General features: G+C 52.7%; 6 protein-coding genes and 1 pseudogene across 13 annotated transcripts; 3 read left to right on the forward strand and 4 right to left on the reverse strand.

Moving 5' to 3' along the window:
* The first annotated feature begins 10342 nt into the window (after positions 1 to 10342).
* Positions 10343 to 41686, forward strand: UPF1 (UPF1 RNA helicase and ATPase). Of its 2 annotated transcripts, none has more exons than XM_016132410.2 (24): positions 10343 to 10831; positions 22309 to 22451; positions 23916 to 24005; positions 26136 to 26303; positions 26675 to 26855; positions 28003 to 28164; positions 28777 to 28894; positions 29043 to 29141; positions 29659 to 29767; positions 29872 to 30031; positions 30131 to 30249; positions 30700 to 30864; positions 30959 to 31073; positions 31552 to 31695; positions 32068 to 32281; positions 34152 to 34269; positions 34577 to 34733; positions 35349 to 35491; positions 36567 to 36741; positions 37138 to 37219; positions 38346 to 38507; positions 38592 to 38809; positions 39209 to 39331; positions 39905 to 41686. In XM_016132410.2, the coding sequence occupies exons 1-23, from the start codon at positions 10601 to 10603 to the stop codon at positions 39326 to 39328; spliced, it is 3393 nt and encodes a 1130-aa protein (XP_015987896.1). In that variant the 5' UTR covers positions 10343 to 10600; the 3' UTR covers positions 39329 to 39331; positions 39905 to 41686. The 2 variants fall into 2 exon arrangements, with proteins under 2 accessions (XP_015987896.1, XP_015987897.1); XM_016132411.2 differs by having other exon boundaries at positions 28777 to 28861.
* LOC118612652 lies at positions 19481 to 19599 on the forward strand (annotated as a pseudogene).
* Positions 41687 to 41857: 171 nt separating the features above from the next.
* GDF1 (growth differentiation factor 1) lies at positions 41858 to 43797 on the reverse strand. Its single transcript, XM_016132412.2, has 2 exons — positions 43449 to 43797; positions 41858 to 42855 (listed from the first exon to the last, which is right to left on the reverse strand). The coding sequence occupies exons 1-2, from the start codon at positions 43768 to 43770 to the stop codon at positions 42065 to 42067; spliced, it is 1113 nt and encodes a 370-aa protein (XP_015987898.2). The 5' UTR covers positions 43771 to 43797; the 3' UTR covers positions 41858 to 42064.
* A 166-nt stretch (positions 43798 to 43963) lies between these two features.
* CERS1 (ceramide synthase 1) lies at positions 43964 to 60074 on the reverse strand. Its single transcript, XM_016132413.2, has 7 exons — positions 59746 to 60074; positions 57309 to 57468; positions 53650 to 53830; positions 51985 to 52146; positions 51457 to 51604; positions 51118 to 51227; positions 43964 to 44077 (listed from the first exon to the last, which is right to left on the reverse strand). Exons 1-7 carry the CDS (start codon positions 59992 to 59994, stop codon positions 44035 to 44037), a joined length of 1053 nt encoding a protein of 350 aa, XP_015987899.1. The 5' UTR covers positions 59995 to 60074; the 3' UTR covers positions 43964 to 44034.
* Positions 60075 to 63068: 2994 nt separating this feature from the next.
* COPE (COPI coat complex subunit epsilon) lies at positions 63069 to 76346 on the reverse strand. The gene is made up of 10 exons (XM_016132481.2): positions 76187 to 76346; positions 71367 to 71429; positions 71027 to 71127; positions 68730 to 68882; positions 67701 to 67754; positions 67138 to 67219; positions 65904 to 66059; positions 64405 to 64473; positions 63380 to 63454; positions 63069 to 63275 (listed from the first exon to the last, which is right to left on the reverse strand). The coding sequence occupies exons 1-10, from the start codon at positions 76310 to 76312 to the stop codon at positions 63228 to 63230; spliced, it is 927 nt and encodes a 308-aa protein (XP_015987967.1). The 5' UTR covers positions 76313 to 76346; the 3' UTR covers positions 63069 to 63227.
* A 309-nt stretch (positions 76347 to 76655) lies between these two features.
* Positions 76656 to 84183, forward strand: DDX49 (DEAD-box helicase 49). The gene is made up of 13 exons (XM_016132474.2): positions 76656 to 76808; positions 77693 to 77816; positions 79034 to 79119; positions 79202 to 79323; positions 79641 to 79828; positions 79970 to 80110; positions 80836 to 80911; positions 81192 to 81268; positions 81454 to 81551; positions 82606 to 82680; positions 83294 to 83382; positions 83477 to 83548; positions 83638 to 84183. Exons 1-13 carry the CDS (start codon positions 76694 to 76696, stop codon positions 83824 to 83826), a joined length of 1452 nt encoding a protein of 483 aa, XP_015987960.1. The 5' UTR covers positions 76656 to 76693; the 3' UTR covers positions 83827 to 84183.
* A 614-nt stretch (positions 84184 to 84797) lies between these two features.
* Positions 84798 to 92096, reverse strand: HOMER3 (homer scaffold protein 3). 7 transcript variants are annotated; one of them, XM_016132479.2, is made up of 10 exons: positions 91941 to 92096; positions 90135 to 90216; positions 89897 to 90053; positions 89514 to 89645; positions 88330 to 88437; positions 87387 to 87508; positions 86707 to 86863; positions 86285 to 86395; positions 86089 to 86175; positions 84798 to 85245 (listed from the first exon to the last, which is right to left on the reverse strand). In XM_016132479.2, exons 2-10 carry the CDS (start codon positions 90146 to 90148, stop codon positions 85054 to 85056), a joined length of 1080 nt encoding a protein of 359 aa, XP_015987965.2. In that variant the 5' UTR covers positions 90149 to 90216; positions 91941 to 92096; the 3' UTR covers positions 84798 to 85053. The 7 variants fall into 7 exon arrangements, with proteins under 7 accessions (XP_015987965.2, XP_015987966.2, XP_015987964.2 ...); XM_016132480.2 differs by having other exon boundaries at positions 91678 to 92085; XM_016132478.2 differs by having other exon boundaries at positions 91491 to 92085.
* Between the last annotated feature and the right edge of the window lie 9137 nt (positions 92097 to 101233).

Genomic DNA, 101233 nt, shown 5'->3' on the forward strand with positions numbered 1-101233 from the left:
CCACTAGGTACCAGGCAACTTTGAACTTCACAAGGAAACAGGCCTGGCCCAGACCTGAATGCCACTGCTACCAGCCCGTTATTTCCAAATGACTGGCAGGTGGCAGAGGAGCCCACAGGAGGGGCCTCCTCACCCCATCACTGGTTCCAAAGCTGCTCTTAGCCTTGCTTCAGGCCCAAAGGGTCAAAATGAGGGAAGTATAGAATCACAGTGACCATAACCCAGAGCTGGGGAGGGAGGCAATGAGCAAATAGAAGCCCAGAGAGTGTAAGATATTTGCTCAGGGCCACACTGTAAACAAGAAGCAGATCTTTTCTTTTTTAATTATGTTTCATTGTGGTAAAAACACATAACAATATTTACTATCTTAATAATTTTTAAGTGCGCTATTCAGTAGCATTAAATATGTTCACATTGTGCAACCATCACCACCATCCATCTCCGGAATTCTTCATTTCAAAAAACTGAAACTATATCTCTATTCAACAACCTCTGAGCCCCCTCCCCCAGCCCCAGCTTAAACTGTTTTCTCTTATAGGATCACAAAACCTGAAAATGATTCAACCCACCTGATTTTCAACAACTACCTTGCTCCCCTTGCCCCCCTGGGATTGCTGGGGTCTTGTCCCTTGTGCTCCAAGCTGGGTTGTGGATGGTCCAAAAGGGGACCTTGTCATAGGAGTATTAATGCTCCTTGAGGAGAATAATATTTTTCTTTTCATTGTAAAGATGGAAAAGCCAAGGCCCAGGGATGTGACAGCCCTTGTTCAGGGAATCCCACACTCCAACTCACCTGCCTGGAAAGCCCTCAGGACAAGGCTGGCCATGGCTGGTCTGATATGAGGGTCCCAACACCCAGCTCAGGGCTTGGCCCACAGTAGGTACTTCATGAGACCTTGAATGTGGATGTGATTCCAGAGCATTGCCACATTTTACAAATGGGAAACTGTCCCCCCTTGTGGCCAGAAAGATGTTGGGACCTGGCTTTTTGCCCCCCTGACCCCTGCCCCTGCTTCTGAACAGGGCCCTGGGTGGGTCTCAGGGCTGTGGATTGGCAGGCTTCCTAGGGCTGTTTTTCCGCTCAGCCCTGGGTTTGATGCTGGAGAAAGGCCTCGGTGCTGGTGATTATTTATTTAACCTTTGCAGCCAGAGACTCAAAGCTGAAGCCATTTTGCACTCTCCCTTTTTCTCCACCAGGCTTGGCCATCACACCACACGGAGGCCTGACACCCTGGACTCCTGGACACTGGGCCTCCCCAAACCGCATGGTCATGGGGCTGTATCCAACTGCACATCTGGACTTTTCTACTTGGTTCTGGTTTCCAGCTGGAGCAAAAGGGCCTGGGATGGGGAAAATGTGGGCCCCGCCTGCTTGCACAAATGTTGGGGGTCAAGGGCTTGGCCCATACCCCTGTCTGCCTCTCCGCAGTGGACCTCATCCAGGTCTGGATGTCAAAGGCCTCTCCTTGCCCACAAGGCGCATGGTTCCACCTGGAGCAGGACCAGCCTGTCCCAGACATGTTGGTCCAACCAGACACTGGAGCACACAGCCAAGGTAGGGCTGTCGGTCCCTGACATCACCTCTCTAAGGCTTCCTGTCTTAGGCAATGGCCCTAACATCCATTCAGGGCTGGGCCTGAGACCTGGGCAGCTGTCCGCCACATTCAGAACATCAACAACTCCTGTTCCCTCGGCCTCCAAAACATTCTAGTCCAAACACTTCTCCCGTCCCTGTAGCCCCGCCCTGGTCTCAACCCTGCTAACTCCTTTCTGGACCCTGCCCCAGCCTCTTCCCCATGGGAGCCATAGGGGATGTCTCAAAATTATAAATCAGATTGTTTTTCTCTCCAGCCACACACCCTCCATAGCTCCCCATTACTTTCAGAATAAAACCCATCTCCTCCCTGTGGCCTGCAAGGCCCCACGTGATCTGACATCAGCCTGTTCCCCAGCCCATCTCCTCCTCCTTTGCTCACTCTGCTCCACTCACACCAGCTTTTCCTCAAACAGCCAAGCCCTTTCCCTACCCCAGGACCTTTGTATGAACCATCCCTTCTGTCTGGAATGCTCATATTCCATATTTACATGATACTTTCCCATTCTTCAGGTCTCAGCTTAAAGATCACCACCTCAGGAGGCCTCCCCCAACTTCTGAGCAAAAATATCTTTACCCAAGTTTCTTCCAAATACTCTTGGAAATCATCTTCTTTGTTTGTATTTCCATACGAATACAAATTATATTTTACCCCCAGTGTGTACGATCATGCCCAGCACATACTAGATGGGGTTGTGTCTTCTCAGGGACAAGGGGCACACCAGCCCCAATGCCAAAGTCTGAGAAATATCTACCCCTCTGAAGCCTCTGAGTGCCCCCAGCAATGCCCTGGGTTTCATAATCCAGAACTTCATCCTTAATACATGCTAGGGTGGTTTGGAGGTATGATGGTGGGCTCACAGGCAGCTCTAGAAGGCCAGGAGGAGGGACTTAGTGAAGGAGGGATAGAATCAGCCAGATCAGAGGCCACAAAGTGTGGTTGGGGGAGCAGCATGGATTAAGGCCTGGAGATGATGGAGAACAAGGCAACATTCCTGGAACTGGGTGTGGCGGGGCCAGCTCATGTGGTGTAAGGGGAGACAGGCAATGGAGTCTGGACTCCATTCAGGGGTGATGGTGAGCCATGGGACATGCTCAGAAGTTGGGGGAGGCCTCCTGAGGTGGTGATCTTTAAGCTGAGACCTGAAGAATGGGAAAGTATCATGTAAATATGGAATATGAGCATTCCAGACAGAAGGGATGGTTCATACAAAGGTCCTGGGGTAGGGAAAGGGCTTGGCTGTTTGAGGAAAAGCTGGTGTGAGTGGAGCAGAGTCTGGACTCCATTCAGGGGTGATGGGGAGCCATGGGACATGTGTGAGCAGAGGGCACATCAGACCTGTACCCCATCAATCTAAGCCAGATACCAGGAGGCTCCCTCCCCAGACCTCAGCAGCTTGTGGATTCAAAATGCTAATGTCGCCTGGGACTATCTTGAAACAGCTTTATACAAATTCCTGTGGACTGGACCACAGGCCACTCGCCATCCCTGCCACCACAAGGCTCAAAGAGGTCCACGGTCTGCAGGAGCCTCCCAGACCCATATAACACGCTGACAGCCACCTGGCCCTGCTGGAGTTTCTTGCCCCCTCACTGAACAGCAGGGTCCCCCTAACTGCCTGGGTCTGGCCCTGATCTTTGGTGGATGCCAAAGATTTCTCTCCTTATTCCCCTGGAATTTTCCTTACAGGCTCTGCCAACATCTTCAGGAACATATAAAGGAAAGTGTTTCCAGTCTGAGGAGGGCTGTTTTATGGCTCTCAAGGCTGGGAGTCTGACTGCAGAGTGGAAAGGCCTTGTCACACTGCTATTCCTCTGCAGAGCCGCTCGGACCCAGCCTGCCCTCTCTTGAGACTTGGTTCTGCAGGGACTTTCTAGCTTAACTAAGCAAAGTCCCTGTAGATCCCATCCCTGGATGGGGGAGAAATCCCCTAGAAAAACAGAGGCTCAGGCTACACCCTAGAACTGATACATTTTCCTTCATTTATTCACTCAACAAACACCTTCTGGACTCCCACTGTGCACCGATCTCTATGTGAAGGTCTCTGTGTCAGATACTGTGGACACAGTGAGAACAAGTGGGACCTGTTCTGTCTTCGGGTGGGGTCCCAGATTGGGTGGGTGGGGGCTCCACATTACCTCCATGTCACAGAGCTGAAAGTAGAGGCCAGGGAGGCTGGCAGCTCGCCTGAGACCATGCAATGTGTAATTAGAGCTGATGAGGCTGAATATACTTAGAAGTTGTAGAAACTTCCTCCAGCCATTGAGTATCTGGCCTGTGGGATACAAGAGTGGGGAAGGCCATAGCAAACCTCTGAATCTGTCCCCATCCCCAACACAAGCAGAAACAGTAACAATATCACATCCACAGAGATTAGGCCACCATCAAAGGCCTAATCTAAGGAAGCATCTCTAACTTCTCTGTTTAATTCTCTGGTCAGCCATGCAGGCACCAAATGGGCCTTAGAGATTCACCGTGGACTGCATCAGGCCTGACGAAGTGGATGTCCCATCCAGCTGCTGCATGGACCAGGAGGCCCGGCCAGAGTGTATTACCAAGGCCTCAGGTATGTCACATGTGGCCATGGGTTTGGGCCCTGCATCCTTTGCTATTCCGATTAGAAAGAGGGATCGGAAACAGTTCACGTTCCCATGAGATGAACGAGGATATGCATTTACAATTTTGCACCACCGCTAGGACTGCCAGATCAAATACAGATGCCCATTCTATTTGAAGGGCTGATGGAAAAGTTCTGGAACTAGATAGAGGTGGTGGTGGCATAACACTACACATGTACTAGATGCCAATGAATTTGTACACTTAAGTATGGTTAAAATGGTAAATTTTATGTTATATATAATTTACCACAATGAAAAACAAACAAGCTAACAAAAATACAGAATGCCCAATGGAATTTGAATTCAGATAAGCAAAAAATAATGTTTAGGGTAAGTATATCCCAAATATGCATATTTGGGTTATGCATATTCTAAAATTTTATTTGTCACTCCACGTGACTAGCCATCAGAGAAATGCAAATAAAAACCACAATGAGATATCACCTCCCAACCATTAGGATGGCTATTATAAAAAAAAAAATCCGACAAAACAAAAACAGAAAACAAAAATGCTAGTGTGGATATGGAGCTATTAGAATCCTTGTGCACTGTTGGTGGGAATGTAAAAGGGTGTAGCTACTATGGAAAACAGTATGGAGTTTCCTGAAAATATTGAAAATAGAACTACCGTATGATCCAGCAATTCCATTTCTGGGTATATCCCCAAGAGAATTGAAAGCAGAGACTCAAACAGATATGTATACACCAATGTTCATAGCAGCATCATTCACAATGGCCAAAACGTAGAGGGAACCCAAGTAGCTATAAACAGTTGCTCCCCATCCCCACCCCCGCCTCCCCGTCCCCAGCCCCTGGCAACCACTATTCTACTTTTTGTCCCTATGGATTTGCCTGTTCTGGACATTTCCTCTTACTGGAATCATACATGTGACTTTTGTGTTTGGCTTCTTTAGCTCAGCATCACGTTTTCAAAGTTTATCCAGGTCGTCGTGTGTGTCGATGCTTCATGACTTTTTATGGATGAGTAATATTCCACTGTGTGGATGGACCACCTTTTATTTATTCATTCACCTGTTGATGGGCATTTAGGTTGTTTCCACTTTTCGGTGATTGTGAATAAAGCTGCTGTGAACATGCGTGTATAAGTATCTCTTTGAAAACCTGCTTTCAGTTCTTTGGGGTATATATCCAGAAGTGAAATTTCTTGGTCACATGGTCACTCTATATTTAACTTTTTGAGGAACTGCCAGACTGTTTTCCACAGTGGCTGCTCCATTTTGCATTCCCACTGGCAGCGTACAAGGGTTCCGATTTCTCTACATCCTTGACAACGCTTGTTATTTTCCATTTTGGATTATGACCATCCTAGTGAGTGTGACATGGTCCATTTTTCTTTCAATTCTTTTGTCACTTCTAACACACTACACAAGTTACTGAGCTCTGATGACTTGTTTATTGTCCATTTCCCTGCTAGAGGAGGCCACATAGTTATCTGCGAATTGAGGACAGTGATACGTGGTCTAGCCCACCGGGAGGTGTAAGTTAGTTTTCCACCCCAACATCTTCTAAAATAGCCACAGTGAAATTCCACCCAAAATGTATGCCAGCATACAGCCTGGTGCGAGAATGAAGGGGGTTCCCAGGGGCCTTCGGGAGATGCTGGAAAGCCCTGCCACCCTCAATAGCAGCTTTGAGTCTCTGTAGGAGCCAGAGCTTTGAGGCTAGGCCAAAACCCACCTCTCCAGACACCCCAGCATGTCCTCCGAAAAAGCAACCTGTGGTTGAATTAGAATCAAGGTGGCTGCCCACTGTACCCCCACCCAAGGCCTTCTGTGACCTATCTCCACCTTCAAAGAGACTGTTCAGAGAGCAGAGGAGACTATAAAATATACACACACGCCTATTTTTCTTTTCCCACCGGCATCGCTGGAGCCTTGGCCACACATCCATGTCTCACAAGGGACTCCTTTGAAGCAAGAATGGGGCCACAGAGGGGGGCCCACAAAAGCCTACAAGTACCCACTGTGTCTGGGGGAGCCCCAGACAGGTTCTAGTCCATGGTCCGGTGGGGCTGGCCACCTCTCAGCAAAGGTGGGGTTACAAGGGCCAATCTGTGGGACCTGGGAGCCTAACAGAGGGTTTTAAAAAGGCTAGTGGCCAGATTAGGGGAAGCAGCTGCGAGATCCTAAACGTCCTTTTCCCAAAGTCATGGAATTTCCCTGAGGCAGCCACGGGCTCCTTACCCTTGAGGGACCTCTCTTGGTACAAGAGAAGAATTCCATTTTCCTGGACTCAGAGGCTGGCATGTAACTCGAGGAGGAGCAGGGCCAGCACGTGGGGCAGAGTTGTTAATTCAGGACTGGCAATTGAATTCAAGCTGGCTTAAGTCACCGAGAGGGATGGGCCCAGGATTAGTCAGGATTTACCTGGACTGAGGCAGACACACCCCTGTGGTGGAGGCCCAAGGGACTTCATGTGATCTGAAATATTTTTTTAGTGTTTTTAGTTTTGTTTTTTAAATTTTTAATGATGAATTGTTAAAACATAGACAAGGCAAAGAAGACTGAACATTTACAAAGAGCTGGTGCTTGATAGCTGGTGGCCAGGTGCTGCCTTAAGCTCTTCATATAACACACTGTGGGGTGTTGGGGCCACTGGAATCCCATTTCACAGGTGAGTCACAGAGAGGTCAAAACATTTGAGCTGATGGTAGGGAGAGTATGTGAATCCAGACCTGCTCTAGTTAACCCAAACTTAGCAATAGTCTATCCCATGTGGTTAGAATACAGTCATGTATTAAATTTTTCGTTTTAATTGAATTTTATTTTTTAAAACGTTTATTTTGGTAAAATATATAACATAAAATCCTTCATTTTAACTGTAGAATTCAGTGTCTTTAAGTACATTCACCAAATGTCATGCAACCATCACCATTATCTACTTCCAAAATTTCTCATTGCCCCAAATAGAAATCCAGTATCCATTAAGCAATAACTCTCCATTTCCCCTTTCTTCAGCCCCTGGTGACCTATAATCTGCTTTCTATAGCTATAGATTTGCCTGTTCTGGACATTTTGTATAAATGGTATCATTCACTTGGTTTTTAGCATCTGGCTTCTTTGACTCAGTATGATGTTTTCAAGGTTCGCCATGTTGTGGCATATGTCAGTACTTCATTCCTTTTCATGACTGAATAATATTCCATTGCGTGGGTGGATCATATTTTGTCTATCCATTCATTAGCCAATGGACATTTAGATTGTTTCTATCTTTTTGACTATTGTGACTAGTGATGTTGTATACGTGTGTACTAGGATCTGTGAACCCCAGCTTTGAATTCCTTTGTTATATTTTTATTACATGCACATATATTTTTCAAATAATACTGTCATGGACATTACTTTTTTAAACAGTGTTATTGAGTTGTAATTGAGATACCAAAAACTATACATATTTAACATGTACAATTTGATGTGTTTGACATATGTCTACACCTGTGAAACCATTACCTTGATCAAGACAGCGAACACATCTATCTCCCCAAATGTTTCCTCCTGCCTTTGTCATTCCTCCCTCCGGCCTCTCTCTAGGCAACTTCTGACCTGTTTTTTGTCTGTTTACATTAATTAATTTGCACTTTCTAGGATTGCATATAAATGAAATCTTGCTGTATGTAGCCTTTTGGGTCCGACGTCTTTCACTAGCCTGGTGCCTTGGAAGTACATCCGTGTTGTTTCAAGTGTTGGTAATTCATACTTTTTCATTGATGAGAAGTGTTTCGTTGTGTGTTCATCTATTCTCCTGATGATGGACATTTCCAGTTGTTTTCTGTTTGGAACAATTGCAAATAAAGCTGCTGTGAATATTCAAGTACAAGATCTGCTTTCATTTCTCTCCAGTAAAGACCGAGAAGGGGAAAGGCTGGCTCCCATGGTGGATGAACATTTAACTTTTGACGAAATTATCAAATTGCCTTTCCAAGTGGCTGCACTGGATTGCATGTCCAGCAGCCCAGACAAGCATTCCAGTTCCTCCCTGTCCTCACTAGTACATGATGGTGTCAGTCTTTGTCATGGTAGCCACCTCTGGAAAGGGTCATGAGAGAAATGTGCCAGAGATGACTGGGGATGGAAGATTTTGACGAAATGTGACGATTCTTTTAGTCATCTCTTCAACCTATAAATGTGGGTAACAGGACTCTTCCTTGTTTTCCCCAAGCAGTGACAGGGCTCATGAGTTGTCCCCTAAAACATTTACTGAGCACCTATTGTATGCTCACTATTATGCCAGGCCTTGGCCATACAACCAGTAAACAAGACTAACATAGTTCTTATTCTCAGAGAGCTGGCTTCTACCTTGGTTTGGATTGAGTTTTCTAGAAGAAGAGCCTGAGATGGAGATGCAGGGTTGTGTGAGTTTAAGGGAAATGTGCGAGGGAATAAGGGATGAAGGACAGGTTAGGCAAGAAGCAGGCAAGGAAGTGGGCTCAGCTAGAGTCAAGCTTCAGTCTGATCTGGGTGATGGGGGAGCCCTGGAGCTTCAATGACCACTAGAGTCGTCCAACTTTGATACAAGGGGTCCAACCTCTTGTGCCTGATGCCATTCAGTCTTTGGTGTGGATTTCCCTAGAATTTGTATGTTTTGAAGGGAGCATGACCTCCCTGGTGAGGCAGTTTGGTGAAGGGCAATTCACAAGGAGTTGCTGTGAGCCATTGGCTGCCAATACTTGTAGCAGCTGGTGTAGGGGAGCACCAGCCAGTAAAAAAGGTTTGGGTAGGGCACCCACAGCATCCACTACAAAAAATGGTGTCCATTAGACAAATAATCACTACCAACAATAATTTAATCACAATTACAAGCAATACTGGGTATGAAGAGGGCTCCATCAGGTGACAGGAAAATGAAGGCTAAGGAATGGGTCTGGAATCCTGGCTACCACCGTCATTGGGGCCTAGGGGTCAGCTGGTCCAGACCACTTCCTGAGGCAGGGCTCCCCCCTGAGGCACCTGAGCTGATTGGATGGGTTTTGGATTTTATTGAAACCATCTGTTGGCTTGTTGGGATTTCCCCCCTTAAACTGTCTTCCTGGAGAGGGGAGAACTAATTATTCATTTCCTACACCCCTACATTTCAGTGCATAGGACAGAAAAGATGTGAAGAAGGAAGGAACCTCTTATGTTGTGACAGGAATACTGGAAAATGAGGAAACATGCAGGATTAGGAACAAATCAGGAGCCCTTTGAATTGACTTCAAGTATTTACAGAGAGCCCTAGAATATTGAGACAGAAAGGGAAGTGAGGGATTCTCCAAGACATTTTACAAAAAAGGAAGTGGAGGCTCGGAATTTAAGGAGATTAAGGCTCATCATCCAGGGGCTGAACTTAGACGTTTTACTGAATACCTACTGTGTGTAGGCATTATTCTCTGCATGGGTAAGACCCTGTGATGAATAAAGCCAATCCCTGTCCACGTGGAACTTTATAAACATAAAGGGGGTGACTAGTAGCTCATTTATTCTTCATTCTATCTTAAGGATTACTATTTCCTTTTCCCGTGGAACTCGAAGTTCAGAGAAGTCACTTGTACAAATTCACACAGCCGGTAGGTGGCCAGGTCTAGATTTCACTCCAGTGCAAGTGGTCACAACAGCTTTGCTATATACTGCTTCTGAATAATAATATTGTCCGAATCAGCAGCAAACACCATTTCTGTCCGCCAGGCTCTTTTATTAAACCAACTCACACTGAACACCTATTTTGTTCAGGCGGCCCTACTCAACAGTGGGGAAACAAGCACAGGGGGCATCTCTGAGAGATGGGAATGCACTGTCCCTGTCGAGTCTCCCAAGCTCCACCTACGTAGGGCATTCAGTTAGTGTTCAAGTAACCCTAGAAGGGCGAACCACCATAACCTCACCGCCCGCCGCCGGGGAACCGCTGAACAGCGGTTGGGGCGGGACCACGTGTTCTTGCCGCCGCCGCGACGGCCGTTTGTTAGTCCCGCCCCCCGCGCGTGCGCGATGCGCGTCCTGTCGGCCCGCTCTGCCCTGGGCGTTCAGGCACGGTTAGTGGCGGTCGGGAGGAGCGCGCGCGCTTGCGCCGACGTCGGGCTCGCGCACGCGCACCTGCGCCGGCGTCGGGCTCGCGCACGCGCACGGCGGCGGCGGCGGCAGCGGCGGTTCCTGCCGGGGCTTGAGAGCGGCGGTCGGCTACAAGCCGAGCGGCGACAGTGAGGGGCTCAGAGGCGGAGTCGGCGGCTCGGCGCGCGTCTCTCGCCCCGACTCGTGCCGCGGCGGGCGTTTTGGTCCGGTCCAGGAGTGCAGGCGCGGCGGCCACGGTGTCCCGAGGCCTGCGGCCTAGGCCTCAGCGCAGCGGCGGACTCGAGTGCGGCGCGGAGCCGGCCTGCGGGACCTCAGCGGCGGAACCATGAGCGTGGAGGCGTACGGGCCCAGCTCGCAGACGCTCACTTTCCTGGACACCGAGGAGACGGAGCTGCTCGGCGCCGACACGCAGGGCTCCGAGTTTGAGTTCACCGACTTCACTCTCCCCAGCCAGACGCAAACGCCCCCCGGCGGCCCTGGCGGTCCTGGGGGTGGCGGCCCGGGGGGTCCGGTCGGTGCGGGCGCTGGAGTTGCGGCCGGACAGCTCGACGCGCAGGTGAGCGGCACATGGCGGCGCCGGAAGCCGGCCCGGGCCTCGGCGCCCGGGGACCTGCCCCGGCTCCCCGACTCCGGCTGGCCTTGATGTAACCTGTTCTGGGTCCCCCATTCTGGCTAGATCCGGATAAACTGTCCCAGGTCCCTCACTCTGGCTAGTCCTGGGCTGACCCGTCCCGTGTTTCCCACTCCGCCGAGTCTGGAGTAACCTGTCTCGGGACCCCCACTCTGGCCAGATTCAGACTTATCTGCCCAGGTTCCCATACACCGACTGTGCGCAGGGCAAATCTCCTCCGGTCCCACTCTGGTCGCGTCTGGGTGATCTGCCTTGAGTCTCCCTAAGGTCAGGTCCGTGTCTAGCTTGAACCAGGTCTTAGGTGGCTTGCCTAAGTCTTCTGAATATGTCTGAGGTGACCCGCCCAAGGTTCGTCTCAGGCCAGGTCAGAGGTGACCTGTCCCCGAGTTACTCTCCAGCATGGTCCTGGAGGATTTGCGCTGGATCCGGTTCTGGCCGAGCGGGAGCCCTGCCCTACCTCCAACCTGTGGTCGCAGTGATCTGGTACCCTCCCCTCCGCACCCCCCACTCCCCATCCCAAACCTCGGGGTCAGATTTCCCTAGGCCCAGGGACTTTGGGGGAGCGAGGGTCCTGGAGCAGAAAGGGAATTTTTGCCTCCAGTAGAAAGAACCCCACACTGGCTTGGCGTTTGAGATTCAAGAAGCAGGTTACGTTTTGTTTTTCCTTCTTGCATTGCCTGTTGCTGAAACCAACCTGTTACGTAACCCCCAGCCCTGCCTTGGAAAAGTTAGGTTTGAGTTTGTTCCTCCAGTAGGCAGTGGTAGTGGATTTTACATAAATGGGTCTGCCACATCAGAAACTTCTGTTTTTAATGAAGTGAACGTTTAGCGAAAGCTACTTAGGTATTTTAAATTTAGGTTCGGGTTATGAGAAGTTATCAAGTGTATATTTCTCCGATCTGGGTCCCTGCCCAGGGTTTTGTAGAAGGGGTTGGTTAAAGTCCTGGAAAATGTCACCATCATCCTCTGAATCTCAGATTCCGTTCACCAGGTTTTCCTGGGCCTGGCACATCCTTAAGGTTTATTTTCCTGAGTTCTCAGGGAGGAGGTATAAGGCTTACCTTGTCACAGGTGTCCCATGGCGTGAAGACACACTGTCTGGCTAGAGGAGGCACCCTATCCTTTCCCAGAGTGAGCTCACACTCTGTCTTGAGGGATGGGGGTTGTGTTCTGGTTGAGAGTCTAGTTGAGTTGAGTCACTCCTGTGGGTAGACCACCCACTTGAGATTTCTTTTAGCCCCTAATAGAAGCAAAAAACATTTGAGTCATTCTGACCCCAGATTCCTTAAAAATAGAAGCCTGATGGGTGGGGCATCAGGGAGAACAGGTGTGTAAACATGTATATTTTTTTCAGTTTCATTTACACGTGGTGGAGGAAGGGAGGAGAGGGGAGAGTTTGCCTGGAGAGAAGAATGAGCTGCTGGAAGCATGTGTTCATACCTGTAGTCTCAGACTCTGTAGACCTTTCTGTTGTCACAACTGTAAAATGGGGACAAAGCAGTTTTAGTTTTGTTACTTTTAAACATACGTGAAATTTGGACTCAATCTGAATGGACTAGATAGTGCTGTCTGTAACTTGTGCCCAGTGTGTCCAGAAGGCTGAGGATAAAGATCTCTTGGTCAAGCAGTGTGCCACAATCTGTGGCAGCTCAGGTAATTGTTTTATTGCACATCCTCTTTTACCTGTAGCCAATCAATACACAACAGCAAACCTGGGGTACCTCTGGTTCTAGTTTTGTTCCTTGTGTTTGTGATTAATTGAGGGCGTGTCCTCTTTCAGATGAAGTAATTGATTTATTTTCCTGCATCTGAACACTGAGCTATACAACATAAAAGCATTAAAACTCTCCACTGGAGGTAAATATTGCAATTGAGTTCACTTCAGCTCTGATATCAAAAGAGTCTGTTCTTCCTTTTAGTTAATCCTGATGACTTACCCACCTATAGCCTAACTTTGGATTTTTATTTGGGGAAGAAGGGAATAATATTCTTTGTGTCACAAGAGGAGGCCCTGAATTTGGGTGTTGGAAAGTGGAAAAAAGTTGATTATCTCCAGTTGGTGGCATTGACTACCTCCACAGCATTTGGGAAGATTTTCCTTGTTTGTCTTCAGAGTTGGCTGTGTAACTCAGCAGTCCTCAACTCTTGGTATCAGGGACGGATGCTCCTATGAAAACCTAATACCTCATAATCTAAGGTGGAGCTGAGGTGGTGATACTAGCACTGGGGAGCTGCTGCAAATATAGTTGAAGCTTCACTCACTAGCCTGCCGCTCACTACCTGCTGTGTGGCCTAGTTCCTAACTGGCCACAGATTGGTATTGGTCCACAGACCAGGGATTGGGAACCCTGGTAATCAATCAACTGTATGGTGGGGCTTCCAGAGAGATGCAAAAAATCTCCCATTCTGAATGCCTTTTGTTTTGATCTTGTCGGATGAGTGGTTGTAGTGTCAGGTGCTGTACAGCTACTTTTGTTTCCCAGCTTTATTGAGATAGAATTTACATACCATACAATTTGTCCATTTAGAGTGTACAATTCAGTGGCTTTTAGTAATTCAGAGTTGTGCAACCAACCACAACCATAATCATAGGACATTTTTATCACCCTGAAAAGAAACCCTAGACCCCTTTAGCCTGTCAGTCCTCCCTCCTCCAACTCCAGGCAACCACTAATCTTATCTCTGGATTTACGTACTCTGGACATTTCATATAATGGAATCATACGGTATGTGGCCTTTTGTGTCTGGTCTCTTTCAGGGAGCATGTTTTCTAGGTTCATCCACATTGTATAACATGTAACCGCTCCGTTCTTTTTAATGACTGCATAATATTCCACAGTATGGACAGACCACATTTTGTTTATCCACACATCTTTTGGTGGACATTTGGGTTGCTTCCACTTTTACCTGTTATGAATAGTGCTGCTCTGAACATTTGTGTACAAGTTTCATTGTATATGTATGTCTTCAGTGCAATTGCTGGTCGTGTGGTAACTGCGTAACTCTTTCAGGAGCTGCCAGACTATTTTCCAGCATGCAGCCACTTTAGATATCATCAGTCCTGACTGCTGGTTTTGCACAGTTGGTTTTACCTAAAAATATATTTAGAAGCAGAATATATTATCCCAACAAGGGGGAGAACAGCAGGCAGGGGTGGTTCTTGCTGATCTCTTGAGTTGGTTCAAATAACACTCTGTTTCTTGTTTGTAAAATGAAACTGATATTTATCAAATTCTTCAAGATCCTGGGATGAAAAGTGCTGACACAGTCCTGTCAAGTGTCCTTAAGCTAGAAGGGCAGTTTTCTTTTAAGCATCTGACCCTTTCCTGGGCCCTTTTTGACCCCTCAGAGTGCTGGGAAAGGTAATTTCAGAAGTTCTTTGCATAGTAGTTGGTGTTACAACCCTTCTGGTCTGTCTAGTTGGAATATTTCCTCTTGACTGTTGCTACAATCAGGTTTCCTCCGAACACTGGAATTATGGTGAAAATCTTAAGAGTTGGGAATAACACCCAGCCATAAAAGGGAATGAACTGTTGATATATGCAAAAATGTGGCTGCATCTCAGAATAATTACAGAGTGAAAGAATCACTTTGACAAAAGTATAAAAGCTCCTTGACTTTTGATAGGATTATGTCCCGATTAAACCTGTTGTAAGTTGAAAATATATCAAACATGCATGTAATACATCTTATCTATTGGATGTCATAGCTCACCCTAGCGTACCTTAAACATGCTTAGAACACTTACATTAGCTTACAGTTGGGCAAAATCCTCTCAGTGCCGCTGCCCAACATCACAAGAGAGTATCATACCACATACTGCTAGCCCAGGAAAAGGTCAAAATTCGAAGTACGGGTTCTACTGAATGCATATCACTTTCACACCATCATAAAGTTGAAAAGTTGTAAATCGGGCACTGATTCCATTTCTTTAAAGCTCTAGGAATTGCTAGCTAAATTACAGTAATAGAAAGCAGATCTGTAGTGGGGAGAAGGGAGGAAAAAAAGGAAAGAGGGATGACAAAGGGCACCAGGGGACTTGGGGGTGATGGATGTGTTCATTGTCTGGATTATGGAGATAACATTGACCAGTCGAGTAGCTCCATTTTTTAAAAAGGCTGGAAATGCCACTTGGAACTTTCTTACCTTGATGGTGGAACAGTCACCCAGAGCTCTGTGGTCCAACAGAGAAACAAGGCAGTTGCCCAAATGTGGGGCTACTCAGAGTGTTAACAGCAACTTCGTTCACAAGAGCCCCATACTGGAAACAGCCCAATGGCCATCAGCAGGCCACCGATACACAAAGGCTCTTCTTCACTTGTAATCCTATGTACACAAACTTACGCTTTTTCCTCTTCAAGTGGTAAGGTACTTGGATAAAGAGTTGCCACCTAGTCTTCAAAACCATACTCCTGCCACCCTCAGAATTCATGGAAGACTGTCCTCACATATCCTTGACCATCAGGGAAACAGATCCTCTTCTGCTTACTATCTGTAGCTTATGATGAGGAGGAGTGAGTTTGATACAGTCCAGGGATTCCTAGAAGTGATGAGTTTGAAATTTGAGTCAGACTTTTTTCATCTGGTTTTGTGATTATGCAGTTCAGCTCTGATATAAGCACATCTTGAGAAAATCAGAGATAAGAAGCTGATAACCATGCAGGAGCTCTGGCAAGTGTTGGTCTAGCACTTTTTCCCTTACTGGATTTCTTGGGTTTATTTCCGAATGGTGAGGACTCTACCAGCATTTAGGACAAAGGGAGGGCTTACATGTCAGTTAATGGTGAATAAGTGAAATGACTTCTTATCCTATCTATTTCTTCATTGAGATTCAGGAAGATTGGGGGGAGGGGAGTTAACAACAGTACAATACTAGTGTTAATGAAAAACCAGAGTTCTCTCTCAGTCTAGTTCCCACAAGTCGAAAAGACATGTTTCTAGTAGCTTCATTGAGTTGTGATCACATACTGTAGAGCCTTCTTGTTTATAAGTGCAAATCAGTGTTTTTCTTATAAATTTACAGGGCTGTTTGACCATTACCATAGTCACTTGCCGCCTTCGATTTCTCCTTCACACTGCCTTTTCTTTCCTCCATTTTTGCTCTTGCTAATCTCCGAAGTCTTTTGTCAACAACTGTAACATAGGGAAATTAGGTGACCCAGGCTCAACCACCTGGCCACACACTGGGGAGATGTGCCATCCCATGTGCTGGGCCCTTCACTGGGGTTCAGAGGCAGGAGCTGAGGCCTGGGAGCTCTCACAGGTCTGTCTTTACTTCTGTCCCCTCTGTGCAGGCGGTCAGACCAGCTTTTCAGCCTGGTCCCTGACTCCCGCCTTCTCAGCAGTTCTGCTTGCTGTGCCCTGGGAAGCTGTGGGGTCAAAGTGAGTTCTTTGCCAACTGCAGCTGCTTTGTTAGAAATGACAGGTGCTGCCCAGACTGGTTGACCTTAGGGATGGTGAGGGCTCAAACGAAGGAGTCGTTTGCCCTGCAAAGGGAGAGCCTTTGTGAGTGGTAGTCCTTGAGTTGTCAGGAAGGTATGCCCACTGAGTGGAGGGGTGGGCACAGGGCACAGCACAGGGCTTGGCATGGAGAGTGGGTGTAGGCCATAGCCGGTGTGCCATGCTGATGGGTCTAGGCTGGATCTTGGAGCCTTGCAGAGCTGCTGAGGAGTGCTGTGACCTCACTTGAGAGGAAGGGCCCTTAGATGGCAGGAGACCCAGCAGAGTGTGGCAGTGGCTAGAAGGGAAGCTTAGGAAGAGGGTGCTGTGGTTGGATGTCTGCCTGTGTGCACACAAGTGAGTGTGTGAATTACCATGGTACAAAGGCCGTCTTGGAGGCCACTTCTCTTTCCAGTGCATGTGCTCATCCTGCACTCTGTTTCCCTCGAGTCCTTACAAGGAGTTATGTCTGGAGCAGACACAAATTGCTATCTGGTTTTTATCAGGGCCCAAGATCCCCCTGGCTGAGGCAGGACTCCCCTTGTATGGAGGAAGTGTGAGTTGGGGCAGTTCTGCTCAGCAGACCCTTTGGAGGTGCTGCATTGAGAGGGGCAAGAGGCCTTGGGAAAGGCCCTTACCAGTCTGACGTGCATGGAGATTGGAAGAGGCAGATTCTGGGCAGTTGTGATAGTCACTGTGGCGGGGTAGTCTTGTGGTGATACAGGACAGTCCAGCCCGTAGAGGACCATGACACCTAGCTGTGTTCAGTGGGACTCACAGCGGAGTGTGGTCTGGAAGATGCAGAGGGGTCAGCGAGGGCAGATACTTTTTATCCAGAACCCATTGTTTGTTGCGTGGCACCATGCGATGTTGCCACCTTCGTAAGTCAGAAATTGGTTAAAACTAATACATTAGAGGAGGCTAAAGAGACATCAAAAATGTGTGATCATTTGCTGGACCTTGAATTTAAACAACCATCAAGGACATTATTAGGACACTGGGAAATGTGCCTGTGCGTATTAGATAGCAGCATTGTATCAGTATTGCTCTTGAGCATGAGGCCTGTACAGGCACACCTTGGAGGCACTGCGAGTGGGGTTCCAGTCCACAGCAATCAAGCGTGTCACGTGAATGTTTTGGTTTTCCAGTGTGTATAAATGTTATGCTTACAGTATACTGTATTCTTAAATAGTGTGCAAAATCATTATGTCTAACTAGACATTGCACATACCTTAATTTAAAAATACTTTATTGCTATAAAATGCTAACCATCTTAGGTGCTTTCAACCAATTGTAATTTTTTGCTTTTGGGAGGAGTCTTGCTTTCAATTTGTAGAAAATGCAGTATTTGTGAAAAATAATAAAACAAGGTATTATTATTTTGTCATTACTGCCTGTATTGTGGTTGTGGGGAGAAAGCCCTGGTTCTGGAGCCCATCACTCTGAAGTGGATCAGGAAAATAAGAAGTGTGTGTGCAGAGGAAGAGGGAGAGAGCAGGCATGGTGAAATGTGAGTGACTGGTGGATCCAGGTGCTGACGGTTTTTTTATGTAGGTTCGAAACTTCCAGTAGTTGGGGGAGGCTGGACCTTCTCTTAGCCTTTTCCTGAGACAGGACTCAGAGGCCCTGCAGCTCTTTCTGCCGCTGGCCACCCCTGAGGGAAAGGCCATTTCTCACTTTTTTATATTTAAACCTTGATGATAAAAGAATAAAGAGTCCCTTTACAGCTTTTGTGTTTTGGATGAGAAGATGTGTTCTTTTAACCACCAATATGAGGGCCTTCTGGGGTGCGGGCTCAGTTCTAGGTGCTGGAATCATAGCAGGGAGCAGGACAGGCATAGTGGCCCCACTGGGGCCCCTCATATGAAATCAGGGGTGGCCTCCCTGGGCGGTGCCCTGTGGACCAAGACCTGTGGACCAGGAGCCTGCTTTCCAGATGCCAGGGGACAGTGAGTGTTAAGATCTATTTCATGCTCAGTGGTATGACAATATGGAGTCTAAAGTAAAAGTCTGTGATCAAAAATTCTTTCCAGCACATTGAGGGGTAGTTTTTGAGCTTATGCTTTTCCTCTGTGAGAGTGAAGTGACCTCTTTTCTTATTCCTCTGATGTGCGCTATCGGAGTTCTGTAGTGGGTTGTACGGAACTGTCTCTGGGCAGAAAACCCCTACAGGCCTTGATCAGCTCAGCAACTCATAGATGGACTTCAGATACTGAGTATCCAGAGCACTGGTGGAGAGGGAACTTGTTTCCCCAGTGACATGATGCCTGAGGAAGGGCTTGGGGTACAGGTGGGTGCAAGGAGGCCCTGCACCTCTTGAGCTTAGCAGTATCCAGAGGTCCTGGCTGGGGGTGAGAGGTTGATGACCTTGGAATACCTCAGTCTTACACTGGCTGAGGATAAGTACACCCTGGACGACTCCTATCATGTCACTTGACATAGGCTGTGAGTCCTCTCTGTGCCAAGTACTTTCTAGTGCTTTAACTCATTTAATTATAGTTTCTAAAGTCACATACATTTTTTAAATTAATGTTATCTTAAAACTTTACAGAAAGTAGAAGGAGAAACTACCAACCCAGCTATAGAGGTCAGTTTGTGTTGTGGCCAGATCACAGCTGGGTAGGAGTGAGGCCAAATGGGAACTGGGAGCGCATGCATTTGTATGTGTGTGCTCGCACAAGTGAGAGGGAGCCACACTACACTCCCCTGCGGGGCAGCTGCAGGGTCACTGGGCCTAGAGGAATCTGGACTTCTCTCTCCAGCCTCCCTGGCTTTAGTGGGGGTTAAGAGAGTCCACCCGACCTTGGATCCATATTCTGTTGTCTCCCAGAAGTTCCAAGAGTGGATTTAGATTTCCTGTCCCTTATAAAGCCTGAAGAGATCATTATAGTTTAGACAGAGTCACCACATGGCTGATCAGGCTCCCAATGATGAGGATAGGCGAGGTATTAGGCAGAAGTGGGTAGGATGAGACCACCCAGGTGTTGCGTACTTTTTTATTCTACATAATAATTTTGATGTTTCAGGAGAATAATGATTCTGTTATCGGACTTGGTTCTATAGTATAGTGGTTAGCACGTTTGCTTTACACGCAGAAGGTCCTGGGTTCGTGCCCTAGTGGAGCCACGGTCTATGGTCTATGGCCAGGCCACCCTTAACAAACCTGATTCCGTCTGATCTTGGAAGCTAAGCAGGGTCACGCCTGGTTAGTACTTGGATGGGAGACCACCTAGGAAGACCAGGTGCTATAGGCATAAATAATTAAAAAAAAAAAAAAGGATTCTGTTATCACCAAGAATATTTCTTTATGTGTCAAAATTATGCAGTCTGGTAGATTGCATAATTTTAGGAGTTCTCCTAGACTAGGAGTCAGAAAATGTTTTCCTGAAGGACTAGATAGTAAATATTCTAGACTTTGAAGAAGAAGAAGCAAAATTGAGGATATTAGTAGTTTTTTAATCCAGTCATTTAAAAATGTAAATACTGTTCTGAGCCCAAGAGGTAGCGCACAAGCTGATCCCATGCTAGACCACCTTTTCAGCCCTCTCCTATAGCATGATATATATGCCCCCTCACTGCCATGAAGTGAAATTCAAATGCCATAACCTGGCTACACACTTTCAGAAAGCCAACCAACATGTGTTCCTAGGTACAGTCACACCAAGAGACACTGAGCCAGCAGTGCCGGCCTGGTTGGCAGCCTCACACCAGTGTTACCACTGCATTTGTCAGAAGAAACATTGCCAGACGAAGAGGTGTCTCAAAATTTCAAAATTCAAAATTTCAAACAAAGCACAACTCACTACTAAAATTTTTTAACAGCCAAATTAAAAATGGGCAAAGGACTTGAATAGACATTGCTCCAAACAGGATATACAGATGACCAACAAGCACATGAAAAGATATTCATTATCACGGAAATTAAAATCAAAACCACAGTGAGATTAAAAAAAAAACCCCACAGTGAGATACTACCTCACATCCTTTGGGATGGCTGTTTAAAAAAAAAAAAAGAAAAAATTACAAGTGTCGATGAGGAACCCTTGTTGGTGGGAATGTAAAATGGTGCAAGCACTGAGAAAAACAGTCTGGCGATTCCTTAAAAAGTTAAATATAAAATGACCATATGATCCAGCAACTCCACTTCTGGGTGTATATCCAAAAGAAATGAAAGCAGGCCTCTTAAAAGATATTTGTATGCCCATGTTCATAGCAAGATAATTCACGGCAGCCAAAAGGTGGAAGCAACCCAAGTGTCTGCTGACAACATGGCTAGATAAACAAAATGTCGTAAATCTGTGCAGTGGAATAGTATTCAGCCTTAAAAAGGAAGGAAATCCTGACAAGTGCTACAACATGGATGAACCTTGAAGGTGTTACGCTAAGTGAAATAAGCCAGACACAAAAGGACAAATACTGTATGATTCCACTTACGTGAGGTTTTGTGGAGTTCTCATGATGGATGGTGGTGATAGTTGCACACCGGTGTGAATGTACTTAATGCCCCCGAACTGTACACCTAAAAATGGTTAAGATGGTACATTTCATATGAATTTTACCAAATTTTTTTCAAAAAGAGATCAATGATTCACAAAGAGGTGCTCGTGGTGATGTTATAGCACACTGTGGATGCATTAAAATCCAAAAGTTGATTTTGATTTTTACTTTTTGAAAAGAAACTTTTTCAAACAAAGCATACATTTTTCTTGTAATTAAGCTGGTGGTTGCCTTCCTGAAAAGAGCATATTAATGGGGTGGCAGACACTGTGAAGTGAGTAGGGTTCTGATCTGGGCTGAGACCATTACAGACATAAGTGTTCTGCGACAGGTTGCTTACTTCCTGACACTGCAAATGTACCTTTGCAATACCCAGGATGCCTCCCTCATTAGAACCACTGTCCTTAGGTTTGTACAAGTGACCTGGCTGGAGCAGTGGATAGAGAAAGCCCCTGTGGGCACTGCTAGCTCAGGCTGCATTGGCCTGAGCGGGCTGCTCATGGCATGGCTCTGGTTTTTGGTCTCCCAGTTCTGAGTGGCAGGGTCTTTGCAAGGGAGTGGGGCCAGTGTCTGCCTCGGAGCTCCCATCACTGCTCCCGTGCCTCATCACCACAAGATGCTCCTGCTGCCTGATCCAGCCTTGTGTGGGCTGTGGCCCATGGCAGGAGATGACAAAACGTTGACTGCTATCTGAGATACCTGGGGGTTGGCATTAGGATGCTTGTTCCCCTCAGGTGAGCTGAATCTCCATGCGCCCTTGAATGGATGTTTAGCTTAACAGAAGTGCCTGTGAAATTCGTGGCTTAGTTACTTAAAGTTGCCTGTTTGTATTTTTTGCTCTTGTAACATAAAAGTTAATCCATTTACTAAGATTATTGCCTGAATTCAGGAGGTTATCCTAACATTCAATTTATAATTCCTGATCAAGAAGGGCTGCTTTCTGGAGAGGGAAATGGCTATGGAAGAAGTCTGTTGACTGAGGAGGGAACCACTCTCCAACATCTCCAGGAATGACGACCTTGGTTGGCTTCCAGTGCTTAGGCTTTGGGAGGACCCTTCACTGTGTGGGATTCCAGGCCTTTGGGCCTGATCTTGTGCAGCTTTCCCCAGAGGGGAGCTTAACTGGTTTGTAAAAAGTCGTCTTGCTCCTATGGCCCTCGGTGATGAGAAGTATTTTCCTCTGAATCCTGGTTGTGGCCATTGCTCCAGGGCAGACAGGGTTGGGTCTGGCTACACAGGAGCCAGGATGGATGACTGGGGCCACCAGTGTACTGTTTTGAACTGGGTAGGTTTGATAGGTAAGGGGAGAGTGTGAAAAGTCAAAGCAGAAGACACAACTGTCTCAAAGCAGAGAGCAGGCCAGTGCTTCATAGGAGGGTCACCGTGGCTACTCACTTGGGGAGAAGCCTTGTGTCCTAGGCCTAGAGTGAGCAGGCTTGCATGGTGAAACTGCTTTTCTGCGGTAGGTCGGAGGACCTGAAGGCATCCTGCAGAATGGGGCCGTGGATGACGGTGTGGCCAAGACCAGCCAGTTGTTGGCCGAGTTGAACTTCGAAGAAGATGAAGAGGATACTTATTACACAAAGGACCTCCCAGTACATGCCTGCAGGTGAGCGCTGACAGTGGGGGCATCCCATAGCCTCTGTATTTTGAATGTGTCTGCTGGCTTCACAGAGGCCACTCCAAAACCAAAGACTGGGCAGGAGGGTGAGCTCATCACCCTCTGTCATCCCTGATTCTCCCAGTGGGTGGGGGAAAGGTTCCCCTCTTTGCCATCCTCAGGCCCTGCGGGTGTTCCCAGTACCTGCCCCACTCACTCATCAGAAAGAACTCATAACATTGGATGAGCATTTGGGTTTATGGAGTAAATCAGCTAAGATTTCTCCTTCAGAGAGAGTACTGTTGGATTCTTTAAAATGTCTGCCTCTGATGTATTCAAGATTCCTGAAAAATTGGAATTGAATAGTCAGTGGGTAGACCTGCATATTGACCAAATTTGGGATTATCACCTAGAGCAGGACCTATCCCTTACATTTGGACTTATTCTGGCTTTTTGTTAACACGCACATGAGGAAATTGAGACCAAAAGAGGTGAAATGATCTTGCTTAGGGTATTTGGGCATTCAGGGCAGCTTTTGGCCTGGGTCTCGACTCAGCCCTGCCTGCCCCTCTGGCGCTGAAGGACACAGTGCAACCCTTTTCCTGCTTTATGGACAGATTTATACTATTTTGGCTTTGTTCGCTCTCATTTACAAGTATTTTTGCATATGTATAGTGATGTATTAGTGTGTTCCTGTCATATACACAGTTATCCTTGGTCCTGGTGAAGCTGCAGCTGGTTGAAGTCTGCACAACTCCTGGCCCTCACTGCTGTCCCCACGTGTGGGGTGTTGTGGGGAAGGTTCTTGGCTTAAGCACGCTCTGGTTTGAGACTGAGCCTTGGCTTCATACACACAGAACTCTGTGGGGAGCCAATGCTTTTGTTTTTGGTGTGTTGATTTTCAGACAAACGAGGCCAGGGAGTATGTGTGTGTGTGTTGGGGGGCTCTCCTGAGGTACTCCTTTTGAGCTGAGGTCAGTCCACACTCCAAACCCTCTGCTGCTAGGTCTGGGCCAAGCTTTTCTCAGAGAATGGTGCCCTCTGCTGGAGAATGAACACAGCATTGTCATAGCCCACCTTCCGTGTGCTCAGGGCTGCACACGAATGCTGGTTTCCTTGCTTATAAGCCATGTTCCTGAAACATAGGGCCATGTGATACAACACCTTGGGGGTTTTGGGCTCACCTGGCACCTGGAATGGTGTTTGGCGCCCCCACCTGGTAGGGGCTTTGCTGCTGTTTCTGGAGCATCCATCTCCAAGGGTTTCTACAGCATCCAACCCCTTCCTGCATTCACAAGGCCAGGAACCCTCTGCAGTTAAGTGATTGGATGTTGTTAGTAGGATCACTGGGTCTGAGTATGTGTTTAATGAAAAACTGAAAAATGTTGTAAGAGGAAAGAATTTTACATCCTGCCAAATTAAAACCAGAGAGCAACCTTTCAGCTTTAACTGTTATTGTTTTGACTTTTTTAGTTACTGTGGAATACACGATCCTGCTTGCGTGGTTTACTGTAATACCAGCAAGAAGTGGTTCTGTAACGGACGTGGAAATACTTCTGGCAGGTAGGTATCTGGCTGAGCATGTGTCTTTAATCAGGCTGTGCTCAGATTTGTGTGTGTAAATTATGGAAATACTGAAGCAAAGCACAACATAAAATCGCACTAACAAACCTGGGTTTTTCCCTCCTCTGTGACGGGTTTAACTTGAAACAGATGGTAGTGTGTGAATGCCTTAATGTATTTACCCTTGATTTATTCTCTGGTTCTTTTTATTATGCAAGTAGAGTTGGCTTAATTCTCATTCCCAGTTTTTATTTATCTTTTTCTGCAAAATGAGCTCTTGGCATACCCATTCATCTTCATTACAGGGTGCCCAGGGAGTATGTTTCCAAGATGGTAACGGGCATCCATGAGCTGCTTCCTGAGAAGGCTCCCTTAGGCCTGAGCTCATCTGAGTAGTCCTGAGGCTAACGGGCCAGATCCTGAATCGTCAGATTAAATCATTTTGACCCAACAGCGGGGTTCCCTCCTGCTGCTGATCAGCAGCATCTGTGACTGGGACCATGCTTATGTTTGGTGGGGTGAGAGCAGCGTGGTGCTGGTGCTTAGATTCTGGGGAGAGTTGACCTGTCTAGCTTGAGCACTCAGCCCGTGCTTCTGTCTCCATTGCCACAGGAAGTAAAGCAGAGTCTCAGTGGGACAGGGCTTCAGGTCATCAGCAAGGAAGTGGAATCTTCTGAGGTTCATGATTTGGAGAAGTGACAGAAGTCTACAAGCAGGCTTATGTGCACAGAGCCCCCACCCTTCCTGTGCCTTCAGTAGTCTAGGGCTGGGCCTCACCATTGTGCTGCCTGGGAGCACAACGGTTAGATTTCGGGTCATCTGAGAGTTGGGATGTGAAATGTGGAGTTCTGAGAAAGGCAAGAAAAGGGGCTGATGTTTTTGAAAGACTTCAAAGGAAAAGCATCTTCAGGGTTACCAAAAAGAGATACGCGTCTCCTTTTCTGAATGTTCTGGGCAATTTAAGTGTTACCATGTTTGCATTAGTTCCTCTCCTATAGGAAAAGCAATTAAATAAAACTTGTCTTAGTTGGCAACTCCAGCTTCCGGCCAGCAGAGCCAAGATCAGGGAAGTGAGGGAAGGGCCTCTAACAGAAAACAGGCTCAGTCAGCCATTGTTGCATGTTCTGCACAAGGCCCAAGTGAAAGATGACAGGCAGCCCATTGCCTTCAGGGAGCTGCCAGTGTAGTGGGATGAGGTGGGCACAGAAAGAATAAGAGGAAACCACTAGTTCTGGTAATATGCCCAGTGATGGTGGCTCCAGAGAGGAATGGGGGACTTTGGAGAATGCCAAGAGTGACAGTGGTTGGTTAGATGATCTGATGAGTTTTGCGGAGCCAGAGAGGCCTAGAACATTGCTATCTGAGCCGAACCTTGCAACAGGAGTGATTTCAGAGGGGAAGAGAGGGTGGCAGCAAGAAGCGTCCAACAAACTCACAGCCAGACTGCAGAGAGCCCGAGGCAGGGCCTGCACTGCACATGGGCCCCAGCAAAGCTGGCTTGGCATTGGCTGGTTTAGGTGAGCTGTGACCTGAAAATGAGAACAACAGCAGAGTCCTGACCACGCCGAGTTGTTGAGGTTTCAGAGGGTTCAGTGTCGGCCTTGTGCTTCTTGAGAGTAACCCTGAGTCCCCCTACTCAGTTTTTTACTGTCCTCATGTTTCTAATATGTGTGCTTATCAAGTTTCCTGGCCTGCAGCAAATTAGGAGGAGCTGTTGCTCCTGGCAGCCAGCACAGGGTCCTTGAGAAGTTACTTTGAAAGAAGCAGCAGAGAAGCCACAAGGAGTGAGAGGGGCTGGGAAGAGGGCAGCGGCCGGGGCTGTAGCCATAGATCCAGTGAAGCCTGATAAGTTGTATTTAAGACAGCAAGAACTGGGGAAAAAGCAGAAACCATGTGAAACATGTTAGAAAAGTTTTCCTTAAAAATGTTTCAAGTTGGGTTGATTTCTGTGCTCAATGGGGAGCCAGTTCTGGGGCAGGCTGGTCCCCTGGGATGCCAGATGGATGAGGTGTGACCGCCCCTGCTAATGGACCGTGAACGGTACCGGAACTTTTAATGGGGGGCTCAAGAATTGGAAGTGGTGAAAAGCCAAACCTCGGGTGTTAACTATTTATCATTTCCTGGTTTCAGCCACATTGTAAATCACCTTGTGAGGGCAAAATGCAAAGAGGTGACTTTGCACAAAGATGGGCCCCTGGGGGAGACGGTCCTGGAGTGTTACAATTGTGGCTGCCGCAACGTCTTCCTCCTTGGCTTCATCCCTGCTAAGGCTGACTCGGTGGTAGTGCTGCTGTGCAGGTGAGGGTGCCTTGATTTCCCTGGAGGGCTAGCTCTGACTCAGTGGAACTTTAACATGCTTTAAAAGAGTTTCTGCTGACCAGCAAGGTGTGAGGACATTCGGGGATTAGGGTTTGTTGAAGAGCTGGGAATGTTGAGTAACTCTTGGGGTGTGTTCTCGTTAAATCATAAAAACAATTCTGTAAAACCGAAGTCTGTTCTGAGTTTTAAGAATTCAGAGCTCAAATGTGTGGGAGATATGATATATTATTAACAACGCAAAGGTAACGTGATCACAATAAAATTCAGGGACTGGCGCCTCAGGGTGAAAGGTAAGCTTTGGGGCAGAGGTCATCCTCACTTGGATTCTCCTGCTCTCGGGGCTTCTACAGGCAGCCCTGTGCCAGTCAGAGCAGCCTCAAGGACATCAACTGGGACAGCTCACAATGGCAGCCCCTGATCCAGGACCGCTGCTTCCTGTCCTGGCTGGTCAAGATCCCTTCAGAGCAGGAGCAGCTGCGGGCTCGGCAAATAACTGCTCAACAGATCAACAAGCTAGAGGAGTTGTGGAAGGTGAGGCCTGCTGAGAATGCAAATCCTCAACAACCAGTTTCCTGTAGACCCCAGGGGTGGGGAGGGCTGGTGTTTTCAGAAACAGGAGATTCTGGGAAGGAACTCCTTGGAGGCTCTTTAGCCTCTACCTGAAGGGGCCCTGATGGGAACTGGCCCTGGACAGCTGTGGGTGGATGTGGAGACTGGGCTTGAGTAGACAGGACTGTGAGTGCACTTCAACAACTCACTGGGTCTGCGATGTGTCTAAGCTTAGGCGACACCAGGTTGGGGGCGAGTGTTCAGTGGGAAAGGGGTTGGGGTTCTAAAGGTCAGAGACTCTCAGCCCAGAGCAGCCAGATGACTGAAGGGAAGTGGGACTCCCCCGGGCAGGTGGTAGGGGGTTACCCTGCCAGCAGACCCAGTTCTCCTGGGAAGCCCTTCTTTGGTTCTGGCTGTTTAGACTTTAACATAAAGTTTTAATAATGAGACTGGAAATTTTAATTAGACACCGATATAACCAGAAATCTTAAATGTGAATTTTGAGTGCAAGTCAGAATATTTTTCAGGCATCATGTAGCAAGGAGCCTTTCCACTTGCATTTTCAGGTTGCCTCAATTATTTCATCATTTCTGTTTATATCCAGACAGCCCAGATACTGTACTGTCCCTGCCAGGGGAAAGTGCATTACCCTGTTGGTGCAGTGTAGGATCAGGAGGAAATGGGGAGATGGGCCTCCCCTTCTGTTCACACAGCCAAAGGAACCGGTGGTCTTTATAGTGGTCTGGAAGAAGTGCCACCCCTCCCGGTTCAGGGCCAAGCAGTTGTGGAGGACACAGCCATTTGGTGGTGTAGGTTTGTCCTCTGTGTACTTGGGGTGTCATCACCAAGATTCACCCTGTTGGTATAACCCTATTGGGAGTGTTAGGAGCAGCAGTTGAGGTGTGAGGAGACAGGCATCCAGCTCCCTGTGCCGTGTGGACTTCCGCACATGGGGGCTCTCCCGCTGGGCGGACACCAGCGGCTCCCAGCCACTCTTCTCGCCATCAGCCCGACATCAGCTCCAAGAAATGATGAGTGTGTCCCTATCCCTCTGGTGACCCATGGGCTCAAATATAATTCATACACAAGTGAAACAAGCAATGAACCTGGTGTGGTCATTATCTTCTAGGAGAATCCTTCTGCTACCTTGGAGGACCTAGAGAAGCCGGGGGTGGATGAGGAGCCGCAGCATGTCCTCTTGCGGTATGAGGATGCCTACCAGTACCAGAACATATTCGGGCCTCTGGTCAAGCTGGAGGCTGACTATGACAAGAAGCTCAAAGAGTCCCAGGTGATGTGGTGTGTGTAGGAGGGTGTGGTTGTTATAACACATCTCTCCTGAGGTCTGGGAGGGCAGCTTTCCCTGCAGGCTGCCGATGCTGTTCAAGGCCCAGCGCCTAGAGAGAACGAGCCATGGATCGAGGACAAATGCCCTGTCACTCAGCTACCCTGAGGGTTTGCTAATTCTAAATTCAACAAAAGTCCCTTGCACATTTGGGTTTGCAGCCTTTGCCCGCAGCCACAAGCTTCAGACTCAAGGATCGAAGGCACGCAGTGGGCGCTCCTCGTGATGGTCCCACGAAGAATGTGCCTAAGAAGTGGGAGTCCCAGGGCTCGTGGGCCATTTCCTCAGCTGTCAGCTTCCTTCTCTCCCTCCAAGGATCTCCGAGAGCTGACATCGATTGTGGGATCCTGGCCTGGTCGTCTTGTGTGGATTCTGGTGGTCCTAATGGCTTCTCTCCCAGAGGTGCCCTTGTTGGTGTTTCAGGCTGTTGAGTGCTGCTCACTGCACCCCAACATCATGGCTCATGAAGTTGCTGTAGGCCTGTGGAAACCCAAACACATGAGTTCAGGCCATGTCTGTGTCATAGGCTAACAGGGCTCTTATTTTTCATGTGCTCAGACTCAAGATAACATCACAGTCAGGTGGGACCTGGGCCTTAACAAGAAGAGAATCGCCTACTTCACTTTGCCCAAGACTGACTCTGGTAATGAGGATTTAGTCATAATTTGGTTAAGAGGTGATTTTAAGTTTTAAAATATTTGTGACCATAAGTAGCATAAAATTCCTAGTTTTGCCCTTGTAAAGTGTCCCTTAATTTGAACTCTTCATGGTGGCAGCCTCAGAGCATGTTGAAAATGCTGGCTTTCTTGTCTTTTCCCTGGAAGATATGCGGCTCATGCAGGGTGATGAGATATGCCTGCGATACAAAGGGGACCTAGCACCCCTGTGGAAAGGGATCGGCCACGTCATCAAGGTCCCTGATAGTATCCTTTGTGTGAAGAAGGGCTTGCAAAAGAGACCCGCGTTGGGGGTCACAATGAAGATCAGTCCTGGGACCTTGGGTGGAGGGTTTGGCTATGGCTGGAGGGGCCCCTTTGAGTCATGTTTATTTCAAGGCACCAAGCCCTTTCTTCAGGTGGACTCTTGAGTGCACACCATTTATGTAAAACGGATAGCACTACTTTGCCTGGAACTAGGGTACTTTGAGCGCTGCACCTCAGCACTGTTAGAAGCTCACAGTTGGAACTTGGGCTCTGGATGTGGGGGCTCCATCCTGGCATCCAGGGCGATGCCTCAGGGCTTAACAGGGTAATTGGGGGTAAGGGGCTGGCTACAGGGGATCCAGACACCATGAGCACAGTTGTCGGTGAGTACATACGTCTCACTTGCTGTGTTGTCACCTTTTGGTACAGAGGGAGTATTATGTCTCTAACCAAACGAGGACTTCTAAGAAAGGTAAACCAGCTTGTGACAAGGAAGAACCTTAACTCACTGGCACAGATTATGGTGATGAGATCGCCATTGAGCTGCGGAGCAGTGTGGGTGCACCTGTGGAGGTGACACATAACTTCCAGGTGGACTTTGTGTGGAAGTCCACCTCGTTTGACAGGTGCATCTGCCTTCTTCTCCAGCTCTAGATGATTCTCCTGTCCCAGGGGCGGGGCTTCCCACCAGTTCACCTGAACCTGTGGCTGACCAGGTGCTTTCCCACAGGATGCAGAGTGCACTGAAGACTTTTGCCGTGGATGAGACCTCCGTGTCAGGTTACATCTACCACAAGCTACTTGGCCACGAAGTGGAGGACGTGATCATCAAGTGCCAGCTGCCCAAGCGCTTCACAGCACAAGGGCTGCCCGACCTCAACCACTCTCAGGTTCTCACTGTCTAGGGGGTGGGAGGTGCCTGGCCCACAGAGGTGCTGGGTGAGGGCTCCCAGGGCATCTGTACCCCTAACAATCACTTGTATCTGAAGGTTTATGCTGTGAAGACTGTGCTGCAGAGACCTCTAAGCCTGATCCAGGGACCACCAGGCACGGGGAAGACAGTAACCTCAGCCACTATCGTCTACCACCTGGCACGGCAGGGCAATGGGTAGGGGTCAGCAGGCCTATCTTTGGGACGTCTTGGGGGCGAGTAACTAGCTCACTGCATTTTACATTGTAATAGATCCGGCCTCTCTGGTTGCTTTTAACAAGCTAGCTTGCTGCTCTCCAAGGCAGCACATGTCAGTGGCACCTGGATGGTGCTGTGCTGTGCGCACCTCGGAGCTTGGAAAGTGTTTACTGTGCTTACCCGGGTGAGGATTTGGGTGTTTTATTAGTGGTGCTTTGCGCCACTAATTAAGTAGAGTGAAAACTTGGTAGGGACAGGAAGCCCTGGACTGCCTTTGTTTTAAGCTGCTTTTGCATCATACCGTTCCTGACTTTAGTCTTAGATCTGAGCTGGTTCCACTGCCTGTGATTGTAAACAACAGGCTTGGCTGCTTAGCATTTTTTTAATCTCTGAGCGAGCACTGAGACATTCTTTCACCTTCTGTTGAAGGCCCGTGCTCGTCTGTGCTCCAAGTAACATAGCCGTGGATCAACTGACCGAGAAGATCCACCAAACTGGGCTGAAAGTTGTGCGGCTCTGCGCCAAGAGCCGCGAGGCCATCGACTCCCCAGTGTCATTCCTAGCCCTACACAACCAGATCAGGAACATGGATAGGTGAGTCTCAGGTACCCAGCTGAGAGTGAGGTGCGTCTTGTGTGTGTGGCCCTAGTGCACACTCCATGCCACTGACCTATCCCTGTACTTCCAGCATGCCAGAGCTGCAGAAGCTGCAGCAGCTGAAAGATGAGACCGGGGAGCTGTCGTCTGCTGATGAGAAGCGGTACCGGGCCTTGAAGCGCACGGCCGAAAGGGAGCTGCTCATGGTGAGGGCCTGGGCCTTAGGGACTTGGGGTATAGTACTTGCTTTTGGAAGATACTTAGATACCCTTCTCTGAGATCACAGACATGATTTTTCAGTAGTTTCCCCTCCCTGCTAACTTCCCTGCTGTTGGGAGCTCGGGATCCTGATCCAAACCCCAGGGGGAGGTCTACTCTTTCATGATAAACTAACTAAAAGTGAATTCCAGCCTATTCCCCGGCTCAGCGCTGCCCCTCAGAGGCTGTCTTAAGCACCAAACTGTCTGTATTGAGAGGTTTTACCAGTGAAGCCTGACCACTTAGGATCTCAAAAGTTTGTGTCAGTGCATCCTGGACAGTGGATACTGTCAAGGAGAAACAGTTCGTTTCTATAGTTGTCAGGAAGGTGGGGACCAGAGCAGCATCCTGTCCTGCTCACCCTGTGGGGCCTGGTAAACATATACTGTGCAGGTGCCCCTGATGCTTACATGATCTCTTCTCCAGAATGCAGATGTCATCTGCTGTACATGTGTGGGTGCGGGGGACCCCAGGCTCGCCAAGATGCAGTTCCGCTCCATTTTAATCGACGAGAGCACCCAAGCCACCGAGCCAGAGTGCATGGTCCCTGTGGTTCTCGGAGCCAAGCAGGTGAGCCATGCCACTTCCATGGTGGTTTTGTTTGAAAACTGGTGTGCATTCTCTCTTGTTCCACTTCTGTGTAATTCTTAATGCTAGAGTTTTTCTTAAACAGGCTGTGTGACACCCTGGTAGAGCTCAGGGGTGCACAGTGGGCCCTTTGTGGGGGTCTTTGAAGGGCCAGGTGCCTCACAGAGCCATCTCCGTGTGGGTCCTGAGTGCACATCTAAGTGTGCTTCCTATCTGTGGTGGACAATTTTCCCATGCCTGGTCAGTATCTGAACCCTAGAACTCGTGTGGTTCTGTGGTTATGTGGACCCTGTGAGTGGACATGTAGGCTGCTTCTTGTTCAGGATTCTCGTGTGTGTGGATCTCTCACAACAGCTGATCCTTGTGGGTGACCACTGCCAGCTTGGCCCTGTGGTGATGTGCAAGAAGGCGGCCAAGGCTGGGCTGTCTCAGTCGCTGTTTGAACGCCTCGTGGTGCTGGGCATTCGTCCAATCCGCTTGCAAGTCCAGTATCGGATGCACCCTGCGCTTAGCGCTTTTCCGTCCAACATCTTCTATGAGGGTTCTCTGCAGAATGGCGTCACAGCAGGTAATGCTCAGTGTGGGGAGGGGTACAAAAGCTGCCATCACTTCTTTCCTAAGTGGCCTTACTTAGCAACAACTTATATGTAGCGGGCACCTCTGATAAGCATTGTGGTCAGCAGGACAGCATGTCCACTTTAGAGTGTAGGACTGTTTCTGGGTGTGAACAAAGTCACAGAGTTGCTAATTAGCATTCATCCCAGGAGCTGGTCACACGCAGCACAAGAATAGGCAGTTCTCAGAGCCCGTGCTCTGGGGTCTACAAGATGGAGGGGAAGGTTGGTGCAAGATTCCTTTTCCTAGTTACAGTGAGGTGGCATGTAATCCTCACTGTGCTGACACTTGCACTGATGATGCAGAGCAGTGCTGGGGGCGAACGGGGGCCTCAGCGTGAGTCTGTGTGGTACCACTAGACTGCTCTGTGTTGTCACTGCCACAAACTTGGCAGCAAGCAGCATCCTAAGTGCATGTCCTCGTGACACTGGCGGGTGTGAAAGGTGCTCAAAGGAAGGCTCTTGGACACACTGGTTTTTCAGGTGCGGGATATTTGGCGTGCGCATTCTTGAAAACAGCAAGCTTGTGGCTTCAAGGAAAACAACTAATCGTATTTATCACCAGTGATAAAATCTGAGTATTCAGTGAAAATTAGTGTTTTAGAAAACTGATGTTGATATCTTAAACTTTTAGGTTTTAAAATATAGCAAACATCAGTAGGTGTAACCCTTGGAAACATATTTTGACTCCTCAACTCTTCAGAGTATAAAGGGCCTTGAGTTTGTCATTGACTCCAGCAGCCATCATGTTGACCTTGTCTAGCCTCACTTAGTAGATGAGGAAGCTGTTAGCATGCCTGTCCAGGGCCACACAGCTGCTGTGCATTGTGGTCTTAGGAGTTGCTGCCATGGCGGCCATCACTGTGGCATTTAGAACGCTGCTGGTCCATCAAGTGGTAGCACCAGGAAAGGCCAGGCCACAAGGAGCTCATTTGTGATTCTCTGACAAGGTTGGCACTGGTGGGAAAGCTACCACTTAGTGCTGGTTCAGGGACTGGTGGTGATTCATTGCTATGGCATCAGTGCCCAGCACACAGACATTATCCAATGAGTATATTTTAGTTATTTGTTGAAGTATAAAGAAGTACCCAAATTCTAAGTGTCCAACTTAGTTTTCATAAGTGAACATACCTGTGTCATTAGCACCTGACCAGCCCCCAAGAGCTCCGTCAGCCTTGAGGGGACCCCCATCCAGGGCAGTGCTTGTGCCCACCCAGAACTACTGATGGGTATCCTGACAGCTGTGGTGGGAGAGTTTACACCACAGAAATTGGCTGGTAGACAAGCCCCTAAATGCAGCAGATGTTGATGGGCCGCCTCCTCATCAGCCTCTGTCTCGTTTGTACTGTAGAGACAGACTTGATCTCATTTTCAGATCGATATGAAGGGCATTTTATCACGTGTCCTTGCGCATCACGATGGGTTATCGTGGTGCAGAAATACAAGTTTTCTCACACTGATCTTCTGGTTAGATGCAGCTCCTCCAGTCTGGTCTGTGATAGACAGGTCACTCAATAGTGTCATCCACAAAAGCCAGTTGTAGGCGCTTTTGGGTCCTGTGAGGACAGCAGTAAAGATTCTAGAAGGAAACGAGAGAACATCTTGGTGACCCTGGGGCGGGGTAGGGGGAGCAAAGGATTTTTTAAATGGACCACAAAGCACTGATGAGTGAGACCTGTTAGGGAATAAGTAGCTCTGTGTCATGTTGTGTGCATGGCTTCACACAGTCCTAGCTTTTCGGGCAGGGGACCTGCTAGTGTGGCCTCAGGCTATGCTTTTCTTCTCTGACTGGACGTATTGCCGCTTTTCCCTTCCCTATGACAGCGGAACGTGTAAAGAAAGGGTTTGACTTCCAGTGGCCACAACCTGATAAGCCGATGTTCTTCTATGTGACCCAGGGCCAGGAAGAGATCGCCAGTTCGGGTACCTCTTACCTGAATAGGTAAGCAGAGGCTTGCCCGCTGTGGTGGTGCCAGCCCAAGCTGCTGGTTAATGAGGCAAGCTGAAACTGCCCTCCTCACTCTGTTCTGTTCAGGCTCCTCAGCCCACAGTGTGTTCCCACCTCCCTTGTCATCGTTTTTATGTTGAGCTAGATTCTTTCTATGTCCATGTGTGGTGAGCTTTTTCTGTCCCATGTGACTCCCTTGGTTTAGATTGGGGCCCCACTGTGGGCGCAGCTGCTCATGTCCCTTCCACAGCCTCAGGCGCCCACAAGTGGAGCCTGGGAACTGAACACCTGGTTTCCTTAGGACGGAGGCTGCAAACGTGGAGAAGATCACCACGAAGCTGCTAAAGGCAGGTGCCAAGCCAGACCAGATCGGCATCATCACACCCTATGAGGGGCAGCGCTCCTACCTGGTACAGTATATGCAGTTCAGCGGCTCCCTGCACACCAAGCTCTACCAGGTAAGCACCCCATCCCCACATGGGGCTGACCTTGACTGCCTGGCGGGTAGTGTTGCATCTGCATCTTAACCGTCGGTCGGTCCTGCCCGAGTCCTATGCCTCAAGACTGTTCCAGGGGTCAGAAGCGTGGGTTAATGTTTATGCATAAAGGTGTTTTTCTCAGGATAGTTTTCAGAGAAGAACTTGAAAAGGCTCCAGGGTTGACCAGTAGAGGTGTGGTTCATGCCACTGTGTAGTAGATATTTCATAGTTACGAGACTGCTGCTCACTCTTGTGTTGACACCAGGATAAAATGTCCTGATCCGTTATGAGGGTACACAGTTATTTCTCCACATGGAAATGAACCAAAACGCAGAATAATGATTCTGACGATGGTACTTGGTTTCTGTTCTATAAACTTGGGAACAGTCTCGGATCTTCTGACAAATATATGCGTTTGTTATTGGGAAACAAATGAGCAAGGTTAAAAAGGCAGCCAAAGTGGGATGTCAAGGAAAGGGTCTGGGGGCCAGCACTGCGGAGTGAGATTCAGTGGTGTATTTGGACATGCTGTATGCAACCTAGGGGTCCTTCAGGGCAGCCTGCTGGCTGGCGATGACCATGTGTCCCCTGCAGGAGGTGGAGATTGCCAGTGTGGATGCGTTCCAGGGGCGTGAGAAGGACTTCATCATCCTCTCCTGCGTGCGGGCCAATGAGCACCAGGGCATTGGGTTTTTAAACGACCCCAGACGACTTAACGTGGCCCTGACCCGAGCACGGTATGTGGGCTCAGTTCTGTTGGGCCTTGCAGGTAGCAGTTAACTACCTTCCTGCCTCAGAGCCTTCCCTTTGGGTCTGGCTCTGGGAGGGTTCTTACTGCCTGTTTCTCTTATTAACAGCCCTTGTATTCCAGCCACACTCTGGGCTGATGGCGTGGGATGTGGGAGGGGGGCTTTGCCGGTACCTGAAGTCCAAAGGCTTCAGTAGCAACTTACTCAACTCACTCACTCACTCACTCACTCACTCATTCATTCATTCAGGCAACCCTCGGTTGACCTCACAGATTATGAAGGACCTTGTCAGCTTACAATCTCTTATTTTTTCTTTTTTACGCCTACAGCACCTGGTCTTCCTAGGTGGTCTTCCACCCAAGTACTAACCAGACCCAATCCTGCTTAGCTTTTGCGATCAGACGGAATTGGCCGTGTTCAGGGTGGCATGGCCATAGTACAATAGCAAGTTAGAAAGAAGGGACTCACATGCAAATTATCTTCGTTTCTTTATCCTAGTGGTTTTCTGTGGCCTTGGTTTCGTGGACAGTGTCAGTTTTGGCCCTTCTGACCTGAGATTCAACCCAGCGGGGGTGAGGGCGTTCCTGTTGAGTTGTTGTACTCTCAAGTGTAATGTTTTGGTCCTGTCTCCTTTTTGGCTCTGGGCCGTAACTTCTCTGAAACAGTAGTAACAGCAGAAGGGACCTGGAGAGCAAGGTGGCCCTAACGCTGCCTCTGTGCCAGCCAGAAGTTGAGCTCATGTCCCATCAGTGTCCCTGAGGCAGCCCGGGAGGCTGACTTGGCTGCAACAGGGAGACTAGTCTTTGAGTCTGTCTACACACTACAGTGTTTTGTCATTTGAGCTCCTAGAAATCTGCCCTCAAACCGAGTATAATGTTTACAGCTTGCAGGGTGGTCTCTTGTGCTAGTCACCATGGGCAGGCCAGGCATCTGGGCATGGAGGCTAAGGGCAGCCCCCAGGGACTTTGGACCCAGGCTTTGAGTTTGTCCTCAGATTGTTCTGCATGATGTTTGCTTGCTGTGTGGCCCTAAGTACCATGCTCTTTGTGCCCACACCTTACAGATATGGGGTCATCATTGTGGGGAACCCCAAGGCCCTATCCAAGCAGCCACTCTGGAACCACCTGCTGAATTACTACAAGGAGCAGAAGGTGCTGGTGGAGGGGCCCCTGAACAACTTGCGAGAGAGCCTAATGCAATTCAGCAAGCCCCGGAAGCTGGTCAACACCATCAACCCTGTGAGTGCTGGCTATGGGCGGGCACAGGACAGGGCTGGGGCCCCTTTGTCCTCGGGCCCACATTTGGGCACATGGCAGTGAGCAATGGCCAGTGTGGCTTGTGAGTGTGTATATGTCAGTATGTGAACAGGAGGAATGCTTGCTGGTGTGTCCCCACACATCCTCCCACACCAGTGTCTTGAGGCCTTTGAGGCTTGGGGCCATATGGGATGCTAAATCCTGGAGGTATCTAGGAGTCAGACACAGGCAGTTAGGAAGCCTTGTGAATCTGGGGTACTCTGGGGGGCTGAGGTGTGCAGTGCTGCTTGAGCTGAAGCCAGAGACCAAATGTTGAGCATCAAAGACCGGGTCATTTAAAGATGGGTGGGATTCCTCACCTACCCAAACCCTCTGCAGGGAGCTCGCTTCATGACCACAGCCATGTATGACGCCCGGGAGGCCATCATCCCAGGATCAGTTTATGATCGGAGCAGCCAGGGTGAGTCGCTCTGGGGGGGCCTGGGCTAGCACTGAGGATGTTGACCCTTCCCATGCCTGCACTGCCTCTGTCCACAGAAACCTGCCTGACAACGAGTTGCTTCTCAGCTTTCCTCATCTGAGATCAAAGAGTTGTCTTTGGCAGTTTCTAAAAACAAGATTTTTTAAATAACACAGCTCGGCCTGTTTGTCCCAGTGCCCCCGCCAGCCCTTTGCTCCTCTTCTCAGTGGGAATTCACACCTGCAGTTCCTTCAGGTGGCTTGCAGCTTCATTTCAGGTTTCTCTTCCTTCCTGAAGCCTCAACTTGCTCTGTCAGAACTCAAGAGTTGGGTGTGGTCTCTTATGTCCTAAGGCTGTCTGGCCCCTGCTTCCTGGAAGACTTCCTGCCTGAGCCAGTTTGTAGATAGTTTCAGTTCATTGCCCAGGTCCCTGCCTGCTGGGACTCTTCTTCATCCCAGCCCCTGCAGAGGGTGACCATCAAGCCCAGGCGCTTAGTGCCACCTGCCAGTGTTTTACTTTGGGCTCTGTTCCCTCGTGTGCTCGCCGTCCATCCTGAGGGCACATGTATTGCAGATCCTCCTCTCACACGTTACGTTACTTTCCTTGACTCCATATTCCCCTAGTCACTGGGCTCAGGTTGGGGATTGTATCCTCTGCCAACAACAACAAACCTCATCGCCACATCCAGCGAGTTGCTGTGTAGCTAAGACTATGTGAGGCAGGTCCTCCTTCCCTGAGTTCTCTCCCTGGATGCCAACCCAAAAGGCCACACTCTGAGGCCCTGGCCTTGGGGGACTTTGTCTTCAGCGGATCTACTGGTCTATGGCATTTAGGCATTCTCTTGCTTTTTTGTTGTGTGTGGGTGTGTGATGTGAACTTACAATTTGGCACAAAAAGGACCTTTTTATTTGAAATGCTATATGGTGGTTCTCATTTTCTCTCAGAATCCCTGAGAGAAAAGGCGATTTCCTGGGCACCGGCCCCAGGGGATTGAAAGGGAGGTTGAAGGTGAGAATCTGCCGCAGGCTGCTCTGCTGGCAGAACTGCAGGCAGAACAGCCAGTTGGGGCCAGGCAGCATGCTTACCTGGATGCAGTGGGGGATAAGCCATCTACCCTGTCTTGCAGGTCGGCCCTCGAACATGTACTTCCAGACCCATGACCAGCTCGGCATGATCAGCGCTGGCCCCAGCCACGTGGCTGCCATGAACATTCCCATCCCCTTCAACCTGGTCATGCCACCCATGCCACCCCCGGGGTATTTTGGACAGGCTAACGGGCCAGCTGCAGGTGAGCAAGTGCCAGGCCTCGAGCAGTTACACTTGTCCGTGAGGGTCAGACCTCCTTTAAGGGACCTTGAACCCTGTCTTTCAGGCCGGGGCACCCCAAAAGGCAAGACGGGTCGTGGCGGACGCCAGAAGAACCGCTTTGGGCTTCCTGGGCCCAGCCAGACGAACCTGCCCAGCAGCCAGGCCAGCCAGGATGTGGCGTCACAGCCCTTCTCGCAGGGTGCCCTGACGCAGGGCTATATCTCCATGAGCCAGCCCTCCCAGATGAGCCAGCCTGGCCTCTCCCAACCTGAACTGTCCCAGGTGAGCCTGCTGCTCAGAACCCAAAACATCTCAAACCTGCAGAGAAACTACTACAGCCCAAGGTGCCCTCCTCACATACACAGACACCCCGATACCCTTAGAGGCTCATTAGGAGGATGGCCTCCTCCAGCATGACTGCCTTCAGCAGTGGGACTACGGGTCTAGAACATCTTTATCTACAACAGTGTATTTCCAAACAGTCTTATGCTACTGGTCTGGGTTACCTGTCTCCATGGTGAGGTAACTAGTGTGGGCCTCTTGCTGCTCAGGCTTGAGGGCCAGGTTTCTGGATTTTTCTCTGGGTTTGGATGGGGCTGGACACAGAGCAGGTATTTGAGGCTGTGGGGACGTGAGTCAGTTCCCTGACTGGCTGCTCATCTTCCTCACCGTGTCTTTCAGGACAGTTACCTTGGCGATGAGTTTAAGTCCCAGATTGATGTGGCGCTGTCACAAGACTCCACATACCAGGGAGAGCGGGCATATCAGCACGGCGGAGTGACGGGCCTGTCCCAGTACTAGAAGGCAAGCCAGCCCCAGAGGAGGGCTTCACCAGGACCTGGACTTGTGGGGAAACTCAGGAAACTTGGTGGGAGTCTCAAGGCCCCGGGGGGCCAGATCATGCTGAGACCTGTTACTTCAGGTTCCTGTACCTCTGCTCATACTTCCCTGTGTCTTGTCCTCTCCTGAGAGTCTAGAACTGGGAAAGGCCGATGTGGGGGCCTGTAGCCCCCCGAGCTGGCAGGCAGGCAGGAGGGGTGATGGGGGGTCTCAGCCCCAGATGTGCAGGGCACTTCTTCAAGAGGTGTATTTAGGTACCTGTGAGAGTCCTGCTATGTGGTTTTCACCTGCCTGCCCAGAAGGTGGGGTGCTGGTGCCTAATGGGAGTAGTGGTACCACTATTAGAGCACAGACTCTAGCCTTAGCTCTAAGCTGCCTTTTCTCCTTGGGAAGTGACTGGACTCTGGGCTGTCCAGCACCTGAGGTCTCACTTCACAGGTGCAAAGTAGTCAGAGAGAAAGCCCTTTGCCTTTTAGGAGGAGCCAGACTCTGGCCTTCTCTGATGGCCTCATGCCCTCCCTCCCTCCCTCCCTACAGGTGGCAGCAGAAGAGCTAAGCTATGTGGCTTAGTCCATCAGCATCTTATTCTGGGTAATAAAAAATAAAAATAAATGGATACCTGTTTTCCACTGCTAAAACTGAAGCACCACTGTGAGCAACAGGAGAGGGAGAGGAGCACCCGAGGGAGAGCAGCCCGAGATAGCGAGCGCCCACTGCTGGCACTGCGGCGAGGAGACGAGAGGGAGAGTGGAGGTGGGGCCGGCCCGCCCGCGAGCCCTGCAGCCCGCTCGCCAAGGAGGCCCAGCTCGCCGCGTCCATACCTGGGTCTGCGACCAGGTGGAGGGAGGAAGACCCTCATCTCAGAGTAGCCCTTTCCTCTGTTTTTTCTTTCTTTTTCTCTTTTATTGAAAGGGGACTACGTTTTTGCAGGAATAACTTGTATTTCTGTGCTGAGCAGGCTCCTTGCAGGTGGCGACCACACCCAGAGAGCCCTGAGGAGTCTCGGGTTCTGTCCGTGCCATCTGAGACCATGCGGTCATGCTGCCTGTGTTCTAAGAGGGTTTTCATTTAAAGAAAATACGGTGTTTTGGGGTTTTCTGTTTGTTTTTTTAAAGATTCTTTCAAAGGAGTACTGGAAAATACACTTTACTGAGTTTGTCTCTCAAACCTTAGTGGTGGACCTGGGAGATGCAAGAAGCTTCCAGAAATGAAGTTTAAACAAGCAACACAACGAGGTTAGGATCAACACCTGTGACGCGATCATGGAGAGGATTTTTGTTTTCAGTTTAGCTTCTAGCAGCTTCTCCCTGCGCATCAGGGCAGTGAGGAAGTGCTGCCCCGGCCAATGGGCAGCTCCATGAGCTCTGCTGGACTCCAAGAAGCAAGGTGCTTCCCACGAGCAACGGACTCAGCCCCCCGAGGGACCCCGGCAGGACTGACCGTGTGGCCGGAGGGCGGGAAGGTGGCTGTTCCCCGGCTGGTATGGCTTCTTCTCCAGGGTTCTTTGGAGGATTTGGCAGAAGACAGCACCAAGAGGAGTCTTTCCCAGGGAGGCGCCCACAGTCACTGTGACTGTCGGACAAGCCAAGCGCCATCCCCTCCCCACCCCATTCTCCACCCCATTCCCAAGTTTGGAGCCCTTCTACCTATGGGCACAGCTTCAATGAGGTGGGATGGTTTCTGCTTTTTTGGGGACAAGTTTCAGAAGTAAGTTGGTTCTACGCTGAAGGTGCTTGGAGGAGCTTGTCACATCAGCTGATACAGGGGCATTGGTCTGGGTTTGCGCTACAGAAGTCCTTGTGGCTGGGAGAGCCCCCTACCCTTGATCCTTGCACACAATGGGGGTGGTTTGATCATCTCCCTGGTGGCCACCTAGTTGAGGACTGTCCCCTGCCAACCTAGGCCCTAGTAACCCTGACCTCCCAGTGTTCCCTCCCTGTGCGCCTGATATTGGCCCTTACTGAAAGCCTCCAGATGCCAGCTGGTAGAACAGGAACACACAGGCACCTTCCTCTGGCAAGGCCTCTTATTTATCCCATTGCTGTAGGATTTTCAATCCCCTTCTTTTGGTAGGCAGCCTAGAGGCATCTGGCTTGGATAGGCTTCGGCTGTGACCCTGTGCACCCACCCACCACCCTGTTCCTTCCTTGGAGTGCTCTGCCTCACTGTGCTGTTGGCTTTGTTCACCTTCTAGCAGCAGTTACTCTTGTGAGTTTTCCAAATCAAAGAGCATCTGTACCAAGGCAATGTCACTTCTGATTTTTGGTCAATTTGTTTTAAGCTCTTTTGTCACCAATAAAATCTTAAACAACTCTTGCATTCACAGGGCTGGATAAACTACAAGGGGTGGGAGAGCACTTGGTCTGGGGGCCTAACTGGTTGGGGGACTCTGCCACCTCTAATGCTGAGAAGGGTTGGATCTACACAGCAGGATTCCTAAAGGGAGCACCTGGGTACCTCGGGATCAGCTCCTGGGCCAGTGGTGGGGGGGTGGTGCAGCTCCCAGCGTCCCCTTACGTGTGCTGCCTGGAGATGGGGCTCTAAGGGCAGGTGGCCTAAGTGTAGGACCCCCCTTCCCCCACCACCCTGGTGTCCTGTGGATGGATGCAGCAGTTTCCTACCCCAGTCCCAGGTGACGAGACAAAGATGGGTATCTGGGACCATGTAGTGTTTATTGTTGGGGCCCCGCTTGTTCTGTCAGCGGCAGCCACACTCGTCCACCACCATGTCCTCATAGTGCCGCAGGACCACGTTGTCGCTGTTGTCAAAAAACAGCACTGAGATAGGCGACAGGCGCGCGGGCACACAGCAGGGGAGGCTGGTAGTGCTGGGAATGGCCGAGTGCATGAGCGCGCGCAGCACGGCATGGTTGAGCGCAGGCGGCCCGCCGGGCCCAGGTAGTGTGGCGGGCAGCGAGCACTGACCTTGGCAGTAGTTGGCCAAGAAGCCACGCGGCGCGATGACCCAGCGGTGCCAACCCACCTCGCGGAAGCTCACGTAGAGTCGCCGCGCGCGACACGCGCCCCCGAGGCCGCGGCCCACCGCGGGCTCGGCATCGCGCCGCGGCCGGGCTAGGGGGTGGCACAGGCGCGGGTCGAGGGTCACCAGCAACAGGGAGGCCTCGATCAGGCTCGCGCAGGCGCCAGAGGCCCGCGGGCGCAGCGCCAGGACCAGACGGAGGCTGCGCGGCGCCGAGGCGTTGCGGGCCCAGGCGGCCCCCAGCAGCTCGACGCGCACTGGCGTCCCCAGAGTGGCCACCGCCTGGCGGAGCAGCACCAATCCTGTGCCTGCGCCTTCGGCCTCCCGTCCCACGCTCAGCTCCCAGCCGCCCGCCGCCCCCGCCGTCGCTTCTGCCTCTGCAAAACGCATCTCCAGGCGGGCATGGCTCGGGAGTTCCTCTGGTTCCACGGCTGACAGGTCGAAGACTACGGTCCACTCCGTGCACTGCCCCGTGGGAGAAGTAGGCCCCAGGGTCTGGGCGCGCGCACCTTAAGAGGCAGGGAAAGGGCTCGGCTCGCGCTGTGTACCCAATGCGGTGCCCGCCTGCGCGCCAGGATATTTCGGTTGGGGACAGGGTGGAAGGTGAGGGCCTGAGGCTGAGGGCGCACCATCTGTTAACAGGGCGTCAAATGGTGTGAAGGAGGGGGAGGGATAGAGTGGGGGCGGGGCATCGCTTGCAAGGAAGAGACATGCCCAGTGCAGGGTGGCCTGCCCGTGTTGGAAACACACAGATAGGGAAGAGATGAGCGAATGCCTAGGGCCTGTAGAAAAAGTGATGCTAGGGCTGAGTGGCATCCGCAGGAAGGCTTCAAATGGTTGGAAGCAGCAGGGATTTGGGGGAGTAGGGGCAGGGCTTCAGCTGCAGTCAAGATTCCTTGCCCAGTGTAGGGCAGCCTGGCCTTGTGGCCACTATCCTTGGTTCCCGCAGGTGTCCGCGGGAGAGGCAGATGAAGTACAGGGACCTAGATTTCTCGTGGGGTTGGGTGCGTACCCTCTCAGCCGCTGGAGGTTCATGGCCGGCTGGGACGCCCAGGCAGGACTCGGACACCCAGACCTACACCCCAGCGCAGGCCCCACTCACCGCGGTCCAGGACGTGGCGCACGATGTTCCCGGCGACCCCCAGCTCTTCCACGTGGCATGGTCGCAGGATGGCCCCTGGGGATGTCCGTCGCGGGCTCGTCCTGGCCTCCTGCGGGTCCCGGCGGCGGAAGAGGCGCCACATGACAGGGGGTACGGGCCGGGACTTTGGTGCGCCTTGGGGCGCGTCGCGCAGCCCCAGGGCCTGGAGCAGAGTGGCGGCAGGGCCTGGGGCCACAGGGGCGCGGGCCAGGAGCGGCGAGGGCAGCAGCAGGGCCAGAAGAAGAAGGACATGATGGTCTGGACGGCGGAGTAACGGTGGCATGTTCCTCGCAGGCTGCAGCCGGACGAGTGCTTGGGGGTTCGTGGTTGGGCGGGGTCAGGGTATGGGGGCGTGGCCAAGGTCCTGAAGCAGGACCAGGACCGATCCGGGGCGGGGTCCGGGGAGAGAGGTAGGGGTCCTGGGAGTGGCCAAGGCCCGGGAGGGACGAAACTCGACGCGGCCAGGGTCGGAGGGAGGGGCAAGACCTTCCTTGGGCGGAGGTGGGGAGGGGCTGGGTCTTGGGAGATAGGGTGGGTGTCGAAGGGTTCAGAAGCGTTTGTCCTTCACTAGGCCGTTCCTCAGTGGCTTCCTAGGGGCCAGAACCCGGCCCCGGTTAGTCTGTGGACACGCGACCCCGCGTATCCCCATGTCCTGCCCGCCTTGCCCTCCACATCCCTTTTCCCAGCCTCTCCTTGTTCGGTTCCTCCCCACAATTAAAACCTCCTCCCCCCTTACCCCCTTCCTTCCCACCCTGAACCGCTGTGACTGCTGGAGAGCAAATACCACCCACCCACCTCTGCCTAACCCCACTGCCTCAACCTGGATCAACCCTGCATTTTATCTTCCTCTAGTCCCAGGGAGGCAGAACTGGCCAGAGGCCCCTGCGACCAGCCTTCGCAGGCTCGTGGGCTCCAGCGGCCCTGGCTAGCTCATAGCTGCACCGGTCCAGGCTTCCCTGCCCCTTCATTCTCCATCCACTGTCCTCTGTCTACACCACTGCAGCCCCTACCTTCCTTCTATGATATTTAAAAAACACAACACTTTACAACTAATCAACATGCTAAGTGTCCAGCTTAAGATCCGAGAAAGGCCCCTAATGTCTAAATATGTATGGTTTGGATATTTCAAACTTCCATAAGGATATCTTCAATTCTCCAAAATTTTCCAATTTTCCATGACACTTTGAGATCTCTCTCATGCACACTGCTGTCCTCCACAGATTCCATTTTCCCTTCAAGTCTCTGGGGTTCTGATGGGGAGGAGACCTGTGCTCCAGGGGTCTGCCCAGGCCCACCTGGCCAAACCTGATGGGTTTCTGCCCCCATATCTCGTCTTCTATACCAAAGCTCAGCTGCATCCTGTTTAACCAACCGGCTGGTGCCCAGATGGCATCTCACTGCAGCCTAATGTCAATGGCCATTGGCCATCCTTGTTTCCACTTATGGGAATCCTTTGCCTTTGCACACAGTCTACTGGTCTCTGTAGAAGTGGGTTCTACAGTTTAGTTTACATACAAATGTATTAAGTTTTTTGAGGCAATAATATGTTCTCATGATCTAGATATCAGAAAGCATAGAAAACCCACAGTCTAACAGCCACCACTGAGATGTAGCCTCATTTACGCAGATACTAGCAGATACCCTTTCACATAAAAACATAGACTTTTCTGGAGAAAATGGTCTTAGTCACTTTATTTAGTCCTTTCCTTGGGCTGGAGCTTGCTAGCTGTCCCTTCCTGGGGGCACACATCCCACCCTCCCTGCTTTTCCATTGGGTCACTGATTTCTCACTGCTGCCAGCAGGAGCCCTTTATCTGTGAGGTTATAGATAAGCTCTATGGGGACCTCCATGTGTCCTTTATCTTCTGGCTTTGCCTGTCAGTCCTTTAGACCAGCAGTCCACAACTTTTCTGCCACCAGGGACCGGTGCTCCTATGAGAATCTAATGCCTGCTGATCTGAGGTGGAGCTGAGGTGGTGGTGCTAGCGCTGGGGAGCAGCTACAGAACAGATGAAGCTTCACTCGCTGCTCACCAGCTGCTGTGCAACCCGGTTGCTAACAGATTGGTAAAGGTCCACGGCCAGGGGTCTGGGGATTCCTGCTTTAGACAAAGCAGAGGGAGGTTCCTAGCTTCCCAACTGTTTTAATATATAGTTCAATTACTAAACAACATGACATCCCACTTTGGCTCTGGTTGGAGTTCCCAGCTTCTACTTCTGTGTCGACATCTTTGATCCCTTGGCGGCTGCCCTGGGGGCTGATGCAAGATCTTCTCCAGATGGTCACCAAGTGTCCCACCATGTACAACAGTCCTGCCTCCCCTCCTAGTGACCTTTATTATTTGCTCAAGTGTGATGGACTCAGCTCTGTTCCCACACAGTTTTAATTCCTGTAATTTTCTAGTAAGTTTAATGCCTTCAGGGATCGGTACCCCCACCACACGCCTTTGTCAGAGCTTTCCTGCTGATTCTGGATTGTTTTATGCACAAGTTTCTGAGTGCCCCTCCCCCCCATAAGCAGTGTTAGTATTTTTTCAGGGGGATGGGGGCAAAGGCCACTACAACATTAGTTATACTTTTCAGTTTCAGGGTACAACTGCAGAGAAAGAGAATCAGGAGAAGGAGGAAGGTGGAGAGACGCAGGGGACAAGTGGTGACTCAGGATGGATTCTGGATGTTTCCTGGAGGATAAGGAGAGGGGGAGTGAGTGGGCTCCCTGAGGTTTCCCAAGGTTTGCACCCTGAGTTGCCATCAACTGCGACGGACGAGCATCCAGAAAAGGCAGTTTGGGGTGGGATGCGGGTTGATTTGGGATATTTTAAAAGAATGACATTGTGCGTAGAATGTCAAGCAGATGCTAGATACAAAATGGCTCTCAAGAGGAGCACTGCAAGCTGGGAGGGGAACTTGGAAGTTGGGGTGGATTAAGTGAAAAGGCCCTGGGAGACGGGGAGGCTGGCGGGAGGCCACAGAGGGAGCAGGAAGCTCCAGGAGGTGGGGTGAAAACATCAAGAAGTGGGGGGCGGATTGGTGGTTGCATAAGGGGTCGCTGGGGTTTCTTTTAGGGGCAATGAAATTTTCTAAAATTGACTGTGGTGATGTCGCACAACTCTATGTGTGGATTAAAACATTGAATTATACGCGGTAACTGGGCAAATTGTATGATGTATAAATTCTGTTTCAACAAAAACTGTTATTAAAATAAGGGAAGGCGACCCCAGGTTTAGCACCAAGAAGGGCTCAGTGGAGCCAGACAGGAATGGTCTCGGGGTGGTGTGGGGAAGACCTTGGAATGGGGTGAGTGTGAGAATGGAGGAGGATGGAGGGGTTTTGCTGCGAGGGAGGGAAACAGGCCAAGCTGGCACTGAAGAGTGGAGAGAAAAGGTTTCTCTCCTTGGTCAGAATGTCCAGAGGCAGCAAGAGGGTGGAAGTCCCTGGCCCTGGACAGTGGTCTCAGTGGGAGACGGGCCATCCACTGAAGCAGCCAGCCTGCTCAAGGTAGACGTCCTCATTTGGCCAATCTTGTTGCCTTGGGAACATGGAGGACAGGTTGTTGGTCCAGGGGACAATGGTGACGGTGGCACTTGGCATCAGAGGAGAAGGGAGAGTCAAGGGAGAGGAGGCATGCTGGTACTGCTTAGGAATCGCTGAGGACCCCTCCAATCCATGGTGGTGCTGCAGCGTGAGCCAGATGTGTGGGTCACAGATCTTTAGACATGGGCGGCAATGCAGGGGGTAGCGTTGGAAAACTGAATGTACAAAGCAGTGAGGTATCATTGGGGGGGGGGGGTGGTCAATAGACCCAGAGTTGGATGAGGGCCCCTTGGATGTCCCCTGAGAGAACAATGTGCTTCAGACAATGGTTAAGGGCACAGGGTCCAGCCCAGGGTGCTGAATTAATCCAGGAGGGTGGTCTACCAGGTGGCCAGTGTCCCAGTTGTGGGAGTGATCAGGAGGACAGAAGCAGGAGTGAGGATAGGGCGGGGAGGAGAAGGGATCATATTGTCATACGGTTTGTTTCTCTTGAATTATTTCAAAGTGGTTCTCGGTCATCATTTTCTTACTGCTTTCAAACCTAACTAAATTATCACCTATACCATCTGCATGATCCCGATTCTGAGCGATCAAGGTTACCCCTGTGGCTTAGTGTGGACAATTCTGAGAAATGTTCCCGTGTTTAAAAACATCTGTTGGCTCTGGTTCTGAGTTGCTGGATGAGAAGCACAAAGCATGGACTGTACCTCCTGTCATCCGGTCACCCCAAGGTTCAGGGCTGCATCATGAGGAATGTTCTAGATCAAGAATTACAGCTGAATTTCTCTTCCTGTCCTTTCACTTGCAACTTTCACAAACCCTGGAGTTGAAGTCTTTTAACTTTTAACAGTATAGGGGTAGAGTTAAAAGAAAAAAATTTCATAACTGTCATGATTATTCATATATGTTTATGTGATGCTTAATAATTGAGATTCTACCCTCTTATTTGCATCACTTTGCTGCTTTTTCTAACCTTCCTTTTTTGCATTTATTTTGTTCTGCTTTTTTTTTTTATTCCATTCTCTATACCTGGGAGTGTTAACGTAAGTACCTAATACAGCCTAAGGGTAATCCTCACCTTTTTGCAAAATGCAAATCCCCCAATCTTGTTTCAATATTTAATACTTCAGTTCTAATTTTTTTATGTCTCAAATTAGGCATTTAAAATGTTTACCCAGTTATATGTCACTTCCTCTGCTGATCTGTCTCTTGAGAGAGCTTTCCTGTTTTCTGAAATATAACTTTCATTCCTGTGGGTGTCCTTTCTCTTAATTGTTTTTAAAATCGTGCACAAAATTCTTGGTTGCTTGTTACTTTAATTCATTACTTGTGGTGATACTTTACTCCAGAGTCATCAAGTGTCTCTTGTTGCCGTTAGTCTGTCATTATTTAGTAGGTCATCTCTTCTTTTCTGTGACTGTTTTGCATTTTCACTATGACATATTTGGGGAATAGATGCCTTTTTATTCATACTGTTTATGATTGATATCTTGTCACTTCCTGGAAAATTCTCAGCACATGTCTTCTCATATTGTCTGTCCCCACCTGTCTCCTATTAGAACTCAGACCAGGTCATTCTTAGAATTCTAGCTGCCACAGTCTCCATCCGTTGTGCTGCATTCTGGGTAATTTCTTCTCAGCTTTCAAATGCTTGATTCTGTCTTCAGCTGTATCTAATCAGGTGAGCCTTAACAGCTGCAGTAGGTTGAATGGTATTCCCTGAAAAGAGAGGTCCATGACCTAATCTCTGGAACCTGTGAATGTGACTTTATTTGGAAAAAAAGGTCTTTGCAGGTATAATTAAGTGAAGGAATTGAAGCCAGAAAAGTCAGAGAGAAGGCCATGTGAAGACAGATGCAGATATTGGAATGGTGTAGCCATAAGCCAAGGAATACCCGGAGCCCCAGAAACTGGAAGAGGCAGGAAGGATCCTCCCCGATAGCCTTCAGAAGGAGTGTGGCCCTGCTGACACCTTAATTTCAGACTTCTGGCCTTCAGTACTGTGAGAGAATAAATTTCTGTTAAGTCTATGATACTTCGTTACAGACAGCAGCCTCAGGAAAGCAAAAGGACATCCAATGCCGTTTTTGACAGTCTCTCATGCCTTTTAAGTAAACTTTTTATTTTAGAATAATTTTAGATTTGCAGAAACATTGCGAAGATAGTATAGAGAGCTCCAGCGCAGCCCTCACCAGCTTCCCGAACGGTAACATCTTACATCTCCACAGTACATTTGTCACCACTAAGAAACCAATGCTGGGCATTGCTATGAACCAAACTGCAGACTTTATTTGGAGTTCCCCAATTTTTCCACGGCTGTCCTTTTACTGGTCCAGGATCCCACATTGCATTTGGTCCTCTGATGTGAGACAGGTCCTCAATCTCCTTGTATTCCATGATCTGATGGTTTTGAGGTGTCCTGACCATCGCTATTTTTATACCCAACTGTACTAACTCTAGCCATCCATGGGGAATCAAGTTCTGCTAGTGGTGCCCACGGGGTTGATCACGGCAGCATGTCCCCTTGCACGCCCTGTCACTTCTGTGCAGAGTTCATGCTCTGCCATCCTAGTGAGAATGCTGGAAGGGTGTCAGACCCCCAACTCCCATTCTGGCTGGATATTATTAGGGAGATAGAGTAGAGAACAGCACCAGGTATGGCCTTAGGCTCTGCATTTATAAGGACTATCCACCAAGAGTTCACTGTTCTACAGCAGGAAGAGCTTTCAGATTTTTAGATTTGACCAGGCAGATGTCTCCCCTCCTCTATCCCTGGAGTCCTCTGAGCCGCCGCTGCTCCTGGACACCTCTGAAGGTCAGTTGTCCTCGTTGAGACCTCACTGATCTTTCTTCAGAATTCCTGACTCATGTTCCCCCGACATCGATGATCAAACGCCCCCCAGACCAGACTCCTAGACACCCCCTCTGCTGGCATGCATAGCCCTGCCCGACTCCCATTTCGTTAAACGGCAGCTCAAGTAGGAAGTCTTGGGTCATCTTTGATTCTTTTATTTTAGCTTTACCTACATCCAAAGCAAGTCTGGTTGGTTCTACAACAGAGTTGGGAACTGACCACCTCACCTGCTGCCCAGCCCTTTTGTGTCATGATCCCCGCTCACTTGCCTGATCCTTCCCGACCCTGGGTGCTGTGGTGCCATGATGGCGCAAACAACTTCTCCATTCTGGCAATCAGTTCTCTGCTCCCCTTCTTCCATCTTTACAGAGATTTTTAAATCTCTGCTCCTCTTATCCTCCTTGCCGCCCATCCTGACCCACCTCATCGAGCTCTGAGCCCATTGCTTCCCCATGATCACCCCCCAGAGGCCAAAGCAGGGGTCCACTCGGTCAGCACCCTGACCACCCACCTGCTCAAACACATCACATTGCCTCTGGGGCACTGCACATCCTGGACCCTGCTGGTTATCCAAACCTGCCTCCAGTCACTCCTGGGCCCCTTCAGGCCAGGGGCTTCAGAAACCAGCTGGCTCACATCCCAGGGCTGGTGAGTCCCAGAGACCGTGCCTCCGGGAAGCTCAGTGAGGCCCCTTTTCCCCTCCTTCCCTAGGACTCCCACTTGGGCTGGACTGGGTGTGAACCCCCAGCCTCATCTCCAGCTTGAGTGGCCAGTGGGCCAGGGAGCATCAGTGTGGACAGAGTGTGTGCTCCCTGGGCCTTCCGTGTCACCCCCTTATTCTCACCTCCACTGCTACCCACTTAGAGGTTACCCTCTGGCCTGGCCAATGACTGCTGCTCTCCACCCACGGGGGCCAATGCTCACCCGCTCTGGACACACCAGCCAGTCGGCTTGGCCCTCACCGCTCCACTGAGACACCCTGATTCTTGTCTCTTACCACTGTTCCCCACCCCGATCTCCCTGCCCTCTACTCCCTCCGCACCGTCTGTCCTTACGTCATCTAACTCTGTCACTACAGCGCCCACGCCTTTCCTGCAGGCTCTGTTTTGGTCGTAGGCTCCGGGGGCGGCATCCACTACGGCCTCGTTTGCTGCTGTGTCTCCAGGGCCCGCCTACGGAGCAAACTCAGACTGACAGACGTGGCTAAAGGAAGCACCCGGGGTGGCGGCCCCTCCACACTCACTCAGCTTTGCTGGGCTTGGGGCTCGGGGCCTCTGCCGCGTCGTATTCCCGCACATCCTTCAGCTCACGCACCTGGCCGGTCAGCACCTTGGCAGCAAAAGCCACGATGTACTGTGGGAGGGGAAGGCACAGGTGAGAAAAGAGCCTCACCGAGCCGTGCTGTCCCTCTGATGGCCATGCGCTCCCGACACTGGCCATTTGCATGTGTCGTTCCCATTGCCTAACACCTGGGCACGTCCGAGAAGGGCCTGCACCTGGACCGCTGCCCAGGGATGGGGACCAGGATGGGACTGCTGGCGGAGGAAGCGGGTGGGCAAGGAGCTGTGGGTGGCAGACTCACCAGGAACCAGTAAAGGTTCATGAGAGTGAGAAGCAGGAGGAGTGTGTTGAAGAAGAAGTAGAAGGGAATGTCAGGCACCGAGCGCAGGCTGCAGTGGCACGTGGCGTACAGGACCTTGAGCGGGAACCAGTAGAGGCGGAACCAGAACCTGTTGGGGGAGCGGGGCGAGAAACGGGTCAGGGAGGATGTGGGCCCACCTGAGCCCTGTCCTGTCCCGTCTGGTTTCGTCCATCTGTCCCTGCTCGTTCCCACCCATCCTTATCCCGTTGCCCCACCCCTGCCTGCTCCCGCCCATCTACCTCCATCCCGCTGTCCTTTCCTGCCCAACTATGCTCCTCCCCCGCTTCATTCAGCTCCTCCCCTTCCCTGCCTGGCCCTTCCCCTTCCCACAAGCCCTGCCTACTTCCCTGATTGGCCCTTCCCTGGCCACCAGGCCTGCCTTCTTTCCTGCATGACCCGCTCCTCTCCTGGCCTCGTCCTGCCCCTTCCCACAAGCCCCCCTCTTCCCCGTGGGCCCTCCCAGCTCACCAGCTGAGGCTGAAGCTGAGGCAGCCCAGGTCTGCAGCCAGGGCATGCAGTGGATGGTGAGACCCTCCGCGGGACTTGAAATAGACATTGAGCTTGGTGAACTCCAGCTGCACGTCACTGATGTCATGCAGGAAAAGCACCAGAATGCCCACATTGTGGTACCTGGGGAAGAAAGTGGGGCAGGACAGGGGAGAGGGCGGGTCACACTGGAGATCCCCACCTTGCACTGAGGCCCCAAAATAGGCCCCTGGGCCTCACCTTCCCATAGATCCTCCAGAGCCACCCTCCCTGGCCCACCTGCCCTGTTTACCCTCCCAACGGGTCAGGTCTGTGGCAGCCCACCTGCCTCGCTGTCCCCAGGTGGCCCAGGAGCCTCCCTGAATGTTCCCTCTTTAGTCCTTCCTCATCTCCATGATCTCTGACCCTAAATGACCCCTGACCCTCGCAGCCCTGGGCCATTCTGTATCCAGATCCCCCACAAGTGTGCTGACACTCCCAGGTTTACACGATTAATCTAAACTTCACTGCGAGCTGCAGACGACTGGGAAAGGCAGTGTCCCCACTAGAAGCTACAGAAGCCCGAAAGCCGGTCCCCTGCCCCTTCCCAGTGTTCCCCTGATAGCTGCCCGGGCCAAGGGGCCTGAATCCAGCCTAGGTGGGGCTGTGTTTTCACCACGTCTTGGCCCTCCTGCCCCAGGCCCTTTCCCTGCGCTGGTCCCAGAGCCCGACATGCACCTCCCTGGGATGCACAGGGCTCTCCTGCACCTCCCTTCAGTCCTTGCTCACCTGTCACCCCGGACACCCCGCCCAAACCTCACTACCCCGGCAGTCCTTATCTTCCCACTCGATTTTTCTCCATAATTATCGCCTTTAAACAGATTCTTTTCTTTTTCTTTTTTGGAGTGGTGGTGGTGGTGGTGGTATCATCTGATTCTACTCTCGAGATCAGTGCTAATACAATTTTCTAGGATGACAGAAATGTTTTAAACCTGCATTGTCCAATATGGGAGCCACCAGCTACATGTGGCCACTGAGTAGCTAAACTATGGCTGGTGTGGCTGAGGAACAGGATGTATGATTTTATTTACGTTTAATTCAAGTTGAAATAGCTGTGGCCAGCACTGTACTGGAGGGTGCAGTTATGGTAGCTAGTTCAATAAAAACAGAATGCGAATGTTTATGTCATTTTAGATTTTCTATCAGCCATGTTAAAGAAAAAGAGAGTAGTAAAAATTAATTTTAATACTGCATTTTGATGAACTCGGTATATCCACAATGTTGCCATTTCAACATGTAATGGGTGTGAGAAAGGCACTGACGAGATATTCTCACTCCTTTGCCTTTGTCACTGGAATGGCTTTTACACAATCCGCAGGCTGTGGTTTGGTGAAGTGGCCCCATGCAGGCTCTAAAATGCCAGCAGAACCCGCCATACGGCAGGTGCTCAGGAAGCACTTCTATGTGACCCGGTCTGGGGTGCCATCCGGGTAGGGTTGGAGGGGGATGGATGGGGTGGGGGCTCCCTGCGTTTGTTTCGCCCCACCCTTCTGGAATCTCTCTGGACCCTCCCCTATGGGAGTCCCCATGCTCCCAACCCCAAGACATGGGCCTCTGCCCCGTGCCAGCCTCCCGCTCCTGCTCGTGCGGCCACCCTCTGGGACTCACCGGAAGGCATAGGAAGAGACGATGAGGACCAGGGTGACCACGTGGTGGACGAGCATGACCACCGAGTCCTTGCGCCAGGCGTCCATGTACAGCGTGGCGTAGATGGAATGGCCATAGAAGCTTCCCTGCAGCAGGTAGGCGGCCGCAATGTCCTGTGGCACCTCCATGCCCGGTGTCCAGTCTGGGGAGAGCCCGACCGCGCCATCAGGGGCCTGCAGAGCCTCCAAGACCCTCGAGCTGGCCATGCATCTTCCCCGTGCTGGGGCAGGCCGAGTCTCTGCAGGTGTCCTGGCCCTTGGTTTTCCATCTCGATGGAAAACCCATTATTTTTTATGATGAGGTATAATCTTCTAGAACAGTTTTAGATTTGTAGAAAAAAAGTGCTCCTACTCCTGAAATCTGTCCCTTGCAGCATTTCCAGCTCTGCCCTGGCTGCCCTTTCCATCTTCCCTCTCGAGCCAGCTGGGATGCTTCTGTCCTGGGTACCCCCTCCCCAGCACGTCCCCAACCAGAGGGCAGGCCACTGCCCGCGATGTGGCGCCAGCGGAGCCTGAGGCAGAGATCGCATACCCGCCAATGCCGAGGAGTTCGGGGGTCCCCCCAGGGGGGCCCTGGCTCCCCTCCTCCGCCTGCAGCCACTTTGCTCCTCATGGCACTGTGTCCACCCTCACTCAGGCCCCGCCCCTTCCTGCTGACACTGACCCCACCCCAGCTCTCCCCACCACTTCTCTCTTCTGCCCATTACCAGGGTCAAGGGCTCTGCCCGTTGGCCTGGAACTCTCTGGATTGTACCCTGCTTACTGGCTACTCCTTCTCTGCCCCGCCCCTGCCTCGGTGATCTGGAGCAGACCCTCATGCCCCTCTGGGCCCTGCCGTTTCTAGACACCGCCTATGCCCCTGCCTCATCTATGCTCGGGCCCCTCCTGCAACCGAGATCACTCGGACCCCCACCTGGGGGCCCCTCTTTGGTCCACATCTCCGCTCACTTCCCTGGCCCCCACTGCCCCCAACCTGGTCCAGACACTACTGTCCCCACTCAGCACTACCCTAGCTCCTCCTGGCCTCTGAGTGTGTTCCCAACTGTCCACATTCCCCACGGTGACCTAGATGGCTGTGAGTACACAGACCCCATGACCTAGCAATTCCACGCCTAGGCGTGAGCCCCAAGGGAACTGAAAACAGGGACTCGAACAGGTGAGGGAAAAACAAAATGTAGTCCGTCTACACAATGGAATATTACTCAGCTTCGAAAACATGATACTGAGTGAAAGAAGCCAGATCCAAATGGTCACATGAGCTTTTACCTTCTTAACCACCTTTCAATTCAGTAGCATTAGGTATGTTCACACTGTTGTGTGACCACCCTCCACCGTCCACCTCCAGAACTCATGCAGGAGAACTGAAACTCTGGCCCCATTAAACACTCGCTCCCCATCCCCCTTTACCCAGACACTGGTAACCTCCATTCTACTTTTAGTCTTTATAAATCCAACTCCTCTAGGAACCTCCTATAAGTGGCCTTATAGTATTTACCTTTTTGTGACTGGCTAAAATGGTTAATTTTATGTTAAGAATATTTTAGTAAAAAAAAAAAAAAAAAATGCAAAACTCCCCATGGATCAGATCTCATCTTCCCCCCACTTTAACATGTCCGGGGGCTCCCCAAAGTTTGACAGCAAAACCCACACTTCGAGCTGGGCTCTCCCCTACGTTCCATTCTCAGCTGCGTGAGATGCTGCAGCTGGGGGAGCCCCTTCTCCACCACACACACCTGCCAGGTGCCTCTGTCCTCTTTAGAAGGAAGGCACGCAGAGCCTGCTGTAGAAACAGGACACCGAATTTTCCACCCAGTGGGTGAGCATCTCCCCTCCAGCTAAGGGCCCCAGATCTGAGGCTGGGGAGTGAGGGGGACAGTCCAGGCTTCATCTGCCCCTCCCCACACATTGGGGGGCTGGGCTCTGTCCATGGACCTCCAGCCTCCTCTCCACACACAGCCCACCTGCCGCTCTGGATTCTCCAAATCACCCCATCCCACTCCTGCCTCGCCCCCCATCCCACCTCCAGTATCAGGCCCCTGGGCTTCCCACATGCAGCTCCTGGCCTCCCCTGGACCACGCCTCCTGGCCCATCTCACTGAGGGGCCCCGGGGCCTGGCGTCATCCCACTCTCCTCTTACACCAACCTTTGGTTTGGCGGCAAATCCTATCAGCTCTGCCTTTTAAACATTTCAAATCGGCGACTTCTCTCCTCTGCTTAGCCCTGTCCTGGTTGGAGCCCCCACAAGTACACTTCCTGCCATCAGCCCCCTTCTCTGCTCACAGCCCCTCGGTAGATATCCCTGCTGCCCGCCCGCCCTCCGCGCTTCCGGCTCCGGCCAGGCACACTTCTCTCTGCTCTTGACCCACCGGGAGCGTGTTTCCTGTCTGCTCCAGGCTCCTCCATGTCCCGACTCAAAAGGTACCTTTGGTGAGGCCATTCCCACCGCTGTAGAAAACGCCCCCTCCCCCCTCACAGACACCCCTTATCCCTCCTCCTCTCCCAAGTGTTCTCATCAGGACTTATCACTGTTAACAGATTTCATATTTCACTGTCCATTGGGGGCTTCCTCTGACTTACAAGCTATGTCAGCACAGAGCCTGGTATACAGTTGGTGCTCAACAGATGAGCATGCAAAGCAGCAGCTAACTTGAAAGCATGATATAACATAATTTATAAGGGGTGAAGGCAACTCTAAGCCCCAAACTTTAAGAGTTCAATTATGGTTCATTTGCATAAAGGAAAATTGAATGACAGCTAAAACCTCCCTTCTAGAAATTTACCACATGGGAAACGCGTGTGAGAAAACGGTTGTGTGGGCAGCATGGTCCCACAGAGACGGACAGGCGCCCACTACACCCAGTGTTTGTCACCAGGACCCTGTGATGCAGGAGCTCCGTGCCTGGCCCTCCAACAGTGCCACCAGGAGCCCTCTCAGGCTATTTACGTCACATGGCAGGAAGCACAGCCATAATCCATACACGCATGGGTGGTCAGCACAGGAACGGAAGAGCCTGACACTAACCCCCTCCCATCACAAGTCGAGTTTTCTTATTGGCCTGCCCATTGGTGACAGAGGACACTGTAGTCATCCACTGCCTGTCCCACCCAGAGCTCAGGTCTTGACCGCCCCTACAGCTAATCCAATCCATGGATGCAGCCACTTCTCACTGTCTTTATCTCCTTTCCAAGCTGATCCAAACCACATTGGTGGCTCGCCTGCCCCCCGGGCCCTGCTACTCTCCTCACTCAAAACTCTCCTGTCTCCCTCCATATGGCACCCAGAGGAAGCTTTTCAAAATCCACAAACCATCCCATTTGGAATGAAGCTAAAACTCCTGTCACCCTCCCCTTGCTCTCACACACCAAGCTCGCGAGTGCCCCAGGACCTTTGCATGTACTGTTCCTGACACCCGGGCCTACGAAAGGGGTTACCTCCTCCAGGACACCTCCCTGAGCCCTTATAGGGCCAGGTGCCTTCTTCCCTGCTCCCAGGGTTCCTTAATCACCCTTGTCTGGGGGCAGAGATCCAGCATGGGATGGCTGATGAGCATCAGCTCCCCTGTGTACCCTTCTCCTTGGAGTTTAGAGCAGAAACCCCCACATCCCACCAGGGCCCCTACCATAGAAGACGGAGGGTGGGTCATGAAAGAAGGGGTAGTCGGTGCCAAAGAGCAGGTAGGCACTGTAGCTCCAGGCGCCCAGGTAGAAGAGGAACTTCCAAGCGCTCTCAGGCATTTTGGCAGCATCTCTGGGCTGGAGGCGACACCGCTTTGCCAGAGGCTGTGGGCGAGAAGGTGGGTAACCATCAACGCGAGGGGCTGCGCCTCCAGGGTGGGGAGACCAAAGCCCAGGAACTGCCTGGGCCAGGCACTATTGTAGGGGGGCCCTGTATCCACAGCTGCTTGGAGTAACCAGAGCCCACATGTGCCTGCCAAGGGCTAAACTTAGTGCCCAGCTGTCTGACCACAGTGTGCAGAGGGGAGTGAGGGGGGACCTGAGGAAAACAGAGCAGGCTGTAAGGGTCAGGAGGGGGACATGTCAGCATAAAGCAAGGGAGGCCAGTGGGGTCCACACATGGGAATTGGGGCTTGGGGGTCATGGGGAGCTGGGGGTATGACATTAAGGAGGAAGGAATTAAAGAAAAGGTGTGACAGGGACTATGGGGGTGACCCTGTGAAGGGAACATGGAGGAGAATATGAGAGCATTGGGAGAACTTGGGGGATTATAACCCCCAGTGATTCTTGTGGGGGAGAAACTTGAGGGGAAAGGGTGCCTCAGAGGAAGAATCTGGGGAGACCAGAGAGGAACACGGGACTGGGGAAGATGGGGTGGGTATTGGAGGAGAACAGAGGAGAGACTGGGGCAGCACAGTGAGATGCTGTGACCTGAGGGGACATCGGGAAAGACCTGAGGTAAGTGGGGGCGTGCAGTGGTGAGTCAGGGAGGACTCTGGGGGGTCTAGCGCCCCTGGGGTCCCAGTTAGGACAGGGCTCCAGAGCTGCTAGGCCAAACCCCACCCCATTCTCAGAGACTGAGGGGGCTGGAGTACCTCCAGTTGCCATGGAGACAGCCAGAGCCAGCTCCGGTAACCCCTGGCAACCAGGCTGCTGCCAAGAAGAGGAGCTTTGGAAGACAGAGCAGCCCTTCACCCATTTCTTGGGAGGGGCGAGCTTTGAATTGTGAATTGTGGGGGAGAGGCCCATCCCAGCTGGGGAGGGAGGGCCTGGGCTGGAGCCCTACCTCCACGGATTGCAAAAGTGAGGGAACCCATGACCTCGATGTCCCCCACCGGACTTCCTCAGGAATGTGGGGAGCCCCTCCACCTTGGTGGTCCCAGAGCCACCACATCTCCCTCCTGGGCTCTGGGCCTTCCCCTTCTGGACCTCCTGCTTCTCAGCTGAAAATTGGGAAGGTGGGGGAGCAACAAAACCCGACTGAGACCAGGACCGACTGTGGAGGGGACCTTGTCATGCCTGCCTCCCCCACCCTGAGCAGGGTGACAGGCATGGTCTCTCCCCTACATGCATGATGTGAAGATGAGGGTGGGGACAATGACAGCCAGACAACACCCTATCCCCAACTCAACAAGGGCCAGCCTCTTCCTGGCCAGCAGAGAAAGGCCCCTTTGTTGGCCCTGGGCACTCGCTCTGTCCCTGAACCCCTGCCACCTCCAGCCAAATGGGTGGGGTGACCCCAGCAGTCGGGGGAGTCTCAGCTGAGGTAGGAGCCCAAACGACTTCCAAGCAGCTCCCACAGCAGACCCCTCCCCAAGGATGGGAGTGAGGCCAGGCACCAATGTCACCCACGGTCACTCTCCAGCCGGGGCGGTGGCCTCCCCAGCGGTGGCTTCCCCAGGCTTGCTGGAAATTGGGTATTTCCACTGCGGCCCCTTGGAGGCAGCAAAGTCCAGTTTCCAAGACCCAGGCCCTGCCACCTCCCTAAGGCTGTGACCACCAGCGTGACGGGGGAGCCCAGCCCTTTGCCTCCGTTGGTCGGAGGGGGGCGCTGACTCCAGACAGGCGCGAGGCAGAGACCAGGCAGCTTCGGCCCCCTCCCAGTAGCACCGGACAAGGTGGCTCCGTCGCCGCGCAAACCCCGACTCCGCTCCAGCTCGGGCTCCGAGTGGGCCGCGCATTGTCCGGAGGCTCAAGGCGCAGACGGCCCTTGTGTGCCGAGACCTCCCCGCCCACGTCCTCCGCTCCTGTTTTCCTGGCTCGGCTGTGCACGGAAACCCTGTCCCGGACTGACCAGAATGAGTCGTGCTCTGGTTCCCCCACGTCACGAACGCCCGACCCGTGTCAGGGTCCCCACGTTGCAGGTCCCACCGCCCCCCCCCCCCGCGGCCTGCCACCCAGCCACACCCCCGCATCCTGCCCTACCCCCAACCTATAGCGATTGAAAATGCCGCGCGGCTGTCCAGGACCCAGCGTCTGAAGCTCCTCCGGCCTGAGGACCCCACGTTCAGTGATCCAGCCCGCAGAGACAGAATGGGCCGCGCGGCGGCCTAGGGTCCTCCAGTCCGGGGATCCCACGTCCCGGCCCCCAGCGGCACTGACCCGAAAGAGACGCGCGGTGGCCGCGGAGCGAAGCGCCGTCCAGCCGAGCGCGGAGACAGCCAGCAGCAGCAGCTCCGGAGGCGCCAGGTGCGCGTGCTCCGTCAGGCCGCGGCGCGCCAGCCCCCAGCCGCAGTCCGCGCAGCCCCGCGCCGCAGCCAGCGCGCTGCCCCAGCCGCGCTGCACTAGCTGCGCGTAGCTCGGCATGGGCTCGGGCCCCGCTGGCGCCGCTGCGGTCCCCGCCGCCGCCATTCCGCCCGCTCGCCGGCTGTCCCTGTCGCCTGCGCCTGCCCGAGGTGGCCACCGGAGCCGCGCGCTCCGCGTCACGCGCCGCAGCTGGGCCGGGGGCGCGGCGGCCAGAACGCTAGGGACGGAGGGGCGGGGCAGGCGCAAGCTCCGCCCCGACAGGGGACTCTGGGCTGGGGCGCGACATCTGCGATTTGGGGGCCCACAGGTACTGGGTCCTTAGGAGGCAGAGGCGGGGACCACAGGCGTGTAAGTCCTGGCTGCGTTCTGGAGGTGGGCCCGTCCCCATTTTGAAGCGGAGGAAACCCAGACTCAGAGCTCCCGGGCTCCTCTATCCCCATGCTGTGTCCGGGACAAGGGGGTGCAGGGGGCACCAGCAGTCAGTGCCTTTGACTGGGGACTCCCTCTTCCCGGGCCCTCCAGCCTGCCCCATCCCACCCTCGGATCTGAGGCCTGGCACACACCTGGTGCGTCCAGCAGCCTCCCTACATTCAGTAGGTTTAGTGTAAATGAAGGCCTCCGTTCTCATCCTCAAAAGACCACTTCCCACTCAAGAATGTAGAAGATACACCTGGTGGAGACTCTGCCCTACATCCCAGGGTACCTGGACTGGGGACCCGAGTGTGAACACTTCCCAGGCTTGCTGCTCTGCGCCTGCCAGGCTGCAGGGGTTCCACATATGCGATGGGAGTTACAGGCATCAGGGAGCTCCCTGGGGAACTGGCCAGGGGGCTTGAGAGGCTGAGGGCCTGGGACCTGAGGGTCACCTTCTGCGCTGTAACCCTGAGGACGTGGCAGGCTTCCCCTGCAGCAGATTAACACAGGCATTTGGGGAGGTCAAGGGAGTAAGTGCCCCCTTGAGGGGACTCAGAGGGTGGATCAAGAATAGGCTTCACTGGGGCTACCGTGAGTGATCGTCCACCATCCACTAACCAACCCTGTTTGAAGCACCCATTGGCCATCACTGAGGGCACCGATCACCTGTTGGGGACATCACCTCATCACCTCGCCTGGCACTGATAACCTCCATCTTAGTCCCCAGGATTCCCGTCCACTTGTGCCCTCCTTGCCATACCCAAGGATGTTATTCCCTAGCTTTTGAGGTATAGAGTACAGGCATCAGTGTGGGCCCTGCAGGAGCTGGGCTGGGCCCATGCAGCCACTAGCCTGACCTGACCTTCAGCTGCACAGCTAAAACAGGCAGGACAAGGGGCCATCACCTCACCTCCCCGTCACACTCCTGTCCAGTCCTGCAGCACACCAGAAGCCTCACCTTCAAATGTTCCTGAATCCAGCCACTTTGCACTTGCACAGCCTTATGTGGCCCTGGGCCACCTCGTGCCTCCTCCCTGGCATCCTGGCTGCCTCCACACTCTACAGAAGCCAGAGGAAGCCTCCTCTGCTCACTGCCCTCATGGTTTCCATCACTGAGTAAAAGCCCAACTTCTGTGACTCACCACCTGCCCTCTTGTGCTCCTCTCCACCTGGCTCCCTCTGCTCTAGCCACACTGGCCTCCTCACTTTTGCTCCAACACCCCAGGCAGAATTCCGAATCAGGGCCTTTGCAATGGCTGCTCCCTCTGCCTAGAATGTTGTTCGTCCAGGTGCTGGCAGGTTCCCACCCCAGGCTTTACCTACAAATGACACTTGCTCAGGGTACCTCCCTGACCCCCCAACAGTCTTCTCCTTGGCCCTCTTTACCATCTCCTGCTGCTGTACCTTCTACTATTTTTGAGTATGTATGTGGGCAAGGGTTCACCCATCCCATTGGATGCTTAATGCCGTGGCCAACCTGAAAGGCAGAGAGGGTCTCAGGCTGGCTGGACATATCCCCATAGATCCAGCTGGGCCTGTGGGGCAGCCCTGGATCTTCCCAACTACCCATCTCGGTCCTCCTACCCAGCACTATCTGGTGTCCATGGTGGCCATCAGTAATGGGAGAGGGCCCCTGCCCACCAGCCCAGCCCAGCCTCGAGTTTCATTCTGGCGGGGCCCAGACAGGAGGCTGCCAATGGGCAGGTACAGGGCAGGAATGGAAAGTAGCTTCTGGTGCTGGTGGCTGGGGGCCAGGCACCTGGTGAGGGGCTGCTGAGGTCCCAGGGCTGGTGCCTCTTCCCTGCTTCACCTGAGAGTGCAGGCCTCCTTTCTGCTGGGGGTGCTCAGCCTCCCCCTGACTGGGGAGGCCTTTTCTGCACCCCTCTCTGCTGCTGAGCTCCCTGCCAGCTCTGCTGATGCAGGTCCGTTGCTCTGGCAACCAAGGACTGGGTTTGAGCAGCCACCTCTGAGAAAGATGAGGCCAGGCACTGGGAACCCCAGTGTCTTATCTCCTCCCTGGGAAGGACACAAACACTGGTCAAGGGACAAAGGGCAAGGAGCCTTGTCCAGCTCATCAAGCCCTTTGCACAAATTGTTCCTGGTGCCCAAGACGCCCATCTTCCAGAACCCGGCCTGGCAGCAACTTCTTGTCTGGGTGGATATAACCTGATGGTGACCTCGTCCCAGAGGCCCTGACCACCCTAACCCACCCACTCACCTCCCTCTTTGTTGTCCTGCTTCCTCTTATCACAGGACGCTCACTGTGTTTCTTTTTCCAGGCAGAGCTTGGTGCTTTGGCCATCGCGGTGCTCCAGCATCCATGGCCCCAACTACAGAGGGTCTCAGACCTAGCCGGTGACTCACTGCATGGAAGCAGCAAGGAGCAGAGGCCTGAAGGGGGATGTTTACTCCCAGGACGATCTGGCATGCCGCTTCCTTGGTTGGTCAAGTGGTGGCCTGAGAGTTTCTGGCCCCCTCACCACCTATAATCCATGTGGGGGTCCTGGGTTTGAATCCTGGTGTCCCTAGTGATGGCTGTGACCTCTCTGTGCTTCAGTTTTCCTGGATGCCAACTGAGCTTGGGAGACAGGGCTGTGCCACCTGCAGCTCTGCAGCACAGGGTGGCTGTTTGAGGGGCAGGGGAGTCTGTGCAGCTACTGCTCACACCCTGGTCTCCAGGGCCCTGAACCCAGGCACCCCCTGTCCCAACCTGGGTTCCCACATACCATCCTGAAAGTGGCTAGAACAAACATGGATCAGAGGGGAATGCTCAGAGTGGAGATATTTATTGAAAGAAGGGGACTGGGCTTCCAGCCTCTGCCTCTGGCCAGAGCGAAGGAGAGAGGATGAGGGCCGGTGCCCGGTGGGGACGGCAGCATGGCCAGGCCACATTCGCACCATGGAAGCTACGTCTGGGGACGGCCTCAGGCACTCGGGGCATACTGCAGCACCAGCCGGTCAAAATCGTTTTCCTTCAGCAGGAAAGGAGGGAGCAAAAAGAAAGAAGGGAGCAGATGTGAGCCAGGCCCCCAATTCTGGGCCCTCCCTGGGTGGGCCTGGGGGGTCTGGGGCTTACCTTGGCCTGATACTCTTTGATGAAAGGGTGGGATCTGTGAGCATCCTTCAGCTGGGACAGATAGCGGTTTGTCACCTGTGGGGGAGGTAAGACTGGGTTAGCTGAACATGGGGACCCCGTGGCTCTGACCAGTAGGGGTAGGGTGAAACAAGGGCTGCCAATGGACTCCCTGGTAGAAGCTCTGGGCTCCACACATGCCCGCCATCACCCCACCCCGGAACAGTGCCTGGGAGAGCCTGAGCTTGGCACATGAGTGGGGGATGCACCGAGGTTCACAGGAGCAGGCTTAGCAGCGATTGGGCCCTGGGAGAGGATGGAAGGCCAGGAGGAATGGAAAGCAGGGTATGGGGTTGGTGAGGGAGCATGAGGTACCCAGAGGCCTGGGTACTGAAACCCAGGGCCCCAGCTGAGCCTCTGCTGCCAGCCTTACCCGACCCACCAGGCCCAACCTTGACCGTACAGGGCTGGGACATCTGCCTGGCTCTGTCTCCCCGAGACTAGGAGTCTGGGGCTGTTTCTGTCCTGCACCATCTCAGCCAAGACTGCCTGAAGGCCCTTCTGTAAGAGCCAGTGAGCAACTGCCACACAGACCTGGACAGGCCCTTGGCTAGCTGGGACAGTCACGTAAATGAGTGCTGCTCCAGAATCTTCCTCCCTCCTCACTCTCAGACATTGCTCCTTTTCCGTCCTCTTGCCCACCCCCGAGGTGGCACAAGCTGGAATCCCAGTCTGAGTGCCCTCTGAGCCTCAGCCAACTTGTCTATAGGACCCATGGGAGCAGGTGACCTACGACCCTGGCCCTGGAAACCACCCACAATGCTAACTTCTCAGGGACCCTTAGTGATTGCACCTGCACCCACGCGTGGGGATTGAGTTTCTGTCCACACCCAGGCCAACCCTGAAGTCCAGACCCTAAGGCCCTGAGCCTTCTCTGGAAACGAGGCCACACCAGAGATCCCTGCCTGCCCCAGGCTAGCACTATGGGCCAGACAACCCTCCAGCACCTGGCTAGGGAAGGGACCTACCTCAGGGGGCTTGCCCACATGCTGGGACAGGACGATGAGGTTGATGAGCGTCTCTGGGTGGCTGCTGTCCTGGAAATGCAGGGGGATACCAGGCGAGTAGGGTCAGCTCCTCCAGGCCCTAGAATTGGCCTGCTTACCTCCCTCTAGGGCAGGATGGTGCCTCCCCCTCCACTGCCCTGGGGTGAGGACATGACCTGTAGGTCACACCCTCAGAGGTAGGACAGGACCAAGGCTGCAAGACCCTGAGTGCTCCCCACACTGGCCACTCTGCAAGGTGGTGACCTCAGGGCCCTCCCTCCTGCCCCCACCTCACCTCCCCATGCCAGCTACTTCCCTAATGAGCCTGTTGCTTCGTCAGCAGCCCAGACTGAGACAGAACCCCCTTGCCTATCACAATTTGAGAAGAGCCCATTTATCCTAAGAATCTCAAATCTCAAAGTGACAAACCCCAGGCAAAGGCAGCCTCAGCCCTGCCACAGCCCAGCTGTTACTCCTGCTAGAGAATGAAGTCTGAGACCAGAGGCAAACCCCGCCCAACCCGCCTGCTCCCCGGAGGCCTTGGCAGGAAGCTGCCAGGAAATTACCAGAACCTCCAAGAGGGTGACGTCATGCCACCCGCCCATGTTGGGCTCTGAGGCATAGGGAATCCTGGAAACTGGCGGCTGCTGCCTGGGCCAGGAACCTCATCCAGAGGGAAGCCCTGCCTGGACACTTGGAGCAGAGATGCAACACCCAGGAGGCATGGTGCCACAGGCTCAAGGGGCTGCACGGATGCTGGTCTGCAAAGACCCAGCTCCACCCCAAATTGCCCTGCTCTGTGGAGACCCAGCTTCTCCTACCAGCATAGGGCAGGCTGGCAGGACGAAGTAGCTCCATGTGTGCAGCCTGAGGACATCAGCCCATAAGAGGCACGTGACTAACAATAATACCCTTTTGGCCCATCCCTGATCTGCAAACAACCTGATAACTTGGCCCCTTGCAGAGATGAACCGGAAGAAAGTTTCCTCCTGCTGTTGGTTTCTTATTAAAAGATGTTTTCCAAAAACAAAAAAAGCTTTGATGTCTTTTCCAGTCATAGAATGGTGAGAGACCTTCGATGTTGGTGGTGAGAAGACAACTGTGGCCACCCCAGAGGACGGCGCTCTTGCTCCCTCTTAGTGACAGGACCCGGGCACTGCCTCTTGTCTGCTGCCTGCTATCCCCAACCTCACATAGTCTTCCGAATACAGACACAGATAAGGGGTCACATTGAGGCTCCCAGGCCAGGCGGCCAAGGAGATAGGAAGGAAGTGCTGAAGCACTCATGTCTGCTCAGCTCGGGCCGACTCAAGCCCCGGCTGACTGGGTCCTCCCATTTCTAAGAGAAACTGGAATCAGGATTTTTGCAATCAAGATTTTTAGTTGATTTGGCAGTAAAATTCCCACGTGGCCACTTGGCAGGCTTGTGTCACCTGCCGTCCCCTCTGGGAGCCCCGGGGAATGGGCTGGGCCTGCCCTACCTTGTCTAGAGCCTCCTGCAGCACGCCCTCGGCGGCCTCCCAGCGGCCCTGGGCCATGTGGCAGGCCGCCTGTCCGTTGAGTAGCAGCAGCGTAGACGAGCACTTGTCGGCCATTTCCTGGAAGATGTAGTAGGCGTCCTGCAGCTTCTCGCCACCCTGTAGGGACAGTTCTGACATCACTGCTTTGTCATCCTGCTGTCCAGGCCTACTTCTGTCCTCTCCCTCATGGAGCAGAGGGATTCCAGCCCTTTGCAGATGCGATCCTGGCATGGCCAGCCCACAGCAGGCTCTCCTCAGATACCGTTCCTGTGCAGAGACCCCCCACGCAAACCTGGGGCCAAAATGACACCCAGCCACCCTAAACCTCAGTTTATAGAGTTGAAGCTGAAATTTGCAAAGAGTTCACTCATGGGTGTCCAGGCTGGGGTCAAGTGGAGACCACTGGGTCGCATGGCCTATCAGAGCTGGCCTCTGCTCTGGGACCAGCAACCCTGACCCTGCCCAACCAGGTTCTGAGTTCTGTTTTCCTGCTAATGATGCAGGATCACACTCACAGGGGAGCCTGAGACCGAAGTGTGCTTGTGAAAACAGGCAAGCCTACCAGAGAGCCATTGGGGGTTTATCCCACTAAACTGAACACATACTGGAAACCAGCCTGGGTGAGGCCTCATTCCCCAAGGGCAGTGCAGACACATGCAGATGGGAAACACATCTTAAAAGACTCACACAAAAGGGCAGAGAATGGAAGCCAAGTGCCAAAAGCTAGAAAAGGGGTTGTTGCTAAGAGATGGGGGACAAGGGTGCCCAGGAATGTGGGGAGGGGCTGGGCACCCGGGCAGGTGCCAGGACACCAGCACTGCCCAGTGCCAGAAGCCCAGAGAACAAACTGAGCAGCAGCCAGGCCCAGGATCTGACCCTGGAGGAGAGGGCAATGCCAGGCTGGCCTGCCCAGAACGTGGGGAGAGTCACCTCAAGTCTGGTTGGGGCCCCCAGTTTGTTCACTCTGACTCTGGCCAAGCCACTCAGCTGTGAGAAATCCAGAAGTGGGTCAAGGCTCAGTAAACTGGGAAACAGGCCAGGGGTGGCCCCAGGGGGATCCCTCCAGGGGATGGGCCCCTGTGTGAACACAAAATGCCACATATGCACGCCCCCCCAACAGGAAGAGCAGTGCTGGATGCAGGGGGCTCCCTGATGCTCCTGTTCCCCCAGCTCCCCACCAAGGCCAGGGGCTCACCACAGCCAGGTTGACCCAGGCAGTGGCCAGCTGGGTGAGGGTGGCATCCTCGTCTTGGTCCTGCATTTTCTTCAGCTCCTTCCTGGGGGTGGAGGAGAGAGGTAGGAGGGAGCCAAGTGACTTGACCGGTAACCCTCACATCCTCATTCCTTGCTCATGGAGCACAAACATGTGTCGGCTCACAGGCTCTCACTCAGTCGCTCCCGATCCTCAACTCAGACATGCTGGCTCTGCCTCCCACTTGCGAAGCTCACGCCAATCCTTCAGGACGGCCCCCCCCCCAACGTGCATCACAGAGGGAAACTGAGGCATGGACAGCACTGCTCTTCTTCAGGGAAGGTTGGGTAAGAATGGTTATCACTCCAATGGACTGGAATGAAATAATGGAGAAACAATTGTGCCACCATGTTCTGGGCCTCAGGGAGGGTTTGGGGACAGTCCCCATACTGAGCGCCCCCTTGAGACCAGAGGCCTGGCTTCCAGAGAACAAGAGATCCCGACATGACCTTGTCTCTGTTCACCCCAGATGAACGAGCCCCCGCCCAGCAGCCGCAGGTGCTTACCGGGCAAGGTCCAGGCGATCCAGCTTCAGCAGGATCTGCACTGTCGTGGCCATGCTGTGGAGCAAAGCAGGCAGTCAGCAGGCGCCCTCCCCACACCACCCCGAATTCAGTGACACGTGCAATGCTGTGGGGGGGCAGCTGATCATCCCTTCAGTTCCCGCAACCATGGTCTTCCCCTCGGCCCCGGACAGCTGTGACTGCTTGCTACTCATGTGGCTGCTCGTTCCCAGGTTTTCCTGCTGGAATGCGACCCAACACCCAGAGCTGCCCCCATAGGAGCCTGAGAAATGCTTGAGGAATCCACTGTCTATCAGCCCTACACAACTGATTCTGAGCTGCTACAAACCCCTTTCTAGACTGAGGTGGGGCATAAACAGATATATAACAAATGTGTGGTGACCAACTAACCAAGGAAAAGCAGGTACCAGAAAGCTCGCATGAAAGGGAAGTTGTGCCCTCTGGGGTCAGAGCCCTGAGCATGAGCCCTCCGCACAGCACTTGGGATGTAGCATCAGCCCAGAGTCACCCCCATGGGTGGAGGTGGCGGGGGGGTGGGTGGCGTGGAGCTGACTGCACATTGCACTGGGCTCCAGCGCCCCAGCCCTGGAGTGTCCTGAACAAGGGTCAGCCTCTAGGGGAGGGCCTAAGGGGACCTGGGGAGAATATGGAAAGGCCAGGGCCAGAACACAAGGCTGGGGTGTGGGGGAAGTGTACAGAAACCACAGGCAGAGACAAAGGTGCTTTCTGCTCTGCTGTCGGGAACAGAAGGTTTTCAGCCCCAGGCACTGTGCCCTTGGAGCAGCAGCCCAGCCGTGCAGAAGGAGTGTTCCTGGACCAAGAATAGGAGTTGCGGCCTGAACAAGAGGCCTGGGCCCCACAGATATCTCAAAGCAGCCCCCCATCTCTCCATTCCCATGACGATGGCCAGAGGCCCTGGGCAGCCAAAGACTGGAGAGGCCACTCAGTCCTTCAGGCTGTCCCCCTGGGGCAGGGTGGATACTTGGCTCCCAAAGCAGGGTGGGCACTCACCATTCCAGACTGTCCCCCTGGTGTAGGGTGCGCAAGGCAGCATCTGGGTTCTGGTCATGGAAATAGATGGAGGCAGCCATCAACAAGAAAGTGGTGTTGGTCACATCCACACTCCTGCTCATTTCTCGGTCCAGCTCAGCGACAATCATGTCCCTGTAAGACAAGGCACTTAGGGTCTGCAGTAGGAAGCAGCCTCGTCCCCGCAGGAGCAGACAGACCCAAAGAGAGTGAGAAAGGGCCCCAGGAGTGCATAGCAGCAGGGGGCGGAACAGACACAGGTGTCTGCGTCTGGTCCCCCAGGGTGCCAGCTGCTCCTGGCAGCCAGGCTGCAGTCAGTACTGGGCCAAGGATCAACTGGATACTCCCACAGTCCCGAGGGGCCCCAGCCAGTCTGCTTGACCAGAAAATGGAGCTGAGACCCCCTGTTTCCAAGGGCTGCTGAGTGGTTGACAAAGAAGGGAAGCATGGGCCCAGCCTCAGTCCCCACTGCTGTCCAGGGTCCAGTCTCTACATATGGGTACACGTCATGCAAGTGCTACGAAAGAGCCCCTGAAGCTTTTGGCCTGGTCCCTGGCACATGTGGTGTGGACACACTGCCTGCTTGTTGTCATTCCAAAGTTAGCGTTACATGTTGTTCCTGTCACATACTGTAATTACCCCGCAGGGCCCTGTACCTTTTCCACCCCCTGCCTGCTGGGCTGTCTTTGAGGGGCAGTGGTTTGTGTTGCTGGGATGGACCCACCTCACGTCACTCTGCTTTCCTCAACGCCCGCCCCGTGCCCCATGCTTCCTGGGATTCTTTTCTGTAATGCCACTGCTCCTGGAGGACCCAGGGTTCCTTTCCCATCCATATGGGAATAGGGCTTGTCACTCTGGCTACTGAAGTGTAGAGTGGAAGAAACAATGGCCTCAAGAGGCCACTTGTTTTAGTGTCCTGGGGTTGTGGACATAAAGCGCAGTGACCTAGGAGGATCAAAATAGGCATTCTCTCACTGGTGTGGAGGCCAGAGGTCTGAGATCAAGGTATTGGCAGGGCTGGCTCCTTTTAGAGGCTCTGATTGTCTGTCCCAGGCCTCTCTCCTGGTGCTGCTGGCTGCTGCAGTCCTTGGCATGTGTCTGCATCACCCCAATCTCTACCGCTGTCTTCTCCTGTCTCCCTTCTGTCTCTTTGAGGACTCCAATCACTAGACTTATAGCCTATTCTACATGGAGGATGACCTCGAGATCTAAAACTACTTATATCTACAAAGACCCCATTTCCATTGAGGTCACATTCATAGGTCCTGGGTGCCAGGACACAGACATGCATTCTGGGGGGCCCATTCAGCTGCCATGGGTAAAGTCCCTGAGCCTTGGCTTCAAGAGTGAAGGATCGCGATCATAGGAGGTGTTAACAGGGCACTGCCCTCCACAGAAGTGGAAGTGGGGGTCACAGCAGACAGTCTCACCCATGGCCTCAGTGGCCCATAAGGGAAGTGTGGCATCACTAAGGTCAGGAACACATCCTGGTCTAGGAAGCTCCAGAGGGCAGAAACTGGGAAAGGCCCCTCTGTGAGGCATCATAGTGCCTTGAGGGACAACCCAGGGTGATGGGACAGGGGTAGGGCACAGAGCAGAATGGCTCCCTATTGTGGGCCTTGGAGCCTGCTAAGTTGTGTGGGTACTCCATGCACAGGTGGAGCAGAGTCAACTGGCTTCCACCAACAGCCAAAAAGCATGAGCTCATGTGCACCTGGGCGAGCATCCCAGCGGCAAGGGAACAGCCTGTGAAAATGTGAAGCAGAAACTGCCTGCGGCCTGCAAGCTGAGTGGCTAAGACAGGTAGGTCTATTCCTGGGGAGCTTAGTCCTGGCCTGGGACCTAGTGTAAGCAGGCAAGACCCACCCTGCCCTCCCTGGGCCACAGGAGGGTGTAGGGCTTATGGTCCTCACAACCCCTACCTCAATCTCCCCTGACTACTGCCCTCAGGAAAGCTTAACAATTGCTAGTCTGCAGTCGGCTGCTAAGGTGGGCCCACAGCCCACAGTGACCTGACCTCCACCTAGGGGAGATGATCAGCAGGTGGTACAGCCACCTCCTTTGTCAGGCTGAGGCCCCCCCTCTGTAACACCCAGGGCCATACACCCAGGGAGTCCCTCAGAGTCTCTGAGAGCATCTGTACACTTCCTTGTCTCTGATTTCCCAGACCCCTTAGAAGCTGGATCCATCACTGCCCTCCACTGGGCAGTTGAGGGAAACCCAAGGCTCTGGGAGGTGAGTGGGCAGAAGAGAGAGACAATCCCCGCCCCTATCCTTACCTCTGGCTGTCGCTGGCCAGGTACTCAGCAAACATGCGCACGGCCTGGAGCTCAGGGGCCGAGGAGGGCTTGATCTCATCCAGGACCACACCATACTTCCTCTGTGGTGAGACAACCATGCTGTCAACTCTATCTGCCCTTCCCCGCCACGAGGTATATATATTCCCAGCCCCTGGAACACAGAGTCTCCAGTATCACCCTGGTGAAGTCCAAATGCCTGGGGCCAGCAACCACCACCCTCAAGGATCCCCTCAGCCTGCCAGGTGTCCCACTCCCACTCAGAACTCTGTTCCTTACTCTCCCATCTCCAGGGACATTGGGAGTCACGGAATATGCTCACCTGTGCGAGGTACGCTCTGTACAGAAAAACGTCTCTTTCCACTTCTCTCTCTGGGCTTGATGGCTGTGGAAACAGGTGGGTCAGGATGCATGGGGTCATGTGCGGAACAGGCTTTAGAGGCTAGGAGCTTCCCTGGCGGAGTCCAGGCCCTGACTCTCAGTGGCCTGTGATCTTGGGCTGCAGGAAAGAGACCTCTGCACATAGCATGGTGGGCATCTATCTATCTGATCTTGTTCCACCCTAACTTCACCCGGGGAAGGAGGCTTGTCACTCCTGTTCATCCAGGTGAGGAACAGGGCACCAATGAAAGTGCAACAATCACTCTAGCCACATAGCAAGGGGATAAATGATGCTGGAGAATAGATGGGACCCGGATGGAGATGTGTGAAGGAGACTTTACTTTCTGTAACGAATAATTCAGTATAGCTTGTTCCTGTCCTTTTATTTCAAAACATTCTTTAAACATGACACACAGAAGAGATGAAGGTTTGCCTCGCTCAGAGAGCTCAGATCTGCTGACCTGGCACAGTGACGTCTATATCCAGCCTGGGCTAGGTGAGACCTCGGGAACCACCCTGTGACTCAGGGAAGAGGTCCATAGGCTGCACCACCTTGGCCCAGCCACTGCTGAGACAAGAAGAAAAAGTGAGGTGACCTTACATGGCATTCACTATGAGACTGTGAGGAAGATCCCAGGAAGCTGTGAGCAGTGGAGAACAGCTTTTGGACCCCAGGGTGCTGGCCCACTTCCTGGGAGTGCCTGGGGCAGGTGAGAACAGAGCAGCTCAGCCCACAGGGCATGGGGCTGAGAGAGAAAAGTGAGGTGGGATGGGAACCTGGTCACCTTGGGGTGGCCACTCTAAAAGCCTCCAAACTACAGGGCCCGGGAAAGTATCCAGAATGACGGCCTATCCAGCTGTCACGGCACAGGAACAAAGGATCTGGAGTCTCACGGGTGGGGTTACCAGGACTGTTCTTCCCCAAGGTGAGAACCAGATTCCCAGTCACTAGGCCCTCTTCTCCCCAGCCTGAGGTCGGGGGGGTAAGGGTGGTGAGCATGTCTTCTTCCCAGGCCGAGGGAAACCACGAACAAGGAGCCTGGCTCCTGGCACCAGCCCAACTCAGGCCAACTTCACTGCAAGGTCCCAGCGGCTTCTTCTGGGCTTGGTGGCCATGCTGGGGATTTGGCCATGATTTGGAACACAGCATCTGCTAAATAAGTGACTTGCAAATGACTCTGAGGCGGACAATGGTGAGGACAACTCACCTTCCGTAAAAAACTGACAAACGCAGTCTGGCTCTTTAAAGCAAGGACACAGTGGGACATCTTGAGGGGGACCCTGGGTCTCAGAGGTGACTCTGAGCCTCGGCTGTAAAACTGGCACTTACCACCAACCCCCTAGGGCTGCTAAGATACCATCAAGATGCCTCATGCTGATGCTCGGGAACCCCTCAGTCAGCTGGAGAAAGAAAAGCTTGTGGGAGGTGTAAGGACAAGGGCAGGTGTACACACCAGGGGCACCCCAGGAACCTTGATGCATGCCACCAAGTGAGCTCTCTAGTCCTCAGTCCTAACAGCTTATCAGAATCACCTGGGAACTCGGAAACCAGCAATGCCAGGAGGCCTAAGCCTACCAATACCGCCTAACACCAGGGTGGTCCTAACCTGTTTCCAGGCAGCGCAGAGGTGCAGCCTGGCCTGGGGTACTGTCTGGGGAAGCCAGTGATGAAGTATATCCCCTCCCCTTATTGTCATGCAGCCATCAGATTCACCTGACCACACTAGATGGTCAGCTCCTGAAGGCTTTCTGCTCTGTTTCATCCCCAGTACCTGGGTAGTGCCTGCCATCTTGTGGCCATTTGAGAAATGTCTGACAAATGGGGACATGACCGTGACACAGTGCTAGAACACACCAGTGTTCTACCTAAGTCCACCTCAGGTGGTGTCTGTCTGAGGTTGCTGGGGCAGCTGTAATGAACTACCACAAATTAGGGGCTTGAAATAGTAGAAGCTTATTCTCTTACAATCTTGGAGGCCAGAAGTCCAAGATCAAGGTGACAGCAGGGACGCACTCCCTCCAAAGGCTGTAGAGGAGAATCCTTCTTTGCCTGTTCCAGCTTTGGTAGCTCCAGGCATTCCTTAGTTTATGGCTGTTGTCATCTCAACCTCTGTCTCCATCTTCTCTGCTTGCCTCAAACCTCTCTCTCTGCCTTTCACTTAGAAGGACACCAGTCATTGGAGTTCGGGCCTTCTTAAATCCTGGCTGATCTCGTCCAAAGAACTTTCACTGAATTATGTCTGCAAAGACCCTTTTTCCAAATAAGTCACATTTACAGGTTCCAGGTGAACGTATCTTTTTTGGGACGGCATTCACTTCACTGCAGTACAGGCTGCTCAAGAGCCTTAGGTGCCCCCATGGACCAAAATTAAATCACATCAGATGGCTCAGCAGGGACGGTGCTCCCATTCTCTGGATGTGTCAGGAATGTCTTGGTCTGATGCCAGCACATCTTTATCATGTCACCAAAGAGGGTGCATGTCTGAGGTTCAAAGACTGGGTCAAGTGTGCCTCCAGCCAGAGTGACTGGTATGGTTTTCAGTCATTCTCTATATACAGAAGGTCATGATCATTTTTCCAAAAGCAATGTAAAGTTTGCATATTATGATGCAAGAAGACTCAAAGGACACATTACTACGAGGTAAGCACAACAGACACACAACAGAAGCTGAAAGGTGGAATATGAGTGCAATGCTAAATCTCATAGTAACCTTACTAAGTGTCATCGTTCTCGTTTGGCAGGAGGGGAAACTGAGGCTCAGCCCTGGTTGCAGAAAGAACACAGGCGAGCCAGAATATGAGCCAAAGTCTATCTCAATCTTCTCAGTCTACACTACCCCAGCACGGAAGCATGTACAATTCTGGTGGCAGGCTGAATGAGGCTCCCCAGAGATGTCCATACCAGTCCCTGACACCTGTGAACAGCTTACATACATCACCAGAGGGACTTCAAAGATGTGATTCAGGTTATGAACTTTAAAATGAGGAGAATGTGCCAGTTATACGGGAGGGCCCAGTCTAATCACAGAAGCCCTTAAAAGGAGAGACTAGGCAGACGGAATGCAGCAGAAAGGAAATTCAAGAAACTCCAAGTGTGAGAACCCAATGCCTGGTTCCGAGATGGTAGGAGAGGCACATGTGAGGTTGAGGATTGTAGAAAAGCCTCTAGGAGCTAAGAGTGGCCTCATGCAGAGCACCCACAACTTCAATGAGTTTGGAAGCAGATACTTTCCCAGAACCTCTAGAAAAGACACAGTTTGGCTGACACCTTAATTTTGGCCTGGTGAGAGACATCCACGTTGGACTTCTAACCTATAGGAACCATGAGATGATAAATCTGAGTTGTCCTGAGCTGTTTGTGGAAAGCTGTCAAGGCAGCAACGGAAAACTAATACAATCAAGCAAATGTCATCTCAACAAATCCAAATAGCTTCCTGAAGTCTGTTTAAGGTTTTATCCCCATTATGCAGATGACGCTCAGGGATGGAGGGTTCACATCCGAAGGCCAAAAGCATAGGAAGCAAGCCTTCTCTACTTCAGAGTCTAAATTCCTTCCAAACGTCTGGCTGCTTCTGTGGAGATGTCTGCCACTCCCTTGCTTGATGATGATGGCCTCCCATGCCTTTGGAATAAAATCCAAACCCCTGCTGTAGCTCCCAAGGCCCTGCCCACCTCATTCTCCATCCTCCCCCTCACCACTCCTCAACTTCTGCTACACCAGTCTCTTATGCCTTGACTACCCTGACCTCACAATTGCCCCAGCACCAGGCAGCAACTTATGGGGTTGGATGCTTCTCAAAGTTCAGTCTCCGGTCCAAATGACAGAGAAATATGGCCTGATGGGACCACTCCCATGTGAAGCAGCACCCCCTTCTTAATCACCAACTCAGCATTTTTTTATCTCCGTTTACCCACACATAGCATTCAAGTTCAAGTTGTAATATGTATTCATCAGCTTCTTTACTCATTTACTCTCTTTAGGCTGTGGAACATTAGGCTGTGGAGGCAGGCAAAGACCCTGCTATGTTCACTGCTCTTAAAAATTTTCCAATGGTTCACTCTCAAAGTGAGTAAAGCCCACGTCCTTCACTAAAAGGCCTTTGCTGCCCCCTCTCCTGTTACCAGCTCCTCCCCGCTGGGTCCTCTCTGCAGGTTTATTTTTTAGCCCATTCCAACCACTCTCCATTACATCAACTCCCGACTTCCTGTTTATTTACTCACTCGTTTACTGCTTGTCTCCCTTTCAAGGATGAGATTCGTGAGAGTTGAGAGTTTTGTCTGTTTTGAGCCCAGCACGAATACACTGCCTAACCCATAGAGATGCTCACTGAGGAATGAATGAATGAGCGAGTCTGGGGAGAAATAACTGGGCTAGTGGGGCAGGGTAACAACGGGGAAGCCATCCCTCTCTTGAGTGTCAGTATTCTCATCTGTAAAATAAGGATAAATAGCCTACTTCACGGGTATTGAGAGTATGGCGGCACAGTATGGGCGTTCAACAAATGAGAATTACTGCCATCATTAATACTATAGCGGCATAAACGCCTCTTACTCAAATGCCTTCTAGTACGAAGCTGAGTATAAATTGCTACTGCTTTGTATATTGTCATGAGATGAGGATTAACTCCCCACCGCCTCTGAAGAGATCCGTAGGGGGGAAACACCGAGAAAAGAGTGTTCACAATCAGAGTGCGACCCACGGCCACTAGGAAGCGTCTCCCACCTCCGCCCCCAGCGTCCCGCGACCCAGAGCGGCCGCACCTTCACCCGCTGCGCCTCGTTGATGCACTGCTGATAGCTGCCGATGTAGAAGGCGTTCTTCACGTCAAACAGTTCATCCACATCCCCGGAGCCACCAGAGGCTGTACCAGGAGCTGGGGGCGCCATGTTGACGTGACCTCATCCACTCCTCTTCCGGAGGGACACGTCGGCCGGAAGCAAGGAGCCACTGCCGGGCAGGCCGGGAAATGTAGTTTACTCATTCCGGCCGGGAGAGGAGCCAATGGGAGCTCCCTAAACGGGAATAGCGGGGTGGGAGACATGAGTGCGTCTCGCACAGCATTTCGGGAACTGTAGTTTGACTTGATCCTGTGAGCCAATGGGATTCGGGAAACACGGTAAAACGGTAGTCGAGGTTGGGAATGGCCGAAAGAGATGATGAGGGTGGGAACACGCAGGAAGCGGATCCAATCAACAGGAAGGTTTTAGTAACGTCATCGTTACTCGCCGGAAGCGCGGCTCACAGGTGTTCGGAGGCTGACGGCAAGGATGCCTGGGTTCACGGAGCTCGGGCTGTCTTCGTGGCTCGTGGAACAATGTCGGCAGCTGGGTTTGAAGCAGCCCACTCCTGTGCAGCTCGGCTGCATCCCCGCTATCTTGGAAGGTGAGTATAGCACAGCCACTTCCCTAGGAAGCGTCCCCGCTTCTGTCGCCTCCCTTCTCATGACCCACGTTGGTTCTGCGAGGCAAGGGGCAGTCTCGGGCATTTCGGAGACCCTGGGTTCCGGAGGCAGACTAGGCTGTGTTGGCATTTAGGCACCACAACTGACTTGCTGCGTGTTCGGGCACAAGTAATGTAGCTTCTGAAACTTTAAATTTCAGAGCTAAGAGATATTTCGGTGAATAACTAATTGATAGTACTGGAAAAATTGAGATCTTACACTACTATCTTTATTTTACAAATGGAGACCGAGGCCGTCGAGGTTACCAGTAGATCCAGGACTCTGGTCCCGTGACTGCCCTTCTTCCCACTCTTCTGGCCCAACCCAGTTTTGCCATTGCAGAGATGCCCTTAGGAATCCTAGGACGTGGCAAGTTGAGAGATTCAACAAAGGCGAAAGAATCAACAGGGAACGTAAGATGCAGATTGGAGGAAGGCATTCCAGGTTCCCCAAGCTCAGATGCTGGGGTAGGGTTGTCAAAATGAAGTAGTACTTAGAAGCATCTTGGGCCAAATGGATGTGGGTTCCAGTCCAACCTGCTACTCACCAGGTATGTTCCTGGACACATCTCTGAGTCTCAGTTTCACCTGTTAAATGGGAATGATAACCACCTCTCCCTTCTAGAATTTGTCAGTTTCCCACAGTGGAAAGTTGTCAGTATTCCCAGAATGGAAAGGGCATAGGTCAGTACTGGGCACACAGTACCGCTCATTAAATGTTAGCTGTTGTAAAAAAAAAAAAAAAAAAAATTGCTGGTGTAAACTGTGCTCGATGGAACACCTGTCTACACCTAAACTGTGTTGATGTTTTTTTGCCCTCTGCCCAGGTCGGGACTGCCTGGGCTGTGCCAAGACAGGCAGTGGTAAGACAGCAGCATTTGTCCTGCCCATCTTGCAGAAGCTGTCTGAGGATCCCTATGGCATATTCTGCCTTGTCTTGACACCCACCAGGTGAGTCCCCAGTAGGCCTCTTGGGTGAGTTAACCAGCTGTGTTATCTCAGGCAAGTGTCTTTCTCTCTCTGAGCAGCACTTTCCCTGGGTGCAAAATGGGAATAGAAATCATGCCTCCTGTTGACTCAGGGAGTATAGGGCTTGACTCAGGGAAAGCGCTGGCTGGACAGGAGCTGTCAATAGTTTTGTAACTCAAGAAATAGACATATTGGGGTGGTTCTATAGTGTAGTGGTTAGCATGTCTGCTTTACACGCAGAAGGTCCTGGGTTCGAGCCCCAGTGAAGCCACGGCCCATTCCCCGGGCATGCCAGGCCCCAGTGTGCGCCTCTAGCTTATGGGAGGAGACACCCCGCCTTTAGAGATCCAGTTCTTAAGGGGAGACATCAACATCTGTAGGTCAGGGATGGAAGTTGTGGGGGAGGATTAAAAAAATTAAAATTTAAAAAAAGAAATGGGCATATTTCCTGTTCTTGGGCAGATAGATGTGACAGTTGACATTAAGTCCTGTAATGACAGTAGGAGAGGTAGGCAGGAAGGTAAGGCCTGGGAATAGGTGGGGCAAGGAAGTCTTCAGTCAAGGGTGCCTTAAAGGATGAGAAGGGTCTCTCAAAGGGACAAGTTTGGGAAAAGGTCATTTAGATAGGGAATGCAATTGCATTCATGCAAAGGTGTGATAGGCAGGAAACAGAAAGGGTCCTGGGGGCTGGGCATGTTAGACCCATTTGAGGAGGGCCTCGATTGCCAGGTTAGAATTAGAATTGATTCTGAGTAGCTTGAGCAGGAGAGGGCAAAACAGGAAGCCATGAAATGGGGACATGGACTGAGGAGAGGCTTATTTGGAGGTTGGGCTGAGGGACAGAAGAGAGGACTTGAACACTGACTAGCCCTGGGGAAGATGGGGCTGATGCTCAGGTTTCAGGCTTTGGTGACTAGTGTCAAGGCTATTGCTGAGGACGTGGGAGGAGGAGAGGCCAGTTTCAGTAAGGCTGGTGGGAGAGGGGTCATAGGTGGTTCTGGGGCCCAGTCTGGTGAGGGGCAGAGTCCACACAAGCTCTCCTATACCCAGTGTCATAGCTTTTGCCCAAAGGAGGCTGGGAACTGTAGAGGGCGTTTGAACAGGAGAGAGTGAGTCAGGAGGCCCTGGGGCTGGAGATGGAAATGGGAGGCAGGCATAGAACCCCTGTCTGACCCTGCCCTGCTCCTTCACACTCACAGAGAATTGGCTTACCAGATTGCAGAGCAGTTCCGGGTCCTGGGGAAGCCTCTGGGTCTGAAAGACTGCATCATTGTCGGCGGCATGGGTATGAGGGTCCTAAGGATGCTCTGGGAGTGGGACCCCCACAGTCTCAGACCACCTGGCCAGCCCCACCTCTCTACCTTTAGACATGGTGGCCCAGGCCCTGGAGCTCTCCCGGAAACCACATGTGGTCATTGCCACACCAGGACGCCTGGCTGACCACCTCCGCAGCTCCAACACCTTCAGCATCAAGAAGATCCGCTTCCTGGTGAGTTGGCCTAAACACTGATTCATCCACTTGGGAAACGTATCCCACAAGCCATTAAGTTAGGAATGTGACAATGACAGCTCAGAGACTCACAAGAGGTGGCCTGTACCAGGAAGGTGGTTGGGAACAGGCCTCTCTGAGAAAGTAACATTGGAGCTGAGACAGCTGAGGGACCAGGGCCTCTAAGACATCAAGGTAAAGTACTCCCAGGCCCACAGCCAGGACTGGGAAGGAGGTACATGGGGGAAGCATGCTGGCCTTGCATAGCGCCCTCACCCCAAACTCTCTGCCCCCACCCCCTGCTGCTGGCACTACAGGTGATGGATGAGGCAGACCGGCTATTGGAGCAGGGCTGCACTGACTTCACCGTGGACCTGGAGGCCATCCTGGCAGCTGTGCCAGCCCGAAGGCAGACACTGCTCTTCAGCGCCACCCTGACCGACACGCTCAAGGAGCTGCAGGGCCTGGCCACCAACCAGCCCTTCTTCTGGGAGGCACAGGCCCCGTGAGTCCACAGCTACATTTGGGGCAGGGGAAGGCAGGCAGGAGGTATGGGGGTCACATCCAGTGGAGATTATTGCTCATGGGTGGGGCGGGGCATTGGCTGAATTCAGCAGAGAGGAAACTGAGGCCCACCCATCCCCAGGGTACGCACAGTAGAACAGCTAGACCAGCGCTACTTGCTGGTGCCTGAGAAGGTCAAGGATGCCTACCTGGTCCACCTGATCCAGAACTTCCAGGACGAGCATGAGGACTGGTCCATCATCATCTTCACCAACACATGCAAGTGAGCGCGGGTGGTCCCCCACCATAGCCCTTCACAGAGGCCTGAGAGGTGGCTCAAGGTCACAGGTGACAGGCACACAGCCAGTCTCAGCACTCCAGGGCCTTTGCTCAGACCAGAGGTTTTGGAGGATTTGCTCAAGGAGGCTCAGAGAGATCAGGCAACTCACTGAAGTTACCACTCCTAAAGTCAGGGCCAGGATTTGGGGTTCCTCAGACCTGCACTTAACCTGAAGGACTAGTGGCCTTGGGCTATCCCCAGCCTTAGATCACCTTATCTGTTGTGGTCTTGGAGTGTCACTTGAAGCCCAGCACGGCAGCACACACACCTGGGGCTGTCCTTCCCGCAGTCCCAGGGGACTTTAGAATCCTCCGAAGCATGTGGCAGATTGTTAAGAAGCTGTGAGGTGTTCTAGCATGAGCCAGTGGATGGGCAGTGCACACTATATAAAGGGGGCCTCCTAACTGGTGCTGCTGCCCAAGAATTTATTGGCTTCCGGCAGAGAAAAGTCTGGATGTGGGGCTGACTCTTTGTTGGCTTGGGCCAGGGGAGGAGCCAGCAAAGAGAATGTTAGCAGGCAGGACTGCTACCTGGTCCACCTGATCCTGCACCTCTGCCTGTCCGTCCCCATCTGTGCAGGGCCATCTGCTTGGGGTCCTGGGCAGGGGCAGGAGCACCTTCCGTGGACCCCAGCACTGGAGGGATTGACAGCATGTCCGTCCCGCCAGGACTTGCCAGATCCTGTGTATGATGCTACGAAAGTTCAGCTTCCCCACTGTGGCCCTGCATTCTATGATGAAACAGGTGAGGAGAGCACTGCCTGGCAGCCTTGCCGAGACTCCTCCCAGCCTCAGGGCCTTTGCCCATGCTTTTCCCTCTGTCTAAAATGCTCTTCCTGCCACCCCCATCTTGCCCAGTGTGGCTATCTCACAGTCATCTCCCTCACTGGATTGTGAGCCCTGTTAGGGCAGGACCATCCTAGCTTTCGCCCTGTCCCCAGGCCTCATATAATCAGTGCTCAAACTATTGCTAGAGTGCTTTCTGACCTCCCAGAACCCCCAATTCTCTCCTCGACCTGGCACAGAAAGAACGCTTTGCCGCCCTGGCCAAGTTCAAGTCCAGTATTTACCGGATCCTGATTGCAACAGATGTGGCGTCCCGGTGAGCAGCCCAGGGTACTCCCTCACACTTGCTGGCTCAGTGACACCCCCACAGAGGGGCCAGAAAGGGAGTCTGGTTTCAGGCAAGGGTTGGGGGGCCCCAGCTTCACTGCTGAGTGACCTTGGATGAGTCCCAGCCTCAGTTTCCCCATGTGGACAGTGGTGCTGACTGCCTTCTGCCTCCAGGGGCCTGGACATTCCCACGGTGCAGGTGGTCATCAACCACAACACCCCTGGGCTCCCGAAGATCTACATCCACCGAGTCGGCCGGACGGCCCGTGCAGGTGAGCAGACAGGGTGGGATGGCCTTTGGGGACCTGTCCCTCCATCCTGCCTACACCATGAGGAGCCAAAGTCATGAGCTAGTGGGACATTGGTGGGTTGTTGGGGGGTGGGTACAGCTCACAGGTGAGAAATGTTAGAGTCAGCGTTTGCAAACTTGAGGAATTGTCCTTTCAAAAGCCAAGGACACGGGTACTTTGACTTCTTCATGTGACCTACACACTATCTCCTGGGGACACGGCACATCCTGCCCTCGTCCTCACCATTCCCCGTTGCCTCACCCCAGTCCCCTTCACCTGTCAGGGCTGCTAGTGAGGACCTGGCAGTGAGTGGTAGCATGAGTCTTGGTGGCTGTGATGTTGCCCTGTAAGATTTGGTGTCTATGTTTGGCCCTTCCCTGTGACCCTGGCCAGGGACCAAGGAAGCATCCATGTCTCTGCTCCCCAGCCCTGCCAAGGAGGGGCACAGGATTTGTGAGGTTTTCTTATGCCTGGAGTGGAGAGAGATGTGGTTTCTGGGGCTGGACTGGGTCTGGCCCTACTCTCTTGCCCTGTGGCCTGAGGCAGGTCCCATTAGCTCTCTGGGTCTCCCTGCTTTGTCAAATGATGGGTAATGAAACTGTGATGCCAGTTTAGGGCTGCTCCAGGAGTCACGAGCCTTATCAGGTATCAGTGCTGGTCCAGCACTAGTCACTGTCACAGAAATGGGGAATGGAGAAACTGGCATGCAGAGATCTGGGCTGAGGCCTCTCAGGGCTTATTGCTGACATTACTCAGCTTAAGCTTCTTGGTAGCCATGCCCCAAATCAGCCACATTGCCAGCCCCCATGCGGGGCCAAGCCGGCAGGAGAGCCATCTCTGCCTGGTGTCCTGCAGCTTCTGGAACTGACCTACCTACTATACAGAGGTCTGGCTGGGGTCGGGCCCTGACACTAGGCTTCGTTCACCTGTCCCCACCTGCTCACCAAGTTCTCCCCTCAGTTGAGAGGAGCCTTGACCTGCCTCTGTTGGTCCCTCCTGGCCCACGCACAGAGGTAACTGTGGTTCATCCTCACAGGGAGGCAGGGACAGGCCATCACACTGGTGACACAGTATGACATCCATCTGGTACACGCCATTGAGGAGCAGATCAGTGAGTAAGGGGGCATGGAGTGTGATACCCACTTGCCTTTTCACATGAGCAGAGTGAAGCTATGTTTTCCTTATGCAACCCCCCGACTTTGCCCAATTATTGAAACAGGGTCCAGTGGGGAAGCTCCCCACATGGCTGTTAGCTGCCAAAAGCCACATCCAGTGGGCAGGGACTTTGATTTCTGAGATCAGGCTATGTCGAACGGTTTATGTGGATGGGTCAGAGGCTTCAGGAACAGGGCCTGGGCCTGTTTAAAACCTCCCTCAGGTGGCTTAATGTGTAACCAAGACCAAGAGCCTCCGAGGCATCTCCAGTCACCACAATGACTGTCCACAAATTCAGAAACACTCTGACTTTAAAAGACACTGTATCAAAAAATAAATAAATAAAATAAATTTACTCCTATTCTAAGTCATAGTGTTGGTAACGACACAAAATGCAGTTTATACCTTCCTTAGGTCTGAAATCCCAGATCTTGCCCACCTGATTTTTATCTGATATGACCCCGGACCCCTTGCATTCCCCACCGCATGGGGAACTCCCTATGTGGCTGAAATTCTTCTTGTCAAGTCTGCCACCACCAACCCCACCCCCGCCCCCGCTGTCCACACAGAGAAGAAGCTGGAGGAGTATTCTGTGGAGGAGGCTGAGGTGCTGCAGATTCTCACACAGGTCAACGTAGTGCGGAGGGAGTGCGAGATTGTAAGTGTCAGGGAACTGAGCTGGTCCGGGGCCCAGGGTGATCCCTTCTAGATGGGGACCCCCATGACAGCTTATCCCTACCCCACAACCCCAGAAACTTGAAGCAGCCAACTTTGATGAAAAGAAGGAAATCAATAAGCGGAAGCAGCTGATCCTGGAGGGGAAGGTGAGGACTGGGCTGGAAGGTGGTGGAGCAGGGTTCCCAAGGTGAGGAGAATGATCAGCTCAGCTACCTTCCCGTCCTCCCCGAGCCAGGACCCTGACCTAGAGGCCAAGCGCAAGGCTGAGCTGGCCAAGATCAAGCAGAAGAACCGGCGCTTCAAGGAGCAGGTGGAGCACACACTGCAGCGGCAGAAGGCCAACAGAGCTGGCCAAAGGGGGCGTCCACCCAGGGCCCGACCTGAGGCCCATTCGGCCTCAGCACCCATCCAGGGCCCAGCCTGAGGTCCACATGGCCCCTGCTTGCCCAGCTTGGGACTCCTTCATCGAGCTGGGGGTTGGAAGGTCCTCCCTTGGAGACAGTCCCCCTTTTCAGCCTGCCCAGCCCCACTCAGCAGAGCCCACGGATACCCATGTTATGCAGTACATGGCTGCTCTTTCCTGCAGCCCCAGCTGGTCCCTTCTCAGAGCCTTGGCCAAGAGTCAGGCTGCAGAGGAGGAAAGAACACTGGCCATGTGGTTGGGTCCAGTTCCACACAGTGACCTCGGCCCACGTTTACCACAGGGGGTTGCTGTCGGGCCCCAGAGTGAAGGTATGTCACTTGTAGGAGGAACTCAATAAATGGTTTTTTTTTTTTTTAACTTTCCTGGTCTGACTCTTGGTTTAGGGGCAGGGGAAGAGGATATGGCTGTCTGCGCCTCTCAGTTCCCCCAGAACCTCATGTCACTCTACCCCACCCCCAGTTCTCCATTCCCACTGGGCCAGGCCCAGAGCTTTGAACTACAGTGCTGGCTGTTCTAGTTGGGCGACCTTGGGTTGGTGAGCCCCTCAGGCCCTCTCTTCCCACATCTGGAAAATGAGCATAGCATCTACACCTCTCCAGCTGTGGTCATGAGGTTGGTCAGATCATCCCCTTGGTGAATATGGCTGTAGTCTAGGAGTTCCCCTGCCTGCCCACTTCGTCAAATGTGGGATTTGTAGCCAGAGTGAAGGTGGGCTTAACCAGGGGCAACCAAAGTTCACGCTGGTCCAAGCAGTATACACTGAGCCCCAGGAGATGGGGAAAGCCGGGCCGGGCAGAGTTGTGGGGACTGATCACACCCAGCAGGCTCTGAGCCTCACCCTGCTCACCTGCAAGTGGCTTCCCAACCCTATGTGATGGAGGGCAGCTAAGGTGCACCTGAGAGGATGTGGGAGTGGGTCCAATGATGGTATTGAGGTGCCCGGGTGCCCATACACCACACACACACACAGCCACGCTTAGAAATGTAATCTGGGCACCAGCACATACCCTAGAGAGTCTGGAAATCCTACATAATGAAAAGCCCAAAACAGCCCCTGAACTGTGAGTGGCCAGGCCCTCCCTGGGCTGAGTTGGCCCTGGTCCCTGCCAGGGCGAATGGCCTGTTGTGCCGCCTGCGGCTGGCCTGTGCTCCAGGTGGGAAGCATTTGTGTAAAACCCCCTCCCACAGGCCCCAGCTCCCACATGGACCAGTGGCCAGGCTCAAAGCTCAGGGGGTGCCCTCGGCCAGGCGGGCCAGGCCCTCCCGAAGCTCGCTCAGCTCGAACAGCCTGACGTCCAGCAGCTGTGCAGCCCGGCCCACCTCGGCCCTTGCTCGTTCCCTTTCAGCCCGTGCCTCCTCCAGGCTGCGCTCCATTGCCCGTAGCTGGTGCTCCAACTCTGTGTTTCGGGTCTCCAGATCCTGCAGGGAGAGGGTGCGCAGGGTTGGGGGCCCTCAAAAGTGACCAAGGGCATCCAGCATCTGAATGCTATCACCATAGACCCCCCTCTGGGCCAAGTCTGCTCCACCTCTTAGCCACCTCCCTGCCTCCTGTGCCCAAGACACTCCTTGGGTCCCTGGCCAATTCGAAAATTATAGAACTGATCACATCCCTCTTCTAAAAACCCTCCTGTGACCCATCAGACAGGATGAAATCCATACCCCTCCCTCCTCCATTCTCATTCCAACTCAACCTCGTGGGCCTCCTTGTGGCTCCTTGAACATACTTATGTGCTCCCTACCTCATGGCCTTTGCACATACTGTGCATGCTGCCCAGGAGATAATGGGAGCATTTTCCCAACTTCTTTCTCCCTGGGATGCTTTTGGGGGTCAACATATCCTTGAATACCTCCACCAGCAGACTCACAGGACGTGCCCCATGAACTTTTCCTGGATAAAGTCTTTAGTGAAAGCCAGGCCGGTCAGCTCTGGTTTAAATGCAAATTCCTGACCTCAAGCTGGAGATGTGTTGAAGCCTGGATGGTGTCAAATGCTGGAACTCAGTAGACTCAAAAATTACTTGTTGAATAAATAGATATAAAATATTGTACCAACAACACCATTTACAAAATGCCTCAGACCTTCTACGCATCTGGTCTTCCCAATCCTTCACAACCTTAGGTAGATGTCTTCCTGACCCCATTTACAGGTGGAGAAACTGAGGCTCAGGGGCACCCGCCAGGTAGGGAAGATCCCAGGCCTGTCCAACGCCAGAGGCCGTCTGCCCATACGTGCTCGCCCCGCCCCCCAGCAGCCACACACACCTGCACCTTCAGCTGTGTCTCCTCCCGTTCCACTGCGTCAAGGGCCTCGCGGGGCCCAGCAGCCTGGCTCTTCAGTGTCTGGATCTCCTAGTGGAAAGAGTTCCCAGGGCCTATGCTGGAGATCCTAGCTCCCCCATGGGAGGTCAGGGAAGGTGAGGCCTGGGGACACACACACGCTCACACTCTTAGTGCTCACCTGATCCTTGGTTTGCACTAGGGCTTCCAGTTGCTCCACTGCCTGGCCAGGTCCCTCCTTCTCGCTGACTGGAGGTGGCTCTGTGGCTGCCTGGGCCTCCAGCTCAGCCACCTGCGTGGACAGAAGGGTCAGCCACTCCCTGGGGAATCTGCCTCCTGCTTAGTTCTGCCTAGACTAAGCATTCACCCCTGCTGGTTGTACCTACCACTCCAACCCATGGCAGGGAGGACTTTAGGGTCTGACACCCTTCTGAGGTTCATTCTATTTCAGACCCATTTTACAGAGTACGAAACTCTTGAGGCTCAGGGAAGTGACCTGCAGAGATCACAGTCAGTCTGTGAACCTAGACAGGACGTGAGGACGCTGGGGCTCCACAGATGCCCGAGACGCTTGGGGTCTCTAGGAGAGAGAGGTCCCCTCACCCGCTGCCGCAGCCGTTCAGCCTCTGCACGCTGGGCCTCCAGCTGCTGCCTCCACTGGGTGGCAGCGGCGTTGGCCTCTCGCAGGGCGCCCGCCAACTTGTTGTTGCTGTCCTGCAGCGCGAAGAACTCGGCCTCCCATTGCACCTCGCCCACGGAGCTGCGGGGAAGCGGGAGTCGGCATGGGGCAGAACCAGCAGAGCCGACGCTAGGCTAGGGAAGGGGCCGCACTGGGAAGGGGGTTGGAGTCAAAGCTGACTAGGGGGCGGGGCCAGGGCGGGCCGGCTAGGGGCGGGGCTAGGGCAGGGTAGTACCCAGGAGGCTGACCCTTGTCACCAGCGGAATCAGAGTAGGCGCGTGGTGTCAGCTCAATGAGATAGTGGGAATGCAACAAGGGGTCAGCCCATGGGGACATGGCTAGAACGGGGGGCGGGGCGGGTTGGGGAGGCTCCAGTGGGTTCAGAACTATCCGGGGAAAGTGTGGACCGGGCGGGAGCGGGGTCAGCACCAGAAAGGCAAGGTCAAAGTAGGAGCGCGTTGGGCTCTGGAAGCCGCAGGATTGGGGTCCCCAGGCCTTAGGTCCAGTCAAATCCGTCGCCTGTGGCGCCCCAGCAGTTTCTGAGAAGCTCCTCTCCCCGCCCTTCCTCTTGCCCGGCCCCTGTGTCCCGCCGTACCCCGCTTACCCTTCTGACAGCATCTTCTTGAGCCGCTCGCGCTCTGCTGGGCCAGGGGCATCTGCGCTCTGGCTGCGGAACAATTTCTCATCGCCAGGGCCGTTGGCGCTGACGAGGGGGCTCGGAGGCACCTGAGTGCATGGGAAGAAGCGGGGTCATAGTAGTGGGAGGGGTGGCTTCAGTCAAGGACCTGTTAGGTCATGGTTGGGGTCAGGGCTCCTGTTACTGGGGTCATGGCAGGGTAGGCGTCCTTTCCAACACTGGGACGCAAGGGTGCCATTCCCCTCCTTACCCACCCTCCAGGGCTCCCCATGGCACATGGGCCCCCACACCTTGCCTACCTGGGCTCTCACCAACCGCTCAGGAGCAAACCTGATTCAGACCAGTCTAAACCCACTGAAATATTCGATATCTGTCAAGGGGGAACAATCTAAAACCTCTGTGCTATTCCATAGGCGCAATGCCCCTCCCTGGGGCGGAACTTCAATATCCATTTCAGATTCTAACAGGAAGTCCTCTCCACCAGGCTGAATGCCTTATGAATCCACCTTGCTGCTTGGACCACTGAGTCCTGAGTGCAAAGGCTAGCCTGTTTTTTCATCTCTGTAACCCTTATGTCCAGTCCTGGGCCTGACACACAGTAGGTGGTCAATAAAATATGCTAAATAAATTAGTTGGGGGAAACCACCCAGGAACAGTTCTTTACTCTGGCCCCTACTTAGCCATCTCAACTTCCAGGTTTTCACCCTGCCATATGAACTGGCTTTCTGGCTTTCTCTAAGCCAAAGCTAAGCCAGATCCCTTATCCCCAGACATGTTCCACAGCACCCATACCCTTCCTCCACGGTCGCTGCCATGGATCTGTGAGCATTTGGTTCTGGGTACCAGCACAGTGCGCAGACCCCCTGATATTGGTTAAGTGTTGGGCAGGCACGGAACAGGGAGGGCTGACCTGGTGGGCAGTGAGTCCCAGGGCTGGATTGGTCAGCTCCCCGCCATCCTGAGATTTCTCCCTCGCCAGTCTTGCTGCTTCCTTCACTTCTTGGAACTTCTCAGCAAACTGGGCCAGGGAATGAGAGGAGAGGGACAGGAACAGACAGTCGACAAACCCCTGGCGTTCTCCTCCAGGGCCCCACCAGGTTACCCACACCCAGTGCCAGCCCTGTCACTTAGGAAGCAACTTTAGGAACTGTGTGTATCCCCTAATCTCCTAAACTGGAAGAGTGGGAAGGCTTGGAAAATGATGCCCCAGTGAGCAGAGTCTGTTTGAGGGTGGGGAGTGGGATGTTCACGGAAAAGGCTTACATTGAGCCATCATGAGAAAGGGATCCCCATTCCTCTCAACCAGGAGAGCTCTAGGTGGGTGCTGATCTGTCTTTAACACCTGGGACACGTGTAAATGTTTGTATGAAAAAGAGAAAGCAAGTCTTGGGCTTGGAGCCCTAGCCAGTGAGAAATTGAATGCCCTGTTCTCATTTTTGTCGTGTTAATATTTATATTTGTTGCCTATACTAGCTTTCCAGTTAAGGTAGGATACACTTTTATTTTCTTCATCTTAAAATAAATTTCCTTAGTTTGAAAATGATTTTTTAAAGAAAACATTTACAGACATACAGCCACCTGATTTATATGCAAAGGAGCCAGTGCAATTCACTGGGGGCAAGTGGTCTTTTCAAAGCTGGCCCAAGAGCAAAGCAACTCGATGCTCATGTGGGAAAAAATACTCCTACCTTACACCACCCACAGAAATAAATTCAAGGCTGAAATGTGAAAGGAAAACAAAAGCTTCTAGAAGAAAGAGAATAAAATTGTCATGCCCTCAGCAGGACTCAGAGAGAACTAACTACCCAGGAAAATAATGGATAACAGAATACTGAAGTCTAGAGGCTGTGGAGCGCGGAGGGAAGTGATGATGTAGTGTTAAGGTGTGTAGGGAAGCACCCTCCCCATTCCTGCACCAAAAGAGAGGTAAGGTGTACCCAAGATTGGAGTGGGTGGCCTGTAGAGCTGGGATGTAAACCAGGGAACAAGGAAGGAGCTTCTGCGGCTGGGAAAGTGGAGGCCCAGGGGCCCCCAATATAGCCAGAAGACCCAGGCTCAGTCCTGTCCCTCTCACCATGTACCCTCAAGACCCACCTGGGTCAGATGCTGCTCAGAGGCAAAGCCAAGGCCATAGACAGTGTTGGCACGACTGTCTGCCCACTGCCCGAACTTCTGGGAGGTTTTGGTAAAGGTCATGTTGGGGGTGACAGTGCTGTTGATAATGGCCTACAGAGAGGAGAGCAAAGATCGAGGTTAAATGAATAGTTAATAATGACATGAGACCCCCAAGGTATCACTTCGTATTAGTGCTTTGGAGGTTCTTGGATTGAGCCATTTCAGTAGGAAGAGATTGAGGTCCAGAAAGGGTCAGGGATCCCTCCTCCTTCTGCTCCTGGGCACTCAGCAAGACAACAACTAGACCCAGGCTTATTGCTGCTACCCCGTCACCTGCTACCCCACCTAGGCCCCGCCAGGACCTTGGCACCCCCGATGCTGATGATTCGATACACATTGCGGGTGGCATCATAGAAGTAGGAGACGGTGAGCGCGTGCTTGCCCGCGGGGATCCAGTTTCGCTTGGTGGCTGGGTCAATCTGGAACACGTGCGCACGTGTGCTGAAGATGGGCTGCTCCCTGCGTGGAGAGAGGAGCCTCAGTGGGCGCTGAGGACCCTCCGAGGGGCTGAGAGCCAAGCTGGCAGAGGCGGGGGCTCACCTTGTTGTGGACATTGGTCAGGCTGGACTGGATGGGCTCCAAGGGGCAACCAGAAGGGTGGCAGGAGCTGCTGGTTCAGCCTCTGGGGGAGGAGGAGGCTGAGTGTACCCCCAGGACTGGTTGAAGGAGGCCAAGCAGGTCCAACCTCAGGACCCACTGCAAAGTGCACCACTCATAGAACTTCATCGAAAAGGTGAGGGAATCAGTAGATCACTCAGAGCAAGAGCAAGAACACCCTGACTCTCCGTCTGGAGAAGCCTCCACAGCAACTTGGGCAGGAGATGGCTTTCTGAGAGGAGCCAGGGGGCCCCTGACATCTTAGCATAAACCTCTCATCATCCTGGTTCCTGGATCCCTACTGAAGCCACCTCTACCTCTGGGTGCACCAAGGGGGCCAAGCCAGCTCCCCTTCAGTACTTTGCCACACATTCACCCAAAGGTCCCCACACCAGAGCCTCCAGCAAAAAGTGGGGTAATCATCAGGTGCCTACTGGGAAACCAGTTCCCACTGGCCCCAGAGAAGGCCCCCTCCACTCCCACTCTAGGGCACAGGCACAGCATTAGTCAAAGTCCAAATCCCCAGGGAATCTCCATCCTTGTAGAAAAACAGGATGCAGCCCCTAAAGACCACCCTGGTGCCCACGGCCAGATTGCCCATCACCATTCACTCCCTATACCATGGGGGGCTGGGTGGAACCCAGGACCGGGAGATGGTCTCCCCATTCTCTTTGCTGGTTCCCTATCCACCACCCCACAGAAGCCAGGAACAGCTGCAAGGGGAGACTTCCTTACCCTCCCCCTGCGCGCTCGAACTTGTATGCGTTAGTCCTGACAGGATTTGTAGGGAACCCAGGAGGGACTTGGGCGGGGGCAATTGGGGGAAGGGACGCCTGGCCAAGTGGCCTCCGTGGTTAGAGGGGGACGCCCCCCCTCCCCACCACCACCACATCCCTGCCTCCATCCTGGGCAGCTGCTGTCCAGGTCACAGGGTCTGAAACCGGAGCCCCTGGTGGGGGAGGGGCGGCAGCTCTGGCCCGGGTTGGGGGCGGGTCCGGGTCAGGCTGGGGCTCCACGGTGCAGGGGTCCCAGGAACTCAGACCCTTCCGGCCAGGACGCTCCTACCGCGACTGGCGCGTTTGGGGAAAGTTACTCACCAACTCATCATGCGACTCAGACGCCGCGGGGCTCCGGGAGAGGGCCCGACCCTGCCTGGTGCCTGGGATCCCCGATCGCCTCTGGGGGCGAAGCCCCACCCCATGCGCCCCAGTCCCGGGGCTTGATATTTAGTCAGGATTGAGTCCTCACCCGTATGAGGAGCGGGGCGCCCAGTAAGCGCCTCAACTTTGGGTCCCCTACCTTGGAATTTCCGAGATCCCCGCGACGCCCCGACTCCTGGTCAAGAACTTCGGAGATACATTATCTGCCTCCTCCAACACCAGGTCCAGAACTTCGGGGATCCTCCGCACCGCCCCGATTGCTGAACTTTGGGGACCCCCTGCCACTCTTCCATCCCCAAGTCCGGAATTTTGAGGTCCCCTCTTACCGGTCCCTGCCCGAGGTCTGAAACTTCGGAGACACCTTCGCAGCCTCCTCCGGGGAAGGAACTTTGGGAACCCCTTAGCACTGTCCCCGACCCGACCCGAGCTCCGGAACTTCAGGGCCGCTGCGCCCCTTCAAGACTTGGAATTTCGGGGCTCCTCCTAGCCTCCGTGTCTGGAACTTCGGAGACCCCCGCTCCCTTCCCGGCCCTGGAACTTCGGGGCCCCTGCGCCCCGACGCAGGCTTGGCCGGCCGGGCTCACCCTACCGGATTAGCGCCTCGTGAGTGTCCCGGCGGAGTCGGGTGCGGCCCGCGGCGCCGACTCCCCGCACCGGGCGCCCGGCTTGCTCGATGGCTCCGGGCCCCGCGCCCTCCGCGCCGCCCTCCGCGCCGCCCGCGCCTTTGTCTGCGCCGCCGCCGCCGCCCGCGCCGCCTCCGGTCCCATCGCGGTTGGTCCCGACGCGGCCGCCGCCCGCCCCGCCTCCCGGGGCCCCGAGGCCTCCCGCAGCGCCCCCTACTGGGTCTCCGCGGCAGGGGCGGGGAAGGAGGATGCGGGTGGGAGAACCCGTAGTAATGGGGAGAGGGCTGGGGGTGGGGGTAAGAGCGGGAAAGGGGACTGGGGTGGGAGTGGCGACAAAGACCCAGACCCAGAGACAGAGAAACGGGGAGAGAGGCAGAGACACTGGAGACAGACGAAGAACTACAACCGCGTATCAAGACAACTGTGACAATGCCAAGGATGGCTGGGTGACAATGATAATTGGTGTGTTATGGGGTTCACAAATCCAGGGAGTCTCAGTGTCCAGTTCCCACCGAACGCTGAGTCCCCTGGAGGTCCACAGGCCTGGACTGCCACATCTGGTCTGAGGGAGCCCACCCCTTCATACACTTGTCGGAAGCAGATCCTTCTGGGGCTGAGCCTTGATCAACTCCCCAGGCACCAGCCAGCCTCTGAGTCACACAGGGCCATCCCTTTGTGGGCAGAGGCACCAAGATTCCTCAGACCCAAGGCCCACAGTTCCTTGAAGCTCCGAGCGTCACAGTCGAGCTTTCTGACAACCAGAGAGGTTTTGTTTTTGGTCTCTGTCACGTACCCTTTCCCTTTTCTTTTATTTCTGTTCCCCTGACAAAAAAAAATCACACATCTGAGCTGGTAGCTACTTTCAAATTACCTTTAGGTTAATTCTGGAGACTTATTCCAGGGCCAAGATCTGAGTTTCCTCCCTCCAAGCCTTTGCCCAAGCCGTTTGCTCCACCTGGAGTCCCCTTCGGCTCCTCTCCTCCTGGAAGCTTCTCTGACCATCCTGGGCTTGGAAGGGATCTCTCCCTGCCCTGCCCTGCCCCATTCCCTCTCCCCTTTCTGTGAGATCCCTGACCTGTGTTACCTGTTTATTACTTCAGTTGTGGCCAGGTCTGGGAGCTTCTGGAGGGCTGGTCACTTCTGAGATTTCCTGGGGAAACAGGCGCAGACTCAGTTTCCCAGGCTGTTTCTAACTTCACATGGCATCTGCACAAGCAAAAGACTTGGCTTCACTCTCAGGCCCGAAGCCACGAAATGCACGAACATTGTGGGGAACAAAGAGAATACCGTCTGTTCTGTGCAAAGAGTGACTTTTTCTTATTACCAAAGAAATAATAATAATAATAAAACCTAACTGGAAAGGTGCCAGCAGGGCCAGCAAAGGCTGCTGGAAGCCTGTCAGGGTGTGCTGAGTGGTGGCCTGCTCCAGAGCTGGGGCCACATGGCCATTCCGGCATGTGCGTGGAGTGGAGGCAGGCCATCTTTCCTCCTTATGTGGGCAGAAGGCAATAGCATGAGAGAGAGTGGGGAGCTGAATCCTTTCCTGGGCCCCCGTCAGGCTCCAGGAGGGGCTGGGATGGTGCTGGCCTTGAGCAGCCAGGACCTGAAGTTGTCCTGGTTGAGTCCAGACTAAGGGAATGGCTTTGTCAGTTTTAGACCTGTTTTCTCACCTGGAGCATGGGCTGATGTGCATAGGGCTGGAGTTGGGGAAGAGGCAGGGAGGATTCAGGTGACCTTAGCACCTCCTTACTGTCCCCAAGGTGTAGATGAGTAGGGTACTTCCCTAAACCGCCACCCCCACCCCAGCCTGAGCCCTCTTCTCCTTGGGGCTATCCTTGAAGAGCAGGCAGATGTCACCAGCCCAGGGTGGCTGACTAGAGTAACAGCTTTCCCTTGGAACTGAGGAAAGATGTGAGAGAATGAGCATCCTGTCATAGGAGGGACCAAACAGAAACTTGAATGGTTTGTTTGGCTCTAGGGAAGCAGTTTACAGAGCACTTATGTCCTCTGACTAGTTAATGCGACCCAACCTTTGGAGAAAAGCTAAAGCCTATCTTCTCCCCAGAGGGTTTCTGTCCCACCAGATCAAGAGAAGTTTTCACTCTTCCCCAAAGCTACATGCACAACTCTGTGGCGCGGTTCACAGTGGCCACCTAAATTTGTTATGGCATGATTTCGTTACCATCCACCTCTTCCACAGCTCTGTCCCAGCACCTAGAGCAAGGCTGACCTGCAGTAGGAACTCTGTAAATGCTTCTAGAAAGAAGGGATTCTAGGCCCAGCCTTGGTGGTCTCCAGAGTCATGTGACTCTGGAGAAGCTGACTCCCAGACCTGCCTCTTACCAGCAGTGTGACTTTAAAGAAGCCGGTTTCCCTCTCTGTTCTTAGTTTCCACATCTATAAAATGTGCATAAGAATGGTGCCCACTTCTGAAGTCTCCTGTAAGGATCCAGCAAGTCCTTGTGTGAAGAAGGCATGCCTCTGGGAACTTAATAAATGCTCACTGTTCTAAACATATTTATGTTCTAAACAATGTTCTAAACGTATTTATTCTTGACTGTCTGGGTATGTGGTTTTGATCCTGAGCAAAGTTCTTAAGGCTTTCTCTTTTAGAGGTTGAAGGGTCCCAACCAGGCATGAGCTACTGGGGACAAAATACATTTAACCTGGTATGATATCCTCCGAATATTTAGCTCTGGGCTCCTTATGTGCTCCTCCGACCATGCTTCTCCTCCGTCTCATCGCTCCCCCAGCCATGGCCAGTTGGTCCAGCCACTAGAACTTATCCTCCCGGAAAACTCCTATTCATCCCTCAAAGTCACACCTCCAATGTTCTCTTCTTTGAAAAACCCTCCCTACTCTTCCTCTAGATCTTCCCCAACACCCTCCCTCCTTCTGGCCCAACCCTGACCCCATGGGGCAGTGGGGAGGGGGAGGGGGCGGATGTCATCTGTGTCTAACTGACTTTCCCAGCCTGGGAGCAACTCAAGGGCTGGGCTGAGGCTTCCCTTGGGTTAGGCATCTTGGCCTTGGGAGAATGCATGGAGGTCATGGCAGAGGAGAGCTTGATGACTCAATATTGGCGAAAGTGACCTTGCCTTAAATTTAGATCCAACTCAACTTCTGCCCAAGGCCAAAGTTAATTCATTAAAGGAACATCCCCTCGGAAGTAATGAAGCCAGGCCCCCTCAGGCCCAGGCATGAAGGGGCTCAAGAAGGGGGTCCAGCTCTGGGTTAAAATCGCGCTCCCAGGATCAGGACCAGTTGGAGATGGGAGGGGGGGCACTCGCACCCCCTTCCAACTCCCAACCTGGATCTGTGGTCTGAATCCCACAGACCTAATTTCCCTCATTGCCACGTGCACTAATTACCTCCGTGGTGCCAGGTGGCTGGGCGGGGCTGCTCCACTTTTGGGAGATAGGTCGGGCCTGATTATTTTTGGATGTACCGTCCTTGAAGACTCTGCCATCCGCCAGCGTGAAGGGCAGAAAGTGGGGCGGAGAAATTGCGACCATGTCAGGAGGGACAAGGGACACTGGGAGACGTGGTGGTTAGGCCGGCCCAGGGGCTCCCTGAGCAGGGGCTTTAGGCCCGAGGCCTGAGGGTCTTTGGCGTACAGCTGGAGGCGGCAAGACCTGGAGGGGCTGAGAATCAGCTCTGAGGTGGACTGGTCTGGAGGCCTGTTTTAAACATGGCAGCGCTGGTGGGAGAGGGTTTTGGGTGGGGGGATGGTCAGATGGGCCTGGCTGGGAATACCAATCATTTCTGATGTGCCGTATGTTTCTGGGCACATGACCTCCTCTCTTTGCACCTTTCCTGAGGGATCAAATGGGGATAATAACTCACAAAGAGTGCTCTGGGCAGAGGACACAGCATGTGCAAAGGCCCTGAGGTAGGGATGGGCTGGGTGCATGAGGAACAGTGGTGAGATCAGGTGGTCCAAATGAGAGGAGAGTAGGGGATTCTGAGGGCTGAGGGGGTCACAGGCTTCAGGTGGAGCCTCATGGGCCATAAGGTGTGTGGATTTCATTCAAGGAGACTGGGGAGAGTTTGGAGCCAGAGAGGGAGGGACTTGAACAGATTTACACTGCAGGCTTTAGGCTGGGTTTTAGTTCTTAGTAAAGAACTGGGTGTTCGTACATGTGCAAAATGGGGCAGACACTCCCTTTCTCTGAGCCTCAGTTTCCTCATCTTGGGTTGAGTCCCTGAGGCTTAGACAACCCCGGCACACACTGGACCCTCAGCCAGGGAAGCTCCCCACCTCAAACCCCCAAATTCTGGCCGAGCAGCCTACATGGCCTCTCCCTCGCCTGCCCTCTCCTCCTACTCTCCTTCTGTGGCCTTGAAGGAACAGCTGTGGGAACAGAGAGCGGGAGGCCTCAGGGAAGGCTGAGAGGAGGGGCTCCGGGGGCCGTGTTCCTGCTTGGTGACAGCCTACGCGGGGCCGCTGGGTGCCGAATGTTCTTGCAGGAACTGGGTGACTCAGATGCAGCAGCCACTTCCCTTGATCTGCTAGGGGAGGCCAATTTCAGTCTCCAGGCACAGGCTGGAGTCAGGATTCTCCTCTCTGGGCCACCCCTAAATGAGCCCTCCCTCTGCCCAACCCCCTCCATCCCTTAACAGGCTGCATTGCTCACTTTGCTGCTCCGGCACCTCAGAGGCTGCTGCATCTGAGCCACCTCTAAGGCTCTCTTGGAGGCTTCAGGGGGAAAATCCAGCTTCTCGTCTCCATTGGCCACACTGCTGGACCCCACGTCTGAGCCTCTGCATTCAGCTACAACACCCCCTCCTCCAGGAAGCCTTCCCAGACTCCCTCTACTCCCCTAACCCTGACCCCAGAGGACTGGGGTGTTTGGCTGTGCCCACAACTCAGATCAGAGTCCAAGCTCAGGCCAAGGCCTCTCACAGCTCCATTGTCGCCAGGTGTGGGAGGGAAGAAAGGGGCACTGGGGAAGAGGACACTTGCTGTGGAAGCCCGAGGCAGGAGCCCATAGGCCTGTCCTGTAACTTAATTTTTATAGAAGAGAAAACTGAAGCTCAGGGTGCTTAAGGCAACTCTTCAAAGAAACAGCTGACCGGTGGAAAGCTTGGCCTTGAACCCAGGTCTGAGAGCCAGGCCCTGCTCCCTGTAGCCTTTGGAGCCTTATTTACCCACAGGTGGGGGAGGGGAACCACCTACCTGTAGGTAGACTTGGTACAATCTGAGTTTGAAAGCCTGTCTCTATAGACACATTGGGGGTCTCCCTGGGCCTCTGTTTCCTTCTCTGTAAGATGGGAGTTCCTCATCTGTTAACTCGTGTTTATTGAGCACCTACTGCATCCCAGTACTGTGGGAGCCCCTGCCCTGAGGGAGTGCACTGCTATCTCGTGGACAAGATGGATGATAAACAGAGGACTGAGTAGCATGTCAGTAAATCTGACAGTTTTTGCAAAGAGGAGGAAACCAGACAAAGCAATAAGTGGTTGGTGGAGGCTGCTCAGGGGAGGAAGTGATTCAGGGGAACAGCATGTGCAAAGGCTCTGAGGCGGGAATGTGTTCAGCCCTCTGGAGCAGCATCGAGGGGGCGGGTGTGGTTGGAACAGGGTGAGTTGTGGGGATAGTGGCGGTCCTGGCGGGCAGGCACCTCCATAGGCTGGGTCCCAAGGAGCCTCAGGGGCCCCAACAGAAAATGTAGACTTCGTACTAAGAGCCCTGGGAGCCATGAAAGCCTTTTGAACAGGAGAGGGACATGATCTGGTATGACATGTTTCGGATAAGATTCACCAGAGTACCACGTGGTGAATGGACTGAAGAAGGTAATTCTAAGACTTTCCCTCTCAGTTATCATAACTGGGAGGGCATCTTGGGCTGTGCTTGATAAACAAATGACATTGTTATCACCACTATTATTATATATTTGGTGTTGGCCTCAGGCTCTGAGTTCCTACCACTCCCAGGGCCTCAGAGAGGAAGCCTGTCTCAACAACCTCCTTTCCTACTTGTCCAGCCTGCTGGGCTCTCGCACGCACTTGCTCGCTTGCTAGGGCTCTCTCTCTCTTTCTCTCTCTCTCTCTCTCTCTCTCTCTCTCTCTCTCTCTCTCTCTCTCTCCTCCCCTCCTTCTCCCTTTCCCCCCCTCCTTCCCTCTCTCTCTCTCTCTCTCTCTCTCTTTCTCTTCCTCCCCCTCTCTCTTCCTCCCTCCCTCTCTCTCTTTCTGTCACTCTCTATCTCTTAAAGGCCCTCTTATCACTGAAATTCCAGGCCTCCAGCTAGACGGAAACATCTGCTTCCCTGAGCAGATCCTGCAGCTCCGAGGGAGCCTGCTATCCTCTGGCTAGGGGAGGAGGACCGCTGAGGGAAAGAGAAAGGCTCACACATTAGGCACTGGCTGCATACACAGGGAAAATACTGTACAGGCTGCAGTCAGGGACCTGGGTCAAGTCCTGTCTTGTCTTATTCTGGCTGGGAGGCCGAAGAGCAGTGGCCACAGGCTTTCCGGGCAGAGGATCACAGTTGGGCACAGGACGACTGCTTCTCGATGGATCCAACAGGGCAGCGTTGCCTGCATGAGTTGTAGGATCGAGTGCAAAAGGAAAACTCAGGGCCCCTTGTTGAAAAATTATTCAGAACTTTAAGAAAGTGACATCAGAGTGTTACACTCAGAAGCTGGCTTGGTGGGAGCTTTCACAGCCAGCTTTTACAGCTGGGGAAACTAAGTCTGAGAGAGGGAGGGGGCATGCCAAGGGCAGAGGGACCCATGAGAACCCTCCACCTCCTGAAACAGTGGCGAGTATGTAGAGTGGCTGGTGAGAAGGAGAGCAGGAGCTCATTTTTGGTGAGAGGCCGGGAGGAGCCATGGCATACGTTCTCTAACAGAATCAGTTGTGTGTGTTTTCTCTTCCGATTGCCAAAGTAATATGTGCTCAGTGTAGAAAGGGTTTTAGGAAACACAGACAATCATAATGTAAATAACGTAAATAGATCCCTTGTCAATTTTTATTATGAATTCACGACATGCCTGGTGTTCACTGGTGAGTTAAAGCGCCCTAGCACAGGAAACAAACTAACTAAATTCAGAGCCATCCCTGCCTTCGGTGGGCGTGGGCTGGCACACACCATGTGCTCCATAAATATCTGTTGAGTGAATAAAAATTTTAAAATAAAATGAATGCCCAGAAATCACTGTTACTAGCATGATAGCCTATTTCATTCTAGATTTTTTCTTTTTTCTCTTCTCAGCCATAATGCAATTATACTGTATCCATGACTTGTCAGTCGAGGCCCACTTTCTACAAGGATCAATACTAGTCTTTCCTCTTGTGTTGAAAGATTTCATCATCAAAGGCTCTTCCATGATTTGTTAAGCTGATCCCCTATGGTTGGGCATCTAGGTTGCTTCTTCGAGGGTTATTTTTGGAGAATGGCCTTAAAAGTGGAATCACACATTTTCGAGGCTTTTGATGGATCCTGTCTTTCACACCACACCATATCTCACTCTGCTTCCAGCAATGGTGGGTGGGTGTGCCCATTTCTCTGAATATTTGACATTTGCAAATAAATATCAGAGACATTTATTTTTCAAGATGTTGATTAAAATCAGAGGCCCCCAAAGGCAAACTGCGGAGTAACTTTGTAATAGGGATGAGGTTTCCTTTTGGGGGGATGATGTGTTCTGGAACTAGATAGAGGTGGTGTGCACAACCTTATAAGTGTGCTAAGTGCCACTGAGTTATACATTTTAAAATCATTAATATGTGTTATGTGAATTTTACTTCAATTAAAAAAAATCACAGCCCCCAAACTCAGGGATCTCTGGTTTTCCAGAAAGTCCTCAAAATTCTGCTCAAGTGTCTCCTCCTCCAGGGAAACCTCGCTCATTACCACACTCAGCCCACCCTGCGCCTTCCAGCACTTTCCATCTGTCCTCTTATTTGTCTTCAGAGCTCTCATTGCTCCCTGGTATAGTTTCTTTCATTCATTCATTCATTCATTCATTCGTTCATTCTTTCAGCAGAGGAGTTCACAATTATTATTATTCCTGTTTTCCAGAAAAGGAAACTGAGGCCCAGAGTATCAAGTTTCCCTCAGGACACCAAGCCAGGTGAGTGCAGGACTGGGCTGTGCCCCCACCTATACCCTGACCTGGCCCCTTACAGAGATGCCCAGTGGCCAGGTCTGGGGTTTTCTCAGGATTCCAGAAGGTGTAAAGAGTTCACCCACTGTTATTGTTACACTATTACTGTTACAGTTACTGTTACACTGTTACTGTGTAAACAGTAGCTGGACCTCAGAAGGGGTTCTTGTGACTTCTTGTCCCTTAACCACCTCAGTCCATTCACCCTACTCATTCATTCATTCATTCATTCATTCATTTTATAAAGGTATTTTGCGGTCTAACCATGTCCTGGGCCTTATGCTGAGTATGGGGTACAATAAGCATAAAAGGCAAATATATAAACCAGGAGAGGTCACGGGGCAATAGGAAATCAAACAGGAAGCTAGAAAGCATGGAAATGGGGTGGGGGTGGGGAGGGAAGCGGGGGCTGCCTTGCTGTCTCCAGGATGTGCAGGGAAGGCCCTCTGAGGAGGTGACATTTGAGCTGAGACCAGAAAGACGAGGGGTCAGGCACACTGAGATCAGGAGGAAGGAGATCCCAGGTGGAGGGTACAGCACAAGCAAAGGTCCTGAGGTAGAAAGAAGCTAGGCATGTTTGAAGAACATGAAGGAGGTTGCTGAGGCTGGAGCAGGATGAGCATTGGGGAGAGGGAGGGTGGGGAGGCCAGGGAGATGGGTCGGGGGTGGAGAGCCTCCTAGGAGGCTGCAAGGAGTAGGTTCTGTTCTAGGATGATGGGAACCGTGGGAAAGTTTTGAGCTGTGGTTTGTAAGTTCTGAAAATCTCCCTGTGGCTGTTGTAGGGAGAAGGGGCTGGGAGGTGGTGATGTTGAGGAGACCAAAGATGAGCTGGGGCCACCTCTAGGGTAAAGATGGCCCTCCTGCGGAGAGTGGGGAGCAATCATGAGAAGTTGGCTAAGAATGAGGGAGAATGTTCTGGAATCTGAAGAAGAAGTCTAGGGAGGCTCCTGGATATTTGGATGTTTGGTGGAGCTTCTCCCTGATTTGGGGAGACTTGCGGGGCACTGAGCAGGTCTGAGGGTGACCTGGGGTCCTCCTGTGCACATCTCCCAGTGGATGAAGGCACCGGACAGGGGCGCGGCCTTGAACTCCTCCTTGGCAAAGACATGCGTGGAGTATGTTCACCTTGCCCCTCAGAAGAAGGCAG

Source organism: Rousettus aegyptiacus, unplaced genomic scaffold, assembly GCF_014176215.1.
Source record: "Rousettus aegyptiacus isolate mRouAeg1 unplaced genomic scaffold, mRouAeg1.p scaffold_m13_p_16, whole genome shotgun sequence".
NCBI classification, from domain to species: domain Eukaryota; kingdom Metazoa; phylum Chordata; class Mammalia; order Chiroptera; family Pteropodidae; genus Rousettus; species Rousettus aegyptiacus.

Bases quoted from the DNA above. Each gene is read 5' to 3' on its own strand.
- DDX49 (XM_016132474.2), top strand. From the start codon at position 76,694: ATGCCTGGGTTCACGGAGCTCGGGCTGTCTTCGTGGCTCGTGGAACAA. The intron at 79,324-79,640 runs GTGAGTTGGCCT...CTGGCACTACAG, and splicing joins TCAAGAAGATCCGCTTCCTG to GTGATGGATGAGGCAGACCG. The intron at 80,111-80,835 runs GTGAGCGCGGGT...CCGTCCCGCCAG, and splicing joins ATCTTCACCAACACATGCAA to GACTTGCCAGATCCTGTGTA.
- HOMER3 (XM_016132479.2), bottom strand. The intron at 86,176-86,284 runs GTGAGCACTAAG...TCTTTCCACTAG, and splicing joins TAGTGCAAACCAAGGATCAG to GAGATCCAGACACTGAAGAG. The intron at 85,246-86,088 runs GTGTGTGTGGCT...CTCTCCCTGCAG, and splicing joins AGACACAGCTGAAGGTGCAG to GATCTGGAGACCCGAAACAC.
- UPF1 (XM_016132410.2), top strand. From the start codon at position 10,601: ATGAGCGTGGAGGCGTACGGGCCCAGCTCGCAGACGCTCACTTTCCTG. The intron at 24,006-26,135 runs GTAGGTATCTGG...TCCTGGTTTCAG, and splicing joins CGTGGAAATACTTCTGGCAG to CCACATTGTAAATCACCTTG. The intron at 31,074-31,551 runs GTGAGGGCCTGG...TCTCTTCTCCAG, and splicing joins CCGAAAGGGAGCTGCTCATG to AATGCAGATGTCATCTGCTG.
- CERS1 (XM_016132413.2), bottom strand. From the start codon at position 59,994: ATGGCGGCGGCGGGGACCGCAGCGGCGCCAGCGGGGCCCGAGCCCATG. The intron at 57,469-59,745 runs GTCAGTGCCGCT...TCTCGCCCACAG, and splicing joins CCACCGCGCGTCTCTTTCGG to CCTCTGGCAAAGCGGTGTCG. The intron at 44,078-51,117 runs GTGAGTGTGGAG...TCTGGCCCCTAG, and splicing joins CCCAAGCCCAGCAAAGCTGA to GAAGCCACTGAGGAACGGCC.
- GDF1 (XM_016132412.2), bottom strand. From the start codon at position 43,770: ATGCCACCGTTACTCCGCCGTCCAGACCATCATGTCCTTCTTCTTCTG. The intron at 42,856-43,448 runs GTGAGTGGGGCC...CTGCCTCTTAAG, and splicing joins GCGCCACGTCCTGGACCGCG to GTGCGCGCGCCCAGACCCTG.
- COPE (XM_016132481.2), bottom strand. From the start codon at position 76,312: ATGGCGCCCCCAGCTCCTGGTACAGCCTCTGGTGGCTCCGGGGATGTG. The intron at 66,060-67,137 runs GTGAGCCCCTGG...CTGTCCCTACAG, and splicing joins CCTGGGTCAACCTGGCTGTG to GGTGGCGAGAAGCTGCAGGA. The intron at 63,455-64,404 runs GTAGGTCCCTTC...CCTCCCCCACAG, and splicing joins ATGTGGGCAAGCCCCCTGAG to GTGACAAACCGCTATCTGTC.